Source organism: Python bivittatus, unplaced genomic scaffold (genome assembly GCF_059951505.1).
Source record: "Python bivittatus isolate LINGU-HERP-01145 unplaced genomic scaffold, Pbiv_v1 ctg000020_np1212, whole genome shotgun sequence".
Taxonomy (NCBI): domain Eukaryota; kingdom Metazoa; phylum Chordata; class Lepidosauria; order Squamata; family Pythonidae; genus Python; species Python bivittatus.
Genome location: NW_028277030.1, coordinates 105,484,937 through 105,615,439, shown reverse-complemented (window position 1 = coordinate 105,615,439; position 130,503 = coordinate 105,484,937). Strand labels below are relative to the sequence as shown.

At 39.4% G+C, this 130,503-nt stretch overlaps 1 protein-coding gene across 4 annotated transcripts; it reads left to right on the top strand.

The window, feature by feature from the left end:
* The first annotated feature begins 27,632 nt into the window (after positions 1-27,632).
* On the top strand, positions 27,633-127,838 carry LOC103049048 (calpain-13-like). 4 transcript variants are annotated; one of them, XM_088145852.1, is made up of 23 exons: positions 27,633-27,838; positions 42,939-43,160; positions 50,264-50,336; positions 54,155-54,273; positions 60,728-60,861; positions 66,759-66,933; positions 72,680-72,754; positions 77,366-77,451; positions 81,135-81,209; positions 81,804-81,955; positions 83,728-83,867; positions 88,104-88,115; positions 89,677-89,840; positions 90,750-90,786; positions 94,110-94,169; positions 96,259-96,316; positions 100,109-100,182; positions 102,819-102,887; positions 103,098-103,176; positions 106,551-106,667; positions 114,505-114,560; positions 122,578-122,631; positions 127,508-127,838. In XM_088145852.1, exons 1-22 carry the CDS (start codon positions 27,836-27,838, stop codon positions 122,602-122,604), a joined length of 2,007 nt encoding a protein of 668 aa, XP_088001978.1. In that variant the 5' UTR covers positions 27,633-27,835; the 3' UTR covers positions 122,605-122,631; positions 127,508-127,838. The 4 variants fall into 4 exon arrangements, with proteins under 4 accessions (XP_088001978.1, XP_088001971.1, XP_088001986.1 ...); XM_088145845.1 differs by having other exon boundaries at positions 125,924-127,838; XM_088145860.1 differs by lacking the exon at positions 127,508-127,838 and adding an exon at positions 122,853-123,338.
* Positions 127,839-130,503: the final 2,665 nt, after the last annotated feature.

Genomic DNA, 130,503 nt, shown 5'->3' with positions numbered 1-130,503 from the left:
TAGCTAGAACTATAATTAGATTTTAAGATAATTAGATTTCCTTTTTCAACAGTCATTTACAAAGGAAGAAAGAAATTGAGTTTTCTTCAGCTTATAGCAACCCTAGAAACGTGAGAATAAAATGATAGCTTTTTGAGGTTTTTATGCAACTAGCAAAAAGTATTCTACTTTGGGAAGGCAATCCATAACTATGGTGGTCAACTAACTAGAAGAGAAACCAGGCCGGTTTATGATTACTAGTTCAGATGTAAGATTCTGTGGGTTTTTAAAAAGGGTGTGTGTGTGTGAGATTATTTAATCTTTTTAAAAAAAACTAAGACATGATATTTCTGAGAAGAGCAAAGGTTTCACTTAGCACTTTATGAATGAATATATGGAACCATTCATAGGAATCTGAGCTCTGCAAATTCTGATGTGAATTGATGTTACCCACATTTCTGGAGTTAATTTCTGGAAAAATATAATTACCTTTTGGATTTGTGCTTCATGAGGGAATTTTCAGCTCAAAAATGAAAAAGGATGCGCATTCATTGAAAATGCATGTTTAACTGATACATAATTCAGAAATATCTTGGGATAGATTTAAAAATTCATACCGTAAGTCACTATGTACAAAAACATCTACACAGTTGAACTCAGAAGTCCATGTACTGTATAAATAAGCACATTAGATAGCTCAATCAATTTCTCCCTACGTCAGTTCAGTTCAGCACAACCTGAGGGTAATATTCCACCAGTTTTGCTGCATGTGACTCCTTCATAGCAGCTCTTCAGTCCAGCCTGGAGATGTGGCAGTGGCTACTGTGGAATTTCTCTCTCCCAGCCTCTGGCCCCACCAGGTATTACAAGGTTTGGATCCAACAGTTGCAATCTGTTGGACACAGTCCATCTGTTTAGCAGCCTTTTCCTGCTGCTTGCCAAGCAGATCTATGGACCATCCAGATGTAATGAAGCAGGACAGGTGTTACGCAAGCCACTGGGAAGAAGATAGTATTGCAGTTGGTTCAGCTTAGATACAAGAGACAAAAGGATAGGAAGGCAGAGCCTTCACTGTGTGGCTTCAGTAAACGGCACGTCTCAAAATTCCTTCCCGGATGACCTGCTGAGTTAACTAATAATGGGAAGCAGTGACTAAAAAAATGGCCAATATTTTCTGATCGTTTTAAAAATAGGCAGCCTAGCGGGAGGGAAGCTGGTTTTGGATGCCTGATTCATGTCATCTTTATCATCCTTGCTATAGTTTTAGCAGCCCTGGAAGATGAATCACCCACTTTAACCAACACACAGATCAACATGGGGTTTATTAGAACCAAGCTATCATTTAACAATGTCAGGAGAGTATTTATTATTAAGCAGAATGCTCCACAGTTTAAATGGAAAGTCATTATTTCTCCACAGTCACTGAACAACGTATGTGTTTATGCAGCCAAGCAGCCAAGATGGTGCCGGAGGAACACACATCCTGAATCTCTTTTTGCTGGACTTTGTGAGCTTTTATTGCAAATTCTGTCCTAGGCAAATAAAAATTCCACATTATATTATTTTAAACCCTACCATTATGCCCAACAGTGAGCAAAACCTTTGTTCATTTCCAATTATTTCATTTTAAAATACACTAGTAATTACAGTGTCTAATCCATAAAGCAGAATTTCTATCTACAAGGCAAAATTTATACATCTTATATTGCAAAATGAGTTGCCCATTATTTTCTGGAGAAAAAAACACGAAACAGCAAAACAGAGCGACTCAGCTGCTAGATGCAAGGCAGACAATCCATGGCTCAGAGGATTGCTGGAACACAAGATTTATGAATCTCCTCCGTTTACAGCAGTCAAGTAAGTCTGTGCATTTTTTTACTTAATGAGACAATTTTTTTAAAATCAGGGTTTAAATGACCTGAGCTAGGTCTGCTATCCAGGTTGATTGGACTGTTTTTAAAAAATAATGGCTGCTTTGAATGGGGGAAGGTCTTCTGTTAAGAAAGTGACAGTTACTCTATGATGTCAACAACATCCTTCTGCACTAGATCACATTGAAAGGCTACCAGAGAATAGATTTTAGGGACATGGCTTATCATTGGATCCCAACTTTTAGGATAGAGAAAGTAGTGGGGAAGATGGCCAGAGTAGAGGAAGTGGTTGTAGAATTGCTACAACTAATAGCACTTTACTTAGCATGGAGAAGACGGTGTAACACACTCAATAACACACACCCATCATGGATCATGATACTGGCAGTATAATTGATCATCTCTACCTCCTTTACCCACAGGTCAGATTTCCCTTCTGCCATGAACTGTCAAACTAGGCAGGATGCTAATTGCATATTGTTGAATTTAATGAGCATGTGTTTTATTTTTAATGCAAATCACAGGGCCAGGGTACTGATAATCAGAAAACTTAATCCAACATGCCCTTTTAAATACATTGTAACAACATACATGTCTTACTCTAATCTGTGAATTTAAATGCATTTACTTTTTGAATTGTACACTTGCCCAAATTTTATAATTCAGTTCCCAGCAAAATAAAACAAAAACAAAAAACTGCATGTAAAATACATTTATTAGAGGAAACTGTAGCCAAAAATACATTCAGTAGGGAAAGATGCATATAAAAGATGCAGGTATTTGACTGATGTGAGTATTGCCGAGAATTGGCTTTTAATCCAGTATCAGCATAGACCCAGAAATAGAACGATCCATTGATGTCTATTCTGAATCTTCCAGTTGCATTTGGACAGAACCCTCACCAACTCCACCAACACTGGGAAGCTCACATATCTCAGCACAAATCATTTCAAAGGAGAATTTTTATTAGGATGCTAACAGGGAAGGGAAAGGTTAAACTTCCCCATTTTTCTGCAGTACTGATAATTATTGATCAGTCCCCAGCCACTGCTCATAATATACACAAGAAATGCAAAAACAAACAAACAAATAGCCATTAAGTATGTGTCATCTCAGCTATAACACTAGGACTGTTCTGGGTTTGAGAGTTGAATTCCCAGAGTTTTGCCAAGCAGAATCTGTTCCAATTCCTGTGGGATTTCTTCTTGTGGAGCCTCCTGAACACCCTTCCACCAACAGGGAAAGCTCTAAAGGGTGACTTCCATTAGCCATCCCATACTACTAAGAAGAACCCCTCTTTGACTGTGAACCTTTTACAGCTGTTGCTTATTCAGCATGCAGGCATATGAACATAATGCATGTGGGTGCAATAGGCACTGTATACTAAGCTATTCAGGAACAGTCCAATAATCAAACAATACTCCTCTCTCACCTTACTAAACATGCTAATCATCTCTACCATCACCTCTTGGGGTTGCTTCTTGGCCGCAGGTTTGCAACCAGCCTCCTCCTTTCCCTCCAACAAATCTCCAAAGGGCTTCTCAGCCTCTCCTGACAGGTGACCCTTCAGCTCTTCATCTCCCATTGACTCAGCTGCCAATCCTTGCTCTGCTATTCCTTGCCCAAAGCCTTGTGTCTAACCTCCTTCACCTCTGGCTTATGGGTAGCCTTTCTGCTGGGGATGTGTTCTTGCTCATTCCAAATGCTGTTCTCCGTCTCTTTTCTCCTGTCTCTCCCTTCCTCTCTCCCCCTATCCAAAGTTTCTGGATATGTATGTTTCTGAGCCAGCATCTTCTCTACCCCTTTCCAATTAGCTTCCTTTCTCCACTTTATCGCCTCTCTCACTGTCTGACCTTTTGGGCAGGGGCTAGTTAAACCATAACCTGGCATCAATCTGTCTCTCTGGATATCTTCTTATCTCTCCCAGATATATGTATCTCTGTTTATTTACTTATGCTAGAAGATCCACTGTCCTGAATCTTGTAATGTAGCTGCTGAATTTATCACTTTAACATCTTCCAGCTGTCCTGCAAACTACTGGGATGCATATATCTGAGAAAGAAATCTACTCTTTATATGGCAAGCAGAGTTCTTTGTCTTTAAATACCCACATGCCAATGTCTTATGTACAGGTAAATGGTTTTGAAAGGTGCAAGCATGGCACCCTCATCTTACAAGATCACCATATTCTGTATAAGGAAAGTGTGCCCACCATAGTAGTTACATCAGCCTTCTCCAGACTAGGTGGCTCTGATTCATGGCAGAAGTTAGCTGAGGCTTGAAACTTGGGCCTTCTTTTCCAACATTTGTTCCCTGACCTTTTTTTTTTTTTTTAAACTTAATGATATCAGGAACCAAATCAGGATTTTCTGCAAGCAGAATATATGTTCTTGTTACTTAACCAGGACTTCTATTATCCCAATAGCCCAGGAAAGGCAACAAGTTACACATTGCAATATATCTGACAAAAGAGATCATCCCCAGTCTCTGTTGAGCTGAGCAATAGCCTGACAAATTCACAAGTGCTTTAATGAAATGGGCAGCCAGTATTCACTTTTGACTCTTACAGTTCCCTTCCCTGGACAATCTATGGAACACTGTGATGATCCATCACTTCCACCTGGGTACACCAGCAAGTTGCTTGGGGATGCTTTGACTGGCTGGTTTGCAAACTTTTGGAAGTGGAACTGGAAAACTAACGGCAGACAACATAGCAGCAGCAAGGACGATCGATCCATAATAGAACTTTGAAACAATACCTTACTAGGAATCTTCCTTCCTTCCTTCCTTCCTTCCTTCCTGCCTGCCTGCCTGCCTGCCTGCCTGCCTGCCTCCCTGGGAACTATCCCTGACTCCAAGCCTAGAAGTGCCAACAGCCACCCTCTCAGTTGCTCTGATCTCACTGAATCACTATCATCCCACCATTGTCCTGGAACTCAAGATTGCTGCTCTTCCCGATGTTCTTGTTCTTCTCCTGATGGGTCACCAGAAGAAAAAATGGAACAGAGCAGAGATGGAAGATTTGAGGGACAACAATGGTGTTGCTGCCAAAGTTGCTAGACTTTGGCAAGGTGCCACTAGGGCCATTCATGTAAACACCTGGACCTTCTACCCCCCATTTTCCCTCTGCTGGCATTGCTACTCCCACAGCTCATTCTGACTGTGTTCCTTCTCTCTAACTCCTTCCAGGCAGCTGCACTGAATTGTTTTCCCCTTTCTCTCTCAATTTCACTTTCTTAAAAATTAAAAAGTTCCATTGTGCTTGCCATTTTCATTTCTTCAGTATGCTTCTAGGGGGCAGAGGAGGAAGTGAATGGCAGAATAGGAGATCTGCTTTCTTTGACACATACATACCACACGTATATGTAGCGTGCTGAATGTAATATGCAAGGCCTAATCCTGCACCTGGTTAGTCCTGCCCTAGTGTAGTCAGTGGTAGTAATTCAAAGAGTTACTATTGTTTCAGCTTGGAGGTACTCTTTGCCTTTGTTTATACAACAGCTTTTCCCACTCTGCCATAGGACATTGCCTCTTTAAAAATACCTCTTCCTCCTTGTTCTATTTACAAAAAGTATTATAGCTTTTCTGTAATCAGGCAACTGCCATTTTTATAGCTGCCGCCTCCACTCCCAAAAATGTTCTGAAATCATATATCAGCAAATGCAAGCTCATGTGATCTTCTCTACAAAATTGTTGTGAGTAATAATCTGCCTAATGTCATCCACAATGTCACTAAGGACTATTTGCCAATGGAACTCAGCACTTAAATTTCAGTGGTATGTATTATGGGGCCTGGAACTCTTTTTGAGCTGTGTGAGAAACTCATCTACCTGGTCTTTAAAACTCCAAGAAAAAGATATTGTATTCTGCTGACATCTGCCTTCCAAAACTTTATAGTTATTCTTTTCCAAATATTATGTAAATAGCACAATCTACATTTGTTTATAGATCAAAGATGGACACCCCTGGCCTGTGAGCCAGATGCTGTTCACGAGGACTTCTTATCCAGTCTACTGAGACCCAGTGTGAGATTGCACCCCTGCCCAGAGAAAGGGGTAAATTCTCTGTGCCTGCTGTATCTTCCTTTCTACAGGAAGGAGCAATGCTGGAAAGAGATCTCATTCTGACTGGTCATGTCATTAACACTGAACAATTAATGGGGTAGAGTTTTCATGTGGAGACAGTCTCTGACAATAGGCAGGATCCAGTTCCAGGATATAATCTAATTTTCCCCTCTCCTGCTGGAGATCATCATGTGTGATACCCCTAATTTTGTTTTAAGCTTGTTTTGCTTGGGTGCAAGCAGTGTCAACACACATTCATTTCTGCCCAACACATAGATGCAAACCAAACAGCACAATGGAAATTGCATTTGATAATCTGCCTGTGCATGAACAGTTCTTGTTCTTGTTTTGGAGCTTCAGTGCCACATGGAGCAGCTTGGATTTGCCCTAGGCCAGAAGGCTGTTCTTTGGAAGCTTCTTGTATTCCCTTCTTGGTGCAAGTAGCCACTGGTTTTGTTATCACCTGGGAGCATTTTTCTATGATGTCCCCAGACTCTTTTTTCCCCCTGAAGTCTCCATTACAGCTGGTTAAAAAAGGCTGATCTGATACTGGCAGAGCAAGAATAATTGTAGTCTGAACATGATCAACACCTCTTGCACTTTGAGAATTTGGAGCTGAGCCAGGCATAATCTTTACATTCATTATATCATTGCAGTTTAATTGTGGCAATTACTATTCACTTCACTTTCTCAGCAACCATCACTGTCATTACATGGCCTTCCAGTTTAAGTAAACACTATCACTCATGGAGCCAATCCTCCGCTAAGCAATGGCAATGTATTCCCAGTCACCTGACATAAAACTTGCAACACAAACACTGATCCTTCAAGCAGCTTGATGCCACACTACTGACTGCCTTGCAGCACCCTCCCTTCTCACACAGGGAGCTAGGAAGTGACCATATACTGAGCCACCCCATTAGTTCACATTCCCCAGGCTACCCATTTTTCTCCAGCATCTGCCATAGATTTCTCCAGCCCTACCAGAGGGGTCAGAAATCAAACCTGGGATCATTTCTATGCAAAGCATGTATTGTGTCACTGGCATATTGATTTGGAGAACGGTAAACATTAAAACCAAGGAAGAGGAGAACTAGCACTTTGGAAACAATTGCTTGTCCTCATATTGTAGTTTACCTCTTGGGAATTTTTGCTATGTAACCTTGAACGCATATAAATGTACAAGGAGGGCAATGGTCAATAGCCATAAGGCCAAAAAGCCATGTCCTTTGAGATAAGAAAGAAACTATTCCGGTTGAGGAATGTTTATTTGTTATGCTTTATACTATCCAGGAGGATAAATCAAAGAAATCGGGAGCAGCTAAACATGGGTTGCTAATTATGGGAGCTGGAACTAGAAATGAATTTGCACAAAGAATGTGTCTTTCATTTTGAGACGCTATTGAGGACTGTTTCTTCCCTAAAAGTAAGGTATAGAAGGGAGACATATAGAGTACTTCTACACAGAGCTTTGATACCACCCAAATACCCCAGCCCACCCCTGTGATATCACAGTAGCATCTTCCTTAAGCAGCTGAGTTAATTATTTTCTGACCTGGCTATTGCTTAGAAGGAATGTTCAGAAACAGTAACAAGGCAGGAACTCTTGCTTCATCCAGCTGTTCGGTTGTCCTCCCACCCATCTCTTTTGAGCAATGGCATTGGCCATCACATCAATGCTTCATGGTGTAAATAAACAGAATGAAGAGGTAACTACTGAAGGTTCCTGTCATTTCCCCCACAATGACCACCTTCCCCTTTCTGGCGATGAACATGCCATGTGAAAAACTGTGACTTGAAATGTGAGTTAGGCAAGTGCTAAAGAGCATGAATGAATGAATGAAGGGGAAGGAAGGAAGGAAGGAAGGAAGGAAGGAAGGAAGGAAGGAAGTAAGTAAGTAAGTAAGTAAGTAAGTAAGTAAGTAAGTTAGGGTGTTTGTGAATCTAAGAGAAAGGGGGAAGATGTAATAAAGCTGAATGAAGGTGGTCTAATCTTGTGGAGTAGGTTTGATTAATACATACAGAGAAGCGATAGGGCTTGTTTAATTATGAATGAAAAAGCTAAGTATATGTCAGAAAATATGAATTAATGTCTTCTAAGTTGTCATGGGAGCATATGAAGCTAGGAATTCATAGGTTGGTGATAGTTGCATATTACATTTCCATGCTGACAATGGAAAAAGAGATTTGTTCTGGAGAAAATGTACACCATTCTGAATGAATGCAATCAGGACTGGAGTGATTATTCTGTTGGGTGCCATGAATGGATTGGTGGGACTAAGATAAGTGAGTATAGAAGAAAGTGATTGGCCCATTTGGAGAAACAAGAATGAATGAGAATGGTGATTGGTGAGTATGTGTTTACCAAATGGCTTTTCTTTGGAATATATGGTTAAAGCATAAATGTATTCATGTGTACACATGGAAAAGGAATGAACTCAAAAGTATAATTGATTTATATGATTGATTTGTTTATGTTCAAAGAATTGGTGAAGGATGCAAGTGTTGAACGGTTCTAAATGTAAGATGGGCCATTATTTGGTGGTATTCTTGGTGGACTGTGGGAAAAATGGTATTTAAGAAAAGGAAAGAAGTGAAAGAAAAGAGAGCAAAAATAGAATGCCTGTACATTTAGAAAGTAGGAACCCTGTATTAAAAGCATTAGAAGATAAATTAACTTCCACACAGAATGAACGGAAGTGGACATAAGGAAAGAGGCTGTGGAAGCTGCTTGGAACAGAGTGAAATGAGTTCTGTTACAATGGCACAGAAGGGTGTGAAGTTATGCTAACAAGATGGATGAAAAAGGATGTTTGACGGAATGATTAAATGAAAAGGACTGTGGATGAGAAAAATGCATGGCAGAGAATAATTGCTACAAAACAAGAGGATAAGAGAACGATATTATATGCTGTGTATGGTAAGAAAAAATAGTTGTAAAGAATATAATCAAAGACAGCAAAGAATGATTAAAAGAGGTAGAGAAAATACAGAGCAATTCTGAAGGAAATTAAAACTTATTTTTGGTTGCAAAGGCCAAATAAGGCACATCCAGCAGTGTGAATGGAGTTAAAAATAAAAGAGTTAAAAAATAAAAAATAAAAGAGTTAAAAAATATAAATAAATAAATAAATTTAAAAAATGAAATTATCCGGGATGAAAACAAAGTGAGAAAGTGCTGGAAGTAGCTATAAACACTAGTGTCCAAAAAAATGGCTGAAAAATAAGCCATAATTTTTCACCGTAGGAAGGCTGAAAAACTGTAGGGCTGCAGGTGTTCATGGGGTAGCTGTGTCCCTTGTTTAACTTGTTTGCGCCAGATGATTTGAAGTGCATTATAATTATGTCTCCCTGCATAGGAAAAGGGAACAAGATTAAATGCCAAAACTACCTGGGGATTATTTGGTGATGTGTGTCTGAGAAGGTGTTTGGCAAAATTCCCCCTGAAAGGCTACAAGAACTGACAATGAGCAAAGTCTGGGAAATTCAACGTGGCTTTATGCCAGACAGGGGATGTGCAAATTAGATATCTGTTCTTCAGCAGGTGATTGAGAAATTATGAAAGTGAGAAAGAAAGTTTACTGTATATATTGTATAGGGATGAATGCTTTAGCTTCAAAAGATGCTAAAAAGCCTGTGTACAGGCTTATAAAAGCATGCTTCTGCCCATATGGTTATATAAAAATGAGAGACTGATATGTCAAGAGAAATATAAAGGTGAGTTGAAGTAATGGGAATGGCGTACTTAAGAAACCTGCCTGTGGTAAAGCTAGAAGAGATAAGGTTAGGAATGAATGGGGCCTAGTCATCCAGGAGCTGAATGGATCTAATGTAAAAAATAGCATTTAAAAAATTCCCAATCGCACTGAAGAAAACGTAGTTAATGGGAGTCAGGTGGCATTTAAATTTAATAAATAATAATATGCAGAGGGAGTTCAGAAGAAGTGAAGACAAGAGCAAAAATGAGAAAGGAGAGAATGAGAATAACTGAAAAAGTTCCTCAAAAGGAAAAAAAACTTTAATGAGAACTTCTGTAGGATGTCTATTTATTTATTTATTAAATTTATCCCCGCCCATCTCCCCCTAATGGGGGACTCTGGGTGGCTCACAACTCATTAAAACAATAAATAAATATACAATTTATTTATTAATTTATTAATATTAATTATTAATTAATATTAATATTAATTGTATTAAATATACAATGACCTCTGGGTTCCCAGCTGGACAACCTGGAAGGGGGGTGAAAAAAGTCAAGATGGGAGCCCAACATCTGATCAAAGCCTTGCCCTTTCTAAACATGTGTCACCATCTTGACTTTTTTTACCTCCCTCACTGTGGACACCCCTGGCCTATGAGGGGGAAGCAGAAGCAGTAGAGAAGACAAAAGAGAGGGAGTGAGCCTGCTACCATCATGATGCCAACAGCTGCCATGTAAGAGCACCTGGGATGTGGATTAGACCAGTATTTCTCAAGCTTAGCACCTTTAAGATGTGTGGACTTCAACTCCCAGAATTCCCCAGCATGCAGGCTGAGGAATTCTGGGAGCTGAAGTCCATACATCTTAAAGGAGCTGAGCTTGAGAAACACTAGATTAAACAATGAGCGAAGGGGAATCTCTTGGAAACTCTTGTCCAGAAGGTCTTCAAACCTCACTGTTTCTGCAAATGGCTAAACTTTCATTCAGTCTTCTTTTCATTTCTGCCTGTATTGAGAATACAACTGACTTTAGAGATATCATTCATTGGCTGCTGTTGGACAATCCAGCACCTATTTGCTTAAAGTTTTCACCACATTTTCAATTTGCAACGAAAAGCTGGAAGACCAGAGGGCAGCCTGAGCCCATTGTCAACTTCAGGTAGCCTTTCCATTCTCTGTCTTTCTCCATCCATGCCAATCTTCTTGGAGTTATTTATTTATTTAGAACATTTACATGGCTGCCCAGCTCAGACAATTTGACTCTGAGTGGCATACATCAAACAAGAACACAAAGAAAAACAATGCATACCATAAACACCAGCTAAAACAATAAAATGGCAATCAGAACTAAACTGTGCTATAACTTCACAACTGGGAACTCTGCCCATCTTGACCCATGTGGCTGGGGAAAGGGCCAAGTCTTAATTTTGCCTTTCGAAAAGCCTGGAAAGTCGGGGCCAACTGCATATGGGGAAAGAGATCGTTCCAAAAGGTAGGAGCAACCCCCAAGGAGACACACCTCCTGTGCCCCAGGGATCAATAAGAAAAGCTGGCTGCCTGACCTACCGGTGAATGTTTTCAAAAATAGCTTTGTCTGAAATTGTTGTGTGGAAACTTGTTATGACCACAGTTGAAGCCTTTGCTGTAGCCCAGTCAGACCTCTGCCTCTGCTGCTCCCATCAGGCAGAAAACCTGGCGTGTATCTAGCGGTGGGAGACCATTATCAGGTGGCAATCTTCCTTATATTACTTGCCTTTCCCTCTTAAATAAGGATCAATCACCCAGCTTTCTGGAGAGGCACTCCAAAATGCTCCAAAAGTGCTATTTTAAAGTAAAGGATAACATCAATTAAATATTCCTTTCATTTGCAAACATCTTAATTGCAGTTTAGAAATGAAGGAGTGACAAACACATAGAAACTGGAAGTCTCTTTATGCCAAGAATTGTTCCACTGTAAATTCTTCCTATGAATATTGTCAGATGCGTTAGAAGCTGTTTTACACAAACACCCATTCTGAGGCTCAATTGAGGCTGATCACACACGTTCCTGATCACAATGGCATCATCTCCTTTTGGAGTAATCGGGACATTGTGGTTGGAAATGGAAAGACTCTGTTTCAGAGTTTTACAGTATGCTGTAAGGAAGGCTTTGCTCCTGTGAGTTTTGTTGAAAGCTGGGTACAAAGAATAGTGGCATTTATTGAAAAGTTGTCACGTTGCATCACTTATGATGTTCATTTTTGCTGCACATTATCAGTTTTATAACTGCCATTGTGCTGTGACAATGGTTACCCACTGTACTGATAATTGACGAACAAACTCCATATTCCAGTTGACACCCTTTCTAATTACATCTCACCTTCATTAGGCTATTAAAGTGATAAATGCAAGCAATTACATTGAACCCCAGTGAAACACTCCATCTGTGACAAGCACTGACTACAACATGAATTATATGCCCAGGAGCCCTGCAGATCACTGCCAATGCAGGAATGAAAACCCACAAATGAAACAGACGCTCCATTGATGAGATAGTTGATGGCTTTACATTTCACTGCTACAATCAAACATGGTTGTTTTTCTGGACTCATCATTCCACTGGTGCAAAGTATCAGGTTTTTTTTTCTTTTTAATTAACCCTCCCTGAACAGAAAAGAGCTTCTAAGTGTGTCTGGGAGGACTATCTGTCAAATAAGGTCTGAAGTTTAACATCATTCAAAAGATATTGCAAATATATGCTCAGTCTCTGAAATGAGAGGCTAACAAACAAGACAAGGGGAAGTAAGTATGCTACTGAGACAGGCTTGGAAGCAATTGTGTCATCCAAACAGGACCTTGAGCCAAAGTCCTAAGTCCCACTCAGTAGGGCTCCTAACACAGCAAGATGAAATCTTAGTATTTTGAACTAAGAGTAACATGCAAATACATACATATTCAAACAGCTCCTCGTACCATAGGAATTGTAAATTACAAAGGACACAGATGTTTTAGAATAAATCAATCACTTGCTTCTTTGTGCAAGCAGCATTGGCTCATTCTTAGCTAGGCATGTGGACCTGTAATTACTAGGAACACACATGACTACTAGGCTGTAAGTGAATATAGTTTGCCATTTCCACGCACAGATGTCTTAATTGTGGGACTGTATTTGGTGTTCCACATCACCCATTTTTCAGCAATCCATGTTTGCTTCTTCTGGGTTTCCTGCAGCATCTTTTTCAGGTTCTACCACTGCATTTGAGAAGCACCCTAGTCGATGCTGAAGTTCATATGGATCTCCCTGTGTTGATGTTCTACCTTTATCTTTAATCAGGCTAAGACAATGGAGGTCTAGAGAGAAGGACTGCAAACTATGCTTTGGTATTAGGAATAACATCAGATCTACATAAAAAATAACATGCTGCAAAAGAAACTTGAAGCCAAGGAGAGGCACCTTGTTCCTGAAAAGATTATTGCATGTAGGGTTATTGCATTAGGAGGGACTTGAGCACATGGTATCTCCTGTACTAACATAATAATGATGGAAGGGAGCAGATGCTGAGGGATGGCTGATAGCCCAGCTGAGAATAGGAGGGCCCCTAGTCTTCACAACAAACACATTATATCAGCTGCTTGCCTAATGTACAAACAACTGACAAATTGAGCTTAAAGACCATAACTAAAGGCAATCAGCAGGAGTACATCAGAAAAGTGCTTCTGCCTCGGTTTTCTCCTAAAAGACAACATCAAGGCAACAGGGAAGGCCTTGGTTTCAGCAGAATTCAGTGCCTGATCTCACTCTTCTATTCTCTCTATCACATTGAGACCAGTTGGTGTTTTGGCAGATTGCCTCCAGTTAAACCAAGGAGAAAGATAAACATGGAGGGAGTATTAGAGAGTAGAGGAGGTTAAAATGGAATTGGGTTCTGTAGTGTGTGGTTCAGCCTGTTGTGGAAACCCAACCATGGTTTAGTATGATGGGGCTGATGGGCCATCCCATGAGGCCATGATATAATTTATTTATTTGCACATAGCATGCTATGTAAACAAAGCAGTTGTGTGCTGGCAGCCAAGGTTTAGGATTTAACGTATTGTGTGAAGCTAACTACTCTATATGTGTGTTGAAGTGTGGTTTGTGGTTGAGGGTGTTGAATTAGGCCTGAAATGGTATTCAAGTCCACTTTCAGCCATGGGAGCTGACAAGCCTCTGTGCCACTATTCTCTCGCCAAGCCCAACCTAACTCAGAGGGCTGCTATTCTAGGGAAAAATTGGAAGAGGGAATGCTATATATGCCATCTTGAGCTCTTGAACAAAAGGTGGGATATAAATCAAAATAATAATGACGACATCAAATATATGCAATAATATATTCCCCAATCTGGCTGTGCTGGGTAGTGCAGTTTTCATTATTACTAACAATGGCCATGCTGGCTGGAGAATTCTAGGACTTGTGATACAACAACACTGCAGGGCACCAAGTTGGGGAAGGCTGGGTTATAGTGCTATTGCAACAGCATGACGCCAGTGAATGACAAAGTGGGAACAACTTACATATGAAACCATGGAAAGCTCTGAGTTGGAATCCAAACCCCAACCCCTGGGCTGGAAGTGACTCTTGAGGAAAAGATAGCACAGAGCTCCCTCACAGAAATCTCAGCTAGAGCTGATTAGGGAGGAAAAGAGAGCAAATTGACTTGCCTCTGGGAATGGATACTCCACAGAATGTGAAGGATGCAAAATGGCTTCCTACCCAAATTGTACAGGTAAGCAATAGGAAACAGAAGAGGGACTGCTATCGGCCCTTTTCTCTGCTGAAAATTGCATGCTGGTGCCACGGTGTGATTGACAGTAGGCAGGGCTGTGTCATCAAGGGCTAGATAAAAATAAACAATTGGAATAAACACAACACAATGATATCATGCTTTTAAAAAAAACCTCAGCCATTTATAACTTAAAGGGAGGGTTGCAGGGGAGTCAAGCTAACATCTGCGACCACACAATCAAAGTCCCTCCGCTTTTTTACATGTGTTGTGATGCACATAAAAAGAGGCAGGGTGTTAACTGTGTGGTTACAGTTCTCATCTTGACTTTTTTTTTTAACTTCCTCTGCAGATTTATGTACTTGGGCAGGAATAGTAAAACAATGGAAAACTGTACCTCTGGGATTCAGAGGTGCAGTGAGTGACCTCCAGGGACAGCAGGTTAACTACCAGTTGCTTATCCATTCATAAAAAAAGAATCAATTAATAGGTTCAGAGTACCTGAAATTTCATTTCTATTCAGGGAATATTGTGCTAGGCTGACAGAAAAATAGTATGACAGGACAGGTCTCTTCCACATCAGAAGATCCCCATACACCCATCTGCTTTGAATATTGAAGACTGCCTACCAAGAAAGAGGGATAGGCCCATGGAAAGATTCATGTACAGTAATAGTATCCAGCTTCATCAAAGAGTCATGAAATCCTAATAAGGTGGTTCACTAATTACCACTGAAAAAGTTATAGATGGATAAGAACAATGTTAACAGAGGATAGCTTCCAACTTGTTTGCATAATAATTCAAGAAGGCCAAGTTATTGCATGAACCTGATAATCCTGTCTGTACTGGGGCAGAGGAGGGGCAGTTTTAACCTCAAAATGTACTGGAATAAATACTCCAGAAAGCAAATGAACTTTCCCTAGACAGATGTGATGTGTGAACCTCCCCCAAACCAGTCAAGACATGCCAGTCCACCCATCCACCTTCCAAGAAAGAGGTGACATTACAAAGACAGTCCATGAAAGAAATTGCTGCAAGGCCCGGTAGCTGCAAGAGACACCTCCCCCAAATTAGGGCTATGCTGGCTGCCTGGCAAATGGGGATAGAGCCCTTGGCGTACTGAAATCTTGCCAGCAGATAGCAACAGGACTCAAAGGTGTAAGAAAAGAATATGATTCCTAAAAAGGCAGCCCTTCTCCCAGTTACCATGACTGTATGCTACTAAGGTCACTGGTAAGGAACTACAACTGGGTTAACAGCTGGATGGGTTAGGTGGGATATGTCAGTTCAGGTTAAAAGGAGCCAAGTGGGACTAACAAAGAGAAGGTTAGAAGTAAAACCTCTGGCCCTCATCTGTGGAGCTCTACACTACTAGATGGAACAACAATAGTAGTGTAACTGAACTGAAAGTGGATTGTCAAAATGACATGACAGACAAGCGAAGGGATTTAGCTAATATCACATGGAACTTCGTGCCCTTCTCAGGGCCTCGGACACGCACAACAACTTGAGTTGTTCAAACTGAGTGAGGGTAAGAAAGGCTGGCATGGAATTGACTAGTCTGATATTGTGCTCAACAACAACCATTCTTTGGTCCCTGCTGAAGCTCAGGGCACAGTATAGAACAGACTGTTAATGAGGCAGTAGGGTTGAACTTAAGCCATTCTGTTTCTGCAAAGGGCAAAGAAATAAACTGTTGGTATAAAAGCAATCTGGGCTGCCTGTCTCAAGGAAATGTACAATGGACTTCAGAGCTCAGTGTTAATAAGAATAGTCTTTGTGCCTTGGAAGCAGACTCTAAGGGAAAAAAATACACTCCCTAAAATTAAAGCCAGCAATTCTGCCTTCATGGAAGAATCTGATGCACTCTAGGCTGCCGTATTTCCTCCTCAATACCATTTCCTGCCACTCATTAAAATAAGTACTGGGGAAAACACATTTCAGCTTGATTCTCTGGTTAATGGCTACAGGAGTTAAGCTAATGGCTACTGTTCAGTATAGTATAAGAAGCATAGACAGTTACACCCTGGGAGAGAAGCAGCTAAGGATTTAAATATCTTTTTGACAATGCCAAATGGTCATCTAAGACAACTGAGAGAGAACCTCTCCTCTTCACTTTACTAAGGATTCAACTCATAGCTTTGTTATAATTCTGCATATTTGCTATTATAATTGTTTTTACTGTTTTTACTGTTTCAGTGCCTGATCTATGGAACATCATGCTCTCTGAGGTTCAGACACTTCTGACCCTTCTGGCCATTCCCAAGGTCTCTTTCCCTGAGCATTTGGTCAGACCACAGGATGAGTCTGTATAGAATGAAAGACCCTTGGAGGAAGTATCTGTTGGTTGTCCTTGGTTGCTTTGGTTATTATTGATACTTTGGTTATTTTGTTATCCTGTTGTTGTTTTTAATATTCCAAATGTTTATCATATGATTTTATATTGTACTTTCTATTTATTTTTAATTTCTTGTCATGTTTCTTCAAATTGCAAGTTGTCCAGAGCCACTCTTGTGAATTGGGCAGCTGTATAACTCTAACGAACAAACAAACTGTGTACACCACCTTGAATTTTTTTTAATTGAACAGCCTTAGAAATCCGAATTATCATCATGATCATCATGATCATTTCATATAGTGCAAAAGGTAGACTGCATATGTTATTTTACAAGGTTCTAGGTAGATCAGTCCTAAGAGCAACACTGAGTAAACCAAAGTCCGCATGCCCCAAGAAGTACAAAGCCCTGTTCGTTCATGTAAGGCTTCAAACATTTAATATGGTGCCAGGGCCCAGCCAACTGTTTAACCAACCAAATAGCTGATCTAAAATTTATCCTGCAAAAGTGCTGGGGTAGGGATTAAGATCTCTGGATTCTGAATAGGTCCCTCTCACACCCACCAGTCCAATATCAAATTGAAACCTCTGCAATCAGATAATTCAAGAAATGTTTCTATTACTGTATACTATTATGCAAGATATAAATGATAAGATTTACAGCACAGCAAATTCAGAAAAAGAAGCAACTGTATTCTATGTTCACTGTGGCATTTTCTGTGATAGGTAGCTACATTTTCATTGATGGAAAATGGTAACTATCAAGGAAAAGTGCATCCACGAAATTGCATACAAACACTTGTCCATTGAAACCAACTCCTGCTTCTTGTCCTTTCACCATCAACAATATTTTTGTTGTTGCTGCTTGTATTGTGCAGTGGTCAATAGAGGCAAAAAAGCTACAGCCAAACAGAGGGAAGAAGAAGGGGACAAAGTGTTTCCTAACCTCTCTAATTCTCTGTAATATTATGCTTCTTTTCATCACCCTATTATTCTCTGCTGCTTTTCATGGCAGCCAAAAGCATGTTTTCTCTTGGATTATATACATATTTGTCATTCTTTTTGAAACCTAAGGAAAGCCTTGGCACCTTATCCCAGATGAACTACAAAGCCAATCAGCTACAAAGATTCCCTGGTTGTTTCATGCTGTTTTTTTTTAACTTGTAAGTACAATTTAACAATGTACTGGATGATACTGCATCATTTAGTCAGCTGCATTTCCTTTCGCCAACTTTTTCCTCTTTCCCCATACTGTATAACATTGGCTTCCTTATTTTCTCCTAAAGAATTTCCACACGTTTCCATTTGTACTACAGTTTGTACGGATTGATATACATACACCTCTATTTTGGATTGGTTTTCTATACATTTCTTGCTTTGGGACATGCTTCCAGGCAAGGCAAGCCACAGCTATGTGAAAACTCTCTCGGGCAATGTTTGTCAATCTTGGGAACTTTAAGATGTGTGGACTTCAACTCCCAGAATTTTCTAGACAGCATGGCTGGCTGGAGAATTGGGAGTTGACGTCCACACAACTTAAAGTTGTCAAGGTTGAGAGACGCTGCTGTGGGAGTTCAAAGCAAGGAGCTTATGTCAACAAGAACTGGAGCTGGATGGAAGCTTTTAACCGTATAAGGCACCATCATACCTCCTGGATCCTTCAAGAGCTATTGCTCTACAACAATCAACCCTTCAGCAAAAAGGACTGCTTTTTGTAAAAACAATTCACCATGAATTTTGCAGAAGAATTTGAGTGGAACTTTGGAGCAGAATAAAAAATCTGCAATTTTTTTTTTTTCTGAAAAAGGCAAGTGACTAAAAATTAGGTGTAAACACTGGTAGTTATGTTTCTTTTAAAAAGGAGCTTACACTGGAGAACTTTACATTTTTAAAGCCTGTACCATAAAGACTTGCATGTGAAAGAATGAAAGTGGGTTGACTTGCACTTACAAAAAGAGTTCTTGGGCAATTTAAGTTACATAAATTAGAGGAAGATACATAGAAAGTTACCATATGTTGCAAGAAGTTATGAATGTAAAGTGTTGTGGAATTTTCTACATTTTTAAGGTGTAAGGAGGATGATATAATCCCTAAGAATGCAGACAATGCAATGGGTAAGGTTTTTCACAGGTCACATATTCTTACCTCTACTTTGGGTGCTGTTCCTCCCAACTGATCTCATCTGCACTTGGATCCAAGCTACTGCTCAACACTTTTTCAGCCTCTTCAAATGCTCATGGAGAACGTGGGAGGAATAGATCCATGCTTGAGGTAAGTCACTCAGTTAGCATCAGCCTCCCTGGTCAAGTAGAATGGAGCAAGATTCTTATCACAACAATGCAGAACAACTGGGATTTCAGCACAGTCACCAAAAGCAATCATCGATAGCTTCTTTTGTGTACAATATTCTTTTGTAAAACATTAATATTTAGGAATCTGATGGCTAAATCTGGTAAGTGATGAACTTTAAACAAAGTAAGATATACAAGAAGAGTCTATATTCTTGAAAGTGCTGTTTGAAATGGGACTAGAGACCCTGCTTGACTACCAAAGTTCACTGGAAGACTTTGTGCCAGTCAACTATCCTTCAGTCCATCCCACCTCACAAAATTGCTATCTGAGGAATAAGCAAGAGGTTACCCCTCCCCCTCAGGTGCTCTGCTTGTAGGTTTCACAGAAAGGGGTATTGCTATAATAACAAATAAATACAATAAAACATAAAATAAACTGTGCATTAAAAAGTAGAGATTTACCAATACGTGTGGCTGCAGTGTAAGGCTACAGTGTAACACGATATGTAGAAAAAAGAAAGAGAGCAAAACAGGAATGAAAAAACCCCCACCTAATTCTTATAAAAAGGCAAAAGGCAAACAGAAAATTACTGCAGAAATACTAGTTTATTTTCTTAAATTATGACAGTGGAATCTGTGATCTTCCCAAGTTTTTCTTTTTTATATATATGTAGAGGTGACAGCCATTTCTTCTCAAAATGGCTCTCCTTTTTCTCTGAATACACCCTTTTCATAGCTTGTTTCTTCCGCTTCATCTTTTTAACAAGTTGACTGAAGGAGTCAGTGCAGAATTATATCCCATTACAGAATTGCAAGGGATGGGATGAGATGGGGGAAGGCCAGAATATTGGATGAAACCAAGATGCGGTGGGCAGCATTCTCTGAAGTTTATGAGATGTTTTCACACAAAGCTTGCTGTGAACGTCTTCCCTGCATGAGGGGTTCATGTTTTCGTAATGGCAGTCTGCTGTCTAGCACTTGGTGTCCATCCTTTAAACTCCCCACTATGTTCACAGAGCGATGACATGCTGGGCCCTCTTAGATGTGGCAGGTAGATCACCACTTATTGCTATTGGTGCTGGTGGACACTGCTGGGACATATGGCCTTTGGATGCCAGCTATTAAAGGCACTCTAAGAGCCTTCATTCATTTCTCACAATATCCTAGCAGTGGTCAGAGCATTCTGTTGCACCCTGTTTGAGAAATGCTGGATTAAACTCTCCATTTTACAGAAAGGCAGGAATTAATGTGTTAAAGCAGATGTTGCCCATATACTATTACAGGGCATGGAAAGTTACTGTCCAAGTGCTATGAAATACACTAGGTTCTCTGAATTTATGGGGTGTTTTCTGCATAATCCTGCATGTCACTTTTGAAATCACTGAAACTATGCATTCAGTGATCTTAATATTTGTTCATCAGTAGAATCTACCCACACCTTGGACTGTCTGGATAATAAAGTTTGAAAGGTCATCATCTGTTTATAAACTGAAAAACCACAAAAGTTCTATTGTAAACTATCAAACCAAGACTGAACACACATTCAGAAATGCATATTTCAATATTCATAATCACATGTGCTATGTATTTGCAAAAAAGAAAAAAGAAAAATTGGATTGTTGGAATTTGTACTTTTAAAAAAACAAAACAAAAAACAAAAACCTCCCAGAGCAGAACTGTATGTAGCATAAATTATCTGTTGCTAGTTAATCCAGCAATATCAGCATCAGTGCCATCTGTTTTAAGTCGGCGGCTCAGAGTTAAGGTGCAGGTTTGTGAATGAAAGATGAACACTAACATTTAATGAATTTTCAAAAGTAACTCCATCTTTTTTACCAATAGATTCTCCGCCCCCCCCCCCATAGACACGTATTTAATATATAACAAAATGCTTTTCTAGCTCTGCAAGACACATGAGTGGTCACATATATATACATACCATTTAGTTGCTAAGAATAGTTTGATGAGGTTGAGAATCAATGATGGCTTAAAAGCAGATGATATGACAAATCCTCAAAGGACTCCATTTCACACACCAGATTGCTTGCGCAGATTCAAAGACATCCATTACTGGCTGTTCAAATGTGATGTGTGTCTTTCTGAGACACTATTAAACAGCTGTCACACTGGAACCCAGAGCTTGCTAAAGTTAATTGTGTGTGTAAATCATGCACGGTGTACATCAGGTTCATGCAGCAAATACCTGCTCTAACTTGCTTCTTTTTTTGAGTACATCTTGAACCTCCTACCACTATGCAAGTTTCTTTCAATCCATTTAGTCCTATTGTTTAAGGTAAGGAGCAGGGGCATCTGTGTATGCGTGTCAAAAAAGTCAATATGGTGGTTGCACTGCACAGTTAAGACCTGCAGTGTAGGCAGATGTGGATACTACATGACCATAATATTTTCTAAGATTTTACACACATAAAAAAGAGATGGGACTTTGATTGCACAGTTGCAACTGCCATCTTGACTTTTCTGACATACATCCCCTGAAGATATCCCTGGAGGACACCGGAGAAAGCAGGAGACACGGTAGCTCATGGCATCTACCTACTATTGCAGCCAAGGATACACGATTGCAGCAGGTATTTGCTACATGAACCTGATCCACGCTGTTCAAACAAGCCCAAAGCAACTCCTAGCAAGCCTTCTGATCTCATTAGGGATCCAGGGGCTATGATGTATCTTTGCTCATTATTGATTTACTCTTTTTCTAAGCAACCCTTCAGTACAAACTTACTTTCAATATCATTAGTGCATACCAGTAACCTTAGCTTATGCAATCAAGCTTTCATTAAATATACAGGGAGAGCGCCATAAAGTCACATCATTGGTGGAATAAAACAATACTAAATACAGTTATATATTACTTGAGTTCACAGTGATGACAGAAGTCATCAACTGACATCATATATATATAGAGAGAGAGAGGGAGGGAGGAAGGGAAAAGAGTGGGGGAGGCAAGCAGGTTAATTCCTCTGGGAAGGGCATACTGTAACTAAAAAAGCCATATAACAACTTATAAAGGATCCTCAAAAGAAGAACAGACGCTTGGAGTAAAAGTGGAGAAAGGAGATACTAATTTAAATTTAATAGATAATGGCTGAATCTGCAAGCAGTGCAAATGAAGAACTATGTCCTATGTACCAATGGGAAGAAATGTGTGTGTTTCACCTTTTAACACAAGCTTATCTAATTTGGCAATATACAAACTGAAATTCAGTTGTCCTTCAATGCTGGCATCTATTCATGATACGCAATACAGTTTTATGGTCGGTATGTGTGTACACTCGGGAAACGTGTACACAGAATAGGCAAAGCTAACTCACGGTCTAGCAGAAGAGAGAAGAACTGAAGCCCCAATGCTACAGGCAAATCTCTTTTGTGTAACCCACAGTAATCACAGTTGCCAAAAATCAGCAGCTCTCTTTCTTGCCATGCTGAGACGTGAAACACACCACGAAAGGCCTTGAAACTGCAGCTCCAAACCTTGAAAATCCCAAACCTGCTTTACATAGACTTGATATTTTAATCTTACCATCTCACTTATTGTGGTCCTCTCGCTACCAAAACATATTAAGTGAGCTCTTGGCTAGCAAAAGTTTGTCCACCCCAGTGGACTTAGCCTTATGAGATCAAGTATGCTTCCTGTACTGCTCTTCTCCTGCTCCTCCTTTGCGCTGCCATGACAGGGCTTCTGTTTTAAAACAATCACAAGTGAGCATGCTGTCAAAAAAATAGACAATACTCAGTGGAAAGAAACCAGTATGATAAAGTTCTGAATGAAGTTGACTTGTTCCACATAAAATACATTCAAAGGCACCACTTTGTCAGGTTTAAGCAACAGAAGCAATCACACTGTGCAAAGTATTCAAAGGAAGTTATGAAGCACTGAGCCAGGTATATTCTTGAAGAGCTTTCCCAGGATAACTGCCCAGGCAGCCCTCCAATGCAAATGCCGGAGAAATCAACCTGGGAAGACCCTTGAGGCAGCTGTGCTGAAGGTTTTGGAGGTCAGACCTTCCTCAGTGCTTCAGGGATGGGCTCTTTCAAATGTCTTGCATAGCTCTAAGGACAAGACACAGTTAACTGCAATTGGAAATAAAGTCTTCTGAACACATACTATCCAGCTATGTCAGATAACGATGGGAAGGAAAAAAAGCCATAAGGCTATGCTGGCTGGAAGGTTATGGGAGTTAGAGCACCAGCAAATCTGGAGGACATTAGCTTTGTTCTGAACAAGCATTTTGTTTATTGGCATCCCTGTTCATGTTTTTCAGTGCAGGGTAATACTTCTGAACAGAAAGAGGGTAAATTATTTGTCCATCAAAGGTGAAGACTTTGCTTGATCCTTAGTAAGTCAACATACAATGAACTTTGATTATCTTGCCATCTTCACGCTGTTATCCTGGTGACAGCATGCTCTCAAACTCAGAATGAATTGCATCCAGATAGGGGGAAAATGATCTAAACAAAATAACACTGAAGCAACAACAGACAGGATGGTAAAGAAGGGGATGGGCATTTTACAACCTGGGTGGGAAAGCAACTAAGCAAGCTGAGATGTTGTCAAAATGACAAAATGTGTGTGATCAATTGAGAGTCGCTAACCTTACCAGAGGGGGACGCAGTGGCGCAGCGGCTTAATGACGCTGAAAGTTGCCGCCCAGAAATGGTTGACGCTTCAGCGGTTCGAGTCCAGCCTTCGCGTTAGCAGGGTGAGCTCCTGTTTCCTCCCCAGTTCCTGTAAACCCAACAGTTCGAAAACTCACGTGAGTAGATAAATGGGTACTCTCACTCCAGTGGGAGGAAAAATGCTGGCGGCGCCTTGCAAAAAAGGAGTCAGGAACAGTTGCCGGTAACTGCGCGCGCCCAAAAAGGGTGTGAAGCAACGGAAACCCCGCCTCCTGCGCTCGCCAGCTGGGCTCTGCTCTAGGAAGGAGGCTCTGGCAAACCACTTCCGAAACAATTGCCTTGAAAACTGCAAGGACTCGTCCAAGCAGTCACTGCAGAGTCGGTAACAACTGAGCGCAGATAAAAAAAAAAAAAAAAATCTTACCAGATGCAACTGCTCAGGAATGCTTGCAGTTGTGCAAATGCACTCCACTCCCTGCTGCAACCAGCATTTGACATCCAATAAGAGCTGAGAACAAGGAGCCCTCCAAAACGGCAAACCTGTTCTTTCTGGGGGAATGCAGTCCCAACCAAAGTGGGCTTTATTTAAATCCCTCAATCCTAGGTTCCTCCCTACCAACAATACTGCTATCTTATCTGGATTTAATTTGCTTGTTCACCCTCATCCGGATCATTACTGAAATTAAGCAATCTTCAAACACACTGATTATTTCTTGGAAGCTAAATGGTAGAGAGCAGTAGATCTGGATGTCATCAGCATTCTGAGGGCGCTCAATTCTAAGGCTCAGAGTGACCTCCTCCAGAACTTTAGTGTAGATGTTAAACACGTAGGGGAAAGATAGAACCTGTGGGACACTATAGTTTAATGACTAGGAATGAAACAATAATCCCGCAATTTCACTTTTTGGACATATCCCAAGAAGTACCACTGAATAGTGATTTAGAATCACTGAAAAACAGTGTTCCCAAAGCCAAACCCTGCCAGATGGCCCTAAGGAATATCAAAGGTATGGTATCAAAAGCTGCTGAGAGGCCCAGGAGTACCAGCCAGAATCACACTTCCACCCACCTAGTTTCCAGTCATCTATTAGGGTAACCATATCTCAAACAAAATCCTAACTGAAATGGGTCCCAAGCTGTGAAGTTACCACCTTCTTAGCACCTTAATCACCAATGGAATATCTGAGGCTGACCTAGATTTACAGAGACCTTCTGGGTCAAAGGAGGGCTTTTTCAATAAGCCTTTCTCCCCCCCCCCCCCGCTTTTTTTTAAATAACTGCCTCATTTAAACAGGTAAGAATATATTGTACCCTCCAGGATGCATTGGTCCTCTTCCTTAACCATGGGAACTATCCTGTCCTAGCTGATTTAAGTAGACAGCTTGAGCAAACAGGTAGTAGCCACCTTCATCTTTTCACATGTACTATCCATGCCTTCAAAATCTGATCATTTTTCCCCCTCTATATAAACAGCATTCAAAAATTGTTTCTAGTGGAACCTCTACCTAGGAGCAATGCTGTTGGAGAATTTTCTACCTGTCTGTCAGTGTTATTGAAGCCATGGCTGATTTTTGGACATGGAGATGGCCTGGGCAGCTGAGCCTATCACTCCTATTTATTTTATTTGTAGTCTGCCTCTTCTCTCTGGCAGAGCTACATTGTTCCCATGGCTTTCCAGGGAGAGAGAGCTGAGAGCTATGAAGCAGATAGGCTGGAGTGCAAGTGGAAGAGCTCCTGGGATAGCTTTGATTGAATGTGGAGTGGAGTGTTTTTTAAGGCTCATCTGAAATCCTACTCCTTGGCAGTCTTTGCAGAGAAGAGGATTTACTTCTCTGCCTCCATTCTATCTGCACAGAAAAAGGTGACAATGATTTTTCATACTGCCTCTATCAAGATGTTGGGCAGGGAAACTGACAGTTGGAGGTTTTCTCTGAATAATTAACATCAGTTTATATAGAAAAAAAAATGATCAGATTTACTTTGTTGTAGACTGGTAACCTTTTCAACCTCTTGCCCTGTTCATATCGATTCTTTTCAGCTAGTAGATTTTGAAGGCACTAGAATTTTCATAAGTTTCCTGCCTCAAAATGGGAGAAAAATCTCATTTTTTCCAGAGATGGCAAAAAGGCCACATGGCCCAATTTTCAATATAAGGAGACATGCAATTTTGGGGTGATAGGTTGCCAATTTCTGAATTGGAAGGACACTACTGAAATATAACCCAGTGTTTCTGAATCAAAATGTAAACAGGCACATCTGTATTTGCACTGCCTAAAGAGAAAGGCTGACAATCACAAAATGATACCACACCACGCTAAGTGCCTCCCCTGCCAGGTTGCTGATGGGACTTTCTAATCAACTTTGCAATGAATATTTCTTAGATCATGTTAAACCAAGATACCAGTTCCAGACAATGAATTATAGCACCTGGAAGGGAATTTACTTGCCATTTCCCAAGAGAGCCAGTGATTAATGGAGTGTACTTGCTATCAAGATAAGCCAAGATAAGGTGTGTTTATCATCTCTGAGCTTCTTGCTAAGAAAAACAGGAGGCCTTCTATGTACTCCTAGGATAATCGGCTTTTTATTTATGTTGCATAAAAGCAGTGGGAAGAAATTAATCTAGTTTAATTTAACTTGCTCCTAGGTAGAGGTTCCACTAGAAACAAGTGGAACACTATCCAGAGAATATCATTTTGAGAGTGAATCCAGATCACCAAGGTAGTTGTCCATGTAATAAATTGGAGCCTAGGGGAAGATTGGCTGGTTTATAATAAGCCATGGTTCCTCCCTTTAAATCAAGGAAGGAATTTATCAGCATCCCTTCCTTTGCTTCGCTATTAAAGCATAGGAGCTCTGGGAGCACTAACTTTACCTGGCTACAATATTTTGGGGAATGCCTTAAAAGTAGTCTCCCAAGCTTTTCCAAAGCGTTCCCCATCATATAGACATATGGTTGAGATGTGCAGATCTCTACTGCTGCTTTGGCAAAGCATTTTCAGGTTCCACACATGTTTGTATGGATTTAAAAAAAAAAAAATTGGTTGACTAAACAGAAATAGGAATCTCTTTCAGTTTTCTTTAAGCTTTATAAAGTCCAACCCGTTTGGTCAGTCCAGAGAGCACTGAGAAAATGAGACAGGCTTTGCAAAGAGTTATAAACAAGGTGGGATTGTTAATGCTTAAAGAAGTTGGAAGGGACCCGCTGGCCACCTTTACATTTTAAAAAAGCAGAAGGCAACCCTATAATGCTTCTTCAAGGTATTTATTGTTTTTTTTTTTAATGGAAGGAAGAATGCTAGCCAATAGAGTTATTACAACTAATGTATGAAATGAAAAGTAAAGGAATGCAAAGCAAAAAGATAGGGAGCTCTTATGTTGAAGGGGATAGTACAGGAGTTCCGAAACAGTGGATCAGGGCCCTCTTGGGGTTCACAAACACCTTGGGGGGGGGGCTCCCCATAGCACCTGATCAGCCTTACAAAGGCAGACGAGGAAACTATCAAGTAGTCCAGCTTGGCTTGTTCAAAACCCAGTTGGCAGCTAAGGTACTAGAAAGTCAGAGATCCTGATTATACATTGATTAAAATGTAGTTCTTTGAGGTAAGTGATTTATTTATTTCTTGCCTAGCTCTAACTAAATCATTACCTATATTCATGAATGGCATCACACAAATTCAGGTACCAGTTTTTGATTGCCTTTGCATTTCCTGCCATGAATTTATCTTCATTTCCTGGAAGAGCTTAGAAGAAACCAAATTAAACTTGGTAGTAAAGCCAGTAAGAGAATTGAACAACACCCTGAAAGAAGCTGGGAGTTGAACAGTATTGTTCTTGGGCTTTTTATTTTTTTGACCTTTTATTGAGAATTCATGTTCACTCCAGCAGTATTTACTCAAGGTGGTGACAACACTTTCTATAAAGTTGAAGTCAGTTTATTTATTACTTCCCGGAGTCAGTAAGTACTCCAATCAGACTTTTTTTTTTTTTAATAGGTAATATATAATTTTATCTTTCTGCTTCTTGAAAAAGAAAACAGAAAACAGAAAGCTCTGACACTGGAAAAATGCCCTCTGTGCAAACATTGAAAGATTTGGCTTTAAAAGATGGTATCACCTGCTAAGGCATTCTGTTGGGATTGATATTCCTTGGAGACAGTGTGTATCTGAGGAGCAAGAACAGCTGGGATCATTCTCTTCTACAGAAGCTCAGAACAAAATGGTATGTTTTCAGAAATATCTCAATCAAATCTTTTCTGGAAAATGCTAAAAGGGAATAATTTTTTCTGTGTGTGTGAGGGATAGGGGAATTCCTAAGGCTCACGCCTAATACCAGTTTTCTCTTTAATTAGGGCAGAAGCTTCTAGAAAACTTACAGATGTGTATTTAGGCACAAGACTAATTTTACCAGTCTTTTCATGAGCTAGGGCTTGCCTCCTTGATTTATCTACACATGAAGTTCACCTGCCCATCTGGAGAATCCACAGGTTTATAGACTGCATTTCAGCAGGAGGAGTAAATGATGCCAGGCTTTTTAGAGAATTGGTTCAATACCAGGCTTTTTTTAGGAATCTGCCACATGCAAACTTCTCAAGAAAGGACTTTGCCCACCATTGTGAATCTGCCTGCCAATTATCAGGAAAAGGAAGAAAAAAAAAACCTCTTCCAAATCTATAGCTCCTTGTACCACCTCGCTAGGCTATCAGAAGAATAAGTTACAAGTGTAGGCTGGGCTGGCTATACTGTTAAATGTATAGGACAAGTTCAGTGAGGGAATTAGACTCTCTGAGATGGGGAAAAAATCACAAAATAAAAAAGAATGAATGTTGTTCTGATGAAAGTTCTCTTCTACTGTTTATATGAGAGAGCCTTGCAAACAAGTTTGCTGTTTTCTATGAGTTAGTCTAACACAGTGTTTCTCAACCTTGGCAACTTTAAGATGTGTGAACTTCAACTCCCAGAATTCCCCAGTCAGCCATGCTTAAAGTTGCCAAGGTTGAGAAACACTGGTCTAACAGGACAAAGCATTTTGTTTCTTTTTAAGACTTCTTTTTTTTTTCCTGCATAGTACTTCGTAGAATCTAGAGTTTGAGAAGAAATATTTCCCCATGTGCTGGGATACTGGCTATTGAGGCTAACCTTGTTGTTCTAAAGGAAAAAGGATTCATTCTGCCTTAAGGCCACAGAAAAACTTGCAGAATATTACCCTTCCCAGATATGGTAGGAAGAGAGCTGTGTTAGTCTGTGGGGACAAAAAATCAGGGGAAGTCTGATAGCACCTTTTCCGACTAACACATTTTTGTTAAAAAGCATCAACTTCCATGAGCTGCATCTGTTGAAGCAAGCTGCAGCTCATGAAAGCTTATGTCTTCTAATAAAAATGTGTTAGTTGGAAAAGGTGCTACCAGAGTCCTGATTTTTTGCCTTTCCAGATAGAGGTTTATCGTTTCTAGGTTCCTATCTCATTGAAGAATGGTGGTGGTGGTGATTAAAACAGAAGGAGTTTGCATTTGGATTATCTCGGAAACTGTCTTTAAAAAAACCCTACTGTTTAATTCATAAGGAGGCAATTGTTTGTGTACTAGGGGCCTCACTGGTTATTTGATCTGCGACCAGGGATTATAAGAAAACATTTACATACATACACTTGATTCCTTTTCATTTCTCCCAGCGATTTTCTTCACTGGAAGAAGAAGAAACAAAACTCGTCTGCCCACTTCCAGCAGACCTTCTTGCAAGCCTCTGTACGTGGGGGGGGGGGGACGGGGGGGGCTTTTGTTGTCGTCGTTGTTGTTGACTCCTGGCAACTGCCTGGACAAGTCCCTGCAGTTTTCTTGGCAAGCTTTTTCAAAAGTGGTTTGCCTTAGGGCTGAGAGAGAGAGAGAGTGACTGGCCCAAGGTCACCCAGCTGGCTTTGTGCCTAAGGTGGTACTAGAACTCAGAGTCTCCCAGTTTCTAGCCTGGTGCTTTAACCACTAGGCCAAACTGGCTGTCTGTAGCTAATCCAAAAGATTTGGCAAGAAGAAGGGGGCTGCTTCTTTTAGCCAGTCTGGGCGATGTCATTTAACCAGAAAAAAAATTAAGGGGGTAAAGGAAAATTAGAGAAGTACTCCCCTTAAGGGTATTTCTCTTAACCTTCTCAGAACTAGGGCCTGTCTGCTTGTAAATTACTGATTCCCTGTGGGGGGAAACACCAATTTTGAGCAAAGGGCCTGGGAAACAGGGAGAAATCTCAGCAATCATGAGTAGAACTGCTGGTTTCCACTAACCATTAGATGCAGAAAACCAGCTCTCTGTTCCCACAGAGCTGATGAGAAAAATAGCTGAGATTCTCCACTACACTATTAGGTCATATTTTTTGAGGCTAAGCATTAATCTGTGCCCCCTTCTACAGTTTTTCATAATCCTGCTAAAAATTAGGTATAGAAATGAAAACAGGCATAATTATTATGAAAATTATAATGCCTTTTTAAATGAAATCTTGAATGTATGTAAGAATGGGCCCCCAGGTGCTGATATGCAATATCGAGATTGTTGGATTTGCTTAGCAAGATGTCTATAAGCCCAGCTGTTATGGTTTATAAGCTATGGCTTATGGATTAGTGTTATGTACAAACTAGACTACTATGGTGTGTTCTCTAAACTATATTTAAAAGAAACCACAGTTTGGGGTGGGGGAGATGGGAGGAGAACAGAAAAGATGTGTGTTTTGGAGCTCTGCAGCCACAAGCAGACTAAAGCAGCCAAACAGAAGTTGTTTTTTTCCCCTTCAGAAGCAGTGAAAGGTCCAAAAGAGAGGAGAGGAAGTATGGAGGCTCAGCCAGACAAAGCACAATGTAAAAAAGGTGCAAGAGCTCTACATGCTGGCCATTAACAGCAAAAGAAGAAGAAATCTCAGAGAGAGGGGACTTAAGACAGAACAGGCTTAAGAAAGAAATATTGATACATACTACAGGTAGTCCTCGCTATCTGTCCATTCGTTCAGGACCGAAGTTACAATGGCACTGAATGAAAGGACTTAACAACCTGGCCCAAAATTATGGCAATCTGGACCTTTGGCAATGGTTTGCCCTTATGACTGTTGGCAAGTGTCTCACAAGCATGTGATCACCATTTGCAATCGTCCATCCGCCTGCTGGGACAGTAGCCAGCAGGGAAGATCGCAGGCTGCCGCCGCCTGCCGAGCGGACTCCCCCTTGTCTCTGAGGGCTGCCTGAAAAAGCTCCGTGCTGAAATCCAAGCAGGCAGCAGGTAACAGGCAGCCTATAACAGCTTCACAGGGCTTTGGGGTTGCCTGAAAAAGCTTTGTGCTGAAAATCCAAGCAGGATTTTCAGCCACGGAGGATAGGGGAGGGGTTGGGTGGGGGAGGGAGCGAGGGGGTGCATGGGTGTGTGTGGGAGGGTTGGGTCAGGTGCGTGGGGTGTGGTGTGGGTTGGGTGAGTGAGGGCCTCCGATGCGCATCTGACCTGCACTGCACCTGTGTGTACTTGACCTGATCCTCCCATGACTCCCATGCACTGCTTTGCTCCCTCTCCCACCTGACAGCGCCTGGGGCTTGCAACTTCCTGCTGGCTTCCCCACTGACTTGATTGTGGGAAGCTGGCAGGAAGTTGCCGCAGCTAATGACTGGGGCATTCACTTAACAACAGCAACTGGGACTGCCAGGATTGCGGTCACATGATGTTTCACCTTAACGACTGCATTGCTTAAGCGACCGAAGTTCTGGTCCCAATTGTGGTTGGATAGCAAGGACTACCTGTAGTAATAGTATACAGCATAGTATATAGGTAATTGTAATAGAGTAATAGGTAATAGAATAATAGGTAATAGTAATAGTAATTGAATAGTAATAGTATAGAATAAAGTATATTGAATAGTAATAGTATAGAGTATAGTATAAACATTGTCATAATAATAGTAATTGAAGAGTAATAGGTTGTAATAGTAATTATCATAGTAATAGTATAGAGATAACAATAGGAAGCACTCGCATATCACTTTTATGTGTTTTTACAAAATAAAACATCTCCCCAATCCTTATAGAGAGGTATAAAGAACCCACCTGTCCAGGTTCCTGTGCATTTGTGTCTCTTTTGAATCTGGGTCAATCCAATTGAGTACGGTTTTAAAAAAAGAACCAGGGATAAGTGAAAGAAGGCTGTGTGGCAGTGATTGTATATTTTCAATTAAATTACATGGAAAAGTTTATTGGGTATAGCCTGTTTTATATACAAAGTGTAATAGTCAACATCTAATGAATACAAATAAGAAAATCCCCTTTAATAGGATTAAAGACCATGAAGTGCCAAAAGAGCATGTATGACTGGGATTTGCATACAATATCTTTAGCTTAATGTTGATCTCCCAAGGCATTAACAAGCAGTAATTGTAGCAGGAGTGGCTTATTTACAGCTTTTTCTAAGTAATAGATAATTACAGAAAACAGTAGCACTTTAACAAATAGAGGCTGAATTGCAAATTAGAAATGAAATTGTGGTGAACACAAATTATGCCAGACACCAGAAGTGTATATTTCTTTTTGCCCAGCTTTAAGGAACTTATCCAGAATAATTTAGGTTAGATAGCTGATTTATATTAAATGACCAGTCCAGTCATAACTATGGTTATTAGAGATTAGTCCAAGAGATGTCAACCCCTTTATTTTAAAATGTGATTTTCAGATGAAGGAACCTGATAACAGGGAATTGAGGTCTGAAATTGATTTCCTTATTTACTGGGCTTATATACTCTTGATTCTGAATGATTCAAAGCAGTTTACACTGTGATAATTATAACATCACTGTTGTAAAGCTAGAAGTAGAATCACAATCAAAACATAAAACAATAACCTCTAGATTTCAAAGGTGTTTGTTAACTTCAATAAATCTTCCTATCTAAAATTATTTAAAATATTTTTAAAATATTTTGATAACTTTATTTAAGCATAATTGATTTTCTTTGTAATACAGTCTATGGAGTTCTTGGTGCTCTCTGAGCTTGGTTCCTTGCTTGCAGACATTTCATTACCCAAAGTAACATCAGTGGGAGTGAGTGTGGCATTTCCTACCTGTTTAAAATATAGTAGCTTGCCCTGCCAGTTTGGGGGTGGTGTTTCTCCTTGGTGATTCCTTGATTAGAGTATTGTTTTCTGCTTGATTGTTTGTCTGGTGTTCATCCCTGCTTATCTGAGTGTTGGCTGCTGGAGGGGATGTGTTCCAGTCTTTTTGTTTCCTTCCTAGGTTTCTTATTGTCTCTTTTGAATGTGTGCAAATGTGGTTTAAATCTGTGTGTCTACTGATGGCTGATTTGCCTAGCAGTGTCCAGCAACCAACATTCAGCCAAGCTCAGAGAGCACCAAGAACTCCACAGTTCAAGCCTGAGCTACAGATATTCTCTTCTGTTCATACAGTCTATATCCATATATTTTATTTTATGTATTTCAATGCATTTTCATCAGTAAGAGTCCATAAGTTTCACCAGACTTTCAAAGGGGTCCATGATATAAAAAGGTCAAGAGCCTCTCTATTAATTCCTTCTTTCTTCAGAAGTGTAAAATACACTGGATTTTTACGAAGTGTTTTATGTTAACCAGTCTAATTTGGTCATTGACTGCTCCCCTGATTTATCTTTAGAGAGCCTGTATAGGCCGGATCTTTGCTGATTGGGGGATTCAGGCTACCCAAGCCCAATGGTGTATAGCTACATGAGATTCTCCAATAATATGCACATGTACAAAAGAGACAGGGAAAGCACTCAGTTTGCCTAGCCTGGTGCCCTCCAGATGCTTGGCTTAGGCCTCCTTGCATTTGTAATCTGAAAGGCCATTGGCTATAAATTCTGGGAGTTGAGTGAACACATCTGGGTGGCACCACATTCAGGAAAGTTGAACTAATCTAGTATTCTTTATGTCTGGCTATGGATGCTGAGGCCAGAACTTGGAACCTTCTACAGTTAAAAAATGAGCTCTATGACTTGGTGATGTCTTTTCCCAGTAGAATTAGTCACATAGAATAGTAAGTAATAGTTTCACACAACCAATCCCCAGAATAAATTCTATCACCTAAGAAGGTTGAAAACTTTTCCATACATTCTTCTTCTGACCATGGTTATCTGTGTGAGATGGCATTACATAATTTCAGAGAAACCAGGACTGTTCTCATACCATTCTTCTTTGAGCTTCTCTAGATCATCATTTCTTTGCACAATAGAGGACAGTGATTGTTACCATTTTCCCCCAGAAGTTGCTTCTGTGGTACTGAAAATATCTTTGCTCCCTAGCACCTAAACCACCTAAGTGCTTGCTGAAAACCTGATGGTTGATCTTGTCCCTGTCTTCAGCTAATGCTTTTTGACAGCAAAAAACAAAACAAAAGCAGAATTTATTTTATTTTAAATATTTATGTTGCTTTTCAGATACTCAACAGCTCAAAGCAGTTTAGAGAAATATTAAACTGATGAAACTTCAATAAAAATCATACAATAAAACAGAGGAAGACAGCAAGTTCAACAACAAAACACTTGAAAAAGCTTGAAAAATATGCTTGATTGCACCTTGAGACATGCTTCTTAGAAATCATTATTAAATGATATCCTACTTTATCAGGTGCCAATTTAGAATAAATGAACAATACAGCAAAAACGTCAGCTGAAGGCTGATCAAAAGAAATCATTGTAAAGTGCTGAAGGGATAGTAATGCAAACATGAAATGGGTGTGTATATAAACTGATAGATAGATAGAAATGGTTCAGAAGAAATGTTTTAGACCTTGTGAAAGCAAACCTGGAAAAAAAAAAAAACCCAAGCAAACCTGAAAAAGCTGCTGCTGCTGCTGCTTTATGAATAAAGAACTGCATCATCTATAATGAATGAACTCCTTAAAGCAGCAGCAGCAGCAGCTTTTTCAGGTTTGTGTAGAAACTTGAAAAAAGTTGGGCTGCTTTAAAGTCTAGAAGAATGGTGCTATATATACCTTTATAATGTATGAAGAAACGGTAGTTTCTGTTAAGAAGTCTACAATACTGGGCCCAGGAAGATTAAACTGATCATTTACTGATTTCTTGATGGACAGTTTTTAAAAACTGAGTTGGGGAAACCCAGTCCAATGCAAAGTACTGTGCTGATGGACATTTGAATGCTGAAAATTAAGTATACATCACTGATCTTCACTGCAAATAAAACTGTCAGATACAGTCAAAATTAAAGTAAAGCCATCATTTCATACATGCTTTTTTTGGATGAAGTGTGGGAGTTATGCTAACACTTAGAGCTTCCCAGGACAGGAATGCCAATTATGTCAACAGTTGACATCCGCTTAGCACCAAGCTTGGGAAATACAAAGCAAGATGTTTGTTGAACTGTCAGAAAGGTGGGGAAAAAAGAAGTGGCCGGATTTAAATAGCAGTGGGTATAAGAGGTGACTGCACTCTCCAGTTGACAGAGGGCTATCAACTACTGAAAATGGCTTTATTTTAGAATACAGTAAAGATTCTTCTCTAGTCAAGTTATCTTCTGTCAAGTTAGAGTCAGGGAATCTGACAGCAAGATTCAGTGAAGTATCTTTCTAAATAGATTTGTGTGGCATTACATTATGCAACACAGCTTTCTGAATAAGCTTTTGATAGTTGATGACTTTAATTCATTCATATTCTTACTTTTAACTTGGTTTAATGTTTAATGTAAATTGCCCAAAGGTTTTACTAGTCATCTAATTATCATCAACATCATCATAGCTGGTTAAATAGAAGGACCTTTATCTGGAATTGAAAAGATAAGAGAATCAGAGCTAGATACAAGGAGCAGCAGAGAAATTGGACCCAAGCTGATGTGGAGTCTAGACAAGCAAGTGTATAAAGGAAGGAGTATGGGGAATAAATAGGGAGAACTTGAAGTCTTGGTAAGGGGAAGGGGGGCAGATATGACATTGTTAGTATTACTGAAACTTGGTGGAACTCATGATTGAAATATAGTGATAGAAGAATATAATTTGTTCCAAAGAAACAGGCCCTGCAAAAAGGGAGTGAAGGGTATTGCATTATATGTAAAGAATGATACACTTGCATAATTCATGACACTGAGGGTAAAAACCTTGCTGAAAGTATCTGGGCAAAAATTAAAACAAAAATGAAAATCCTGCAGGTTTGGTCTATAGATTTGTGCCAAAGGCTACCCAACCAAGCTGAAGATATAGATGAAATCTTCACAAATCAGATGGTTGGGGTGTCCAGGAAACACATTACTTTGGTAATGGGGAATTTCAACTACCCCAACATCAGCTGGGAATCAAATTCTGCAGCAGGTGGAGAGCCAACAGGTTCTTGATGTGCCTTGCAGAAAACTTCAAGGTCCAAAAAATGGAAGGGACAGCTAGGGGATCAGATACACTGGACTTAGTACCTATTAATAGGAAACATTGAGGAAGTAGAAATTGTAGAAACTTTGTGAGAGTGACAATATGATTCTAGAATGCATTACACTACAAGAAGAAAGAACTGAAGACAGTCAGATTACTGTTTTAAATTTCAAGAGAACTTACTTGAATAAGCTAAGGGAAAAAGTAGGAAGGATTTCATGAATGAAAATCCTGAAGACAAATAACCTTCAGAAGGGTTGGAAAATTCTGAAGAAATGAGATAATTAAGGCCCAAACACAATAGCAAAGGAAAAAAAAAAAGGAGATACCTAAAAACTAGCAGATTTGCATAAATAGTTCTCCAATAAGCTGAAAAACAGCAAGAATGAATTTTAAAAATGGAAAGAGAAGCTTATATGAAAAACAAAATATCAGAGAACAGCCTGGATCTATAACAATGAGATTAGGAAAACTGAAGTTCAGCATGAGCTGAGGCTTGTAATCAACATCAAAAGTTAGCAAAAAAGGATCCTTTGGGTATGTGTGGAACAAGGGGAAAGCCAAAGAAGTTGGTCCACTAGTTGGAGAAGATGGTGAGAGTCAATAGAGAGAAGGCTGAGCCCCTTAATGTTTACAGTAAAACCTTGGCTTGTGAGCATAATTCGTTCCAGAAACATGCTTGTAATCCAAAGCACTTGTATATCAAAGCGAATTTCCCCATAAGAAATAATGGAAACTCAGATGATTTGTTCCACAACCCAAAAATATTCATATAAAAATGATTACAATACTGTAATATAATACAAAATAATAAAGAGAATACAAAATATAAAGAAAAATAAAACAAATTAACCTGCAGTTACCTTTGAAAATTTCTGCCAAACACCGCGGCCTGAGACCGAGCATCTGAGCATGGGAGATGATCGCCTACAATCCCGCAGCGAGAGAGAGAAGAACCATTGGCTCAGTTGTGATCATGTGATGTTCAGCGTCACGTACTACTCGTATTGCAAGACATCGCTCGTTTCTCAAGTTAAAATTTATTAGAAATGTTTGCTCGTCTTGCAGAATACTTGCAGAACAAGTTACTCGCAATCCAAGGTTTTACTTTCATGTATCTTTTCACAAAAGGAAAAAGTGATCCAACTTGTCAGAAGCCACACTGTTGTGGGCAGATAAGAAATGCAGATCAAAAGGATCTCGATAGACTTGAACACTGGACCCTATCCAATAAAATGCAATTCAATGGTGAGAAATGTAGAGTTCTGCGCTCAGGTAGGAAAATCCAGATGCATGGGGACAAAATAAGCGGTACCTGAGCTGCATCAACAGAGATATAGTGTCATCTTCACAGGAAGTGATAATTCCATTCTACATCACACTGGGCTGACTACAGACTATATTGTATCCATTTCTGGTTATCCCAATACAAGAAGAATGCTGAGGAATTGAAAGAGTGCAGAGAAGAGTGACAAAGATAGTGAGGGGCTTGGAGGCTAAATCCTATGAAGAATACTGTATTAAAAGAAGTGGGCACGTTTAACTTAAAGTAGAGAAGGCTAAGGGAGATGTTATAACATTCTTCAACCTCTTGAAGGGCTGTCACAGGGAAAAGGATGTGGATTTATTTTCTATAGCATCTGAGGGTAGGACAAGGGTGGAAGCTTTATAGAGATATCCAGGAGGAATTTTCTGATAGTAAGAGTTGCTAAGCGGTGGAATAGCCTGCCTCCTGGAATCATGGGTGTTCTGTCATTGGGGGTTTTCAGGTGAAGGTTGAAACTAGATAAGAGAATGCAAACCGCAGTCCCTGTAATGTTCAAGCTATTCTTCTGGTGAATAAATGAATCTGTTCTATTAAATGCTTGTATGAGTTCTGTCTTCACTAGGAAACTTTGCTTGGAGAAAGAACTTCTGTGGAAAATTCCACAGAGAGTTAGGGAAAGGAAATTTGATAAGTGTTTTAAGTAAGGATCAATCTCGTTTCATGACTGCATTTCTTGTTCTGAAGCACATGTATATAATTTGTATAGTATCTAACCATACCAGAGAAGCATAGTAAAATCTCACCTAACATTTTGTTACAAATAATTGTCTTCTGTTGTAACCCCTTTGTCTCTAACTATGCCGTTCTCATTTCTGTCTACTAATGGAATATCCAAGGTAAGTAGACTAATGATACCAATTCCTGGGAGCAAAAATTGTAGCAGCAAATACTGAGTTTCAAGAAGAAGACAAAGACAAAAACAGAGACAATAATAATGGCAGCTGTAAGAAAGAGGAGACAGTTTGTGGCTTAGCTATATACTCATCTCAGAAACTGTTGGAAACAGTAATAAGTATTCTAAGGATAGCAATGGAATACAGATTAATAAAAAGAATGATTAAAGAAAGTAATTATTTTCAATAATAATAATAATAATAATAATAATTAATAACTGTATCAAGATGAAAGAGATTCTTAAAAAGCTGGAACAAGGAGCAGAAGCCAGAAAGAATTGCAAACTTCTGTTTTGGTTTGGAAGAAAAATAATAATGGTAAAGGACCAAACTTGGCAGATGTACATGTGAAAAGGATCTGAGCCTCTTGATGGATCCCAAGCTAAACATTAGCCTGCAGCATTATGCAGCTATGAAAAAAGTACATGCAAATGCATCAGTAGAAATACAGTGTTTTTCTCTATTTTGCATTAGTCAGACAGCATCTGGAATATTGTGTCCAGATCTGGGTGTCACATTTTAGGAAAGACACTGACAAACTGTGGCATGTCCAGAAGAGAGCAACTAAAATAATAAGGGGGCTGGAAGGAAAAAATTACAGGCAATGGTTAGAGGCACTGGGTATGTTAAGCCTGGAGAAAAGACTATGGAAAGCTGTGTTAGCTGTATCTAAAGGGCTGTCATGTAGAAGACAGAACATAATTGTCTGGAGCAGTTCCAGAAAATAGCTCAAGGAGCAATGGGCTTACGTCACAAGGGTAACAGGAAAAAAATCTTGATAAGAATGGAACAGACTGTCTTGGGAGATAGTAGAATTTTTTTTGCTGGAAATGTTTAAACAGAGACTGATGGTCATCTGCTAGAGATCCTGTAGTAGTGGATTTTTACACTGGGTAGGGGATTTGACTAGAATAATCTTCCAATCCTTCCATTCCATGATTCTTTACTGTTAACTGTCAACATTGCCCTCTTTTAATAATTGATGGGCAAGTTCAGGACCTCTGTTGTCCCTTCAGATTGAGGGCACCTTCAAGTAAAGGACTGAATACTGATAGTTTTCAGGTGGAATACACATCAACCGAGGAATGGATTAGCCTAGGAAAGCAATCATGGAATATGAACTTTTGTGTACAGCTCTCGTTCAATGTGCCTGGAGAGGTACAGTGCCCTCTCCTGTGTGCCTGGAGCATTGGGGCTGATGTGCCAGATCTATTCTCATACTAGCAGACCCCAGAGTTTTCATTGCTGCACAGTTGTGACTTTGGCCTGTTAACTTTTCCCTCTTGTGCAGACATAGAACTCCAATAATAATAAAACTATTTGCCATCTATTTTGTCTTCATCTTTATTTACAACTGGGCTTTGGTTTTTTTATTTACAACATTCTTTTGGTGCTCCTTCAGTTCATTCATGTATGTCTATCAAATTGTTTATCAGATTTGTTTTTAATTTATAATTTCCACAAAAACTACTATCAGTTATCTCAAAATGTTCTTTTGTCCCACTTAGCTCTGATGGTTGCTTCGGATTTTAAGTGTCTATTTTGTGTTTGCCTTCAGTCATGACTTATTTCTCCTTGACAGACACTCATTTTGTATATGAATTTTCCCACCACAATTGAAATTTCCAGATATATCACTTGCAATTTATCTATTATTCTGCACAAGTTTTCCCAATTGTACAGACTTGCTGACTGGTACTGTGGTTGGCAATATCCAAATGTTCATTTACAACAGGGCATCTTTTACATGTAATTTGTTAATAATGGTTTTTGGTTTTTAAGATTAACTAGAATTTTGTTCATATGATACAGAGAAGGGTATCTACATAGAGAATAGAAGGTGGGGGGAAGAATCTCCAAAACAATCTTGTCCAGGTGATTAAAGGAGAGAGAGAGACAGATTAACTTATATAACTTAATTACTGAAGCAACTTTTCAGTCATTTGCTGAGATACCACTGCCTAAAAATCCCCACCATATAACAGATGGCATTCCAGCAGGATACAACTATATATGAGCAAAGAGATGGTATATGAGTAATTATGGCATTTAGAGATGATATGCATACATGCATAATTGGAATGCAATGCTTCATACTCACTATTTCATCTATTGAAAACCTTGCCAGGTATCACACTGGAGATTTTCTCCTATTATTCTAATTAGTTGCTTTCTTGTCTTATGAGATTTTTTAGAATGGAGAAGGGAATAGATGAGGTGGGTGAATCCCTGGGATGGGCTCCAGGGGCTGATGAAACAAATAGCTTGCCATAAACCTACTTATAAAGATTAAAATACCATTCCAAAAAGATACTAGATGGTCACATGACCACATCACATGGGTCAATGAACCCACCATTTTTTTACACCTCCAACAAAGAAAATCTGATGTCCATCTTTTCAATAAGGACACCTCATTCAGATCTCCAGCAAAACAAAGTATCCTCCAAGATCTGCCCAGCCTTAGTAACTACTGTTATAGAGGAATTGAACACAGATACCTCTTCTCTTCGCTTCGCTTTACTTCTTACATAATCAATTCCCCACCTCAGCATTATGATGTGAATCACATATGTTAACCTGCCAATGCCATGACCAGTATTGTTTCCAATTTATTGAAACTGACTTGTAGAATTCATTACTGTATGCATTAGATCCTTTCAGACAACCAAGAGCCATTTATTTTCTGAACTCATTGATGATATCTGAGGGGAATATTAGAAAATCTCCAGACTGCAATTAAGTACTGGCAATTTTAAGTGACTTCTAGTAATCATTATAAAATTATCCAATGCAGGATACAGTTAAAAAAAAAAAGGGTATGCAGCTTGTTGGTTGGGGTGGGAACTTGATGGACTTGTAATCTGAGCCATTGTGACTCTTCTTGTCTTCTTAGAGTGGACAGTACTAATCCAGCTAGACTAACGAAAAGCAGCTTCCTACAACTGCAAGTCTAATTATCTGGGATCTCTTTGGCCTGTGATCAGCATCTTTCCCCCTAACAAGGAATTTTAAGTTGCAGGAAATAGTGCCTCTGACATTTGTTCCTCTGCCTCCCCCAACACCCTTTTTTATGAAGTTGACAAGGCTGTTCTGCAGCACAGAGGATAGCAAAATGCCTTATTTTCTTCACTTCACTTGCTAAATTATTCCCAGTGTGTTAAACAATGTAATTAAGCACACGTGCTCACATGATAAAAGTTCTTTCTGTTCTTCATCAAAAGGGAGTGAAAAGAAAGATTGGGCATGTGTCAGCCCAGCCTTCAAGCTCTGTTAGTTTTAATTTGGGCTGTGGAATTAGTCATCAGTTTTGCTGGGACTGTATTATAAGAAATAGATCTTTGCATGCAGTGGCTTGAGCACTGTTGCAAATGAGTATTTGTTAAGGGGAAACCATTCTCTTGTCGTGTTATGCTACATTACGTAAGATTTATTTCCATTGTAGTAGAAATGGAACCTGGAAAAGAATGTTAATTCTTGATGTCAGTGGAAGCTTATTTTTGAATGTCATCCAATTTCTTCTTTAAAAAGGAGCAGCTTTCCTTATTTAAAGTAATGTAGAAATTAATTAATTAATTAATTAATTAACAGAAAATATACCTTCTTGGCAGAGAGTTTATAGCTGTTCTATCCCCAAGTGCAAGATGCAAAATCAATCTGCGAAGAATCCAGCTCTAAATGAATTGCTTGAGGTCTGCAGCCATCCAGTTCATGGGATGAGGGCTTAAAGAAGTCTGAACTATGGGGAGGCTTTGAAGTTGGTGTGAATGCTCAGCTATATAAAGCAATCTAATATAGAGTCATTATTTTAGTCAGGTTCATAATTCATTTTCATCAGATCAGATGCTGCCCAGTGCTTGTTAATTATCCCAGTGGTTTCACTTTTATTGGGCAATGCATTTGAAGGCAGAAGCAACTGAATTGGAAATTTCCATGTGAAGGAAATCCTGCTTGAGACAGATCCAGTCCTGTATGTGCAGGGTCATCAATTGCTTCCCCAAATTGGCAGGCACATCACTCAACCGTGGACTGTACACTTTCATTTTTCCTACATAGCCCAGCTGCTCCTATCAGATCGTGATCTTTCGCAGGGTATTTAATCAACCTGATCTGCAGAGAATAGGAAGAAGGACTCCTCTGGATTGTACACATGCTCTACCTGTGAATGTTGGTAGGAGACTGGGAAAACAATCAACACATCAGAGGAAGGTTTAATCGTTACTTATCTCATAAAAGGCGGCTCAGTCCTGGTTGCAGAAAAAGCCCAGGAAGAAGAGATTCAAAATGTTCCAACAGACTCTGCCTGAATTAACTCGCTAATAAATGAGGAATGGAAGCTCCAATCACAGTTTCCAAAATTCTGTACTTTACTCCTAATCTGAGTATTAAACACCTTATTGAAATCTGGACAATTTTGCTTCTTTGGTTGTGCTCTGTTATAAAGGACTTGACACCACCCTCCAAAAAATGTTAAATGCAGCCCTGAGCTACCACAATGTCATCAATCCCTGGGTTAAATGACTAATCAGTCATAAGGAAAAAAAATTCTAGAAAAAGGACCCACTATTGACTTTTTCCTATTTAAATGATAATAATTGCTTTTACATTTCTCTGCATAAGATCAGTGCCCATTTCAGACAAATCTAGGTCCTCTTGGTTTGGTGATATGGAAGTGATTTCTTTTCCAGTGAGCTCCAGTTCTTAGACTTGTCAGCTAATGTAATTCTTCTCCATTCCTTTTCTCACTCTAGGAGAAGAGCAGAAACCTGCTTCTTGGGCAAAACCCAGCAGCAGAAAGAAGTCCCGATTTCCCATTGCAATTTAACAAACAGGACTTTGTTAAACTGCGAAACGACTGCCTGGATCAGGGCCTGTTGTTTGAAGATGACACATTCCCAGCAAATAACCATTCCATTGGACTTGACTTTCTTCGAAAAGAGAACCTGAAAAAAGTACAATGGTTGAGACCACCTGTGAGTAGTGATAAAACCTGTTGTGCCCCTGGGGTATCTGTATATGTGTGCAGTATCTATGGGAATTGCCTGCTTGACATATCATCCACTCCTAGGTTCTTGATGTACAGGAAACAGATGATAAGCACCTTCACAACCCAAACTAAATCCAAACTACTTCTCCTTCTCCTTAGTTTGTACCTGCTTGCCTTCCTTCTTACATTCCTCTTATGAGAAGCAGCCATAATTTGACAGTTGCAAATTCTGCTGTCTTCCTCCTGTCAGTTGTTCATTGAATTAAGCCCAAAGTGCTTTATTTGATGTTGGTCTTCCAAGGGAAGAGCTTACTTCCCCACTTTTTAAGCCTATGAAACAGAGTTTGAAAGACAAATCAACTTTGAATCCCAAAGAGCATTTCTCTAAATCCAACAATCAGCAGCCTGATACCTTCCATATATTTTGGACTGATTTATCATTGTCTATGCTGCCTGGGACTGCTAGGAACTGCAGTCCTAACTTTCTGACTAATCTAACTCATCCTAACCTCTTTTCAGTAGCCAAACTAGTTTCACTTAAACCCATCTTCACCTCTGTAATAGAATTGCCCAGTTAAATATCCAAGTCTGAACTGCTCCTACCACCTTCTCTGAATAGCCTATAGGTCATCTCCAGATAGCTCAGGTGCTAATTGCCTTCAGTTCTTCACTCAGCCATCCATCCATCCATCCTTAAACACACTTGGCTTTAAAAAAGCTACCACTATAAAGTCAGCAGACCTGAAGGACCAGATTGGGGACAGATAATCCAGAAGAACATCTATCTATGTGGTCACTAAGGGTTGACACCAACTTTGATGGCATTTTTCATCATCATAAAGTCAGCCAATACATTTGAACAATGTATTGGTTGGAATAGCAGCATGTAACTGGAGTTTTTAAAAAATCCTTAATTTGGAATATCCAAAGGATTTGGAGTATGATAACTGGACTCCTTTTGTGCTAGTTGTCTCCAGGACATTCTTCAGTTTTGCCTAAATGTGGTCAAAATTTGGCAAAGGCACTTTCAAGCTTGATGCTGCTACCAACAGTTAAGCTACTGTAGTTTAAATACCTCTTGACATAGCACTTGAAACTTTCTAGAAGTTGAAAGGTGTGATAGCTATTTCCATATCATTAGTAGCCAAATTTTAAGAAAGAGTGCTAAGTGGTTCAAATGTATCTGTGTTCTGAGAGTTAGGCTGCCACTATGCACACATTTAATAGGGAGAAAGTCACACTGAATTTATGTCTGAGTAAGCATGGCATGGATGATTCTGTTATACTTTCTTATCAGTATGGAGTATCTCACCCTTCCCCCATTACAGCATTTCACTTTTCCTCTTTCTTAAAATTAATGAGTAACAAAGTTTACAAGAGTCATTTCCCTGGCTGTTTTGTAAAGGGAAGACAAATGGTGGAGCTCAGTTGCAGACCAGAAGCTATTTTGCATTTAAAAGGCTACTTATGTGATTCTATACAAATTAGTAAAATCTCAATGTTAATTTTAGTTGAAAGCTCCAGTGAGCAATTACATCAATCCACATTCATCGAAACATCCATTTTGCCCAACAGTCATGTTGTTTCTCAGCTGATTTTCTTTGTTTCTCCAGCCCAAGATTAGCTTTTGAAAAGCGATGGTAAAGAAAGAAGAGCGTTTCAGTCTAAGATGTTCCTGCTTGTTTTACATTTTCTAAGTCATGCCATATCTGGTTATTTAAATGACAGATAACATTTTTTTTAACCACTGTCATCCTTCCAGATCCAATATAGCAGTTGAAGAGAGAAGCAGGTTTCAATTTTATCTCATGCATTGACAAGAGAATTGCCAATTACATTCAGAGCCTGGAATCTTTATAGCACAAAGCAGAAAGAACACAGCTTGATTTGCAGATGCCAGGCAGGGCTGACAGCTAGGAGCTGCTTGTTTTGACTTGTAAAGTGAGCCAATTTGACAACAGGAATCCCCAAAGGGAGCAGGATTGGAACACAGAACTGTCATTCTTGACACACCCTGAGTTCCCCACCCCTTATTCATAGGTGTAAATCATTGGAGCCATTGTGATTTATTATACTTAAAAAGATAATGTTAACCTCAAATTGAGCTCTCAGCCCTAATTAGTGCATTCCACACAGTTTTCTTGGAAGAGGTATGCCATGGCTTTCTTCCAGGATTTTTCAATGTTGCCATTGAGCCAACTGCCCTAGAATTTCTTGATGGCTTCCCATCCAAGTACTAACCAAAGCCAAATCTGCTTTGCATATGAGTTCAGCTATAGTTTGCAGGGGCTGCCACCTGCTGAAGTAACTTGGTTTAAAATTAAATTTCTTATGAAAAACATAATCATTTGTTCCAATTCTTTCAAAGGACAACACATTCTAGAATTCATTGGAATGTACTCAGAGTAGACATGTATTGTGAAGTTCTTGAAGTTCTCTGAGTTGCCTTCTCTTCCTGCAGACAAAAAGCATGGGGGAGTGGAGCTGTTTATATATGGTAGCTTGTCTTACCAGCCTTGATTGGAGTTTCTGCTTATCTGGGGATTGGTTAATAGGTGTGTGATGAGGAAGGAGTTGTTGGGGTCCTTTGCTTCTTTCCTTGAACTTTGGTTGTTTTCTTTCAATTAGAAACTGAAACCACCAAAAATACAAGAGAATTCCTAGAGGCATGGCACTGGCACTCTGATGAATCAGCCATTAACAGGCACATTGAGATAAGCATAATCTATAAACTATTCAAGGAAGCGATCTAAGGTGAAAGAAAAAGGCAAACAGATCTAAACACATCCTTGCTCATTATACCCCTATTAACCAACACCAGAGAAATACCCCACCTCAAAAGCAAACAAGGAAGAAACAGTACCCAGTCAAGGTTGGTAAGTCAAGCTACCACATATAAACAGCTAGCACACTACTCCCCCATGAACTGATGTTACCTAGCGTGGTAATGAAATGTATCCAGGAAGAAACACAAGCTCAGAGAATACCAGAACTGAACAACTCAGCCCTGAGCTACCTATATTCTCCACTATGGCAGACATGTATTGTGTCATTGATTTGCCCATAATCAAAACCACACAACCCTGTGTGTTATGCTTAAAATTAAAAATACTATCTTTTTAAAATCTAGAATACCTTTATGTAGAAATTTGATACTAATTTACACTTCCATCTGAAAGGCAAAAATCCAGTCATTTGTGATATTGCAGAAATTAACACTGACCAGATAGCTACATCATTGATGAGGTTAAATGAAGGTGCCCTTGAATCGAGCTGAATCCCTGATAACTCTGCAGTTTTCTTGGCAACAGTATGGAAGTGGTTTATCATGACTTCTTCCAGGATGATTTTACAACTTTCCAGTCTAGCCTATAGTTCTGATGTTCTCTGGTCATCTCCCATCCAAAAGTTTACCAGGCCCAACCTTGCTTAACTTCCACACAAGATCACTCAGCTACTTCCCCCTGCTGAGACATCTTTGTTATACATGCACAATTCATTTCACCTTTTAAACACCCTTTTAAAATCATCATGGCATGGCTAAGGGAATTCTGGTCCATGCAACAATCACTACCGGTTTAGCACCAGGCGTTGCCAACTTAGTGCCCTCCAGATGTGTTGGATTATAACCTCCAGAATCCCCAAGCAAAATGACCAAAGGCTAGAGAGGTTTAAACCGCTTCCTTTTTAGTATCAGTGGATGCTTAAGAACTCTTTCCTTTCATGTTAGTCTCTTCTGGGCCTCTGCCATTTGAAGAATTTGGAAACATAGGAGTGAAGAGACCGGGGCTGCTAATCTTTTTGCCAGCTCCTGCAGCTTGATTGGCAGATATTAGCAGTAAACTAGCTGGATTTTATGCCATTTTGGCTAGCTAACTCTTCATTTATTTTAAACCTGGAAATCAATTAAAATGCTAGATGGGGATTACTATAAATGTAATCCCCATCAAATGTGTGTTAAAATATAATGTTCTAGCTAAATTAAGCTAAACAATATTAATTATTTTTATTTCATCTATTTTTAAAAACATTTTAAGTGTCCCTGTCCCTTAAGGAGGATAACCCACCTATGGTGTACTGAACGTGCTATCAAAAGCTTTCATCACTTAGCCTCCCTGTCTGAACCTCAACTGTTTATCTATTTCATTTCTCTGTTCTGAACTTTCATGGACGTGCTCCACAATGTGGGGATCAGAAGTTTAGATGCCCCATTGAGAGGCCTATGTTAACTATTTCATTTGGGTTTATCCTCAGTGACCATTGTTATTTTTTTAAAAAGTCTTTGCTAATATTGGGGTTTCTTTAATTGTTTTAATGTGTTGTAAGCTGCCAAAGTCACATTCATGAGGTGAATGGTGAAAGAAAGAAAGAAAGAAAGAAAGAAAGAAAGAAAGAAAGAAAGAAAGAAAGAAAGAGGGAGGGAGGGAGGGAGGGAGGGAGGGGTGAGATTTTCTTTTGCAATAGCTTTTAGATGATGGGTTGTCAGAGAAAGGGGAGAAGGAACATGCTTTTTATGGCTCTTTCATAATATCTTACACAAAAGTGTCCTTCATAAGCACTATCCATAGCAACTTGCCTCAAATTTCTCATGTCTAAATCTCTCCCTCTCTCCTCCATGTATTTTACAGTAGTATAGTCTGTGCCAGCCAATCAAAGATGCAACAAGAATCAAGTGTATGTGCTGCCCGCTATAGAAAAGGTTAATAAAATCACAAGGGATTTTCTGACAAGTTTTTCTCTTTGGCTGAATTCTGCCCTGGGAAAAGAAAACTGACCTGAGGGTACTGAGTCATGTCCTTTTTGAAAAGGTCTCCTGTGGAGAAGCTGAATTAGTGCAAACGCTGTTGCTTCTTCTTCACAGCCATCAGTTACAGTCCAAAATCTGCACTTTATTCAGATAAATAGGTAGTGACATGTCTTTCATGAAAGAGTCACAATCAGGAAATGTTACTCCACTTCTATTTGAGCTGAGGGAATGCTAGTAACAACTGGATTTTTACTTAGGGATATGGAGTAAGTAGGCCAAAAAGGCCCACTGGTGCTCATAAAAACACATCAAATTATATTACATATAACACAACAGAAATAGTATTGAATAGTTAGGAGCCCAGCTTCCTAATACTACTGACTGGTGGTGATGCTGGTAATGGACTAATCCAAAGGGGTACATAGCCTTACATGCTGAGAACAATGCTTTTCTGGATTGCACTCCAGAAAAGAAGTAGGACCAGAACAAACATTAGATGCAGCAAGGAGAATTTAAAAAATATATATTTTTACTTAAATTAATTAAACAGCTACTATGAGTATTTTCTATGCATCTAAAATTGTTCCTCTATCAAAAATTGAAGCCAAAAATCACCTGAAACAGATGATAAATGAATCTACAGTTACTCAATGTTGCTAGGGTTGAATCTAAGTCTGTTTCTTCCCATACAAAGTTTAACAACCTCCAGACACTGAGACAGAACGTCAACAGTATCACTTGGTTGGCCTGGGTTAAGATATGCAATTATGTATGTTGTGCATACTAATGATATCTAACCCCATGCTGTCAGATGAACTTATTCAGTGGCCCCATGTAAATGTTGGAGCAAGAAAAGTGTTGACCATTGAAGAACCCCATAAAACAAGGGCCTCAGGATCAATTTCTCCCCTTTACTAATACCAACTGAAACTGACCACAGAGAAAGGAGGAGAACCACTCTCAGCTCTCAGACACAGTACAGAAAGATTCAGTGATAAATGGTATTGATAGCTTACCAACAGATCAAGAAGTATCAGGAGAATCACATCATCCTCCATCCTGGTTCTGCCAGAGGTCATCCACTAGCACAATCAGTGACATCCTCAGTACTATATTCAGGGTTGAAACCTGATTAAAGATAACCTACTTCCTCCAGGCACCACCATCAGCTCCACACCCTTATCCGAAAAGGGAAGGTTGGAGACTATTTGTAAATTATCTAACACTGTTGGGTGCAGTAGTGGCTTCTTGATGAGGAGGCACACCATCACTTTTTTCAAGACAGATGGATCCATGCTCTCATTAAAGAGTGAATTCACCACTGCTTGGACCCAACCAAATGTCACCTTCCCCCAAACAGCCAAGAGAGGCATGGATCTAATATGCAAGTATCCACACTGACTGCCTACACTATCTATTCCCTTGTGACTCACAGGCTCAAACTCTTTCCAGGTGACAGAGCAGGACCCCACCTCAGGCAATTCAATAGGACCTGCCTGGGTGGAGTCCAACTCAGATGATTTCCTTTAAGTTAGAGTAATATAAACTCATGTGGCTCTTCAAGGAGGATGAGGGTGGGAATCCTAGCCTTAAGGAGTCCCTGACAGTTAATCAAATTGGCTAGGAAAGATGTAGAAGAGTCATCACTGAAGCTTTTGCAGATATCTGGTTTTATTATTATTTTTTTTTTAAGAAATAAAAAAGAGTGAGACTAACAACTGATATCTAGATAAATAATTTCTTGCCGTAGGTAACAAGGCTCAGCTGGATAACTCCTGCATTTTCTTTCAACTCCAATAAACAAAAATGTTAAAACACATGGAGTGCTCCATTTTTTGATGCAATGCAATATCTTCAAATGGAATGAAGTATATTCTGAATCTCTCATCTAGCATAATTCCATTAAACTGGATTACTGTACATGTTGGTAGAGGAAGTTGGAAGTTTGTGTAGCAACAAACACATCTGTTCTAAAGCATTTCTTTGATGTATATATCTCACTGATGGCTACATTTTCCAAATGAATGTATGGTCTTGAATCAGTCTGAACAGATGATGAGAGTATGCGCAGTTCTAGTTATCATCTAGGCCTTAGAATTAAGATCAACGTGTAGGTACAGTGTGAAAATCAAACATCACTTCCGATTAAATCTATGTCTTCTATTTCTCTGAGTCTCTTAACCAGGACCCACAGGACTTCTCTTTTTTAATTCACATAGAAGTGCTAGCAGTAGCTAGGATAAAGAATTATTTACATTACTGCTACTGATAATAATAATCCTTTAAATAATTAATTCTTTAATCAACAATAAATGAATATTGTTGTTCACTTTCCATCTAAGGAGCTGGTGGAAAACCCAAGTTTATTTGTGGATGGTATAAGCCGGTTTGATATTATTCAAGGACGAAGAATAGGTAAGACATTGAATATTTAAGGAATAAGAGTGTGGGTTTGGAAATGTCCCTGCTTGCCTGGTTTTAGTCTTTCTTTGATAAAGCTTTTTAGTGGATCTTGTGCACATAAAATGTGTGTATGCATAAAATGTTCTCATAGTGGTCAAACAGATCCCTAGGGAAATAGGACATAAAGCAATAGCACCACAGAGGAATTTATGGTTTCCAGAAATTTGCATTAAGAGGTATATCTTTGATACTGGTAGATCTTTGAAACTGGAGGTAAGATGTAACCATTATGAATAGAAGGCATTGATAACCTTCTCTATGAATTTGTATAATCTGTGCTGAGAGCCATAAACTGTATATTATAACAGCACACTCAATAATTTTGCTTTACATTGTAGAAAGTGCTTCTCCCCACCACCCCTCCCCAACTTTCTTACTCTTCTGCTTCATGGCAGAACCCATATTCTACCATTTTGAGATAAGAGAGGAAACCCCCCCTCTAATCTCTGTCTACTTTCTCTACACCATTTATTATTTTACAATCCTCTTCTAGCTTACCTTACCTATGTTTTGATATACACCCTGTCTTCTGAACAGGACTGTATTGACTATTGCCTGACATGGTGTTACATATATGGAAGAGAACACAGTTTGGTCCAGGAAGCCATCTCACCAAAGTTAAGCTGTCTGAAGCCTACTGATTGCAGAGGAAGATTTAAGCATACACTTAATTTTATGCTCTGAATTTCATATATCAGCTTTATAATAAATATAAAAAAACAGAAAAAAGGTGCTAGAGTTTGATAAGGGAAAAGAAAAGCTGATGGAGTATTAACTGGTAGCAGAGAAAGTATAGTTCTGAATAGGAAACCAACGATGTATAATGGATGTGTTTTGGAAAAAAAGAAAATTAAGATTTGATTAGGAGAGGTTTAAAGAGGAGAAAGATGGCTTGGCTGATACAGGGAGACAGTGCAAAGAAGCAAGGCAAATCACAAGTGAAGAAAAAATGAATAAGAAATGGGTGAAAGAAAAAGTGGTTAGAACAGGCTTATGGAGAGGTGATGGCAGTGGGTTGGGATAAGGGAATAAAGTTACTATAGTATATTAGTGAACCAGAGAGAGAGACAGAGGCAGAGACGGAGGCAGAGAGAATGACAGGGAGACAGAGAAAGAGACAGAGAGAGAGAAAACACATGGAAGCCGGTACTGAATCTGCAGAAACGGAAAGTGTGGTGGAAAAGGCCCCCAAAGGACTTATCCCAAATAACTGGAGAGGATCCAAATTGTTTTACTGATTACGGCGAGTCACTGGACCCAGTGCCTTGAGGGGAGGGAGGTGACAAAGAGACCTGATGTAAGGTTACTGTGAGTATGTTTATACTACACATGACATATGCAGTAATGCCACCAGGCAATGACATAGGTCAGTGTTTCTGAACCTTGGCAACTTTAAGATATATGGACTTCAACTCCCAGAATGTTAGCCTTTAGAGGTAGTCCAGACAAGAAGCACCAATCATGAGTACTAACACTACCTTTATTACAAGGTTGCAGTAACATAATCTTGCAAGTATGAAAGTACATCTCCCCCCGACCTTTACAGAAACTAGGGAGGGTCTGTTCTGAGACATTTGCCATGCTCCCGTTGCTTCTGTGGGCTAAGCTGCCTCTTATTTGACTGTTACCTAGTCTGCTGATCCTCGTCCTCCTTCTGTCTCTCAAGGACATTCTCACAGACCATTACACAGAATTCTGGGAGTTGAAGTCCACATATCTTAAAGTTGCTAAGATTGAGAAATACTGACATAGGTTGTTATCGGTAAGGAAGGTGAGATGACAATTTTCTGAGAAGTCCCTAAAAATCCGGAGCATGAAGACCAAAGGGAGTTTTGCTATGCACTGTTTATAGTTCATTGGAGAGTATATGTGATAAGGATATACAGGCCGTTCAATTGTCCTTGAGGTGTCTGGTCTCCTAGGACATGAGTCTTTCTCTTCAATCAAGGAATGAGGCCCTGGAACCCTCAGTCATGCCTAGTTATACAATTAGGTCCTCCCATTAGAAAACTAAATTGGTATCTTAATATGAGATAATTATAATTATCTCATATCTCATATCTCATAATATGTAATGCATATGTAGTATATTATGCATCTAAACGTATTTGATAAAACTAAGTATACAGTATGTCTGTTTCAAACTAAAACATTTCAAGTGGCAAATAGCACACTAAAGTGATGTCTTCCACAAAAATGAAGAGATCATACAGTCAGTGATAAACGACACTCTTCTTTCAGGAGACCAAGGATAGAGTAAATGAAAAGCAAACAACAGCAAGGGAAACAAGGAAATCATCTTCATGAAAGATGACCTGGATATGCAAAAGGCTTTTAGCAGCTGAAGGGGGAGGAAAATGAAAAGAAAAAAAAAAGCATGTGTGGCAAACAGAAAAGTGGAAGGAATTAACAACAGCTTGGATCCTGGAAGAAAATGAACTGAGAATTCAGAGTGGACCCCCACAGTTCTACTTTTAGGAAGCTGGGAAGCTAATAGAACTCCAGATATTGACAACCCCCCTCAAACCCTCCTGCGACAGGGAGACATTCTGAGAATTTAGCTAAGTGTTCTTCTGGTGTTCCAGGCAGAAATGTCAGCAGGGCAGTTAGTATTAAAAAAAGTACTCTGCACCCAAGGTGTCCTTGTTTTTCTGGTTTACATAAACAGATGGACGAGTTCAGGCTCTTTTTGTGAGGGCCAAACTAGAAAATAAGCAGAATATGAAATAATACCAGACCACTTAAAAAAAAAATAAATTCTGACATCACCAGAGTCTAAACCATGAAACAGCTTCTGCTGTTCCTCACTTCTGCTTAAATGTTTAGACCAGTGTTTCTCAACCTTGGGAACTTTAAGATGTGTGGACTTCAAATCCCATGGCTGGCTGGGGAATTCTGAGAGTTGAAGTCCATACATCTTAAAGTTCCCAAAGTTGAGAAACACCGGTCTAAACATTTAAGCAGAAGGGAGGAACAGCAGAAGCTGTTTCATTTTCTGAATTATTTTCAAATACAGAAGTGTACATTTGGGTAAGTTCTAATTTGTAACTTTGAAAATTATACTTTCCCTCTCCCCTAAAAAAACCACATATCTGGGAAAAATACATGGATATACATCTGGATCATGTGTTAAAATATTTCCAAGAAATAATTGGGAAGAAGGATTGACTCGGATAAGATATTCATCAGACAAGACAATAATCTTACACTAAGCTGTAACCGACATTCTGGTCAAACATTCCAGAGCAATTGGTAGACGTCCAATCAAGAATAAAGGATATCAATCAAAAGCTTAACGTGCATCCATTTACAAAATAATTGCAGAGTAATTGAGAATTGTTTCAGCAAGAATAAAAGGAATAACTTCAAGAAATGTTTATTCAAGGACCTATGGAACAGCTGGACTTGGGGACATGGTCTCACCACACAAACACTTTAGATTCCAAGTCAGAGATAAACTTTTGGGGAAAATGCCATTCAGTAAATAACAGCCAGTCTTTAGAACTGGGCAAATATCAGGTAATTCATTATGAACTATAGAAAAGAACCATGCTACACCATAGAGCACATGTTTTGTAAGGAGAGAATGAATGGATTTCATGCTGATTTCCCAGCATGTCCAGACAGGGCTGGAAAAGTCTATGTAAAAACCTGAGGGGCCAATGCCCATTAGATGGATTCGTATTCAGATTCTTGTGAATTCTAGAAAAATACACACTAGATAAAGTTGAATTTGAGAACGTCTGTAATTTCTATTTCATTTCTTTAAGGCAACTGTTGGGTTTTAGCAGCTCTGGGTTCATTGACCCAACAACAGCGGTTCCTGGAAAATGTGATTCCTAAAGACCAAGGATTTAATTACACCTATGCAGGCATTTTTCATTTTCAGGTATGTGGTACAAAATGTTGCTGTGTCTTTTTCAACTATTTTAAAACCTAGAGCTTGGATGGCAACCAATAACTATAAGCCTTTCTTATTTCCATTATTAAAGATCAAAATGCAAGTATAGCAACAAAATAGGCATAATTATTAACATCTTAATTAGCATATGTAAAAAGATGCATACAGACATTCCTCGGAGGAAAATGTAAGATGCACACTTAGATCAACTGAGGGTTGTGGTTTTGTTCAGAAGAGCTGAGGTCTGGAAGCATTCACTTCAACAGTTTTTTGCCATTGTAGTGCATAAGTACTATTCAGTGTACAGTAGAATAACTCATGTCAGATTCTCCTTGATAATCAATCCCACATATTATATTTAGTTCTGAATATTATATATGGCTTGCTTTGTAATGCTGATTCCAATATAGATATAAAATACACTGCTAGGCATTGCTTCATGACTGGCACTTTTTTTGAAGCAACCTATCATTCTTATTAAGAAGCAGAATCTATTAATGTTATTTGAAACCATTTTTCACTGCCCCCTTATCAGCAGCTCAATACACCTGCATCTATTTTCCTTCCTGCAAGATCAAACCGAAGCAAAGAAAAGCAACCCCAGACCCTGCTCCTCTAAATTAAATGCTCTTGTCTGTAATATTTTTCAATGATCTCTTCAAAGTTGCAGCTAACACAACATAACTTGCGAATTAGTTTTGGTGCAACTTTGCAAAGAATGTTCCTTTTTTTAAAAATAAAGAGATCTACTTACCTATCGACCTTTGTACATGCATACCCATCACACTGTTCTCTTTCAGGGTAAGTAATGTTATGCTGAGTGCACAGAAGGTATAAGAAATACTAAACCAAGGGAATTAGAAAGCATGAGATAAGAAAAAAGAAGAAACATAGCTAAAACTACTTTACACCAACCCTATTTATTATACCGCTCCATACTTTATATCCTTGCAAAGCATCCTTGCTTCTACTGAGTCCATACACCATTTACTGTATACCCTGGCTTTTATTTTCTAAACTTCTCACATCTCTCTTTTTTAGGATCTCATCAATTCCTTCCAACCCACAACTTTCTTGGTTTTCTTCTTCCTCCCAACTCACTCACTCTTCATATATTTGTTTTGTAATCCAATCCTTATTCATTCTCTTTATATTTCCAAGGCATCTTAACACATTTTTTTCCATCGTGATTGCTCATTTCTGTATTCTGTCCACATTCGTTCAGCACCCAATCATTCTTGACCCTATCTCTTACCACACACACTTCTTAAGTACCGCCTTCCCCCTGCATTCAACTTATTCTTATATTTTTTCTGTCTTACTCAAACTTGCACTTCCATAAAACAAATTGGGCAGAAGCATACCACTGTACATAACCATTTTCACTTCTTTCAACAACAACAAATGTTCCTTGCTATAGCAGCATATAACTACACTACTTTTCTGCCAGCATTTGTATGCCTTAAAAGTTATCCGCCATTTCCTTATCTTTATTAAACATTCTATGAAGGTACATAAAATCTACTTTCTCTAGACTTTACTATTTACATATGACTTGCAATAGTTTGCTCCATTTCCCTGATCAAAGACAACTACTTTGGTCTTCGATAGACTGATTTTCAGATCATTATGCAAACTATCTACGTTTGCTACAAATCATTTGCATTCTCAGTGACAGCATCATCTGCACACGAAAGTACACACACGTCACATCCCCAACCTAATCTCTTCTAATATCATCACAAGCCTTCCTTATACATTGATCCATAAATACATCACACATCCTTGACTTATACCCTGCTCAGTGTTGAACCACGCACTAAACATTCCGTTTGTTTTCATGCATACTTACTTTTAACTCCACATTCACATAAAATTTTCCATAATTCAGGCCTATTCTCTTTATCATGTTTTCTCTAAAATCAAGAAATAGACAATACATTTTCTTCCTCATATTCATACATTTCTCAACAATCTACTGAACAGCAAAAATGTGCTGCCTAGAATAAAACTACATTGTACATGAGATTTTGCTAATTTTGCTAATTGTCTTCTCTCATATCCTTTCAATCAGAAATCTGCCAAATACGTTTCAGGGTCGCTTAGCAAACTAATCCCTTTTAGTTTTGATTTGGTCTTGGTACCTTCTCCTTGTATAGGGAAACAATAACATTTTTCCAACTACTTCATGGGTATTATGAATATTTAATATTAATATTTTAACATTTCTCCAGCTGCACCATCTATACTTGCAGACTTACTGTTGTTCAACATTCTCACATTTGGGGCTTGCTTTTCACTGATTACAATCTCTTCAATCATTTTTTGGTATAATACTAAACACATTATGCACTATATTTTCCTTATCCTCATTTTTTGCAGCAATCATTGCCTTATATGCATTTTTTCTCATTGACAATGTCTTTTGCTTCATCCTTCCACCAATCACTCTTTTTCATACTTAGTGTAACTCCAAACATTTCTGTGGTCCTCTACAATAGAATTCTTCTCACTTTACTCCAAGTGACTTCTATATCTTCTTTCCTTATATTCACTTTCTATTCATTTTGTTGGGAGAGTAACCTATTTATTATTTTTCACATGGAACTCATACTTTCTCTTCCTGAAAGCATTCTATTTTCCCTGTAATTTGTTTCCTTTTCTTCCATATCCAGTTTTCCCAAGATCCAATTTTAGTACTACCAAAAGAATAAAATGGAGGAAGCCTTGGAGTAATGTAAAGCACCTCCATGGGGTGGGGACTACATTTTAATGAGGCAAATAGCATCACCATCATAGCACAAAACACCTTGTTGAAGGAAATTATGGCCACCTCACCTTGGAGTAATGTAAAGCACCTCCATGGGATGGGGACTACATTTTAATGAGGCAAATAGCATCACCATCATAGCACAAAACACCTTGTTGAAGGAAATTATGGCCACCTCACTTATCCCTAATATACATGTTGGCGCATGCAAGTCTAAATCATATGCTTTCCATAAGTACATTATTTATTATTAAGTCCATGCAAAGATTCAGCTCAGAGATTTGATCTGAAAAGTTTTGATCAAGTCCACAAATAGCACTGACTTATTGAATAATCAAATCAAATTGTCTGCTTCCAAATTGATCCAAGACTTGGATGTCTTTCTGTGGAGAAAGCCTTTCTTCTAAATGAACTGTCTAAATTAGACTGACTTGATTTGACAATCTGATTTAAATCAATTCAAATTGAATTTGATCAGATTGACACAGTTCTATAATTACATAGTCACTTAAAGTGACTTACAATGTCTCTTGTATCTAAATCCACTTCATTCACACATGAATTGCATATAGGGTACTTATGATTTAAAGCAGGAGCAAGGCTGTATTCCTGAATCACCTTCTGCCATCATGTCCCTTAGTTAGTCCTAATGTTTGCACATTAATCACATATTTCTACTCACACACACACACAAAACCCCTATACATGCACACAGCTACTCTTCTATACTAGCTCCAGTGTCTGTATAATTAATTGTTTGTTGGATGGATGTCCTTCCTACAATGGTCTGGTGGAGATATTAGCATGACTGTCCCTTTTACATTAAGGCTACCCCCTTCTATTATCTGTAAATTGAATATTATATCAATGTCTTTGAATGAAAGCATGAAAGATTGTGCTACATTAAGAATCTCTCGTCTTCCTCTGTCTGCCTATTTTTTCTCCTTTCCTCTCCCCCTTCTTTCCCCCTTCTCCTTTCTCTGTCTTCTTGACTGCCCTATCTGTAATGCCTGACATTATTTTTTAAGAGCCTCTTATTTTTTAAAAAATGTATTATTTATTTAAAAATAATTTTTAAAAGCTGGTAAGCTACAAAGCACTAGCTTCCAACATCACTTTTATCTCAAGGAGCTCTTCTGGGCTCCCCATAGGCATTCTTAAGAGAGAAAAAGTGCAGATCATTGCAGCTAAACGCTTGGTCTGGAAGCATGATTATTAGCCCAGAGAGAGAGAAAAATTGCTGGGTTTCATAGGCAACATCAAGGGGAGGAGGCAGAAGAAAACAGGTGTCTTGGTACTGGCTGCTTCCACTATGGTAGTTCTTGTATGAGAGTGGTTTTTAAAATTCCAAAACTGCCCACAGCCCCCTAAGGATGCCTATATTTTTTCAAGATGATCTCAAATTAAGAAAGGAAATGAGAGTATGGCAAGATCATCCCTTCCATGTTTCTTTGTGACCTTCCCAAAGATGTGACCTTTGAATCTGAGTCATGGTTCCATCCTATCCTCCTTTGGACCTTTCAAAGGCCCCAATCTAAACAACCATTCTATGCCAAAACTGATCCCTAATACCTGAGTTTATGTCTTTGTTTTACAGCCATGGAGATTTGTCCCATAGTGCTAGCAAAGTCATGACACACTCCATTAGCCTGCTAATGATGGCAGGAATGGATTCTTTGGTTTGTCCGCAGTGAACTCTTCCTTTACTTCCTTTCTTGAAGCAATTCATCAGCTGTACTTGATAGATGAACTCCTGTGCTCTCCAGCTGCTTAAGTGGCCAGTAGAATCCCTTTCTTTCATAAGGAAAAGAATAGCTTGTAACTACTGTATTTCATTGTAGACACAGGCCATTGTATTATTTGGCAAAAAGTACCCAGCAACTCATGCTTAGTCAATAGTTGTTGAAAATATAATGCTTGTAGAGGATGAATTAAAAAAGCAATTATTTTCACATAGTATCTTTGTTGGTTAGGCTGTTTGAAATGCAGTTTATTCCTGAGACTCTTTTAATCAATGAGTCACATAATCATTCAACAATATATACATGTATGCATCATTCTACTACATAACATCCATGTATTTTTATATTTAAATAAATGATTTACTGTTTTATGAGAAGGGTTGTACCCCTTTCTGAAGAGACCATTCTTAGATGTAGGAGTTTTGGATAACTACTCTCCAATCTTTGTTTGTATTCCAATGCCTACTTTGTGAAATTATGGTATGCCATTATTGAAAAATTATACAGATGGAATTCTGGTCACGCATCTAAAAAGGATATCATTGAACAGAAAAATACAAAATGTCACTCTCTGTAAAAAGAAGAAAAAGTTCTGTTGTTGTTGTTGTTGATGATGATTTAGAGAAAAGACAAAGTGAGTTCAAAGTATGGATTCCCCCCCCCCTTTGTTGTGGAGAAGAGAAGGGGAGGAGACTACTTTGATTATTCTGTAGTTCTAGAACCTGGGTCATCCAGTGAAACCAATTCTGTTTGATTCAGGATAGATTAAAACATCCCAATTCTTTAATCACAGTGTAAATACTTTGTAGAATTCACTGTCATAAATGTAGAGTTAGGTTTAGAAACTTTAAAATGGGATTAGACAGATTCTGCTACCATGATAACTATCTATAGGTTCAGATACAATATGTCTTTGAATACTTCTTGCTGGAGCATGTACAAACAGAATCAACATAGAAGCATTTCATGTTGTCTTTGTTAACTTTCTTAAAACACCCTTTAATTGCTGTTAAAAACAGAATACTAGTTTTTAATCTTATACTGCAAGGCTGTTATTATAGTACCTTATTAATCTATGAATTTGCTCAAGCCCTAAGGCTACTATTTCCTACCTGCCTGTGGGAAATTGCTCTAGACACTCCCTAAAGCCACACTGATCTATTGGTTAAGATGTTAGACTGGGACTGGGAAAACCCAAATTCAAGTGTCCATTCACTGAAAACATTAGTTTTGTTTTGGAAAATTCATTGGTTGTAGATGATCATTATTATTTTCCAGTAATTTGGAAATTAACATGAAGAAAGTTGCAATGGTTACAGCATTCTGTACAGTATCATAAAATGATACAAGTTGGAAGGATAATTATTTTCAAAAAACTATGCAGTGGTTTGAAGAATGGTCAACTCTCTATATCCCAGCAAGTATTTTACCAGAAGCCCATTTAGAAAAGTATACCTCATAAACTAGTTTATATGTTTAATTCCCCATTGGTCTCCAATTGCAAAGTAGACTGACTTAAATGTTAATAATTTAATTGTATAACAAGACATGGATGTACATGTAAGAGTAATGTTGTTTCATTCAGAGACTTGTATGATTTTCTGTGTGTGTGTGTGGGGGGGTTACTTCTATTCCTTTCTCCACCTCTTTATGGTCTTTTTCTCCTTTAGCATAGACATTTTTTTTAGAAAAGTCTCCACTCAACCATTAAACCCCCTGTTAATTTTAAAACAGGCCTTTTCTCTCAATCCAGTCTAACTCACAAGGTTCTTGTGAAGATATCATGAAAGGACACCTCCATGAATATCCCTTTCAGCTTGAAGGGATAGGAATGTACTTTAATAATAATAATTTAAAGATTTCATTTTAGGATGTGCTAAGATGAAAAAACTGTTCATTTAAAATTATCCTTTTTTCTTTTATTTTGTAGTTCTGGCACTTTGGAGACTGGGTCGATGTGGTGGTAGATGACCGACTGCCTTTCTGTGATGGGGACTACTTATCTGTTAAACCCCGCAGCAAGAATGAGTTTTGGCCATCTCTGCTTGAAAAAGCTTATGCCAAGTAAATATTCCCAGAACCTGCTTTTCTTTCAAGTTTTGTTTACATGTCTCACCACTGTACCCTGCTTAATCAGGACTGCAGACAATAATGCCATGATTTGTACGTAACAAACACTTCTAACATTCATATGCCAAGAGAGAATTCCTATTCAGAAGATAGATACGTATGTCTTTGTTCATAGTGATTTACCAGTACAAGGTGTTGACTCACCTAGCCAGAGTTTCAATATAACTATATATCTGTATCTCTATAGATTCTTATCTCCAACGGATTCTCAATAAAAAAATCATGAGGCCACCAATGGGGGAAAAAAAGTTCTTTTCCTGCTTAGTTCAAAACTCATATTTTTACCAGTCCTTGAAGCAATAGTACAATATCAATAGCTCTTTTAAGATTAGGTTCTCATATACCTATCCAATTCTTAATAATGGTACCTTCAAGACAAGTTGCCCATATGACATAAATGGCTTAAGAAAAGGTTTTAAAGAGAGTTTTTCTTCTCAGGGTCTGCATTAGTAGAATGCATGGCACAAATTAACTGGCCACTTTCTTATTGAGAAGGTGGAATAACAGAAAGTTAAGAGAAACTGAGATTGGTAGTTAATAAACAAAGTAAAAGAGGGAAAGAAAAAGAAGATATCAAGATAGAATAAAAGAAAAAAAGGGAGATGTTAGTGGCCCTTGTGGAAAAGTAAATAGTCACTCTGCAAATAAGTACAGAGTTTGGTTGATATATTTCTTAGCAAGAACAACCTATATCCTATATTAAAGTTTTAATACTTTATACTTAATGGGTCCTTGGAGTAAATGAGAGACAGAATACATTCTATCACTCTTAATTGAGATTTTAAACTATATTTCTTTATTCCCAACATAAAGTTTGAAGAAATTATGCCAATTCTCATCAAGGAAACCCAGTTTCACTACAGGGTCTTCAATCCAAAATTCACATTCCCAAGAAAATTGGGAAACTCCTGTGGGTTTTTAGGCTCCCCTTCCCAGTTCCCAAGATTTTCCATCTTGAACTCTTCTGTGGGATGCATTTCCCCAGTCAGAGTTGGTACACAGTTTGGGGGACCTGATGGACTCATGGCTCCTGCTTGAAGAGCAGGTAGAAGCTGTGGCTAAGAGGACCTTTGCATAGGTTCATTTTATGCACCAGTTGTGCCCATTCCTGGACAGGGAGGCTTTACTGATACCTTAGTCACCTCCCACTTGGATTACTGTAACACAGTCTACATGGGGCTGCCCTTGAAGAGCTTTTGGAAGTTATAGGTGGTCCAGAATGCACCAGCACAGGCAGTTACAGGCATACCTTGCTGTGCCAATGTTATAACTCTGCTCTGCAACCTGCAGTGGCTCCCAATATGCTTCTGGGTGCAATTAGAGTGCTGGTTGTCACCTACGTGGCAGAGGTTTGGGTTATTTGCAGGATGACCTCTCTCCCATTGCTTCTGCTCACCCTACCAGCTCTAGCAGAGATGGTATGCTCTGAATCCTTTCCATCAAATAGTGTCATCTTGTTGGTTCCTGGATTCATGGCTTTTTGGTGGCAGTGCCTGCCCTGTGGAACGGCATCCCCCTGGAAATGGCCCCAGTCCAGTTAATCTTTTGCAACGCTCTGAAGACCTGGCTATTTCCCCAGGTGTTTGGGCCAGGAGGTTAGGTGAGCTGTGCTGTTGATGTCATTGACCAATGTTTAAGACCAATCCAAAATCAGGTCACCTGGCTATAGGAGCTCAGTCAGATCCTGCTCAGTTGCCTCTGAAGATGCCAGCCATAGTTGCCAGTGAATTGTCAGGAAATCTGTTATGAAGACCATGGTCACTAAACCCTGAAACTCAACACAGCCCAAAGATGTCACAACTGGAAATACTTATACAGAATTGAGATACTTTTTCAGACATATTAAAAATTGTTATTCAAAATATGATTCAAAGACAGAACAAATTAAAAATTGTATGATCAAATGGATGCAAAACTTTTAAAGACATAATAACAGTGGAACAATAGGAAGAACTATGAAAAAATCAATAAAGTTTACCTCAAGCTAGAGTTTGAAGGAAAATTGGAACAAAATCTTCTACAGAGGGTATATAACTCCATCAGTGATTGCCAAGGTGGAAAAATAATCCAACAATAAATATTGCAAATGCCACAACAAAGAAGGAACATTTTATCATATGTGATGGTTATGCAAAAAGACTTCAAAGTACTGGAAAGAAATGCACCAAAACATTCAGAAAATTCTGAAACTAAAATTAGAATTCAAACCACAAATATTTTTATTAGGTATGATTCCAGAGAATATAAATGAAAAGCATCACAATTTATTAAGGTACTGTATATATTGAAAGCGGCAAGAAGCAATCTGGCACAACATGGGAAAAGAGAAACCTTGTAGTTTTTGTTCTAATTTCTGTAGGCCATCCGGAGTCACTTTTGTGAGATGGGCAGCCAAATGAATAACTAAATAAATAAGGCAACCTATGTAAATTTAATTATTCATAATAATATTTTCTGGATCAATCAGGCAAAGCAATGTTGGTAGACTTTTTTCATTTTTTTAATGCATTTTTCATTCCATCTGCTGAGAAATAACTACAGTATGTAAGTGGACTTTAAGCTTCCTTAAATTGCAGTGCAGCCCTACATATATCTATGTAGAGTTCAATGACAATTAATCATAAATAGTGGATAGAAGACGGTGGGGTCATTGTTGGGATCAATACCAAAAAGGAAAAAAGTGTGTTTCAGTGGGTGAAAGTACATAGCCAGTACTAAGCAGAGTTGGATTTGCTGAGTACTTGAATGGGAAACCTCCAGGAAACTGACAGGGTTTAGAACAGACTGCAATGTCAAAAGAACAGCCTGGAAGAAGGCCAGAAGCTATATGGATATATTTGCATAGTCATCAGAAGTCAAGCTTCTTTTTCTTCACTGCCTTGAGTTATTTATAAAAATAATAAAGGCGGGATAAAAAAAAATCTAAAAAAAAAGAAAGAAGCCCCACTTACTGAAAAAATTGTTTCTGGCTCTATTATCTTCTTTTTGGAAACTTATACTTGTATTTCAGCTCCATCTTCCACTTGCTGTTTCTAACCATACTTTTTTATAAATCAATACCAGTATATATTTTCTGTGGCTCACTAGTGTGCAGTTTCAACTGGAATCACTTCAGACCATTTTAGGTGAACTCCGCCTTCCTCAGATATGAGTTGAGTTGTCCCCAGAGCTTCAATGGAACAAGACAGGGAAAGCAATAAAAAAGTTCCAACAATTTTAGTTATTTTGAAAGTCATTCCAAATGCGCTATCTCCATCTACACACACACACACACACACACACACACACACATTATATCAATTAATTATGTACCATCAAGCCAGTGTCAACTTTTACTGACCACTTAGATTTTCTCGAGGATACTTAACCTGGTCCTTCAGATGTTTCAGTGGAGCATCAATTGCTTTTCTAACCAGGCCCATTTGTCTTGTTTCTGGTCATCTTCTCTTTCCTTCCACCTATTACAGCATTATAGACTTCTCCAGAGAGCTACATCTTCACATACTGTGTCCAGAATATGATAATTTGAGCCTGGTCATTTCTGCCTTTAGTGAAAACTCTGGATTCATCTGTTTTATGATCCATTTGTTTGTTTTGATGGCTACTCATGGTATTCTTAGGAGCCTTCTCTAAAGTTCAGATGCGTTAATGCTCTTTCTATCCTGCTTCTTCAAAGTCCAAAATATTATATATGGATGTTTAATTTTTTATCTCTCAAGTTTACAATGAAATCATACATTTTTCTAAATTGTTTATATTCGTTTTTGCCTAGTTCCTCGCTCCTAATATTTTAATATTAAATATTAATATTTTATATTTTTATTCAATTTTTTCAGTATTTTCCAGCATTTAGTAAATCACTGAACATTGTATATGATACCCTAATGTTAAAAAAGGGAAAAATCAATTAATAATAAACAGATACTAAGATGCTGATTTTTTTGAAACTGAAATATACTTTAGATTTGCAGAAGTTGATTCAAGTATCTTTTCACTGAACAGCATTTTTATGCCAGAAAATGCCAAGTCATTATTATATAAAGATTGGTCAAAAATGATATTTTCTGCAAGAGCATTTCCCCTGTGCATACTATAAATTCCATTTTTTCCAGCTAGGTTAGAGACGTTATTTTTAAATAAAATTAGCCAAGGATTTCATTTTTCTGATTCAGTATGAAGCTCAGATTGTGTACTTACTTTTTTAAAGATGGCATATATTGCTATTGTAGCCAACTCTCATTCATCTTTTTTTTTTTTTTTTGCATTAGTAATTACAAGCCCAAGATTAAAACAAAAAACAAAAGAGCAAAAAACAAGGCTTGAAACATGCCTTTTGGCATCTGGTGTGCCACTATCTGATGGGCATTCAATGACCTGAACCAAATAAAAATGAAACAAAGATTAAGCACCTAGGCAGTACTTAATTCTATTCCTACTTTTCTGTTTACTTATCTGTGGCGGATCTCCTTCCAGCAGAGACAATGTTGTTTTTAAATTCAGATTGTAACCAAGGGTGTTGTTTTAGCTTTCAGGATGTGATGCGTGATGTAACTGTCACATGCAGCATTAAACAATGTATAAAGGTCTGTCTGGGGACAAAGAAATGCAAGAAAAGAAAAGAAAACTACAGGGGAGTTTTTAAAAGTATTTTGAGTTATTCTGAGAGTTCCACAAACCCAGACCAGAAGCAAACCTTCCTACAACCTTTTCTTGGACAAGACTTTTTCTGAGGCTGGTCTTTATGTATCATCTCAACCAGCTTCACTTTTGGGGTTGCCCTTCTTCCAGGACGGCTGGAAAAGCCCCCAATCTGCCTGACCCCACCAGCTTCTGGGCTAGAGGGATGATTAAATGAGACTCCTTAGATTTAACCAATTCAAAAAATGGAGCCATAATATTCTTGGATTGTACCATCTGACATTTTGCAGTCGTGCTTCAGTCAGATTAATAGAAAAGAGGAGTCAGTGCAGGCAACACCTTCTATCTTGGAGTGTGGGTCATGCTGCGCTCTTCAGTGGCTCTAGAAATTAAACCCAGCACACAGATGGACTTGCTCTGTTCTTCCTTCTCCAGATAATTGTATTTTATCATGACCACAAACATTCTTCAATTCTTCCTGCTGCAGATGAGATATTGAACCTATTCCAGGACATGCAGAAAGGAGAGTAAATGTTGGGAGAATTCTATGATGTCTACCTGACATATAGATATAGTTGAGATAGACATATATACAAATATGTATGTATGTATGTATGTATGTATGTATCTTGGTGGGTCCATGTGTACTGATTCAGTTGTGTGACTGAATTCGCCACAAAATCAGTAGTGGTCTATATTGACTTCTTTTATTTCATGTTGTTATTATTCTTATGTAGTCATCCACCTAATTAATTTTAAGACAGAGAAGGAAGGAAGGGAGGAAGGGAGGAAGGGAGGAAGGAAGATAGATTAGGGATGAATTAGAATTAAGGAAAGATTTACTGTTTGTGTTGAACTAAGAAATGAAATAAATCCAAAACAACGGACTATTAATAAAAATATACTGGATTTACTGACTTTTAATTGACAGAGTAAGAAAAAATAAATAAAATTGTCTAGCCTATTAGGTGAAAAAAATGAGAATAGAATAGAATATTCTTTGAGTTTAAAGCTGTGTTTCTATTTCCAGCCTGACTGAACAGGATACACTAGTGGTGCTAAAAAGACAATTTACCATTCACCTGCCCCAGCTTCTCTAACCTTCAGTTTTCGTTTATATTCTCCTATACATATAAACATTCTCTGTTGTTTTACTTCTGCTGCCTAGCCTGGAGTCTTCCCTTTTCTTCCAGATGGCGTGGTTCTTATGAGAAGTTGCACTTCGGCTTTATCTCAGAAGCTTTGGTGGATCTCACAGGTGGGGTCCAGCTGCCTTTCAGTCTTAGGTCTTCTCCTACTCATCTGTTTGAAATAATGAAAACAGCTGCTTTGTCAGGCTGTCTCATGGCATGCGACACTCCTGAAATGGTAAGTTAGAAGTAAGTTTTTTAGGGATAGGTATCCTGCTATTCAAAAGAGATTCTCAGGGTAGCTTCTCTAAAATTACTAGAGAGTAAAAAGACCCACAAACATTTTTTAAAAAAACTGGCTATAAACAGTTTTGACTGAAGGATCTTGGAAAATTGTTTTTTAACTGTGTTATACACCACCCACAGTTGCTTGGAAAAAGTGAGATGGGCAGCTAATAAATTGCATAAATAAATAAATAAAATTAAAATTAAAAGATCTTCACTTGTGGTGAAATGATACATGTAGGACCCAAATTAACCTTCCAGTGGAGAAGAGTTCACAGTTTGGATACTGCTAAGAAGAATGCCAGAAAGCAGGAAAATGAATTAGGACCCCTGTTGACACACCAAACATATATGATCACAGATAATACTAGAAATCGGGGGGGGGGGGGGGTCCAAGTCATAGAAAATTTTAAATGGGACCAAGGAACCAAATGGGAGTCAGGACTTCAAAGTTAACAACTGTCTATGGAAGATCAGGCTTGTTTGGCAATGCTCCTGCCATGCAGGAACACTGCAATGCAGTGCAGATCATATTAATTCTGGGAGGTGCCTTTTTTCTGGGTTCTGTTAACTTTCTGACAGACAGAACTTGTCAGAGTTATTTATGCCTTAATCAACTCCATATTAGGCTACTATGGCAAACTCTTTCTTGGATAAAACGTATTAGGAAACTGTGATTGGTGCAAGATGTGGCTACTAGGAGGAGCTAGGCATTTTTACTGTGTTCTGTCTCCTCTACCTGTTCGCACAGGTTTCCAGTTGGTTTCTGGAGCACCTTCTTCCATATGTTCCTGCTTCATGCTTGTCATACAAGACACTATTTCAGATCTCTTGGTCATTGAAGATAACTACAAGTTCTAGAATTATTTATGTGGTTCCATCCAGTTGTAAAATGCTCTGCCAACAGAGATTATTCAGGACTATTTAGTTAACAGTTTTAATATCTCTTGGATTAGTTGCTGTTCCTACAAATTTTCATTCCTGATTTAGTAATTTGGCTTTTTAAGATTTTTACATAGGTAGCAATTGGGAGGCTCTTGTTTTAAATATTGCTGATTTTCTATTTGTTTATTTTTTTTCCTCTTCTGGAAATCAATAGAATATAAATTTTGAACCATTCAATAAAATTATAGCACCCTTTCATTATTAGCCATTCCCTTCCCAAATATTCTTTAGGATGTAGCAAAAAAACTTTCCTAAAATGCCCCCAACCCTGACTAAATCTAGCAATCATCTGCATGTAGAAGCTTTGCGCATTATGACCATTTTCCCACCAGCATCTTATCTTCTAGAGTCATCCAGCCATTGATGTGCCAAAATAACAGTAATGAGGAGAGGTGTTATATCGCTTCAACAAAGACTGGGTGATGCAATGAAGATGGTATAAATCATGAGTGGGGAAAATCTCCTGATTTGCATGCAGTTGTCTTGTTCAATTGTACTAAGCAAAGTGTTATATTATCATTTCTGTAATCTCAGTTGATATTCTCCCCACTTTTGAGATCTTGAAGAGGTGATCAGAATGTTGCTTTTTCTTGTTTCAGTACTGCTTCCAGTGGGCAGTTCTGAAACAAGAAAAAACAACAAGGGTTTTTGAGTTGGACATGGTATACAGATGGGCAAATACAAGAAGAGTGATTTGGATAAGAACTTTCAAACATGTTCTGCTCTTAGGACTCAATTTGGTCTCTGTAATATCCTTGCAGCCCAAGCCAGACCATATGGGGTCCTTTACATACCTACATCCCCTTCATGGATCACTCATGAATGGGTGGATTTAATTCAGGTGACTATTATATCTACTACTGTGGGCAAGAAACCCTTAGAAGAAATGGAGTTGCACTCATAGTCAATAAGAGAGTGGGAAAGTCAGTAATGGGGTACAACCTCAAAAACGACAGAATGATCTCAGTGCATACCCAAGGCAAACCATTCAACATCACAGTAATCCAAGTCTATGCCCAACTACTGATGCTGAAGAAGCTGAAGTTGACCACTTCTATGAAGACCTACAACACCTTCTAGAACTAGCACCAAAAATAGATGTCTTTTTCATCATAGAGGATTGGAATGCTAAAGTAGGAAGTCAAGTAGTAATCGGAATAACAGGCAAGTTTGGCCTTGGAGTACAAAATGAAGCAGGGCAAAGGCTAATAGAGTTCTGTCAAGAGAACAAGCTAGTCATAGCACACACTCTTTTCCAACAACACAAGAGACGACTGTACACATGGACATCACCAGATGGTCAGTACCGAAACCAGATTAATTATATATGTTGCAGCCAAAGATGGAGAAGCTCTATACAGACAGCAAAAACAAGACCAAGAGCTGACTGTGGCTCAGATCATGAGCTTCTTATTGCAAAATTTAGGCTTAAATTGAAGAATGTAGGGAAAACCACTAGACCACTCAGGTATGACTTAGATCATATTCCTTCTGAGTACACAGTGAAGATGATGAATAGATTTAGAGGATTAGATTTGGTAGACAGAGTGCCTGAAGAACTATGGATGGAGGTCCGTAACATTGTACAGGAGGCAGCAACTAAAACCATCCCAAAGAAAAAGAAATGCAAGAAAGCAAAATGGCTGTCTGATGAGGCTTTACAAATAGCTGTGGAAAGAAGGAATGCGAAAAGCAAGGGTGAAAGGGAAAGATATAAGCAACTGAATGCAGATTTCCAGAGAATAGCAAGGAGAGATAAGAAGGCCTTCTTAAATGAACAATGCAAAGAAATCGAGGAAAACAATAGCATGGGGAAGACTAGAGATCTCTTCAAGAAAATTGGAGATATCAAAGGAAAGTTTAGTGCAAAGATGGGCATGATAAAGGACAAAAAAGACAGGGACCTAACAGAAGCAGAAGAGATTAAGAAGAGGTGGCAAGAATACACAGAAGAACTATACAAGAAAGATCTTAATGTCCCTGATGTCCATGCTGGTGTGGTCACTGACCTTGAGCCAGACATCCTAGAGAGCGAAGTCAAGTGGGCCTTAGGAAGCATTACTAACAACAAAGCTAGCAGAGATGACAGTATTCCAACTGAGTTATTTAAAATACTAAAAGATGATGCTGTTAAAGTGCTGCATTCAATATGCCAGCAAGTTTGGAAAATGCAACAGTGGCCACGGGATTGGAAAAGGTCAGTTTACATTCCAATTCCAAAGAAGGGCAATGCCAAAGAATGTTCAAACTATCGCACAATTGCACTCATTTCACATGCTAGCAAGGTTATGCTCAAAATCCTACAAGCTAGGGTTCAGCAGTACGTGAACTGAGAAATACCGGATGTCTAAGCTGGGTTTTGGAGAGGCAGAGGAACTAGAGATCAAATTGCCAACATTCACTGGATCATGGAGAAAGCACGAGAGTTCCAGAAAAACATCTACTTCTGCTTCATTGACTATGCAAAAGCCTTTGATTGTGTGGATCACAACAAACTGTGGCAAATTCTTAAAGAGATGGGGGTACCAAACCATCTTACCTGTCTCCTGAGAAATCTATATGCGGGCCAAGAAGCAACAGTTAGAACCGGTCACGGAATAACCGATTGGTTCAAAATAGGGAAAGGAGTACGACAAGGCTGTATACTGTCACCCTGCTTATTTAACCTATATGCAGAGTACATCATGAGAAATGCCAGGCTGGAAGAATCACAAGCCAGAATTAAGATTGCAGGGAGAATCATCAATAACCTCAGATATGCAGACGATACCACCCTAATGGCAGAAAATGAAGAACAACTAAAGAGCCTCTTGATGAGGGTGAAAGAGGAGAGTGCGAAAGCTGGCTTGAAACTCAACATAAAAAAAACTAAGATCATAGCATCTGGACCCATCAATTCCTGGCAAATAGAAGGGGTAGAAATGGAAGCAGTAACAGACTTCATTTATTTGGGCTCCAAGATCACCCCAGAGGGAGACTGCAGCCATGAAATTAAAAGACGCTTGCTCCTTGGGAGGAAAGCTATGGCAAACCTAGATAGCATATTAAAAAGCAGAGACGTCACCTTGCCGACAAAGATCCGCATAGTCAAAGCTATGGTTTTTCCAGTAGTAATGTATGGCTGTGAGAGCTGGACCATAAAGAAGGCTGAGCGCCAAAGAATTGATGCCTTTGAACTGTGGTGCTGGAGAAGACTCTTAGGAGTCCCTTGGACTGTCAGAAGGTCAAAACAGTCAATCCTAAAGGAAATCAACCCTGATTGCTCATTGGAAGGATTGATAATGAAGCTCAAGCTCAGATACTTTGGTCACCTAATGCGAAGAGAGGACTCTTTGGAAAAGACCCTGATGCTGGGAAAGATTGAAGGCAAAAGGAGAAGAGGACGGCAGAGGATGAGATGGTTAGATAGCATCACTGAAGCAATGAGCATGAAACTGAGCAAACTCAGGGAGGCAGTGAAGGACAGGAAGGCCTGGTGCGATATGGTTCATGGGGTCATGAAGAGTCGGACACGACTTAACGACTGAACAACAACAACAACAACATACCTACATGCTTGCTTAGGGTTACTTCCTATATTTGATTCTGCTCTTCAATTAAGTATTCTTTCCCAAGGCAGCTCATTTCAGTTTAAAAACAGGAGTAAACTCTAAGCCCAGTTCACAATCTAAAAAGACATACAAGGGATGAGGAATAGAGGGAAAAGAAAAGAGGAAATTCAGTTATTTGAGTCGACATTTATAAGATGGCATTTATTTGAAAGTTGGGCTGGCTGATCTTCCATTGCTGGTGTTTTACTTGAGTAGGAATTGGTGGACTTGGATTCCCTAGCCACAACTGAGTCCAGAGTGTTCTTCTTTTTCTAAACCACCCATATTAGAGATATAAATTAATTTAACCCCAGATTCCTATAGGAAAGGATTTGGGATTTTCAGTCCCCAAAAAATCTATTATGGAATTGGCAGTACCTGATAAGCACAACCTAGCTAGCATTTTTCATTCCCCCTCAAAATAATAATAATAATAAAAAAAAAAAGTGGAAAAAGGCTGATGTATAAGGTTGTTAAGGAATGTTTTTCTAGCTTTCTTTCAAAAAGATTGGCATACAGCAGCAGCAGCATGCTCTTTGTAGAAAGATCTCTACATTTTTTCCTCTATTTCCTGGTCATTTCATGGAGCACCAGAGAAAATCAAATGCCTGTGTATAAAAAGCCCAGTGCTGCTACAAACTCACCATGCTTATTAAAGGTTAAACAAAGCTGGAAAGGTCTTTGATCACCTTATATTTTTTTAAAAAAAATGCAATTCCCATCTGCCTCTGCTGAGTTGGGTAATACTTTTTGGGCTAAAACAAACTTTCCCATGAACAAGAATGAGTTCCAAAAATTGACTCTACCAAAGTGGAAAGTAGATCATCCCTTCTCAAGAGCAGAAGAGGCAAATTAAAAGGCAGATGCTTTATAGTGCTCTTCAGTAACCTCCTTTTGACTGCTTGTGTTGCTTCAAAAATAGGGAGCTTATCAAGCACAGCAGGTGGTAAGTCACAGTTATTCAGCTAGCTGCATTTCACTCAATTATGCTTATGCCATAAGTAGCGCATGTCCTAAGGGGAAGCACCCATAATTTTAGCGGTGGCTGCACCTTTCCCATGAAAAGAGATTCATATTTTTATTTCCATCAAAATAAAACTATCTAGTTATTTGTGTGACCAAATGTAAATGTTTTCGAGTAAAACTGTTCTGTTACCCATTCAGAAGACCCAAGTTGGCCCAGTATTGAAGGATGGAATTGTACAGCAACATGTCTACACCGTTACAGATGCCAGAGAGGTAAAATAAATAACCCTCGCCTTTCACTATTTTCTTCTCTTCTAACTGGCAGCTGTCCTACTGCTTTTTCCCTGTTTATTTTTGTTGATACATTGCTTTATGAACCAAAAGGCAATATTGTATGATTTCTTTCCCCACAGTGATTCTACCATTTCAGTCTTGCTTTCCAAAAGTATTCCAAACAAAGGTACTTTATGTCAGAGTAAAAAAGTTGATTAAATTAGTCAAGTCCATAGTCAACCAATTCACTGTTTTCAGGTAAAGGATTAAGAGCTGTAAGCCTGTAGTTAATATTTATTGGTTAAGCCAATGGTACTAAAAAGATAACTTGCTACTGAAAAAGAAATCCCAGCAAATTTTAAGAGGCTAACAGAACTTAAATGAATGAAGACATAATTAGGCACATTCCCTGGAGGTAATTTAATCTGAGGCAATCATAAGCAAATTGATTGTGTTCAGTGCAGTGAGAACCAGTAAGCTGCTTAGGGTTCATTCTCAGTGTCAGAAGATTTCAGGGGTTGGATACCATGTAGTAGAGACAAGGTTCTATAACTAAGTAGATATTTTAAGGAGTCCAGTGTGACCTCACAGGACTGGTGATTGACCTGAGAGCAAGGCACAACCACCTTGCCTCAAGGACAAGCTGTCAAAAGAATAGAGTTGCCACAGCAACACTCAAATCTGTAGCTGCAGGTAATTTTTATGAGGACTCACAAGATTTCCTGAAAAGAGCATGACAGATGCTCCTTTAAGGTATTAATTTAATGAGTCATTGGCCAACTGCCAGCTTCTGCACTTTCATTTAAATGCCTGCATAGAGGCCCCAGAAATATTCTTCATTCTGTTTGTTGAGAAGGCATCAATATTCATGTAATTCAACTGCCAGGAATCAAGCAGTTGCATCAAAGACAATAACCAAAATCTTCCACTGTATCCCCTTTTTCTATGTGAAGAAATGGGATGCATTCTTATTGCCATCATCATCATCACCATCACCATCATCATCTTACCCTTAGGTGCAGCCAGAGCAATTTCTGTTGGCTTTCTAAGTACCCAGAAAAACAATTCTGTAGCTGATGCCAGTGTAAAATGCTTTCTGCATCTCAACTAAAAAAGAAGAACAAAAGCTCTGAAGTTTATTTCAATTACAACACAAAAGGCTGGGGGGAAAAGTCACGTTGGGAGACCCAAAGATAGTCAGGAGGGACCTTTTCTGCAGGAGGTGCAGTAGAATAGCACCACTGCCTGATTGGTGATTTCTGAGATCATGCAGCTTCTTCCCCACTAAGCATCCCCCTGATGTCCCCATGTGCAGTCTGGAAGACTGTAGGGTAAGAATGTAGAGATGTAGCAAAAGAGAAAAAAACTTGTTTGCTCTGAACCTGGGAATTACATGACTCTTACAAAATCTCTGCATAACCAGGCCATTTCTTGTGTGAAATGAAACAATTGCCCTCTGCTGATAAGAACACTGAGTATTTCAGTGGAGTGATTTTCAGCCATTGTCTGATGGCACATATTTCAGGCAAGTTGCTGAAGTTAAGCAGGGCTAAATCTAGTCTAGGCAAGAAACCAACTGGGTATTCCATGGCCAACCATTGATTTCCATTCCATTCCAGAATAAAAATGAGATCTAAATGTAATAAGTAAATGTAGGAGTTTAGTGTTAGAAATCAGCAAGGGTGCTGTTCTGAATGACATGCTGTTTTCATGCACACAACTTTCATGAAAATAGCCTATGTTTGGTTCCATAGGTGTGTAATCTCACAGTAAATATTCACATTTATCAGAAAATTCATCTGCATTGAAAAGTCTTTTTCATCATCTGGATGAACAAGGATCAGACTTTCATGAGAGAGAAAATCGGAATTATAGAGAGAGAAATTCTTCTTTATATTTCTTTTCATCTTTTCTTTTTCCCCTTTTGTCTGTCTTCTCTTCCTCTTTTCCTTTCTTTACTTTATATTAGTTTTTGTTAGTTTTTATCTTCTTTTTAAAACTTTTAATTGGAGAGAGAGAGAGAGAGAGAGAGAGAGAGAGAGAGAGATGTAATAAGAGAGAGAGAGAGAAAGAGACAGAAAGTTGAATGCAATTTAAGTTTTCTGGAAAGTCTACTGCTGAAGCCTCAAAGCTTCTTTTCTGTTTGATAGAAAACTTAATAGAATTATACATCCCTTAAAGGATAATAAAACCACATCTAGCGACAGCCACCCAAGAAATGTGGGTTATGCTGCATAGCTGAGGCTAAAGATCTGCTTTGCAGTTTGCACTGAAGCAGAGGGTCAGAAATTTGGAACAGGATGATGAAGTCATTTTTTTACTTACAAGGTTTATTCTTCCAAAGCACAAGCCTTTGCCTTGCCCAAATATTAATATCATCTTCTCCAGAGTAGATCAATTTAGCCAGAAGAGATAATCCAGCAATTGTGAAAGAAAGCAAAGGAGTTATTGCGGTTAAGAGGATCAGGATGAGGTTAGTGCTCATCCCACCAGAGACATCATTTCTAATGCTAATATCATCCACAATGACAAGAGAAGAGGTCTTGAAAGACAGTGACTTTATCTAATCCTCTGGTATTCTTTCCATCAGCGGCAGTAAGCCTACCGATTAATATGAGATACAAAATTGATCTGGCTTTCTGCAGAGGGAGAGAAGGGTACGGTGGTGACAATAACCCTTGACATCCATTGTCTTACAAATATCTTGATCTAGAGTTCAGCAGCCAAAGGTATTATGAAGACATCTCTCTTTGAAGACCAGCTCCAGTTCGGAAGGTGCCTTTCACAAAGTGACTTCTAGTGGGTTCTCTCCTAGACTTGTGGATAATGAGTCACGGAAAGAAGAGTGCTACAGTAGATGGCTGAGTCTGAGAGATGTACTTCATGAGCCTTATGGGAAATTAAAATAGCAAACCCAATTGGCTAGATTAATTATCAGTGTTCACAGATGTTGCTACAACTCTGACACCTCTTTCTGATGCCTTCCCACCCACACTGCATATCATCACATACAGATGTGATATAGTTAGTGACAGTTCAATCCCCTATGAGAAAGAATAGTAATCAATGTATTTTAATGTTCCTTTGCATTTGCATATAGCGCTGTTTGGAAGCCAAGAATGATATCAGTGTTGTGCAGAATATATGATTAAACTGATAATGATATTCATACAGTATTATGATTTAATATATCCCCTTTAAACATAAAGGCTTTAATTATAATGACTTTGCTTAAGCCATAAACTTTTATGATTAAGGTGATGCATTAACTACTGGCCCCATACCAGGAACTACACCAGATGATACTTATGATTTCACTATACAGAGGTGAAAACCTCATGATATTCTCAGGTTATTCTAATCAATACCCCAACAAAAAGATTGAAGGATTTAGTTTATATGTATGTATTAACATTTTTTCCCACTGTATGATAGGATTATACTGAGAAAATTAATGTGCACATGGATATGCTGTACAGCAATTTCTCAGTTACAAAATGGTGGCATTGCAGTTATATAAGTTGCTGACTCATGCTGGTCATTGTCCATGCAGTGTCATCATAGGCTAAAATAACGCTGAGTTAGGATTGGAGGCAGAAGCAACCTGGTTACATGGCTGAATTAGCTGTAAAAACAAGGGAGAGAATTATGGTTATTTTTTAGAGAATGGAATGCCTGAAATCTGAGCTTACTTTGTTTTCCCCCTAGAATTTATTACTGACATTCTATCATATATTTCTTAAGCAAAACAATTCAGTGACTTACATGAAAAAAGATCTTATAATGACCTTGAAGGAGACCTTTTTGGCAATCAGTATAGAGTTAGAAGAAAATACATTCCAAGTCTGAACAGATAGCACTTAGAGACTGAGACAGAAATATTAATATCCAATTGAGAGTCAAATCCAAAATTCAGTGAATATATTCCAAGATGACAGACCTCTTAGATGTATTATATATCTCCCTGGAAGCTTTTTGTATTTTTAATTTATTCGTAACTGGAAGTGCATAAAGTAATACCTCCTAAAAGAAGCTTTGTGATTTTTCAAGAGGTCTGCACATCACCCAAGGCCCAAATTGAAATATTCATAAATCTATAGCTTACTTTTATTTTTGTAGCAAATGTTGATTGATTGATTATGTGCCATCAAGTCAATGTTGATTCTTAGAGACCACAGAGATAGATTTTCTCCAGGATGATCTGTTGCTAACCTGGTCCTTCAGGTCTTCCAATAATGCAACCATCACCACTGTAACTGAGTCCATCTACCTTACTGCTGGTCATCCTCTTCTTCTCTTTCTTCCCAGTAATAAATGTTAAAATGAAGAAAAAGGACAAATTTACATATCTATAAATTTGGTCTAGATGTATCCTTGGGATCAGGATTGATTCTGACAGGATTTGACATTCTGAATAAGGTGATATAATGATCAGGACTCTAAACTGTTCCTGTTCAGAAAAGGATTTCCATAACAGTGTCACATCTATCCATCATTAAAGATAGTTCAAGAGCTATCCACCAAAATATAAAAGGAAATATATCTTTGTGTCTCTTCTCTCAGGCCAGATATGTAAAATTATTATGTTTTCCCCTCCTTTCTTTTTAACAGGTTCCTTACATGAATACGAAAGAACATTTAATCAAAATTTGGAATCCTTGGGGCTCTATGGAATGGAATGGAGCTTGGAGTGATGAGTATGATTTTCAACCTTTTCTTTCTTAAGAATGCTGACTCTCTTGAGATCTTGGAATGGGAACACTCTTTTAAGACTTAGCATGTAGGGACTTGGCATAATAATACTTTTGCAAGAGCTAATCAGGTAATCGAAGGGTCAGCATTTCATGCTCTGTATTAAAATTCAAGGAATCCCAAGACATTTCCATTTCATTTGTCTTCACGCAGATTATGCCAGATTTTACCACTTCTGATTAATTGTCCCCTCCCCCCCCCCAGATTGAATTGTTACTGCAGTTTGTACTTAGAGGCCAATTTAAATTGAATAGATGACAACTTTTATGTAATCTATCTTTACAAAGCCCCAGCCAATGTGGTCTGTGGGCAAGGATACAGAAGTCATAAAGCCAAATCATCTAGAGGGTCTCAAGCTGGAGATTGATCTATCAGTTGCCCTAAAATGCTTGGAACGTAGCTGTAGAAGTAGAGGTCTTCTCTGTTTGTCTTCTGTTGTCTTCTCTGGTGAGGGGATAATAGGAGGTGTCAAGGAAAGCATCATGACAGCTGCTGTTGTTGCCAGCAAGACCACAGACAGTAGGAAATCTATTATTTATAAATATAAGTTAAAAATTTGGGAGGAGAGGAAACCAACATTGCAACCTGCCACCATAGTAAATGGTCCATCTCAGCTGCTAAAATCATTTGCAAAATTATAGCTCGGAGAAACTGAAATAGCTCCCTTTAGCCTTGCCAGCTATTCAATTTTGGCAGGTTATCATCTGGTCTTAATTTCAGACATTGTATAGTATTTTCCTTCATCACATTTAGAAACAATTTGCTAGAATTACCCTGAGTTCAATCCAAAAAAACAAAACAACAAAAAAAGCACTATTATGTCTCATTGCTTTCCATGGGAATAATTTTGCATGATTTTATTGACATCAGTAAAAGTTAAAAGAAAAAAAAAAACTTAATGGATTGTCATTTTCCCTAGCACTCTATGCAGAAAACAGAGAATGATCAAGTTGGATAACATGGACCATTTTCTGGTTTTAAGATTTGGGAGCAATATTATAGTTTTGCAGCTTCTTTTTTATTGGTGCTACTAATAAAACTCTTGCTGAAAAGCATCAGGGAATAAAATTTCCTTGAAAATGTTGCTGGAGCTCGACTAACTTCTACAGCCATATTCAAAAAGTTAAAGCCTAATCTGGATTCCATTGAAATTTTGGTGAAGCGGTCTTAAGTTGTGTGAATCAATACAGTTATTGATTCATGCCTAGCTCATGCTAAGCAGACAACACAATTATCACTTAATTATAAAATTGCAGCTTGGGAATTAACACAGTTAGATAGCTAATTCTCTGTAATGAGTTTGCTGAGAGGTAATATCAGAAGTCAGAGATGGAAAGAATTATTTTCTTAATAAAGAGGCCATCCAAGACTATTCTCTAACCAATGAGAACATTGCCATTGACCTTAATTGAACCTGACCTGCATTTCAAGCATCCTAGTATATAAAAGCATATCCTCAGTTCTTGATGATGGTAGACTTTTTATTCCCAGCAAGTCCAATTCAAATTCATCAGTGACCAGCCCATGACTGACCTGCATAACTAAATGCTAGGTTTTTAAAAATCACTCCCTCTGAGTTTTTCCTCTGGATTTTGAATTTCTTAATTAGATAGTAAGGGTTCCAAAATACATTTGAAATGCTTAGTCGTTCGCTTTTCAATTCCAAAATTTTATATTGAGAATTGCACATGCACAGCTACATATATCTATGGTTCTATGATTCTATGGTTCTATGGTTGTTTGGGTTGACTTTCATCAATGGGCACATGTAAACACATGTAAATTAGTAATGGGTTTCTTCAATCCTTTACTCCCATCCATCTACTGTGGTCCATATGATAATCATAGATTTGACATTCCTCATATGATAGCATACTAAGTTGCATCAAGTTTCATTTTCAGTGATATTTTTCCAGTTCAGTTGCACACCACTCCTCAGTGCCTAAATCAGAATCTTGGTATGATCACGTCAGTCACATCAGCATGGTTTGCTTAGCAATGTTTTGACAATGCCCGCAAGATTACAATAGGAGCCAAATATGCAAATAAGGTGAAGAAACTACAGCTTCATTTCTTCAAACAATCTTAGATTTGTGGAACTGGGAGTCCAGAGGAAAGGAACCAAGTGGAGAGTGAATCCACATATACATAGTCCTTGGGTTATGACCACTCGTTCAGCAACTGTTCAAAGTTGCGACTGCGCTGAACAAGCGGTATTTATGACTGGTCCTCAAAGTTCTGGCCATTGCAGCACCCCTGTGGTCACATGATCACAGTCTGCCTGGCTCGTGATTATGACATCACAGTGAGCTGTGGTCATGTGATCACAATTTCTGATGTTCCCTACCAGCTTCCCACAAACAAAGTCAGTGGGGAAGCTAGCAGGAAGTTGAAAGTCGCCCCTGTTCCCACCATTTTTCACCCACCCATGCTCTGTAGTGCCTGCCTACAGTGCCTGCCTGCAGCACCTGCACACCCACCTGCACTCCAGAGCACTTGCCTGCAGTACCCCTGCCCCCAACAGCACCTGCACACCTACCAGCCTGCTTGCCTAGGAATCTCACCTCTTCCTGCTTAATGACCCACATGGTCCTGGGGTTATGACAGCGATGACATTGCATTTTATGATCACATCACTTAGCAATAGAAATTCCGGTCCCAATTGCCGTTGTAACCCAAGGACTACCTGTAATAATAAAGGACAGGAGAGACTCATGCATTCTTTCAAGAAATGGGAGAAAACTGCCCTAAAGAGCACCCCTTGCCCAGCAATTTGTCTAATATCTGTTGTCCTGACAGGATTATACTTTGCAACTTCATTACATCATTTGCAGGAATCAGCACAAAGGAGAACTGAGCAAGGACTGCTATTGTTTTCAACGCTTTTGCTTGGAACAATTGGTTAGGATGTATTTGCATCAGCTCTATTTTCCAGGATCTATTTTATTCACCAGATTCACTTCTGCGTTTTGTTGCAGAAAGCTAACTCATTAGAAAAAAATTCTCTTCCCCTGTAATTATTTTTGCAATTTTGTTGTAAAGGTCACACTAGCATTAGAAGCCGCGGAATGAGGCAAACTGAATCCGGTAATGAAAAGAGTTCCACAAACCCTAGTAGTAAAGCAGGCCAACCTCACAGCCAAATGAAAAAGTTACGAAGAAATACGTTGAACAACTCAATCTTTTTGCACATAAGAAATCCAAAATAAAAAGCACACTTTGGGGGGGAGCATTTTCTTTGGTACAATTCTATGACACTTGGACTTCAACCTTTAGATGTGAGTCCTGGAGGATACCAATTTGAGGAAGCCTCCCACAGTGAGTCAATCTATCCTTTTTTCTGTCATAAATGAAACAATCTCGATCAGGAGGAGAATGACTAGATTAATATAGTACTTATAAAAAGCATCTTGCTTGGAATTGGACCCTGTCAGCCAGCTTTATCTGTTCTTATTGAAAAGAAAAAGAGGTGCAGAAATGGCTGCTTAAGCGCCACATTGGAGGGAAATGGTGTGTTGGTGCCTAAAATCATAATGGAAGGATGCATGGAAAGGTCGATAAGGTACTGTCACAATGACAAGACAATTGGTATCTTTCATGTGATGTACGATTTTGACCTCTTTTACAGTTCTGTGGAGTGGGATCGAGTCCCTCAACAATTCAAGACAGAATTCTATGTGAACAGGGTTGATGGCGAATTCTGGTATTGTTACATTTGTGAAATAGGCTTTTATGGATTTCTCTGTGCTTTACATTGCATACAGCAAAGCTTGCTCTCTCTGTCTGTCTGTCTGTCTGTCTATCTATCTATCTATCTATCTATCTATCTATCTATCTATCTATCTATCTATCATTCATCTGTCTGTGTGTCTGTCTATCAACCAACCAATCAATCAATCATCTATCTACTGGGAGAGTTCTACGGTTCCTGATTCCTACTATAGATTAATAGATATGGTTGCATTCTGTAAATAATTTTCTAAGAATAGAATCTGCAACTTACAGCTGTTGTCCACAAAAGCTTTCAAGTAGCTTTGTTAGATTAGTCACTGTATATCCATGCACATTCTATTTTTCATTAAAAAAAGCATTTCCAGTTCTGATAGCACCAGGACTAGAACTGAAATTATGATTAATCTTTATATTGGAGAGGGGCAGTGAGGAGGCTGAATAAAGTAGGAATGTGAAAAACTTGCACACTGGGAAATGTTTTAGGCTTCTAAAAATCGCAAATGAACACTGGAAGTGATAACTAACATCTGCCTGCAGCTCGAAACCATATTTTCTCTTTTCTCAGGATGTCATTTAAAGATTTCAAAGACAATTTTTCATCCTTGTTTGTTTGCAACAACACGCCCACATTCCTGGATTTTGGTGAGGAGAGCAATACTTCTTGGTCTGTGGTTAAATATATCAACCAATTCTCTCCAGAAGGGAGCAACTATCTAAGTAAGTAGTCTCAGGAAATGAGCTGATATCCTAAACCGTTTTTGTAGGAGTATCTTGTTTAGCAATATTCTAGTCATATGGCAGATCTGGAGATAGGTAACTTTTTGTCCTGAATGTAATAGAAATGATAGTCTGTGTAGTGTCTCTTGAGTTTTGATTCAGATTACAGGTAGTCTTCATTGCCAATGGTAATTGGGACTGGGAACTCTATCACTAAGTGATGTGGTCGTAAGGCGCGACATCACACGACCATGTCAATTTATGACGGCAGTTCTGGCAGTCCCAGTTGCCGTGGTTAGATGAATCCTGTGCAGTCGTAGCTTCCTGCAGTCATGGGATTGCCATTTGCCAGTTTCCCCACTGACTTTGTTGGTTGGAAGCCTCAGTGAAGGTTGCAAATGGTGATCATGTGACTGTGGGACACTACAACATTGTAATTGTGAGCTGGTTGCAAAGCGTCCAAATAGCGATCGTGTGGCCATGAAGACACTGCAACTGCTGCAATTACAAGGACTCGTCGTAAGTAACCCTCATTCAGCGCCGTTCTAACTTTGAATGGTTGTTGAATGAATGGACGTTAAACGAGGACTACCTGTATTTAGAACAACATTTAAAACAAACATCAATAGGGCCAATTAGAATTGGCTTGGATTTCTAGACACGCTAAAAATAATAACAACAATAATAATTATCATCATTTTGATTGATTATGTGCCATCAAACTGCTGTTGACTCTTAGCAACCACATCATTGTAGGAGAGACAAAATGTAAAGCAGGGACTTCTTAAATCATAATTCAGTCTTTTGCAATGCAATTATATTCACGTTTACACAGAAGTAACACCCATTAATGTCTCTAGGGCTTATTCTTAGGCAAATGAGAATTGCAGTCTTAGCTATCTTTATATTATCTCCAAGTATTTGTCATTTATATTTAGATTTGCTATTTACTTTGGAAATATAGGAATAACATTTCACATGCAAGTGTTCATCATTAAAAATATTTATATATTGTATACAACATGAAATATATATTCCACAGCATTGCTATTCTTTAACAAAGATTAGTTTACTCAAGGTTAATAAATGGTCTTCCATTTAATCAAGCTTATGACATTTACAACACATGAATGTACAATCTGTGTGTATCCACCTTGATGTAAAGCGGATGCACATGGATTATACATTCACATGTTGTGAATTTAATGGAGCCAGAGCTTTGCACAGAGAATATCCCTGTTCTAATTTCTGAAATTTCCAGTTAGCTGGGGCTGGGAGGCTGTCTCCAGTCAATGGAGAAAATATTGAGCTTGATGGGCCAGTGGTCTGTGTCAATATATGGTAGTTTTCTGTGTTACTATTCCTTGGCAAGGTTACTGAGAATTGCATGCTTCATTTCAGCAATGCTACAGTATCACACATTACTGTTCAAAGGGATATTGTGGCTTTATCACAATATATTTCCATGATGCTTATTAATCAGAACTGATTCTACCTCCTAGATAAGATAACATTATTCTTACATACATGCATATGAGAACTTCTCAAAATTGTAACTGCTAATGGAATGCCTGATCTCCTCTGATAGCATTGGGTAGTGGCCTGCTAGAGCAAAATACCAACTGGAAGGTGTTGCATCCATTTGCCTTTATCTAAAGACCTTGTATATATATGAATGTGTTACATCAGGTAATTGTAAAATAGAAGATGAGAATGAGGGAAGGTCTTAATCAAGTCTGAGTTGTGTTATGATGTCTGATAATCCACAATAGGTGCTCTTTCAAGAAATCATCAATATTCCATCAAAATTCCAGAGTTTATGATGAGAAGAGACAACGTAGTAGTAGCATTGACACAAACACCTGCAAATAATTCACAGAAGCTGGTGCCTATAGGTTACTGCATAGAAAAGGTAAGTGTGAAATCCTGCTCCCCACTTCCTGCCCCCATGGCACACTTTGGGCCATGGAAGTGACATGATTCACCTGAACTAGGAGATGTTTTTCCTTTTTTGAAGCCTCACCAGCTACTGACTATGCCAGAAGTGGCTTCTGTACATACACACTTATGCAAAAGTCTCTTCTGTTTTCTTGAATTGCCAGCTAAAGATTCAAAGCAGTGCAACATTAGGGGGGAACGAAAAAACTGTTCCTTCTTTCACTGGGGAAAAAGGAGAAGAGGAATCCTAGAGGCGAGAAGGGTGATGAGGCAAGAGTTCCCATCAATGAGAAGCTGTCCCATCCTGCCATTCTAAAGGAAGCATTGCAAAGCTGTCTAGACGTTTCATCTGAGGGAAGCTGGGGCAATTCACTATCAGAGTTATGGTTCAGTCTTCCTTGAGCAGTCATATCCTGACAGAGTTAGGAGGAGAGTTAAGAAATGGTGCCAAACGTGGATTGGTGCTGTGATTACAAGTAGACCTCATCTAGCGACAGCAATTAGGACTGGCAACTTGGTCATTAAGTAAAGCAGTTGCTAAGTGAAACTGTGACTGTGCTTATGGTCTTATGTCAGCTTTCCTTTGTTTTTTGGACCTGCAAAGGTTGTAAATGCAGGGATTGATTACAAAGTTACTTTTTCATCACTGCTGTAACTGTGAATGGACATTGTCTGAGGCAGTCACTAAACAAGGGCTACCTGTATAGACTCTGGTCTTCTGACAGTTTGGTCTAAATCAAGATATCACTTTTTTCTGTGGTGTACCAGGCAAAGAACATTTAAATTTAATTGCAATAACTTTCTAAAAATCCACTTCAAGCATCACTGAAAAGAAGTGCTCTTCTGAAACTTTGCACAGCCCTACCAGTTTCCTGTTAGTTTTTGCTTTCCAACTGCTTAGCTTTCATTGTGTTTTCCTCTGTTAGAAGGAAGGAGGCTATATCCTCCCAAAATGGGCGGCAAGCAGGATTGTTGAGAGGGGGAGAGAAACTTTTCACTACCCTTATCCTAAAACAAGCTTCAACATCCTTCTTCCCAACCCCACCAGCAGTCCTGTCTAGAGAAAGCAAGGAGGCTATGTCTGGAAAGAGAAACTGTGTGTGTGCACATATGTGTGTGTGCATTTATACTGGCTGCCTCCATGACTGTTTTCCTTTGTAGCAATCTTACCCACTGAAGTAGCCTCTGAAGAGATTTATAATGAAGGATACAACCTCTGCTCTAGAAATGTTCCCTGACTTAGTCTTTTAATCTACTTCTACAGACCTCAGGATACTTCTCTGTGTGTTTATACCTCCCGTTATTTCTGAGTAGCCCTGTCTGATTTTGCAAACCCAGTAAAAACCTCAACTACTGTTCATTTTGAGAGCGTCAGTTGTTTAAGCTCATTTATAGCAACTCCTGTAGAGAGTCAGATCTGAATTAAATCTTTATAGCCTAGTCTGTGAGACTGTCTGCAAATCTGTAGTTATTTCAGCTTCATATGATTCTCAAAAAGATAAATTGTCCATTTCTTGGAGGTTGAAATGTTCTACATGTGCATGCAAATATTCCTAGGAATAAGAATTTGACTTTAGCAAGGATTAGTGGAGGAGGTTTTATAACTATTACAGAAAGGGCATTTATTTACAAGAAATACATTAGAGAGATAGGCAAAACTTAGCACTTAGCCAGCTACAGCCTACCAGGAGAATTCAAGAGGAGGCACTCTCTGTGCATGCAGAAAGAAGTGACTTCAGATTAACAATCTCTTAGACAAACTGCCTGCAGAATGGTAGACAAGGAGGAGCACAGAGTAAATCCTTAACTAATAAAAGAGATATGTGCAGCTCAGGGTTGAACTGTGGAGCCCTTGGGGTTCTCCAAGCTTGGCTGTTTTCTTGCAAACGTTTCATTACCTAGCAGTGCTAGGACATAAGATGTTACCTAGCCCGGTAACGAAACATTTGCAAAGAACAACCAAGCTCAGAGAACCCCAAGGCCTCCACAAATCTTTAACTCTCTAGCTACGTTGCACTGCCCCCTTGTGGTTAGCAGGTCCTGAAGGGTAAATTTGCACTTCCAAGACTTAACTGCTGGACTTCACCAAACGTGCAAAAACCCAAGCTCTAAATATAAGATTGTAAAACTTGTCACTCACAAAAGAGACAAAGCCTACATCTTTACTGGGGGGCAGGGCGTATATAATGGTACCTGCATTTGTTTGGTTTTTCTTCTATATAGATCTAACAACAAAACATTTTAATTGGCAGTTACCAATGAATTATTGATATCCATTCATTTGGATAGCACTCCATTGTGTTTGGAAATACAATATTTCATTACTGCATTATCTAAATGATTAATTTCCTTATAATTACTTTTGTTAAGGATTTTTAAAAAATCCTTAAAGGCATGATATGACAGTAGTAGATTTTAAAAAATCAGCTATTTAAATCATACAGATATTTTTAAACAGCTGCTATAAAACTAATAGAAGGGGCTTCATTGAAAACCACATAGATTTTGAGGAAACCAAGAGCACCCTTGACAAGGAGATTAAAGAATCAATAGAAATAAAATCTTGCACATGAAATGAACTAAGAGAGGTATTAACAAAGTTTCATGTTGTTCTGTGTGCTTATATATTAAATTATAACAACGTGATTCTAGAAAAGTTTGCAAGAAAGAGAAAGAAAGAACCTGCACAGAATAAACAGGAAATGTTTTCTGATCCAAGAAGTTGTAATTAGCATTAAATAATTAATTGGACAATCAATAGAGTTAATTTATTCATTAAGCACAAATTTAAAATGTGTGATTTTAATTAGTTTTTAACTGGACTATCTCCTAAAAGGATCTTTGCTACTGATAGTGTTCTTATAATATGCCACATCTGGGGTTTCTAGACCAATTCAGGTTTTTCCCCAAACCACTGTAACCAGCCTATACTAAATTATAGTTTAGGCTTACTATTTGGGAGAGTACTACAATAAAATACTAGGAAAGCCCTTTGAAAGTCCTGTGACAGAAGGGAATTATTATAAACAATAGTTTGTGTGAATAGACCCAGTATATATACAAACAAGGTGTGTTGGCTTATCCATGCTAATCAAGAATCTCACAAAAATAGAGTCCCCCATCACATATATAGAGCTTTCACATACGTAGATTTGAGATATATACCTGGGTCTGCTTTAGATTATCATCTGCATTAGAGGAAGAGAACTATTTTTCAGCCTGAATTTCCAATTCCATATTTGGAAATCTTCCAGGACCCAGGTGTCTCCAAGGGGTAAGGCCAGGAACATGAACATGGTCAATATCAATGTGTGCAGGAACAGAATAATCTCATACTGTGTTGTTCTTAGAACTTCCAATACTTCTTCTGCAAGACTGAACATAGTTATTCTGCATTAAAAGAGCCACCTAATATTCAGCAGCCCCCTGGCAATTTTTTTTTTAAAGCCAAAAATCACTGCAATGATCTCCCAGTCACTGGAAAAAATGCACTTCCGAGAGGAATAATATTGTCCACTTCCAATATCAACTGCAGTTTGCATGTTTGTCTGGGTTGGACCATAATGTTTCATGCAGTGGTCTGAACTTTTAGAGAGTATGGTTCATTGCTACCAAAAGCCTTGTTACCCCAATCTTGTTTCTACCACATGTATAAAGTTTGAATAGATTGTCACATAATGAGAGGGCATATCAATGCAGATGGGATCATAAGTAATGAAACCAGCATTAGCATGCATTCATCTATAAACCCCATTCTTCCTTCTTAGACTATATAATATTGTCACCATTCCTTTGAGATAAGAAATGTCTTTTCTTGCACCATTATACAAATAATAAATCATACAATTATAATCAAGATCAGCTCAGAACTGATGATAGCAGTGCCACCTCTGCCATGACCACACCAGTAATTTCCACAGGCATAGTAGCACATGGCATCTTGTAAGAACACAAATTGGATCGCTGACATTCATTGCATGTGTCATCCTAACTAGTAAAAGCCCTTTTGGATCAGAAGAAATATCTATATATCTATGTCTATGTCTAGATATAGATATAAATATATAAAAATAAAAACAACACTATTAGCACTAAGTGGGGTGAGAGGGGCAGCATTCTACAACAAGGGAAGAATAGTGGTAATTATAATATGACAGATACTTATTCTCAAATTGTATGCTTAATGTGCTTTTCTTCTCTTCTATTTCAGGATGAGCTACAGGTATATACCCTCTACTTTTCCCTGAATTATCTGTGTGTGTGTGTGTGTATGTGGATGTGTGTGTGTGTGTGTGAGGGTGCACTTTCGAGTCAGTGTTGACTCTTGGCAGCTGCCTGAACAAGTTTTCTTGAAAAGATTTCAGAAATGGTTTGCCTTTGCCTCCTTCCTAGGGCTGAAAAAGAGTGACTGGCCCATGGTCAGCAAGCTGGCTTTGTGCCTTAGGTGGGACTAGAACTCACAGTCTCCCATTTTCTGGCCTGGTGCCTTAGACCCTACACCATACTGGCTCTCTGAATTATCAGTAATTCGGTTCAAAATTTTCATCAGATCAATAACTATTCCCAAGAGAAAAGGTGGTATCTGAGGCTGAGTGATAATGGCTGTGCTGTGATGAACTAAAACATGATGATGTTGATATATTTTTATATTGCTTCCTATACAAAATCATGTTAGAGCTGTTTACAAAATATTACATACACAAGAAAATCAATTAAAAACAGTATAAATGTATATATTATAAAAGGCAGGAGGGGGCAGGGGGATGAGGAAAACATAAATGAAAGAGAAGCCATTCATCCAATATTCATATAAAGAAATTTTGGAGTTTTTTCCCCCATTCTTACAATAGCCTGCTTGCATCAAGACAGTTATAAAGCATAAGATGCTTGGTTAAAAAACATCCTATTATAAAGGCTTCTCAGTATCTAGGACAAAAGAAATGGTTATACATAACGGATTCCATTTGCTTAAAAAGAGTTGTCCCTATGTAGGTTTATTGAAATTTTAATCCATCATGTTTTGAGTTCAAACACTTCCTGTGCTCCCCTTTTAAAAAATGGTTTTTTTCCCCCCTTTCTTTTTTGCAAGATAGCAGTTTGTGTTCTTTTTTTTTTCAGCCCAAAGGCATGGCTCATAAATTATTGTGCCACTCTGTGTAACCATTCTAAATGGGATTTATACACTCCAGTGTTTTTGTAAGAATTTGTTTAGTCAGGGTTTTTATTATGTTGTCTTTATATGTCATCCCAGTAATAATGGTTGTATTTTATTTATTGTTACATCTTGTTGAAAATATTGGAGCCACAGGAAATATGGCACAGTCTAATATTTTCTTATAGGAATGGATTTGATACAAGGTTCAGAATGTTCATGACAAGCCCCAAGATGCAGATACAATCTCCACTCTAAATATTTTCCATTCCTCTTGTTAATTCTGCAATATCTTCCAAAAAATACAGGTAGTACAGTCTTACGCATAATTATTTGAAAGTTAGCCCCATTTATAACAAATGAATCTCACTGTCAAATAAGTATTCATGCTTTTGTTGTAGATCTCCATGAAACCTTGACAATCCACTGCCTTTTCATTTTTTCCCCTGAAAATGAAGAAAATGCAAGTTGGGAGAGTTAACAATCTTCCAAAGGAGATTAAATCTTATCTCGCGTACTTACTGTCAGTTGGTGAATATGTATGTGTGTGTGTATGTGTATCAAGTGAGGATGCAAGTTAATATTTACTTCAGAATAACTAATAACTTCTTTTCATGATATTTTGCCTAAGGGTAGAACCACAGTTCACAACACGCAGCTTGCATTAACACGAGATGTCACCTATTCCCATCTACTGAACCCTGGAGATTACATAATCATACCAATTGCATTACCACAAAGCCAAGAATCCAACTTCCTTCTACGAATCTTTCTAAAAAGTCAAGACGATCTAAGGTAAAGCAATTACAATGAGAACATGAATTGGATAAGGCAAAGAAAATCCATCTTTTCCTTCATAATTTAAAGAAGCTAGTTACCATTAAGTGTAGACATGCATTTGTCTTCCAATTGTTTTATGACCAATTAAAACTTTCTAAAAAAAAGTCACTGATGAGATTATTTAAACTATTTAGTACTTGACAATGATATTTGGTTCTTAGGTTTGATAATTGATATTTGACAATATTTAATCCTTGGTAGGAAGTGGTGTTCTACATTTGACAATATCCAATTAATAACACAAAGTAACAGAGAGAATTTGAATATGTTTGAAAGTTTATATGCAATATAGTATGTAGTATTCAGCTGAAGAAGATAATTTTTTTCTGTTATTGATGAAATTAAATCAGTTGCGAGTCACCATTAGGAAATCCAAATATAAATCTTCACATCACATGATACTTCACTCTAATATAATAGTGGTATTGATGATTAAATATTGGACAAGATAATTTGATCTAAGGCAAAACTATGTTATTCTGGGTCCTTTCATATTCAGTTAACTATGTAGAGGCCATTACTAGAGAGTAATAAATGAAATTCCATTGTCTTGATTTATCAGACAATAAAACTTAATTTTCATTCTGGATTTTCTTTTTAGAAAGTCACACTACTTAGGTAGACCTTGGGCCCCCAAAATTTGAGCATCCCTGAGACAAAAGAACATTCTTGTCAAAAAGACTTGTGGAAACACCCATAATTTAGTACTTAGGCACAGATAATGATCTGGGCACTATTGCTTGATAAACACACATCAAGGTTGAATATGATAACATACTACCTTCACCAGATCTGGTAAGCAATAACTAAAAATAGTCTCTCCTGATGCAATTCTCATTTTTATGTGTTTCCCCCCCCTTTTAGGGAACCAAACACTGGACCCAGTTCAGTGGTGACAAAGGTATGTGGATGTAAAGAAGGGATGGGTGACCTGAGACTCTACAGCTGCGTGTAGTCCCCAAACCTGTCCAAAAGTGGAGTGCTTATTGGAGGCAGCAAACACACAAAATCCATACTTTGAGTAACAGTTTAAGCTCTCAGATAAATTTAAGTTAGATCATAAAGAAATAACAAATCCAAAACTCCACCCAATCCCAGAGGAAAAGAAAGTAGAAAATCATTGGCCCTTGGACACCCAAACGTTGCCTTACCCCAATATAAATAGTGATATAGGCTTTGTAGACTAATTGATCTCTGAGGTCTGGAGATAACTGTCTTGCCTTTGGGCCATTTTCCTGAGGTGATGAGTTCTTACTTTAGATGAAAGACATCTATTATTGATGTACCATGATTCAGACAGTATTGAAAAGCAATTCTAAGTCTGAACCCTCCTGGAAGCCACAGCGGTTAGCCAATATTTAGAGATGTAGAAACAAGGCTAGCACTAGATTTTAGATTGGGGCAGTACTAAATTCAAGATGTTCATGCTGATCTTTAAAGCCCTTTGGGAGTAGTGTACCTAAAGAATTTCTACCTTCCCTAGGCCTGCATGGACACCGCTGTCTTCATCTAAGTGCCATTGCTATCAGAAGTAAGATTAGTTGTTACTAATCGAAGGGTCTTTTAAGTGGTGGCATCCCAATTACAATAATGTTTTCTCATAGAGGCTCATCTAGTGCCTATTCTGATGTTACCTCAGTGCCACATGAAGACCTTTTCTTAATTTTCCCTGGAATGCTGAAGCCTTATTCCAGTGTGATCTTGATTATGCTGATCTCGTGTGTTAGACATTGTCATTACATCATAATGTTTTAAATTGGTTTTTGATCATTTATCAGAGGGTATTAAGCAAAGGCGAGGCAGTATATTTGTCCACTATTAGTAAAATGAAATATAATGTTGACAGCTTACCACTTTGGCAGTATTAAAAAATGGAACTAGTTCTGCTTTCCTTTCTTCTGTTTGAAATCTCATCTTCCTTTTCTCTTGACATGAATAGGCCAGACTGTTTGCCGTGCATTTAATGACACCACTGTAACACTCAAGATCAATGAAGAAGCACTTCACTATTTTATTCTTTTAAATCTTAGATTACTCTGAAAAATAGAATGCCTGGTTGTCCTTGGGCCGTTATGCCATTTAAAACTAATGTCAAAAAGCTACTCCAAATTTACACCAAGTAAAGCTCAAACTTTTTATCATCAGTAGAAGTATTGCAGCCCCCTGAGATAAAGAGAGGTTAAATAGCTTGTTTAAGACCAACTAGAGAACATTCAAACCGTGGTTTTATAGCTATTAAAATTGCTTTCATTTAATTCTACTTACAAGAGTGTTCATGTTGGAAAGGAAGCAAACACTCTTCCCGAAGGCAGACTCTTGTGAAAATCCCATTGATTCCATGGGGAGGAGGGTCATTCTCCACATTGCAGGTGGCCCTCATTTTATACAGGTCTATTACCTGTAGTTTTGCATATCTCAAATTGTTAAAAACAGGCCAGACCTCAGTATTTGCAGCAAAGGGTATAGGCTTTTATATATCTCTATATATCTCTATATATATTCTGAGGGGGGTTACTTCATGCATGAACACAGTGGTGGAAAGGTTTGGGGCATTCATAAAGTGCATATTTTTCAAGATTTCATTATCCACAGTCAGTGGATAATGAGACTGGGATGGGTGCCCCATGAACAATAAAAGCTATCTGTATCACACCAAAATCTATTCGTTTCTTTGTTTATTTCAGTTTGGACACCAGTTGACTCCAACTGGCTGAGTGGTTCACAAATAGTAACATGAAAAGCAATCCTAACCCAAACAAGATAGCATCTGGGCACAAAATGCAAACAGAAAACAAAAATAACAAGCACACCCAAGAGGCCCATCCATTCCTCCCCAAGGCCTGGGAGAACAAACAGATCTTCAAGGCCTACAGAATGGCCACAGGGTGGGAGCTACACATCTCATTCCAAGGGCTGGGTTTAAACATAGTTTGGCTTAACCATAGTTTAATGAAGAAGCCATAGCTGTATAAGCCAAAAACCTTTGATGTGGATGACAGAAGCCTCCTTTTAACCTAGGTTGATTTTCTTTTGTTTGTACCCGGTTTGTTATTCTGCCACCTCTACCCTTTTGTTTTTGTTGTTTTTAGTCTTGCTTTTCATGTTTTAAATCATTTGTAAATTGCCCAGAGTTGCTGGGAGTTGGGCAGCATATAAAGTGTAATAATAATAATAATAAAAATAAAAATAAAAATAAACCATATTATGGCTAAGGGCTATGGGTGACTGGGTTTAAAATTGAGTACATTATGCCTATGTAAGTTAGTGATTGCAGATATCTCAAGGAACCATGGCACTCATATTATTTCCTGGAGTCTTGTGAATCCCATATTTGCCCAGAAACAGAAAACAGTTCTGCACTAGCAATGTATAGGGTCCCTCAACTATTGCTGGGGCAAAAAATCAGTAGTGTGAAGAAGCTAGATATGGCCAGTGATGGTTGGGTAGTGCTACATATTGCTAGCTCAGAAATGCTCAGAGGAACAATGGTTGCCAGAAGAGGATTGTTTAAAGCACTCTTCCTGACGTGGCACTCTCCAGATGCGCTGTTTGCATCTCCCTCAACCCTAACCAGCATGGGCAAAGGGAGTTGTAGTCTCAACACAACTGGAGGGCACCAGGTTGCAGAAGCCTGGCTTCACCTGCTTCAGATCCGGTGAGCTCTTTGGTGTTTCATCAGCATTGCAGGGCTTATCCAATCCAAAAGGTCCTCAGCTGCGTATCTCAAGGACAGGATTATACCCAAGAGCACCCCAGGTTTATGGATGCTCTTTTGTCTCATCCCGCTTCTTTCTTGCTCCCTAATCTGGCACTTTCTCCCCACAAGTGACTGCCAGTTGCCCTCCTCCCTGAGACTTGGCTGAAAACTTGCTGTTCCACAAAGCTTTCATAAAATAACATTCTTCCTTTTTGTTCTTCAGCTGATTGCCGCTATAGTGCAGCCTTTTTTCTAGATCATGCACTCCCAAATGGCTTGCGGCAATTTGAAGTTCGGACATACAGGAATGCACAAGATGGAATTTAATTAGATAAATAAGAAATAAATGAGGGATCGGATAATAGGGCTGTTGCTTGTCACCGTCAGGCTTCTGAGGATGGCTGCGCAATGTTGCCAGTTATAAATGGCTAGAAACATCTAGGAACAGAATGAATAATAATGAGATGTCTCATGCGGATTGATTTTTGTGACTGATTTTTATACATACATGTTTTTCTTTGATGCAGCGTATGCTCAAGTGGAATCCAGACAACTATGAAAACATCTTCTTAAGATATGCTTATCAGGTTTGTTGAGTGAAAAAAGTGTGAATCAACAAGGCATGTAGAATTGAGAAAGAGAACTTTCCCATCTTGCTTTTAATCCATGCTTCAGCAATGCAGATCTCAAGCGTATCTCTCAAAACGCTATTGATTTGCTCGTTGTTATAACAAATCAGACAAGGGACCTGGCTAGAACATAATGGATGGTTTGGAGCTGATTGCTTGTGGGGAGAAAGATGCTCCTCAAACAAGCAATTAACCATAACCCTTGGCTACAAATATATGTGGGTTCGTGTATCATATTTTAGTCTATCAAAATTACTTCCAGTTTGTACTTTCCACATTTGGAAAGCAGGCATCAGTCAATGTTTGGGTAATTGATTCGCATTCTTTCTGAGCCAAGCTGCATGTGTTCACAGGAGATGCTCTTAATGGCTTAATAAACTGTTGTAAAGGACTCCTTGACTTAGTCAAGAGAAAAATTGCTGCCAAAAGCCTCTGTACAATAGACCTCTCACAGCTAGCAGTTGTATCAGCACATAAAAGGTGAAAATAGCAGTGCTGACTGTGAGTGGTGCACACAGTTTGTCTTCTGGAGCAGTCAGGGCAAGGAAGGAAGGCGGGGCGGGGCTCCTGAGCCAGGCAAGTCCATGCTGCCAGCCAGATGCTCACAGCTTCTGTGCAGCTGCTGGGGCTCCTATTGACCCTCTCTGAACACACCAAAACAAACCATTCTCCTTTCTTTTCTAATAATACCTGAGAAGCTGCAGCTATGACTTAACCGCAAAAAAGAACAGAGGACTAGAAATGGTTTGGGGTATAGATAATGTAAAAATTCAGTGGCCATCGTATGAATGGAGAAAAGGGATTTCAGCTATTTTCCCACCTCTCAGGGAAACCTGCATGTACATGTAGCAGGGTAAGGGAGAGATGTCATGTTGTCGTCTCCTGCTTAGCCTCTTCCTTGGCTTTCCTAATTTTCTTCTCTGTCCTATCCTTAAAGGAGAAAAAGAGACTAGGTGAGGTATCTAGGCTGGCTGGAGTTTTCCTGCCCTAGCCCTAAGAATTAGACAAGGCTCCACAAATTCTCCTCCTCTAGTTTTCTATTTTGCTTTCCATGCCTACTGAGCATGTAAATTGAACGTAATCCTCCTTTGTTGTTGTTTTCAATTATTATTTGTGTACTTTTCCAATTCTTTGAATCTCCCAAGCCTCTGATACCTTTTCCTTGTTTCTTATTGGCTCAATTTTAGCTTAATTAAGAAGATAGTAGTCACCATCTAAGGTCACAATCTAAGGTCTGGTCCTCCTGTCTACATATGACCAGACACACTCGTCTGTTTTTTTTCTCTGTGTTTCAGTTTTGTTTTATTTTATTTATTTTATTATCTTCTTTATTTATATGGAAATAGGAAGCTCATTCAAGCAGCCAGCATATAAGTTGCTGTTTTTCCTCTGCTTGGTAATTTTTAAGGCAACTGAATATTATGAGAAATCTACTCCTTAAACATTTGCTAGTAAAACTAGCTTATTATTTGCCTGTAGAATATGATAAAGAAAACATATCACTGTCTCTCTCTCTTTGTGTATGTGTGTTTCTCAATAATAAATGAATCAAGGGAATTTAGAGAAGAAACAATATCTTCAAATTAGCACATGAAAAGTATGATGAAATCTGGAGTTTGTATCTGCCTCTGACATCTGTCAGGTGCAATTCTTACTTGCATTTTTAAAAATGTTCTTTCTGGAATAGTGCAAAAATAAACAACAAAACTATAAAGGAAACCTAGAAAAGGGGGTAGGATAGAAGGAGTGGCAAAAGAAAAATGTGCTATTGGGCAAGGTTGCCAATTATCCCGAATAAATAAAAAATATTCCCATAGATGTAAAATTAAGAACTAATGTGAGAAATAAGACAATAGTATTTCCGTGCTTCAAGCACTATCTGAGATTGAACCTGGGGTGTTCTGCCTGCAATGGAAGTGGCCTTTTCTCCAATTAGACCAGAAGGATTCATTCAATTAAGTGGATATACCAACAAGACAAATTTCCAAGGAATCACAGCATTTATAAGCATTTTTTTGTGTGTGTGTGTCTGTGTCTTCTACATTAGAATTCCTACTTAGATGCCTCACAGTTACAAAGGATTCTGAATGAAGTTCTCCTGAAAGGTAAAACTCATAGTTTCATCTGCTACCTACATCCAGTTGTGTCCCCTTGCTTTTCTTTGTTCGGTAAGAGGAATAATAGGTACAGGGTGAGCAATATTAACTGGATCCATTTATTCACTACCGTGGGAGCAGTGACTTCAAGCCACCTGAGAAGTGACAATAGAGCTCCTGTTAAATGCATGCCTGTTGCTCCGCAGGATTTGGGCGCCCAGTTTGCTGAGCAGAAGGACATACTGATCATTAGCACTAAATCTTTCAAGCTTCCCACATTCCTCCCATCAGTCCTTTCCAGCTGGCCTTACTTCCAGTATATGACACAAGGGAAAAGAGAAAAGAAATCTCCTTTGGAGGACAAACTATAATGTTCCTTATTTTGGCATGCTTTGCCTACATATGTTTTCCAGCCTGCCCAAGTTTAAGATATGATCCATCTAGAAAAGTTGTAAGACTGGAAACTGGCATTTATTTGTATATCAAATTTATATGGCTGCCCATCTCACAAAAGTGACTCTGGGCAGCATACAACAATTAATAAAACAATAAATGCATAAAAACAGTCATTGTTTAAAAATTGAAAAAACCACAGGCACAAGAGAAAGTATAAACCACAGGCATAACCACAGTAATAGAGCCACCTCAAGATCTTACCAGTCCCCTGCCTGGGACGGGCAGATATAATCAGAGAGAGGCGGTTCCTCAGATAACCTGGCCCCATGCCATGAAGGGCTTTAAAAGTCAGAACCAGCACCTTGAATTGGATCTGGAAGCAAAACTGGCAGCCAATGCAGCTTGCGGTGCAGAGGTGTAACGTGCTGTTCTAGAAGGATGCATAACTGCCTGAGCCACCACATTCTGCACCAGTTGAAGCTTCTGGCTACTCTTCAAGGGCAGCCCACGGGCATGTACTGATTGTAACTGATTCACCTGAATGAGGTGCTTCGCCTCGCAAAAGTACATCACCTAATACAGCATCAAAGCAGAGCTGATCTGTTGCTTTGGTTTGATGAAAGCGGCTTCTGTTAATGTGCAGAAGCCACTTTTAAAAAGTGAATCAAACTTCAGCAGCTGTTCTGCAACTAAGAACTGGGGTGCCATGACATCTCACAGAAGCACTTTGAAGAAGTTCTCCACCTGAACCTTCATCACAAGAAAATGCCTCTTGAAAGATCTGCACACCCCTAATTGGAAATGGGGATTTTTCTGTAATGACATAGATTTTTAGAAGTCTCTGGCCTTTTGGAAGATCTGAAAGATTTATTTGTTCTGATCTCATTTTAGCTGGCCCCAATATTGTCTAGCGATCATAATGCGTTGGTTCACCCAGGCTTTTGCTGGGTAACAACTGTTCCAGGTCCAGAGTGCCTTGCAAAGGAATTTTGCTATAACACTTACACAGTTATATGTTGTATTTTTAGTCTTTTTTATTGTCTGGTTTGTTTTATGTCAGATTGCTTTATTGAAATGTGTATTGTTCTTTTTTCTGTGCATAGCTTGCAGATCCTGCAGGAAGAGTGGAATAACAATAACAATAATAAGAATTTCATTTTAACTGAAGGGTTACCAGATGCTACTTTCTAATTTCTTCTATCTCACTAATTAAGATTTATGCAGTGAATATTGATTTTAGATTTGGTTGTGAATTTTACATTATTGAGTTGTAATCTTTTTTACCCTGAAAAAAAAAAGGGCTATAAATCTATTCAACGTTAAACAAATATACCCACACATTCCTACAAAAAAGACGTATTTCAGGCTGTCGTATTTTGATATAGGAACACGCATATATATCTCAGTGCTGACAATTGGGATTAATACAATGCTAGCCAAAGAGAGCTCATTCATGAGTATTGCTATTGTTGTGAACCCTTCCAATGTTGTGTTTAAAGTCTGTCTAATACTCCAGGGCTACTTGCCTGATCAGTTTAACTCCTTTTGTTATAAATCCTCCTTTTGTCTTTCCTTTTCTGTGCGGTTAGTTCTTTTCCCTTCCGGCCTGTTTTGTGTCCCCCCCTCTTTCCCATCCCTTTCCACTGTAGCTACCTTTCCCCTTTGCTCCAGCTCCACCCTGGTCACCCCACCCTCCACTACCTTCTTGCTATTTCTGCTGGAAGGAAGGAGGGGGATCTCTCTGGGGGTACTTGTAGGTTTCTGTATTTATGCATGACAGAAAGCATGGTGAGGATATTGCAAATGGGATGATCTATAGGCAATGAGTTCAATGAGTAGTTATTAATTCAAGTAATATAAATTTACTTTGTCCAAAGTGTGACTTCTGGCCAGGATATATAAAGTCATATGGACCCATATTTGTATAAGCATGTATGTATTTATCAGGGGTGTGGAATCTTCAGAACTGGGATCACCTGGAGGTGGCAACTCAAGACAAGGTGAAGAAGCTGGGCGTTAAGTGGAATTTTTATTACTTTTATTTTTTCAGTATCTACTCTTCATTTGGGGAATCATCATTCAGGGTTGACATCCTTTGAGATAAATACAGCATTAAGATGTGCCATGGAAAATGGGAGGACTTTGTCATGCTTGCTGATGATGTACCAATAAAAATGAAAATAACACTTAATTTGTGTTAAGATGACAAGTTAGGATTGTCAGGGTGTTACCCTGGAGGAGAAATTTATCAGTGTAAACATGGCAATGACAGAGCACAGTGTATGCAATCAACTCAACTCGCTCAGAGCCCATACCTGAAGGGTGTGGCTACATGACACAACACAAATCACAGTATATAGTAAGGTGCACCATGGGTTATGGTGTGGCTGGTGGTTGGAGTTGTGGCTGGAAGGTTGGTGTATTGTAAGTTCTGTATAGATTGTATAGTAAAAGTCTGTGTACAGTTTTCTACAGACTGTGGACTAGTTATTTTGCAATGCTCACGGAGCGCTGCAACGCGGTGTCTATGCTGATCCCCGACAAGGATAGCTTGTACAGTGTCCCTGTAAGGCAGGTTGGGCAACTGGCAATGAAAATGCACACCCAAGGCTCCAAACCTCAGTGAGGTTGCCACTGAGTTTCAAAAGCAAATCACACTGTTGAATTTTAGTGGCAAACTACTTAAAAGTATTGCCTCTTTCTCTATAATATTTAGATTCAGGGGAAGAAAAGTGAAGCTGACAAATGAAAAATGTCCCAAATGATATCATTTCAGACTTATGGATGACCTTTATATTAATTTTTAAACAAATGTTTTGCAATTGTTCTGTTTATCTTTTTAAATTGCATTTTTAATGTCTTGCACAATTACAAAAAGGATTATATTTGAGAGGACAAGAGAGAAATGGTTCAAAAGAGTTTGTCTTCAATTTTAGGTTTAAAATATTGGGTAAGGCTGGCAAAAGTATGGAGAGATTGTGCTATATGGAAATACTGTCAGACCCTTATGAATCCGTGTCTGAACATTTATGTCTTGTTATTTTAGAGCTAGCCCCATTCTGTTTTGTTCTGGTCTCATCCACGTTTGGAGTCTAGTCCTTAATGCATTACCTAAGACTGAATATGACTATTGTGCCCCTTCTCCCCCCTCCTCAACCCCAATCTATTCCTGCTGTTAGGAAAGCTGTTGTATGTGTATTCAATCATACTCTTTGTCAATCTGTCTTTGATACACAAGGCATGATCCAGCTCTTTCCCAGATGCTCATGTATTTCACAAAATACAGTGTGCAATAATCATGCTGGACTCCAATTTTCCTGGTTCAAGGTAAGCCATTTCAGTATGGCATGGCTTCTAACCCTCTCATTCTTGATATATGTTGCTTTTTTATTTCTCTGCTTATAGATCTAATGGCTGGCCTGGGAACTGGAGATGGATTCAGCTTTGATTCATGCAAAAGCCTTTTAGCTCTGATGGATGTATCTTTTCAACAAATGCAATAAACTTTCCTTATGCTGCCCCTTCCTTGCTTTGAGTTATAGCTGTGGTGAAATTCTCATTGCACAAGCCTGTGAATAACTACTTACCGTAAGATCTGCCTAATATTTATGAAGAAATCTATGAATTGCCATATTCGTTGTCTTTGGGCTTTTCTCTGTGCCACAGATGTTACATGGAAGGAGAAGAAGATCATAATAATCCTCCCTGAATGTCACTTTTTCAGTTCCAGAATGCCCCACCCCAAAAAACCCCAAACGAACAGACAAAAAGTGGATGTATTTGTGCTGATAAATTATTGGGGAAAAAAATCTTAGTATTTAATAGTAAGCCTTATATCTTTCATCCTATAAGCAAGCTTTCATTAGGGACTAACTTCATAGATTGATTGATTGTATATTAATAAAAACTTCAGATGAAAGGGGCATCCAAATTCATTAATGTGACATTTAATCAATCCATTTGTCCTAACAACTTCTCTGAGATACTGTCTCATAGAATCATTTAGAAGGGTCATTTAGACCATCCATCCCAATGTCCTGCTCTGCACAGGAATCTAGCTGAAAGCCTCCATGACAGATGGTCTCTGCTTGAACACATCCAGTCAAGGGGAGGCTCCCTCACCATTTAAAACTCTTATTATTTGAGGAAATGTTCCTAATTTTCAATGAGAATCTGCTTTCTTCTACAACATATTCTTATTCTGTCCTGGGTTGATATAAAATAGGTCTTGGCATTTTTCTACGTTATCTTCTTTCCAGTACTGTTTGTCTGTCTAGTCATTCAGCAAACTTCTGTCCTGCCACAATCAGATGGCTTCAGTCTTCTTTTCATAGAACTCAGTTTTTAGTTCTCTGATCATTGTTCCAATTTATCTGAATGCTTCTTAATATTCAGTGTGCTAGACTGGATACAATGTGCAAAATGGAGTCTGACCAATACAGGAATGCAGGAAATTACAGAAAAAACTATACTTCTGTGGATGTATCTTAAATCTGCATTTAACCTCCTTTGCAGCTACACCATTCTGGTGCCTGAGATATGGTTTGTAGCCAATTACATTTTCCATCACCTTTTTCACAAATACTTAGTAAACCAGATATCCTCCATTCTATATCTGTACATTTGATTTCTTTTTCCTAAGTGAAGAACTTATTTCCGTGTCAACTTTCATTCTGCTATTTTCAGCCCATTCTTTTAATTTACAAACTCTATTTTGAAAAGGGTTTCTGTCTTCTAAAGTATTAGCTATCCCATCCAAATCTGTGTTGTCTACAAAAATGATAAGCATTCCCTTCACTTCTTAATATTGGAGAGTACAGGAACATGTACTGAACCTTGTGGCACTTCACTTGATACCTCATTTTAGTTTAATGAGGAACCATTGATGAGCACTTCTTGGGAATAATTTTTGAGCTAGCTCTGCATCTACCTGATTATCATACCATCAAACCAAACTTAACTAGCTTGCTAATCAAAATGACATGAGGTACTTTGTCATGCATTCATGAAATCAAGATATAGTACTTTTACAGTATTCCTACAATGTTCTAAGGAAGGTGCCAGATTTTTTTTAAAAAAAATAGATAAGCTTAGTCTGGCAAGACTGTTTCTCACAAATCCAAACTAGATTGTTTTCAAGATGCTTATAAAGAGATCTCATTATTAGGTGCTTTCAGTTCTTCCTAGGTATTGTTGTGACACTGCTCTGTAGTTCCCTGGATCCTCCTTTTTCTCTTCTCTGAATAAATGGGCAACATTTGCCTTCTTCCTTTGGCCTGGAATTTTATCAATGTTAAGATTTCCAAAAGATAATACCACCATTAATGGGCCCAGTCATATGCTGGAAAGTGAAAAGGTCCTCAAGCATTTGATCCAAGGTTTGTTGGCTCTGCTTCATTATCACCTAATATGTTGTTCTCAGTGGTTGAGTAATAGGTCTTTTCTACCTGCTTCTCTTCTTTGATTTCCTTCTGAATTGCCTTTATCTCTCTCTCTACTGCTACATCAAATTTAAAGATACTTCAAACAGTATTTGTTGCTGGTACAGGGAAAAATAGACCTCTCTGAAGACACTGGATCCTGAAAATCCCTTACTGTGGTGTGGATTAGGGAGTTGTGCAGGCTTCTTTCTGCTGTTGCAAATCCTGCTGAACTAAACAGCAGGCAGATAGACGGACAACTGTCTCTGGCCAGTGAGGAAAGCTAGAGGGAGCTGTACAGATCAGATATATGAGCTACCACCCATCCTGGTCTGTTGTCTGAGGCATATGGAATTTGTCTCTTAAGCAGTCTGATCCATCTCCTGTTTAAAAACACACAGAGACTTAGCCTGTGAATGGAAAGCAAATACGCCAGGCAGATTCTCATCAAGTTTTTGCTCTGTGCAAGGGGAGGCTTTAGCTCTGAGGTGTTTTGTTTAACATAGAGAGGCATTAAAATATTTTCCCCACTCTCAGTTTACAAAGAATTGTGTCACATGATAGGCAGGCAATAAGGCAAAGATGCAGATTCTAATACTTCTCCAAGGTGAGCTGCAGTGTTTCCTCAGTTTACATATTTATACCTTTGAGTTCATTCATATCAAACCTGACTTAAAACTTGACCACAAATCCAGATCAATGCTAATGGAAAACTTTCACTCCAAGAATTTGAAAGCCTGTGGATAACTTTCAAGAAATATGAGGTACATGTGTAGTTTATTCATGTAGTCTCTTAACTGTTGCCATGCCTATCTCTTTTATCCTCTTCTTATTTTTTAAATTGTTAACAATATATATTGTATATTTCATTTCCCAGCCTTCATATCATAAGAAAAGTGTGGTTTTCCATAGTGATTACATCTAGATTTTTTCCCCTGTTTTACTATATTATCTGAAGTTTAAATATTTTCCAGGATGTATTTAGAAGAGAAGATGAAAATAATGTTGGATTCCTAAATGTTTCAAATTTCCGAAGAGTTGTGCAAGAAACAGGTAGTTTAATAACTTTGAATATATTTTCAGGGAACATCAGTTTATTTTTGAAGTCTGATACATTTTGAAGAAAAAAAAATAAAGTAGAAATCGACAGGGCAGCTTTTTCTCTGTTCTAGTTTTTTAAAATGATACTTAGAAGTCTTAAGGAAAAATGCATTGATTTCAATTTTGTTTTAATTTTCACTAATTCCCATGGAATGCAACTTCAAAATGCTTTTCCTTAACACTGCCATCTGCTGAACAATGAAGGAATTTCAAAAAAATCTTCCCTTTGCAATTCCACATTGGCTTCCTCTGAGTTTCTGAGTTGTAACTGAATTGTTTGGTGGATGCATTTATATATGCAATCCATCATATTGGACAGAAGATGCTACTATACACTAATGTACTTTTAAGATGAACATTTACATGTCTGGATGTACATTAATGACTTCCTGTGTGAGGAAGTAAAAAGGAAGGTGTAAGCAAATCCCAGAGACTAGGAGGACAGATGGCAACAAAGAAGAAGGGAGGAGGAAATAGTTAGTCCTCTAGAGAGTACTATGGTTTTTATCACTAATGTACTGCATCAAGGGAGATGCAAGGAAGGGATTGTGATAATCAAAGCAATACGGTGTGGTCCTGAACGGAAAACTCCATGCTGTGCAGTCCTTAAAGGCAAGCAGCAAACAATATAGTCAATGAACTGAAGAAAAGTTTGCGTTTGCATGCAAAATACTAATACAAATATAGCAAAGTCTGCTTCTTTTCCTGAAACAGTAGAAAGAATAACCCCAGATAAAATTCTTTTCCTGTTGTCCATTTAACAAATTTTGGTATATTCTAGGCTCTTTAGAAGAGAATCCATCAATCCGGTTAACACTGTATATGAATGCTATCTGAGTCAAAATCATTAAAATATAGTACTTGTCTGGCTTTGACTATGGATTACACCTCAAACACCCCACCCCCACCCCCAACCCCAACCCCATCCCCATTGCTTTCTTATGAAAAGAAGCAGAATTGTTTCACTATGACTGATCATTTTCTGGGCATAATCCTAGGGTCTGTGAGATAGTATTCCAAGTACCATAATGCATCAGATTTGGCTGCAAAGGGAAGCCAACATCTGACTCCTTCCTTCCCCTGCTAGATTCTGAGATCAGGTCTTCCTGATATGGAAACTCTGACATTGGGAAGTGTTAGGGTAGGTTGAGGCTGGAGCCCAGAAAAATTTGGATATTGAGGTATGGAGAAGTGTTTAGTTTTGGGGCACTGGCCCAAACCAAAAATTACTGATTTTTATTGTTTTTTTATGTTTTATTGTTACTGCCCAGGGTTATAGTATGTAAGATGGATCTTGTAAACAAACAAGCAAAGATCAAAAAAAGGTACATGGAATGCTGTCAACAAAGTTAAAGGATCTTAAACATCCCCCCATTCCCTGGTTTCACACCCCCAAGCACAGAAAGTATTTAGACAGAATAGACAGAATTCATACTCTCCCAAGCTTGCACTGGGAAAGGAATTGTACAAACCAATAACAGAAAGTGAACTGAGCAACACGATTGTCTTTCACCATCATCTCTCCTATGTTAGGGTACTGGATGACATGAAGCCTCTTCTATCAGAGCGCAGAGAATTTCCAAACTGAATGTTAGGACGTGCTCTGCTGAAGAATTTTTAACGGACTAGATCTAGGCACATTCATTCTTCATTCTTAGATCCATTGAAATCAATGGGGTTTAGTATGACAGGGGTCCCGATCATTTTGATAGGTTATTCTTCTAAATATCATTAAGTCAAAGCCTTTATTTCTAAGCACAATAGCCACATTATGTTCATTATTGGTATTCCTATTTTATACAAAGGAAATTGCCAAGCATGATCCAAGAAAGAGAGCCAGATCACACACCCAGTGATGCTGCAAGGAGTTCTCAGAAATGCCTCTTGAGTGCCTGATATTTTACTAGTAACCTAAATATTTGGGATTCTTGATTAATTGGTCTAGGCCTGTATCCCAGCCTTAGTTTCCACTATATCATGTTTTGGTGGTGGTAGAATCTATTACTAGAACAGGAGTACTGCAGCAAAGTGATTTAGAACTAATTTAAAACTACACTTATTAGTATTAAGCCCTGCAATGGGACTTAGATGGGAAAGATCCCATCTAAGATGCATTGTTTTAAAAATTAAGAATCTCTGTTCTTCAAGATATCCCTTAATTATTTCTTGAAGAAAGGAAAACAATAATGGAGGAGTTAATCATGCCTTAAAAACAATTGTTTCATTTCCGTAGGAGTAAAATAGCTCATGGGTGAATTCCTCAAGATAAGAATCCATCCATTATAATTGGAGTTGCTCCCTTTGTGTTTTTGGCATGGAGCCTGCCCCTTGAATAGCTGCAAATCAAGCAGAAATCTATTCACTGAAGCATTTTCCATCACTGCCTCTCCACTTTCTAAAAACTTTACAGTAATCCTATGGTTTTATTTTTTGGAATTAGTAATCTGTTTAGTCATTCACAGCCTAAGGTAAATATCAAGTTTCAACCCAACTCTTGCAAATCTAGTTCTAAGCATTATTTTTGATAATTCAAATCTGACAATTATACCAGGGATGTAAATAATTCCACCACATATTCCTCTTGGATCAGATTTCAGTTTTTCTCCTCAGAGGAATTTATGACAGAATGAACACCAGCACACCAAAATTCACAAAGAACAGAGTTAGGTGTGTTTACTTTTTAAAAATGTATGGGTTGACTCTCTTGTTCAGTTTGTTTTAATTTTTTAAACCCTTAGCTTGCTTTTAGGAGCTAGGCTGCTGACAGCCTTATTCCATTCTTTGTTTTACTGCTGCTTCTTGGAATTAGCATGTTTTTTAAAAAGAAAGTGCAATAGAAGATGTTACCTAGCTGGGTAAGGAAATGTTTGCAAGAAAACAACCAAGCTCAGAGAACCCCAAGGACTCCAAAGAAAGCACAATCCTAATCTGAACCAATCCAGTCTGACCTGCACATGCGTGCACATGCACACACACACACAAGAGGATGTGTACATTCCTAATTTGTTCAAAAGACAAAATTGCTTTCATTAGTGAATTTTAACTTGGGATTTTAAATTAAAGCTGCAACTTATACCCATGGACCTAGGAATAAACTTCATTGAAATCACCCCAGTAGTTTAGGTTATAATTTTGTGCAACTCCCAATCATGTACTGTATATTGATTTATTTCCAGATTGTGAGCTGTTTCAAACAATGTTGATGTAATAAGTTGCCCTGCCTGAATGCTAGGAGCAGCAGATAACAGTCCCTTCCCTACAGCTGCTGAGCATTGTTGTCCTGTGTCAGTTTGAGAGCGCACATCTTCTTCTGTGGTTGCTTGCAGGCCTGTCTGTCAGTGACAAACTCCTCCAGCTCCTGGTCATGCGATATGGAGACTTTGCCCAGAGGATAAACTTTCCTGATTTTCTGTGCTGTATGTTTCGTCTTGAGACAATGGCAAGTAAGTGGTAACACTCAGCAGGGAGAATGTTCAAAATAAGGTTTTTATGCAACAGTGCATGTGTACAAGTGCATTATTTTTGAGGGGACCTTATCTTGAGTGGGAATTTATTTTCAGACTGTTCATTCTCTACCAACCATGTGGCCAAGGAATAATGACAGTTGCAATCCAAACTATCTGAAGCTTACGAAGCAGGGGAGGACTGCTGAATACTGTGGTTTGGAAACTGTTCTTGGGAATCAATTACAGGTAGTCCTTGCTTAATGACCATTCGTTCAGCAACTGTTCGAAGATATAATGGGGCTGAATGAATGATAGTTACGATTGGTCCTCGAAGTTATGGTCGTTGCGCTGCTCCATGGTCATGTAATCAAAATTTGGACACTTGGCAGCCCGCCTACATTTATGACTGCAGGGTGCACTTCAGTTCCCTCCACCCACCTATTTTCCCCCATCTCTGCCCTTTTGGCCACGCTACACTCCACTGCCGCCTATCCCTGCCACTTCCTGCTGCCCCCAGCTGACCTTTGCCATCTTCTTCCACTGCTGATGAGGCGTGCCTGGTGTGGCCTCACAAAGGGCCAGCAGCTGCCTTGGCCAGGCATGTGTCGTCATCAGGAGAAAGAAGATGGCAAAGGTCAGCTGGAGGCAGCAGGGAGAGGCAGGGTAGGCAGTGGCGGCGGAATGCAGGGTGGCCAGAAGGGCAGAGATGAGGGGGAGATAGGTGGGTGGGGGGAGTTGAAGTAGAGGTAAGTGTGGCAGGGTGATGGAGCCTCGTCTGCCAATGGGAGCTAGCCAAACCTGGCTGAGTAGGAGGCAGAGGGATGGAGCTGGCAGTTCACGCAGGGCAGGAGAAATGTGAGGTCCTTGCCTAATGATGGCACAGTCCTTGCCTAAGAACCACAACCAGGACTGCTGGAACTGCCATCGCTAAGCAGTGTGGTCACATGATATTTCGCCTAATGACCATTTCACTTAGTGATGGAAATTCCAGTCTCAGTTAGGGTCATTAAGCGAGGACTACCTGTAATACCAAATTCACCAAAGATTTTCAGGATCAGAAAGTACATTTTTCTTGGGTGCACTTGAAGAGACCTGAAAACAGAATGCAAATAGGAGAGCTGAATGAAAAGTAATGCTTCCAATTATATAAGTTGCAAGCGGATGGCAGTACTTTCGTGCTAGAAGCTTTTATGTGTTTCAAGCATCTGTTCTTTCATTGGAATTGGTGGAATTGGTGGAACCTTGTGAGAAAAGGTTGTGTTGCTACTGTTTGTGAAATAAAAGTATGCAGCCAGTTCATTTTAAGCAATATGCTGTGACTGAATGTTTGACTGCTAAAGTATGACAAGTTGTTTATTATCATAATTTTGTTGATATGAGTACTGGGAATTGCTGAGCCAAAAAATGTAAAGATGGTGAACTAAAAAGAGCAGATTTATGTTACTGAGAATGAAGTGGACAGATTGTGACAGCAACTGAGAAGTTTCACATGAGAAAGGTTGATGAACTGATTAAGGACAATCAATGGAGAAATGGCTGTCAAGCTTGGCATTTCACAGGAGCATATGAGTTACATTATTGATGTTCTTCAATATTGGATTTTTTGTGTAAAATGGGTTCCTCACATACTGTTGGAAGAGATGAAAGGTTCAAGAGTTTAAATTGGCAGCCACTGTCATGCTACAAGAATGAAGGTGAGGAAGCTGACAACACATGGGCTCATCATTATAATCCAGAAATGAAGTGTCAATCCATGGAATTTCATCACATAGCTTCACTTAAAAAAAAAAAAATCAAAATCCAGGCTTCAGCAAGAAAGCTCATAGTTACAGTTTATGAGGATGCAGGTGATGTTATTCATGTGAATTTCCTTGAAATTGGCATACTATCAACTCAGAGTGCTACACTGCAGCACTCAAAACTTTGAAACAATGATTAAGCAGAGTTCAGAAGCTCGAGAAGGAAATATTGCTGCAACATGACAGTCCTAAGCCTCACACCTCAAAAGCCACCCAAATGACAATTGTAAAGTTAGATCCCACCATAGTATTCCATCTATAATATAGTCCAGGCTTGGTGCCATGTGACCTCCATTTTTTCCCAAAATTGAAGGAAAACCATTGTGAACATCCATCTGACTCAAATGAAGAGGGAGAAAGGACGAAGTGTGGAGCTCTTTCATGACACCTTTAAGAAGCTTGTCTTTTGTTGGCAGAAGTGTGTAGCATATGACGGTGATTATGTAGAGAAGTAAATATAGGTAACAGAGGAGCTCATTTCAAGGATTATTTTCTGTTTTATTTATTAAAATATTCCTATTTAAACTAAAGTTTTGGAGGTGTAGGCATTACTATTCGTCCAACCTTCATAGAATAACAATCAAGTGTATGATACAATGCTGTTCCACCATCCATTTTTTAATATCCTGACAATGTTCTTGCTTTGTGAAAGAAGTTTCAGTTTTTCTCCTTCATTCTTAAGATATTTTACAGTTGTTTTAGAAATTCTTTTATTGGGGCTGATGAGCTTATTTACAGTTGCAAAGTAATGGATGGTGCTGATGATATTTATTTTGTAATACATTTCTCCATCATTCAGAAGCCGACACTGATTAATCTAAACAATCCTACATGGGGAAAATTCCCTCATGATGGCTTCCCAACTGAAGCATGGGAAATTGGGACATTGCTGACTGCTGGAGAGACAAATGTTAACAGACCATGCACATGTGCACACAGATGCACACACACACACACTCACTCTGTGTAAAATAAATGCAAGAATACGATGGTCCTCTCCTAGGAATTTCACTAAAGTTATCTTCTCCTTTGGAAAAAAAAAAGGAAAGTAACTTCCTTCAGATTAAATGATTAACAGTAACGAAATGCAGAATATTTTTGGCACCATAATAATATTGTTCTTTTCAAGTAAAGAGTAATGAAATACATCCTTGAAACATTTTGATTTCCTTTAAAACAAGTTGTGAAGTATAAGCACCAAGCCTTTCTTTTTGTCTAAAACTACCTCCTAATTGTTTGCTTGTTTTTAAATTTGTACCTACATGGTCCCAACAGATATTAAAATGTTCTCTTGGAGTTTTGATCTATACTCTACAATAAAGTGTAGATTCTTGATCTGTATTTAACCGTATGAGATGAAACTGGCCGGCACAGTGTTCATTAGATTTATATCCTGTTTGTCCTCCAGGAGATCAAGATGGCATACATAATGCTCTCTCCTCCAGTTTTTGCCCACAATAATCTTGAGAGCCAATGTGGTGTAGTGGACCAGGACTAGGGAGACTCAAGATCAAGTCCACCTTCATCATAGATGCTCACAGGGTGATCCTGGGCTGGTCATTCTCACTCAGCCCAGCCTACCTCATAGGATTATTGTGGGCAGATAAAGAGATAAACATTTTGATTTCCTTTAAAACAAGTTGTGAAGTATGTGAAGAGATATGGTTTTCATATGTATTTCCTATGATCTGGACACTGGATACTCTTAAATGGAGTTTTGACAGCTATAGAATCATAAGCAGCAGGGCTTAAATAGCAGTTGAAGTACAAGAGATATCCCACATATCCTACTTATGAACTTCCATCTGGTTGGCTAGTGTGTCACAGAAGGATGAGCCTAGATAAGCTTTTGCCCTGATTGTCAAAAGTTTTGCTTATGTTCTGATGAACTGGAAAATCAGGACAAAAGGAAAGGTGATGTTGCAACTGTGCTATTTCATTATCGTATCTTTGATCTCTCCCCTAGACTGGATTTTACCAGGTAGAACTGCTGAAAACACCCTGAAAAACACCATGTTTTTTTAAACCATAAACTACAAACTACATTATAGGACATTTCCTTTATTTCTTCATCTCACAGATGCTAAAATACTCTTACTTGAAAGGATACGTATTTAATGAAAGTGTCTTAGATTGCCAGCGGGGAAAAAATACCTTTCAAAAGCTACTAAAAAAAGTATTCGCACTTCCAAGCTAAGCACCTAAAATTCACAAATTCTTTTCAGTTACTATTTTACTGAAAGTTTAAAGTGCATTATACGCTGCCTGTGGGGTTTTCTCAGGAAAAGATTATTGGGCTAAATGAAAAGAAAGGCAGTATACCAGAAGCATAAATCGAGAACACATAGTTAAATAAATAAATAGGCTTTTCTTCCTTGGATAATCATGCTAATAATACCTAAATCAAAATAATCTCCTCTTTTATCATTCATAGTAAATGGAGGAAGAGAAAAAGCAGATTCAAACACCATTAAGACTAGCTATTTTGGTCTGAGAATTCTTGGCTAAGAATTTTCTAAGCCTGCAGCTTAAGTGAAGCCAGTTTAGAACAGTTTAATTAGAACTAGGGAAAAAATTATTCACCATATGATTATAAGGCATAATGCACCTTTTAAAGTTTGGTGCGTGTTCAAATTGTTGCTAAAAGCCGTAAACAACCAAGTCAGCCATTTATGCATGTAATTTCTCTCTTCCCTTGGAGTGTGACACTGTTTCTATAATTTACTTTGATGTTGTGAATTATGTCTTGGTTTTGCACATGTAGATTGGTTCTGACGTTACACACATCAAAGAAAAGGACAACATCCCAAACTCAAAGAAACTGTATCCTTAAACATAGTACTTGGAATAAGTGCTGATTGTCTTGTTTTACATACTGTATCAGATTATAACTTGACTAAACTCATTATTTATTTCATCATTTTCTATTTTTTAATATAATTTTTATTAAGAATTTTTATTACAATAGTAAAAGCTAATACAAACTAAAGTTAAAGAAAAAGAAAATAATGGAAAAAGGAATTAAAAAGTGCAGGAAAAAAGAAAAAGAAAAAGAAAGAAGAAAAAGAAAAGAATATAATATAATAAAGGAAAAAAATATAAAGAAATGACTTCCATCCTTTATCACAAGTATAAACAAATTTAATAACTTCGTTGGATTTGATTTCCCTTCAGTTCTTCTTTATCCCTTGGGAGAGGTTTCTTCAAGGCTTTAACAAGCCTCTTTTGAAGGTCCAATAAGAAAATATTTTCCAGGACATTCTCCGTACCATTTGTATTTCCCTTTTAATTTTTAAAACATCAGTCAGCTGCTTTTATATATCCAGTAAAGCATCTTTTTCCAAATCATTATCTTGGTCTGTCATTTGTAGTTCCACCTTCAGTACTTTCTCTGTCTTGTCAGATAAAATTTATTCCACATCTGTCATTCCTTCATTAACATCTTTTAGACATAGTCTATCCATAGAAGCAGACATCATTACTTACAGCATTGATATTATTGTAGTTAGTAATTTCTGGCTCCATTCTTCAAAAATCTACTTTAATATTTCTGATGTTATAATGTCTTGTGTCATTCTGTAAGTCTCAATATTAACTGACATCAGGAACAGGCATATATATATATATATTTTCTTCTGCTTAAAATCTTTATTCCCCTCTAGCGTCCAGTTTCTAAAATCATCACTTATCTTTGTTATGGCTTACAATAACCAAGGTAGCCAAAATAAGTCTGTTTCCCAGGAGAAGCTGTTTATTTTTTTTATAATTAATTCCAAAATCTTATAGTAAAAGTCAATATTCCAAATTTATATGGACCCTTAATCTGTTTATAACTTTCTTAGATCTAAATCTTATTTAGCTTTTTGCTGTTTATTTCAAATTCTTTAAGTTAAGTTTATAATTAATTTTTCTTTTATTCAGAGTTGCAGATAAACTCACATGATGAAGACTTTTCAAACTTGTCATTCCAAAGGTGTCTATTAGCTTTAAGATGGTTAATAGGCAATTTCCAAAAGTGATTAGAAAGTGAGATTTGCTAACTTAGTGTCCTTTAAAAGGCTTTGCTGTGGTTGTGAGCAAGATGGCTGGTCCCATCATCTCCTGGTGCTCAAACATATGAAAAGCTACTGTCCTGTGGTCTCTTCATGAGAAGCAGCCATCTGGAGCACATGTGGTGATCTTCCATCCTCTCCTTATCCAGAGAGGTTCCAAGGAACTGGTTTACTCACCGGTTCCTTGGTCTTTGCTGCAGTTGTTGGCTCTGCTTTTGTGGCACCATCTTCAATTCGCCATATCTCACCTAGAAGTCTATGTTCATTTTATAGACACCTTCTTGGAAGAAAAAGACAGAGCTTAGACAATAATCCAAATATTGAATATTTTCTATTTGCATCCATTGCTTTGTCAAATCTTCCAGAATGAATGGAATGATATAGCCTAGTTGTGTTGTTGATAATACAGTTTCAAGGATGATATTCCCCATTCTTCTGTAGTCTGTGATGCATCTGAATTATTTCTGTTCTTGATTTTGATGTTTTACAACAAACGGCTTCATTATTTCTCTGCCAAAATGTTTTTGTCTTCATCCAAGATAGCCATTGGATTGCTATGGAATAAAAAGGTCAGATTAGAAAGAGATTTAAAATGATGCAATCTGGCCTAAAACACTGATACAGTTTATTCTATTGTATCATATCCTGTGATTATTCCCCTTCCCCATTTTTTTCTCTATCATTAACATTAAATAATTTTAAGGTTTTTTGGTTTATGTCTATTTACTAAAAATATTTTTATATTAGAGACAATTCTAACATGCTTGATGATATTATTATTTTGGTTATGGATGCAAATTAATTGAGATGTTTTTATAATAAATTGATAGGCCTGATATTATAGTAAAATTTCCAAGCTGTTTTTAAATACGTTTAGCTGAATTTACTGGATTTGAAATAATAAGGACCTTATCATCTGTAACATACATTAAATACATAGTTTTTTGCTCTCTATATTCACTCCTTGGATGTGGCTGTTCATCTGTAATGCTATTGCAAATGTTTCTGTAATTCACTTAAAGAAAATGGGGAATAATGGCCATCCTTGTTAGTGCTTCTTAAAACTGGAAATTCCAAAGAATTGTCATTATTAGTTCTTATTAGTGTTCTTTGCCTTATTGAGGCATGTTGTGTTGCCTTTACAGCCTGAAGTACCTTGTTGAGCTAAATGCTTCCTTGCACAGATCTAATAAAAATTGTTTTCTTGAACTTATGTTCTTGATTACTTCCCCCTCCCCCCACAATGCTACTCTATAGCTAATATTAAAAAGTTATTTCAGGTTGTTTGGTAAGTATATATCTAGATACTTAAAAACTCTCTGTACTAGAGATAGTTCTAATGTGCTAGATGATATTCTCTGGGCATGGAATCTGAGGTAGCTCAGGAGTTCATGGCCCCCTTGGCAACCTTGGACCATGGCAACTTATTCAAGGCCCAACTCACATGGGGAGTCACACATTGGATCTGGTTTTTGTCTTGGGGCAGTGGTGTCATGATCTAGAGTTGGAGGATGTTAACATTAGTTCCTTGGCATGGGCAGATCATTCCCCCTTGGCCCTAGAGTTCTCCTCAGCCATCCCTTACTGCAGGAAGGCAGAGCCTATTTGATTGGCCTGCCCCAGGTGACTAATGGACCCAGTATGGTTTCAGAGGGAGCTTGGGGTGTCTCTCAAAAATCTGGCACATGGTTTGGTGGAGGACCTTGTCATGGCTTGGAATGAGCACATGCCAGGGCCCTAGACTGGATCAGACCTGTGTGGGCTATCTGTACACATGGTTTCCTGATTATTTTATGAAAAATCTGAAGTCTTGAAATTTTACATTTGCATAATTGTTTTTTAAGCTTGAGTTTTTGTATTTTTTCAAATGTTGACTGAATTTACAATAAATAAAAAGGATATTACTTGCAGTATTTTATAAATTGTTACTTTTTCAAACTCTTCTTTACCATCCTCAAAATAATTTCATTTTCTATTCATCAGAGGCATTCCACAATTTATCCAAAGATAAGGGAAGAATCTGCTTTACTGAAGATGAGGTGAGTGGAACTTTTTTTTTTTTTTTCTGCTTTGGGTCTTGTTTTTATCTTTGGGAATAAATGGCTTTTTTCCTCAGATAAGACTATTTTCTGAAAGACCAAAAATCAGAAAAGCTCAACTGAAATTAATATTTACAATAAACTTTCAATATGCATTTCTGTGTATGTGTGTGTTTGTGCCTGGTGATATAGGATTTTGGTATTTTGTTAATTTGGAAAATGAAATATTCATAATTTCTACACTCTATAAGAGTGTAATACTACAGCAGACATTTTACTCGTTGAACAGCTGTAGGAAGTAGTATCTTTCTGTGTTGACAGGGAAAGAGTTCTGATGGCAGAATGCCCCTGTTTCTAATACACCCATGGAAAGCCGGTAACATTGGGGGAATGAAACAGGGCGTTCTGGATTCAGACAGGGACACACCATCTCCTAAACTTTTCTGTTGCTTTGAAAGAGCTTCAGAGAAGACTCAAAACTGGTGAGGCAGTTAATTCATCCATCTCCCACCATGGTTGCAGCAAGCTGGTGAAGTTTAGAAGTAGTAAAATTTCCACTGTTGCTACCATGGAATTGTTGGGCCAGTGAGGGAGTCTGAACATTTTTTTTTCCTTCTTCAATTCTCATTATGGTATTCTTAAAGTTTATCTGATCAAAAACTTAATACTATCAAGTAGTTCTAGATGTGAACTAGATGTCCAAACTTCCACTAGATGTGATAACGTCAATTAACAGGATTCCATAGCCTACATTTATTTATTTAAATTATTTATGAAATTTATATGCTGCCACATATTTATATGACTCTGGGATGTTGGCCTTTGCTGAAAAGTTTGGGAGTTGAAGTCCACAAAACTTCAAGAGATCTGAAATTGAGGGCGTGTCCTCCAATATAATTAACATTTAGAACCTAGACTGGAGTATCCCAAATTATTTCCCAACAGGCAAAAATATTCCTAGATATTTTTACACATTTATGCTCTAGCAATAATATTGATTATTATGAATTGTTTTAATATAAACAGGTAACTCATTAAAGAGGTGACCATGAAAACCAAAAAAATGCCCAGATTCATCCAAATCAAAGTATGAGATAAATAACCTATTTATTGATCAACATTTTGCAGACTCCTCAAGGTGTTCTAGAAAAACATTTCAGCACATTGTTTCTCACTCCCTCTCTCTCTGTTTTGTTGTCATTTTTAAATGTCATTTCAGCAATATTTTTCCATAGCATTTTCAGGGAACTCAGTGATAGATCACTTGTTCTTTATGTAGAAAGTCCTAGATTTAGTTCCTGACATTTAAGTTTAAGGTAATAGGCTGGGGGCGCAAACATCAGTTTTGCTTTCCAAACAAGCTGTGAGATTTGCCCCGTTCGACAGAGAAACTCTCGTGACACGTGTGGTTCACAAAGAAGGTTTACTCATGCGTAACGTAGTAGTCACAAGCAAAGCCAGGACTGGCTTGGTACAATTGCATCACTTGTTATATTCCCCCCTTCCCGCGCTTTTTCCCGCCTCGTGATCGCGTTGCGGCTGTGGGCTATTAGGCCCCCCAATGTCCCCCCTGATCGTTCATGATGGCAGGGTCGGTCAGAGTCCATTGTCCTTGATTGCCAGTCCCCCTCCGGCTGGGTTGGTCCCTCCCTGCTACGTGCAGACCCGCGGGTTCTGTGCTGCATTGCGATCTTGTTTCGCTGCCCTGCGGCCCCGTTCCTTGCTTGCTCGCGCCGTTATCAGTTCATAGTTAAAAGCTTCCGCTGCGGTTTTCCTGTTTAGCTGGCCGCAGGTGGCTCGTTAATTAGCGGCGCTTTCGGTTCCTCTTTTCCCCGCTAGCTACCGCCGGTGGATTCCGCGTGGTCTGGTTGCGAGCTTCCCTGCAACCCCGTGCTTCCCTGAAGCCTCGTGCTGACCGAACCTGACATGCTGCCCCCCTGACGACAACTCCCCCCCCTCGGTCCTATTTCGGCTTCCCGGGGTATTTACTGTAAAAGTCCCGCACTAGGTCCGGCGCCCTTATGTGGGTTTTACTCACCCATTCGCTGTGGGACTTGGGGAAATGTTTCCATTGCACTAGGAGCTGGGTCTGCCCCTTGTGCCTCCGGGCGTCCAGTATCCAGTTGATTTCGAAATGCTGCTCCCCCCCGACCATGATGGGTGGTGGTACTCCCTCCGCCTTGTGCCAGGCGTTCCCCGGCTGGTGCAACTTTAGCAGGCTGCAATGGAACACCGGGTGGATCTTCCCGAGGCTTTTCGGGAGCGTCAGCCTGACGGTCACCGGATTGATGACCTCCGAAATGGGGAACGGCCCCACAAACCTCGGGCTGAGTTTTCGATGCCTGGTGCGTCTTTAGGTTTTTGGTTGACAGATACACCTGGTCCCCCACTTTCCACTTTTCCTCGGGGAGCCTCTTGCGGTCCGCGTGCTTCTTGTAGTCGGCTTTGGCTCTTTGCAATGCCGCGTGCGCCGCTCGTCGGGTCTCGTCGATTTGGGCGAACCAGGCGTCCAGGGAGTTGATCTGGGATTCCGGCTGAGGCAGCTCCGGCATGGGGACGAAATCTCTCCCGGTGGCTACTTTGAACGGAGAGAACCCGGTGCTCTTGTGGACGGCGTTGTTGTATGCCACCTCCGCGAATGGTAGTAGCTCCGCCCAATCGTCCTGTTGGTGCCCCACGTAGCAGCGCAGGTACTGTTCGAGCCCCCCGTTCAGGCGTTCCGTGGCTCCGTCCGTCTGCGGGTGCGCCGCGGAGGATAGGGCTTGTTTCGTCCCCACCCGCTTCAGGAACTCCCGCCAGAACCGCGCGATGAAGTTGCCGCCCCGATCGCTGACGATACGTCGAGGTGCACCGTGGAGTCGGTAGACATGTTGCACGAACAGTCTCGCCAGCCCCTCGGCCGTGGGGACTCGCCGGCACGCTACAAAGTGCGCTTGTTTGGAGAATAAGTCCGTGACCACCCAAATGGCGGTCTTCCCCTTACTCTCCGGGAGCTCCACTATGAAGTCCATGGCGACCTCTTGCCAAGGGCCGTCGGGTTCCGCTACCGGCTGGAGTAGGCCTCTAGGTTTGCCTTTGGCTCCTTTCGCTGTTGCGCACACCGGGCAACCCACCGAGTACGCCTCCACGTCCTTCCGGAGCGTGGGCCACCAAAACTGCCGCCGGATTAAGTGGAGTGTCTTTACGAAGCCGTAATGCCCCGCGCTCCGGCTGTCGTGGGCTCTCTCCATGACCTCCCGTCGGCAACCCTCGGGCACGTACAGCTTTCCTTCGTGCCACCACAACCCCTCTTGGCCGGTTAGCGCCTCTCGGTTCTGCTTGAGCCAATCGTCCCGCTCCGCCGCCTCCGCGAACCCTTGCCTTACTTCAGACGCCGCGTCCCGTCGCTCCCCCTTGGTCTGGCTTCGGGTCACCGCCTTTGCAGCCAGCCTGCTGGCGGGGATGACGGAGTCCATGATCTCCTCCCGTAGGCTGGCGTGTTGGGGCATGCGAGACAGTCCATCCGCTAAGAAGTTGCGCTTCCCGGGGATGTGTTTCAGTGTGAACCTGAACCTCCCGAAGTATTGGGACCACCGTGCCTGTTTGGGGGATAGCTTACGCGGGGTCTTCAGGGCCTCGAGGTTCTTATGGTCCGTCCACACCTCGAACGGTTCAGTTGCCCCCTCCAGTAGATGCCTCCACGTGGCCAGCGCCCACTTGACCGCGTACGCCTCTTTCTCCCACACCATCCACCTCCTCTCCGTCTCGGTGAATTTGCGGGAGGCGTAGGCGCACGGGTGGATGGCCCCCTCCGGGCTGGGTTGGAGCAGGACTGCTCCCGTTGCCACGTCTGATGCATCCACTTGGATTATAAACCGCCGGTCTGGGTCGGGATGGCGCAGGATCGGCTCCGCGGTGAACCGCTGTTTTAGTTCCTCAAACGCCCCCTGGCATTCTGCAGTCCACGCGAGTGCCATGCTGGGCTTGGGGGTTTCCCAGTGCCCTTGGTTTTTAGCAGGTCGGTTAGGGGAAGGGCGATTTGGGCGAAGTTCGGGATGAACTGACGATAGAAGTTCGCAAACCCTAGGAAGCTTTGGAGTTGCCTCCGGGTTCGCGGCGCTTCCCAGCCCAGGACATCCCTTACTTTCGCCGGGTCCATCTCAATTCCCCGGCTGGATATTCGGTAGCCGAGGTAATCTAGTTGCTCTCGATGGAACTCGCATTTCGAGAGCTTTGCGTACAGCTGTGCCTTCAGCAGTCTCTGGAGCACCGTGCGCACCAGGCTCAAGTGCTCCGCCAGGGTCTCGGTGTAGATGAGGATGTCGTCCAGGTAGACCAGGACGCCCCGGTAGAGTAGGTCGTGCAGCACCTCATTTATTAGCTGCATAAATACCCCTGGGGCCCCTTTTAATCCGAACGGCATCACGGAAAACTGGTAGCTTCCGAGCGGGGTGTTGAACGCCGTCTTCCACTCATCTTTTGCGCGGATCCTAACTCTGAAGTAGGCTTCGCGCAAGTCCAGTTTTGTGAACACCCTCCCCTTCGACAGATGCGACATCAAGTCCTTCATCAGGGGAGGGGGTATTTGTACTCCGTGCTGATTGCGTTCAGCCCCCGGTAGTCTACGCACATACGGAGCGAGCCGTCCTTCTTCTCCCGGAATAACACCGGGGCCGCTAATGGTGACTTCGCGGGTTGGATGAATCCCCGCGCTAGGTTCTTGTCTATGAACTCGCGCAGGGCCCCCATCTCCCTCCTCGACAGGGAGTACATTTTCGGCTTAGGCAGGGTCGCTCCTGGCTCTAGCTCGATGGCGCAATCACTGGGCCGGTGTGGTGGGAGCTGGTCGGACTCCTTCTCCCCGAACGCTGCCGCCAGGTCTCGATACTGCCTCGGGATTCCGCCGCCCGTCGGGGGTTCCCCGGGTCCGGCCCCTCGCTTTGCGGTCGCCTCGCCAGTCGCCGCTGCCTCCCCTCGCCTTGGGATCGTGGCGGGTCTCCGGGGTCCCGGCGCTGCTGCTGCTGCTGTTGCCGCCCGGGTCTCGGGCCCCATCTGCTCTCGCCCCGTCTCCCGGTGTCCCGGACCCTCCGCTTGTCCGCCGGTGGTTGCGGCTGCCTCCGTCTCCACGGCTCGGTCCCCTCTGCTCTCGCCCCTCGCCGGTCTGTCGACCCCGAACCGCACTGCCTCCGCCGTCCAGTCGACTCGTGGGTTCCGCCGCCGCAGCCACGCCAAGCCGAGTACCACCGCGTAGTCGGCCACCGGGACCACCACGAACCTCAGTTCTTCCCGGTGACTCCCGATCGTCATCTGGACCGGCTCGGTGTAATACTGAGCTGGCCCCCCCCCTGCCAGCGTGCCATCTAACTGGCTGAATGAAATGGGCTCCCAGAGGCGCCTCAGCTGTAGCCCGAGCCCCGAGACCACCGCTGGGTGCATCAAGCAGTGGGTGCAGCCCGAGTCCAGTAGTGCCCGTAGCTGCGCCTCCCCTCCGGATCTCACCCTCCGGACGTGTATCCTCACCCGGAACGGTGGGCAGTCCTCGTCTCCTATTGGGTCCGCGCGCCTCGACTCCCTGCTCGCACTGGGACGCCGTTCAGTGCGAGCGCGCCTCGTTTCCCGCCGGCTCCGAGTCCTCTCCGGAGGATGCTGTCTCCGGGGTCGACCACCCCCCGCGTCCTTTCTCGGTCACCGCCGCCACTGCCCCCTTCCGCGGTCGGTCACCGGTCCTTTTCCCGTTCGCACGCGGGGTTTTGACTTCGGGCCGTGGTGGGGCGCCTTCCCGCTCCGTCGGGCACTGCGCCGCTCGGTGGCCTCTGCCTCCGCATCGGAAGCACAGATTCGGGGCTCTGGTCGCCTCTCGCCTCCCGGTGGACTGCCGTCGACCGCTCCGTCTCTCCTCGGGGGTCCTCTCCCTCGGCCGGTCCCTCGTCTGGTCCCGTCGTCTTGTGCTCTGTTGGATCTGCCGCCACGCCGATTCCGCCGTTCCGGCCAGCCAGATCCAATCCTTCACTGTGGACGGGTCGTCCCGCCCCAGTGCCCGTTCCAGGATCTCTGGGTTGAGTCCCCTCTTAAAATACTTCACCTTCAGGGACTCCGGCCAGTCCGCGAGCTTCTCGGCCAACCTCCGGAACTCCAGGGCATATTCCGATACCGATTTGCCCCGCTGTCTGAACTGTAGGATGTCGTCCTCCGCCCGCTTGGCGCTCAATGTGTCCTCGAATCTGTCCCGGAGCGCCTGCATGAAGTCCGGGAAACTCCGTAGTTCCGCCGCGTTGGCATCGTACAGCCCGATCACCCAGCTGGCTGCTTGGCCATCTAGCAGCTCGGCCACGTAGGATACCCTGTCCTCGTCTCTAGCGAATAGGTGACCACCCCTCTGCATGAACCCCCTGACGTGCGTCAGAAAGTGCGGCAGCTGTTCGGGGTCCCCTGAGAACTTCCCAGTGATACCTCGAAGTCTCAAGGCGTCTGCCGCCCGTTGGTCCTCCGACCGGGGCGCCGTGGGTGGTGCCGGCGGGGGTGTCGGACCGCCCCCCCTGTCGCTCGCCTCCTCGTTCACCGCCGGTGGCCCCACTCTCTGTAGTAGGGTCTGGAGCATCGCCTCCACGGCGTCTAGGCGTCGCTCGACTCTCTCCTCTAGTCGGGCGAATTTCTCGCTCCACTCACGGTTCCGGAACCCCGAACCCCGGGTCATCGTAACGCCTGAATCGTCTGGTCCTTGGTTCACGCCCATCGACCACCGCTCGGATGGAGTGCGCCCGGCCCTGGCCGCTGCCCCGTCGCTCCCGGGCGGCTCCGACCGCCCTTCCGCGAGCCTGGATCCCTCGCGCTCCAGCTGACCCACGGATTCCTCATCGCTGGTCATGCCTGTATTGAGAAAGAAAACGCTCCTCGGTGGTACCGGGTAGCGCTGTCGGTGAGTCCTGGCTTTATGTGAGATTTGCCCCGTTCGACAGAGAAACTCTCGTGACACGTGTGGTTCACAAAGAAGGTTTACTCATGCGTAACGTAGTAGTCACAAGCAAAGCCAGGACTGGCTTGGTACAATTGCATCACTTGTTATATTCCCCCCTTCCCGCGCTTTTTCCTGCCTCGTGATCGCGTTGCGGCTGTGGGCTATTAGGCCCCCCAATGTCCCCCCTGATCGTTCATGATGGCAGGGTCGGTCAGAGTCCATTGTCCTTGATTGCCAGTCCCCCTCCGGCTGGGTTGGTCCCTCCCTGCTACGTGCAGACCCGCGGGTTCTGTGCTGCGTTGCGATCTTGTTTCGCTGCCCTGCGGCCCCGTTCCTTGCTTGCTCGCGCCGTTATCAGTTCATAGTTAAAAGCTTCCGCTGCGGTTTTCCTGTTTAGCTGGCCGCAGGTGGCTCGTTAATTAGCGGTGCTTTCGGTTCCTCTTTTCCCCGCTAGCTACCGCCGGTGGATTCCGCGTGGTCTGGTTGCGAGCTTCCCTGCAACCCCGTGCTTCCCTGAAGCCTCGTGCTGACCGAACCTGACACAAGCCACATTGCATACCTTGAATGCAGCAGTTCAGCCTTCAGTAAAAATTGGATTATGTGCCTGGCTGAGTGCATCATATCATCCTTTTATGAAGTAGGATCCTTCCCATGGTAGTTGTTCATGGCCATGTCTTGACCAGCCCCCAAATGTTCCAAATCCCCGTGATAATCCTTGATGATTATTTTACATTTAATTCTTTATACCCCTTATTTGAAGAAACATATACACTGCCTCAGGCATTTGGGATTAGAGTCATATATAATAATAGAAGGTACATATAATAGAAGAAAGCAGATGAATGTCTTGCCAGGGGAACATCAAAGCACCAAAATAAGATAGAAAAATGTGAACATTGTCAGAGTTAGCAGATCTGAAGGAAGTCATTTCTACCAACATTCCATGAAATAAATAATTCCAGCTCCACAATGAAAATAGGATTGTATGTTCTTGCTGCTTTATTGGCTACATGTATTTTACAAATTCTTAATGAATATGTTAACATTGCTGCCTTTTTTCTTTGTATCCCCCTTTTGTTTTAGTGGTTGACAATGATCATGTATTGCTAATCTGATGATTCATCTTTCTAAATACTGGTAAGAATTTGCAAAATATTCCTAGAACTATTTCTTGCTTGTAGGCAAATTATAATCCTAAAATTTCTTTTGTTTAAAAATATAGAAAAGCAAGGCTTCTGCATGTATGACAGAACTGGATTTTTATCCTGAAATACTATGTATACTTTTGATCACTGATGCATTTAATCAAATAATGCAAGTAAAAAGAGTTTGGATTTAATTATCATCCCCTTTTCTAGGTTGCTCACTTCTCAGAGTTTCAGAATAAAGTTGCTGATTGAGAAGACCTATTTAATTGGAGGTGAAATAGAAACAGTCAAGGGCTTCAAGCAATCTAGCCATAATCAGGAGAATAAAAAACATGCAAAGAATGATATCCACAGAAGATAATCGTGGAAATGTGCAGAACAGATGTTTACTTCCATATAAATGTCTTGAGATGTTGTTTAGTCGTTAAGTCGTGTCCGACTCTTCGTGACCTCATGAACCATATTGCGCCAGGCCTTCCTGTCCTTCACTGCCTCCCTGAGTTTGCTCAGTTTCATGCTCATTGCTTCAGTGATGCTATCTAACCATCTCATCCTCTGCCGTCCTCTTCTCCTTTTGCCTTCAATCTTTCCCAGCATCAGGGTCTTCTCCAAAGAGATCTCTCTTTGCATTAGGTGGCCAAAATATCTGAGCTTGAGCTTCATTATCGATCCTTCCAATGAGCAATCAGGGTTGATTTCCTTTAAGATTGACTGGTTTGACCTCCTAGCAGTCCAGGGGACTCTTAAGAGTCTTCTCCAGCACCACAGTTCAAAGGCATCAATTCTTCGGCGCTCGGCCTTTTTTATGGTCCAGCTCTCACAGCCATACATTACTACTGGAAAAACCATAGCTTTGACTATGCGGATCTTTGTCGGCAAGGTGACATCTCTGCTTTTTAATATGCTATCTAGGCTTGCCATAGCTTTCCTCCCAAGGAGCAAGCGTCTTTTAATTTCATGGCTGCAGTCTCCGTCTGCGGTGATCTTGGAGCCCAAATAAATGAAGTCTGTTACTGCTTCCATTTCTACCCCTTCTATTTGCCAGGAATTGATGGGTCCAGATGCCATGATCTTAGTTTTTTTAATGTTGAGTTTCAAGCCAGCTTTTGCACTCTCCTCTTTCACCCTCATCAAGAGGCTCTTTAGTTCTTCTTCACTTTCTGCCATTAGGGTGGTATCGTCCGCATATCTGAGGTTGTTGATGATTCTCCCTGCAATCTTAATTCCGGCTTGTGATTCTTCCAGCCTGGCATTTCTCATGATGTACTCTGCATATAGGTTAAATAAGCAGGGTGACAGTATACAGCCTTGTCGTACACCTTTCCCTATTTTGAACCAATCGGTTGTTCCATGACCGGTTCTAACTGTTGCTTCTTGGCCCGCATACAGATTTCTCAGGAGACAGGTAAGGTGGTCTGGTACTCCCATCTCTTTAAGAACTTGCCACAGTTTGTTGTGATCCACACAATCAAAGGCTTTTGCATAGTCAATGAAGCAGAAGTAGATATTTTTCTGGAACTCTCGTGCTTTCTCCATGATCCAGCGAATGTTGGCGATTTGATCTCTAGTTCCTCTGCCTCTTCGAAACCCAGCTTGTATATCCGGTAGTTCTCGGTTCATATATTGCTGAAGCCTAGCTTGTAGGATTTTGAGCATAACCTTGCTAGCATGTGAAATGAGTGCAATTGTGCGATAGTTTGAGCATTCTTTGGCGTTGCCCTTCTTTGGAATTGGAACGTAAACTGACCTTTTCCAATCCCGTGGCCACTGTTGCGTTTTCCAAACTTGCTGGCATATTGAGTGCAGCACTTTAACACCATCATCTTTTAGTATTTTAAATAACTCAGCTGGAATCCTGTCATCTCCACTAGCTTTGTTGTTAGCAATGCTTCCTAAGGCCCACTTGACTTCACTCTCTAGGATGTCTGGCTCAAGGTCAGTGATCACACCAGCGTGGACATCAGGGACATTAAGATCTTTCTTGTATAGTTCTTCTGTGTATTCTTGCCACCTCTTCTTAATCTCTTCTGCTTCTGTTAGGTCCCTGCCTTTTTTGTCCTTTATCATGCCCATCTTTGCACTAAACGTTCCTTTCATATCTCCAATTTTCTTGAAGAGATCTCTAGTCTTCCCCATTCTATTGTTTTCCTCAATTTCTTTGCATTGTTCATTTAAGAAGGCCTTCTTATCTCTCCTGGCTATTCTCTGGAAATCTGCATTCAGTTGCTTATATCTTTCCCTTTCACCCTTGCTTTTCGCATTCCTTCTTTCCACAGCTATTTGTAAAGCCTCATCAGACAGCCATTTTGCTTTCTTGCATTTCTTTTTCTTTGGGATGGTTTTAGTTGCTGCCTCCTGTACAATGTTACGGACCTCCGTCCATAGTTCTTCAGGCACTCTGTCTACCAAATCTAATCCTCTAAATCTATTCATCACCTTCACTGTGTACTCACAAGGAATATGATCTAAGTCATACCTGAGTGGTCTAGTGCTTTTCCCTACATTCTTCAATTTAAGCCTAAATTTTGCAGTAAGAAGCTCATGATCTGAGCCACAGTCAGCTCCTGGTCTTGTTTTTGCTGTCTGTATAGAGCTTCTCCATCTTTGACTGCAAAGTATGTAATCAATCTGGTTTCAGTATTGACCATCTGGTGATGTCCATGTGTAGAGTCGTCTCTTGTGTTGTTGGAAAAGAGTGTTTGCTATGACTAGCTTGTTCTCTTGACAGAACTCTATTAGCCTTTGCCCTGCTTCATTTTGTACTCCAAGGCCAAATTTGCCTGTTATTCCGATTACTCCTTGACTTCCTACTTTAGCATTCCAATCCCCTATGATGAAAAGGACATCTTTTTTTGGTGCTAGTTCTAGAAGGTGTTGTAGGTCTTCATAGAAGCGGTCAACGTCAGCTTCTTCAGCATCAGTGGTTGGGGCATAGACTTGGATGACTGTGATATTGAATGGTTTGCCTTGGATACGCACTGAGATCATTCTGTCGTTTTTGAGGTTGTACCCCATTACTGCCTTTCCCACTCTCTTATTCACTATGAGTGCAACTCCATTTCTTCTAAGGGTTTCTTGCCCACAGTAGTAGATATAATGGTCACCCGAATTAAATTCACCCATTCCCGTCCATTTCAGTTCGCTGATTCCCAAGATGTCGACGTTCAATCTTGTCATCTCATGTTTGACCACATCCAGCTTGCCTTGGTTCATAGATCTTACATTCCAGGTACCTATACAATATTGTTCTTTACAGCATCGGACCTTCTTTTCGCTTCCAGATACATCCACAGCTGAACGTCCTTTCGGCTTTGGCCCAGCCGCTTCACTCTTTCTGGAGCTACTTGGAAATGCCCTCCGCTCTTCCCCAGTAGCATATTGGACACCTTCCGACCTGAGGGGCTCATCTTCCGGCATCATATCTTTTAGCCTTTTAACATTGTCCATGGGGTTTTCTTGGCAAGGATACTGGAGTGGGTTGCCATTTCCTTCTCCAGTGGACCACATTTTGTCAGAACTCTCTGTCATGACCTGTCCGTCTTGGGTGGCCCTGCACGGTATAGCTCATGGCTTCACTGAGTTACGCAAGCCCCTTCGCCACGACAAGGCAGTGATCCATGAAGGGGGTCTTGAGATGACTTCTTACTTAAAAATAATCCAGACTAAGGTTAATCAAAAATTGTTCAATGCAATACATATTTAACTTAAAATTAAATCTAACTGAATCTGGTGGAGCATTCTCCCAGGCAAATATGGAACCAGCTAGAACCATTCAGGTTTGTTGAACTAAACTCCCATTATTCCCAGTTTAACCAATACTTTTGCATTCCTAATCTTTTCCTGGTTTGATTGTGTTTCAATACTTTGTTTCCTTAGACTTAATGGTTTATCAAAACTGCATTAATCTTAGGTGGCCTTATCATAGACCAAAATGCAAAGCATATATTTGATAAATCAATACAAATACAAAATTAATTTAAAAGTGTTCCTAGACTCAGGCTGCAATCCTTTACAGACTTAAGAACTTTGCACTCTTAATCATAATGTGACTTTCCAAAAGAGTTTGCATAGGTTCATGCTACATAAATTCAAATAACTTTGATAAAAGTGTGATTGATTCTTGTTCTAAGTGGAAATTCTCCTACATCTTCATGAAGTTATTTTTGATTGAAAAAAAAAATCTTTGTGAAGTTTTTTTTTTCTTAATCAACAGTTTTGTGCTGCAAATGATTTCTGCTTCACTATAAGTGGTTATTTTATTATGATGGTGCTTACATCTTAGGAAAAAGATTATATTTCTTAGACTGGGAATTCTTACTGTATTTATCATGATTTACATAATATGCATGTTTTATTCATCTTTGTTTTCTGTTGAAATTATTGATAACATATCTACAAATTTTGATAATTTTAAAATTATATATCCAATAAAATATAAGGCATTCAATATGAATGACAGCATATGCTTTTACCTTTTATTTTATTTTATTTTTCAATATAACCAATCAATCAATTTTATTACTGATTTTCTCAGGCTATCTCCTGATTTGCTATGTAGAATACATGCAATTTTGGAACAGACTAATATAAAATGCAATCAAAAAATTTTTAGAGCTCTGTGATGATAATATTTAAAACAAGTTATTATTTTGATGTTATATAGTACACTATATATACATAAGTTAAAATCTATATTATCCATGCAAGTAGATATTTGTTGATAGGCTACCAAAAAGAAAACACACCTAACTAAGCTATGCCAATTATTGTAGCAGTAAAATGTTTTGCATATCCAATAGTGTCTCAGATTTAAAATCATTTCTTTATTCATTGTATTTGACTGTATTTTTATTTTATTTACCTAGTCACCTGCTGTTAGGTCCTCTTTCTCTAGAATCCTTGAAATTTGCAATGGCAAAAATGCAGAGTTTTTAGATTCAATCACTTTTGACATTTTCCATTCATCATCATCATCATCATCATCATCATCATCATCATCATCATCATATTTTGTTTCACGGAGCTTGAAAAAGAAATCCAGCAGAGGGAAGGTATCCATAATACATCTTCAATACCTTCAAATATGCTGTGTCTGCCCAATATTTTTTGTTCAAGCAGTGGATTCCCCTGTGACCTCTGGAACCAGAAAAGAGCTATTATTATTATTAGCAATAATTTAATAAATAATAAACAATAACATTGCATTTTGTGTTTTGTTTTGTAGTAATTTTATTAAGGATTATAATTACAGCAGTAAAAACCTAATACAAACTGCAGAAAAAATAGAAGAATAAAAAGAAAGAGTAGAAGGTGCAGAAAATAAAGGAAAAAGGAAAAAAGAGAAAGAGAAAAGAAACAAAAGAATATAGTAAAGAAAAAGAAAAGAAATATGTAAAGAAGTGACTTCCCACCATCACAAGTATAAACAATTTTAGTAACTTATCACCTTCTCTTAAAATACAACAAATGATATCCCCATATCCCATCTCTTATCTATAAATAAATGCATAAAGCCTCGTCATTTCAGTCCTGATGTCAGCAAAAGTCCATTAAGGGTTACCAGAGATAACAACATATCTATTTTAACCTTGATCAAATAAACCACCTATATATTCCTTCCTTTTACTTCTAATGATCTTAATATTTAGTCCATTAAATATTAATAATGTCTGAGAACTTGATTTCTTTTCATTTTTTCATTGTCCCTCCTCATGAGATTCTTCAAAACTTTAACGAGACTCTTTTGTAAATCCAATATAGGAAAATTATCCAGGCCACTCTCTTGGTTTATTGCTTGTATATACCTTTTAATTATTAAGACATCAGCTGGTTTCTTTTGTATGTCCAGTGTAGCATTTCCCCCCCCATATCATTCTTGTAGTCTGTCATTTTTAAATCCACTTTCAGATCAGTTTCAATCTTCTCAGGTAGAACTTGTTCCATGACATCTCTTAGACACAGTCTCTCTATAGAGGCAGATGTTCCTGTTGATGCTAGTAAAACTAAAATGAACTGAGTCTATTGTTCAAAAAATATCCTTCAATATGTCCAAAGTTGGCATATTTTGCTCCATTCTGTAATTGTAAGTCAAGATTATGTGTTTAATACTACTTAATATTGATTATAAACTGTCTACTAAATCTAGCCCATCCTCTTAAATTAAGTATAAATAAAATAATATATACAGACCAGCATGAATTTATTCCAAAGATAATTATAGATAGCCCTATTAGAAAATTAGTAAATATCAAACACTTGTAACAGCAATTTACTCCCCTCATCAATATGTTCATTAGATATATTGAAAGCCTTTGATTGTGTGGAAGGATTATTTATGAAAAGCATGTTATAAAAATTTAAATTTGGCAAAAAACCAAAACAAAACAAAGCAAAACAAAAAACCAGACATGGCAGACCAGATTTATAAACCCTCAATGGCACAGATAAGAATAATTATGAGTGAAAGGAATTTTAGTATTGAAAGTGCTAAACAAGGATGTCCAAAAATCAGTAGAAGCATTCTCTATACATCTCGGACAATGAGAAGATTGGAGAGAGAGGGGGGTTGTTTCATGTCTAAAATCAGGCTGCACAACTAGGACATACCATCCCATTCATCCTGGAAGACTAGCCAAAACAGCAGGTGGAACATGAAAATTTACAAAATTTGAATAAATATCTAAGCCAATTATTTTCTTTAAAAATCTATCTAAGGTAAGTAAAATAAAATTAAAAAAAAGAATTTACAAAAGTTATGGTCTGGATCTGGAGGAGGAGATATACAGCACTTATATAGCATATATCCCTTTAACACTCTTGAGCTTTTGCAATCAGTACAGAAATGGGCAAATAAAAATGTAGAAAGGGGTTATACAGCTAAGAAATTTTTATAAGAATCCCCTACCTCGTAATAAAGAAGAAACAGAACAGCAGTTAGGATATAAAACACTATGTTTTTTATGGATTCAAATCAAATCATTTTCACATAGTAGGCAGGGAATTTACAAATCACCAATTAACAAATTTTGAGAAATTAATAGGTAGGAATTATATCTGAAGATTTTGCATAGATGCATAGCATTAATCTCCATTAATAATAGCACATATATCCCATAATCATCCAGCAAAAGATTGGAAGGGTTATAAATATTCTTTCACCTTTTGAGGATATGTGAAAAAGTATTAGGTTTTTGGAAAACAAGTTTTTAATGAATTGAATGTTTTAACTAAACAATTATATTTTTACCAAACCTAGGACTATTACATATATTTGACTGGGAGAAAAGAAATGAAATGGTATGAAACCTATTACGCTGTTTTTTATTGTTGGCAGCTAAATTATTAATCATTATTTGGATATTTGAAATACCTGGATGTATAGAAAAATGGCATAGTAAAATGTCCATAATTTGCTTTAAACAAAGTATCTGAGCTGCTGTCACTCTTTTAGGATGACGAATTTCCACGGGGAATTTGCATTTTGTTTTTCTATAATCACTGCAACCTCTCTAAGATGCAGATCAAGTGGCAGAACTCACAAGTATATGGATTAGGACAGAAGATAGTAACTTGCCTTGTGACTCCCAAAACCATTATCCAGGTATAACTCAACAATTAGAATAGTATCAGACTGACTATCTTGGGTTAGGACATGGAGGGTTCAAATCTGTATTCAACCATGTAACTCATGGAGTGATTTAGGCCCTGAGTATAAGAGGAAGGAGAAGGAGAAGGAGAAGGAGAAGGAGAAGGAGAAGGAGAAGGAGAAGGAGAAGGAGAAGGAGAAGGAGAAGAAAGAGAAGAAGAAGGAGAAGGAGAAGGAGAAGAAGGAGAAGAAGGAGAAGGAGAAGAAGAAATGGAA

Coding starts and splice junctions, on each gene's coding strand:
- LOC103049048 (XM_088145852.1), top strand. Junction 43,161..50,263: donor TACAATGGTTGAGACCACCT/GTGAGTAGTGAT, acceptor TTTCCATCTAAG/GAGCTGGTGGAAAACCCAAG. Junction 103,177..106,550: donor AAGAGTTGTGCAAGAAACAG/GTAGTTTAATAA, acceptor GGTTGCTTGCAG/GCCTGTCTGTCAGTGACAAA.